The sequence below is a fragment of the Cheilinus undulatus genome, linkage group 24 (genome assembly GCF_018320785.1).
Source record: "Cheilinus undulatus linkage group 24, ASM1832078v1, whole genome shotgun sequence".
Lineage (NCBI taxonomy): Eukaryota > Metazoa > Chordata > Actinopteri > Labriformes > Labridae > Cheilinus > Cheilinus undulatus.
Genome location: NC_054888.1, coordinates 22,483,133 through 22,620,216, shown reverse-complemented (window position 1 = coordinate 22,620,216; position 137,084 = coordinate 22,483,133). Strand labels below are relative to the sequence as shown.

Below are 137,084 nucleotides of genomic sequence, written 5' to 3'. Positions count from 1 at the left end.
TAGCCAGAGGCCCCAGAGAGCGGTGTCAGAGCCGATTAGTGTGTAATAATGCGAGGATTAAGTCTATTTGCTTTCATGAAATCTTTCTGCAGGTGCTGGAGTTCCTCGGGAGCAGGTGGCAGGTGCAGGGAGGGACGCAGGTGCGAATTTTCTCAGGTGTGGGAAGATGAGGGGTGAGATGTGTGTGTGGTGCCCCCTAGAGGTGATGGAGGGAACCGAATACAGCCCTAATGCTGCATCTTAGACACTCCATCACACCTGCATTAATAAACAATGAGCTCAGTCACCTAAAAAGAAGTAATGCTTATTTTATAATCAGAAATATAATAATAATTATACAATAATAATGATCGTTATATGCATGGGAAATGTCTTAAAGCTGCAAGTAGTTTCACAGACAGCCTTATACGTTGCAAATAATAAAAAAAATACAAAGCTGCATACCTCACATTGGAAGTGCCACAATTTGCTGCTACAACATATTTCCATTTTTAGATTTTTTTTTTTAATGCAACTTTATTCATAAACAAAGCCTGACGGTTACACTTGTGAAATAACCATTCTGCAAACATCTTATCCAGGATCAAATTATGTACAGAAGTAGTTACACAAACATTAGTTACCGTTAGTTTTATTTGCTTAGCTAAAGCCAACGTAGCTATGCTCAGGGGCGTAGCACGGGGGGGGGAAAGGGTACTGATTACCCAGGCCCGCAGTAGGGAGGGGCCCTGCTATTGAACGTGTATTTTTTTCTTAGTAATTAGTGGCCTTATTGAATTAAAAGTGACAATATGAATGGGTTAACAGACTGAAATTTGTATCAAATAGAGTAAAATAAGTACTGGGGGGCCTCAACTCCTCCCTTAAAAACATCCAAATGGTATAGTCCAGCACTTCGAAATAATGCGAGTAAATTCAATTTAACCATAGTAAAAATATTGCTCATAAATGGGGAGGTTATGCTTAAAAAATGCATTAAAATTCATATATATTTGTAAAAAGTGATGCAATATTTGTTACTTGGCTAGCCAGTTAGGGGGGCCCGTGTAATATTCTTTCTGGGGGCCCAAAATCCCTAGCTACATCCCTGGCTATGCTAGCTACATAGTTAACATTACTACATCAGTCAGTGTAGCAAAGTTTGCTTAAGCAACGTGAGTTTTAGCAAACATAGCTAAGTAGAGAACATCCCTTTAGCTTTAGCTTTGAAAGCTATGTTTTCATTGGAGGATGAGCTTTGTCCTGTAAGTAGACTGTTAATCCTGCTTTATCAAATGTTTTCTAATTGCTTTTTGCCAGGCCAGGTTTTTAACTTTTAACGTTTGGTATCCTAACCGTTGCCTTAACCCTTGCTATAACCCTAAACAGATGTTCACTCTGATTTTATTTTGAAAGTTTTACCGTGTAATTCCATTCTGACAGACAAAACATCTCAAATTAACAGTCTGAGAAAGTTTTATCTTTAGACCCATTTTAATTGAAGTTACACAAACCTTAGCTTTCTTTAGCTATGTTTGCTATATCTTAGGCTAATATAGCTACACTTGCTACTTAGTTAATGTAACTACATAAGCGAATGTAGCTAAAATAAGATTCACATGAGCTTCAGCAAAAGCTAACACGGTTATGTAGCTATGTCAGTTTTAGGTACCTTTCCTAAAGCCCATGTTGTTCAAGCTAATGTAGCTCCATTCTCTATGTAGCCATGTCAGCTTTAGGTACCTTTGCTAAAGCCCACGTTGCTAAAGCTAATGTAGCTCCATTCTCTATGTAGCTATGTCAGGTTTAGCTATCTTTGCCAAAGGTCATGTCACTCAAGCAAATGTAGGTCCATTTTCCATGTAGCTATGTCAGGTGTAGCTGCCTTCGCTAAAGGCCATGTCACTCAAGCAAATGTAGCTCCATTCTCTATGTAGCTATGTCAGCTTTAGCTACCTTTGCTGAAGCTCATGTGGCTCAAGCTAACATAGCCACATTCCCTATATAGCTATGTTATCTTTAGCTACTTTTGCTAAAGCTCATGTTGATCAAGCTATCACAGCCATGTTCTCTACATAGCTATGCTATTAAAGCTCACATTGCATAAACTAGCATAACTATGTTCTCTATGTAGCAATGTAAGCTTCAGCTACTTTTGCTAAAGCTCATATTGCTAAAGCTAACGTAGCTTTTTATTACATAGCTAAGTTAGCTTTTGCAACTAATACTGGCTACATTCTCTGCATAGCTACATAGCTAACTTAGCTACATTCTGTATGTAGTAATGTTAATATGTAGCTAGTGTAGCTATGTTAGCTTTAGCTACACCTAAAGGAGCTAAAGCTAGTCAAACTAAAGCAAGCCACCATTCTTATAACTGCTTCTAAAATGTGTCTTCATATAATTGAATCCTGGATTAGACCTCTGATCCTTTTCTCTGTTTTATTTTGACATTTTTTCCTTGTCTGTAATGTTTCTAATGTGGTTATTTCATCATTTTAACCACCACACTTTGTGAATAAAGTTGAATTTATAATAAAAAGCAGTGGAAGTACTGTAATGGCAAATTACAGCACTTCCATTCTTATAGAGACAGCATCTTTTTTTTTGGATGTTATGTCTCAGATCAATGAAGAGAAACTATTTTACAAAGCTAGCCCTCAATCCATCTGAAACAATTTGATTGCGTCTCTCCTGGTGGAAAGGGTGTCTTTAACCCAGGTGAGGGAGTTCAGGTATCTCGTGGGGTCTTGTTTGTGAGTGAGGGTTAAAATGGACGTCAAGATCAACAGCAAAATTGGTGCAGTGTGGAGATATTCCAGATGGTGAAGTGGGAGCTGAGCCGGAAGGCAAAGAGATCGAATGAAACATGGAAATGAGATTCCGCAGGAGGGAGTCTGGGCTCAGCCTCGGATACAGGGTGAGGAACTCGGACATCTGGAGGGATCTCGGAGTAGAGCCTCTGCTCCTTTGCCTTAAAGGAGCCAGTTGAGGTGGTTCGGGCATCTGATTAGGATGCCTCCTAGTGGAGGTCTTCTGGGTGCATCCAAGTGGGAGGAGACCCCGATGTAGATCTGGTGCTTGCTGGAGGGATTATATATATCATCTAGCCTGGGAATCCCCTGGGAAGAGCTGGAAAATGATGCTGCTGGCACTGCAGTCCGGCTCTGGATACGCGGATGAACATGTTTTGACCTTTAACGTAGAAAACATGAAGCGAATTTTGAAGATCTTGGGAATGAAGGATCTTGCATTTCTACTTGGGCCCCAGATATGTTATATGTAGGCCACAAATATGGGTCCCAAGTGGGTTTGTCCATGGTGGCCCTAACTGTGATGGACTTCTATCTAAGGTAGGGGCCAATAGAGGCCTCATATACTCCAAAACATTACTACAAAACTGAGACTAGCTACATTCTCTACGTAGCTATGTTAGCTTTTGCTACTTTTGCTAAAGCTATGTTGCTAAAGCTAACTTAGCTACATTGGCTTATCTAGTAATGTTAATTATGTAGCTAGTGTAGCTAAAGCTAGGCGAGCTTCTTCAGCGGGTCTTCACATGATTTAATCCAACAGCAGGAAAACGTCCTGCATGTGTGAGCGAGCAAGTCAGGACATTTACAGGGCAGGTTACGCTGAAATTATCCCGAAGATTTCAGGGCGAAAATGGCTAATGCATGTTTTTACAACCACTTGGACGCCACTGATAGGAGGCAAGCCCTCTAAACTGAATTCCCACATCATCTCCCTTTAAAAAAAATCACTTTGTTTGCATATTTGTACAAAATGTGACTTTATCTTATTATTTTCAGAGAAATTACCCTCTGAGACCTGAGCTTTTGTTTGGAATACATTTTAAGTTTCACATTCTTATTTGGGATCAGTAGGACCTGATGAGTTTAAAAGGTCATCCTTAAATTTGAGCAGGAAGTAGTTTTTACCTAAAACGATGTCTGCAACTCTTCTGATGGCCCTGTTTCTGCAGAAAATAAAACACTGGACTAATTTTAGTGCATACGTTTTGGCTGGCCTTTCCAAGATCCACAAAAAATCCACCCAAAATTCAATTGAATGACCTAAATTTTCTGTAAAAATTCTTAGACATGTTTTTGAATTACTTGTTTAAATATCCCCAAATGCATCAGGGAATGGGGCGGCACGGTGGCGCAGGGGTTGCCTCACAGCAAGAAGGTTGCTGGTTTGCTTCCTGGTCAGGGCCAGGGCCTTTCTGTGCAGAGTTTGTATGTTCTCCCCATGCACGGGTGGGATCTCTCCGGGTACTCCGGCTTCCTTCCACCACCAAAAACATGCTCATTAGGTTAATTGGTGACTCTAAATTGCCTGTAGGTGTGAATGTGAGCGTGCCTGTTTGTCTTTCTCTATATGTCAGTCCTGTGATTGACTGGCGACCAGTCCAGGATGTACCCCGCCTCTCGCCCAATGACAGCTGGGATAGACTCCAGTCCCCCCGCGACCCAGAATGGAGTAAGCGGTATAGAAAATGGATGGATGAATGGCATGAGGGAATGTTTATTATAAATGATGAAAATGAAAATTTCCTTAAAAAGTTACAAATTAATTTCCCAAATTTCCTTGAAAATGCAGAGCCTTTGAGTTTAGAAATTCCCAAACATCCAAACAAATTTCCCAAATTCCCAATGAAAATGTCAGATATTTACAAAGCAAATTGCCCCTAAAACTTCCAATAAAATATATACATTTAACCCAAATTTTCCATGGAAATACTTGAAAATAGCCAATTAAATTCAACAATATATCAAATAAATTCCAGGAAAATTCCTTAGAAAATTACCCAAACATCAGTGGACATTTTGGACAAATATTTCAAAAATTGTAACAGCAGAAATTCTTACTTTGTTGGAAGAAAGCCAAAATGTCCTCACATGCACATGCAGGGTCTTAGCAGGATAATTTACATAAATCAACAATTTTCTTCATATGCATTTAAATTTATTGTAGATGGACAAAAATGTCAGCCTGTTTTCCTTTTTTCTATTAACAGAAATGTATACAAATTTTACATAATTATTTTAAAAATCTTATAAAAGTGTCAAAATTTGGATGCTAATGTCCTTTCATTTTAGAGCTGTATCCTTTCAGTATCTCTGAAGATTTTGTTTGAAAATAAGTTTTATTTTAAAGGAGTTTTCTTTTTATTCTAGCCATCTGTGACCAACAAAAAAAAAGCCCAAAATAAAAACTTCGAGCCGGAAGAAAAGCAGATGCAGCGATGATGAAGTTCCTCGAGGCAGTTTTAGTTCCCTGGAGCAGAAAGGTGAACCCATCCATGCAGACTGGAATAAACAAAGACATCCGGTGCCACTAGAGCGCGCTGTGCTCGTACGCCTCCCTCTGCAGTTTCCATGGTGCTGCATCCCTTCTGCTCTCACATCATCTGCAAGCTTTCCCCATTGGCTGAAGCCCACCGCCAGCTACCGATGCCCTGATTGGCTGCTGATGTGGTCATCATACTGTATGTGCTATTGAACAGCCTTCCATTCATTTCATAAATGCATCACAAACATCAGTATGAAGACATACACAGAAAACAAACCAATAAGGATAAAGGAGAAAGAGAAGAGTGGAAATATTAAGAATGAATGGATTTATTCTGAAAAAGGACAGAAAGAGTGGGGGAAATAGTGAGGCTACATGTATGGGGACAAAAAAGAAAAGAGCACAGTTTCCATGGTAACAGGGAGGGGAACAGTGTTGGTGGTTTGCTTGTGAAACATGCGCACACATCGACACAAATACACATTGTTTTTGTCACTTGGCAACCCATACTTTAGCCTCAACCCTGAAACACTACACAACGTTCATGTGTTTATTTAATCACCTTTTTGTCCCCTGAGTTTGCAGAAGGTGAGAACCCATGACCACAGTGCTGCACCAGTTTTCGTAACAACAGTCTGGGAAGTGGGGAGACCAGCTTCTGGAGTTTTTGGAGAGGAAGGTTGTCTCGTTCTTGTCTGATGTAGGATTCCAGCTGCTCAACAGTCCTGGGTCTTCTTTGAGAGATTCTTTATTTTATGATACCCCAAATGGTTTATATTGGTGAAAGGTCTGATTCCAGGCAGGCCAGTTCAGCACCTTTTCCAAAAACTATTTAAAATTTTTAAACATCTGACCACCGAGCAGTTTTCCACTTTGCCTCAGTCCCTTTTAAATGGGCTTTGGTTTAGAGAAGGCAGCAGCGTCTCTGGATCCTGTTCACATATGGCTTCTTCTTTACATGATACAGCTTTAACTCACATTTGCGGATCACACTGGTCTGACAAACAGGGATTTCTGGAAATGCTTCTGAGCCCATGCAGTAATTTCTGATACAGATTCGTTAAAAAAAATGCTCTATCAGCAGTTCTTTATCAATACCAATTTCTTTTCCAGCCTTTTGTTGCCCCGTCCCTACTTTTTTGAGATGTGGTGCTGCAATCAAAATCAAAATGAGCATTTTTTATGAAATGGTAAAACATCTCATTTTAACACGTTTATGTTCTTCTGTGAATAAAATATGAGTTTATATGATGTGACAATCATGATTTAGTCTGATCTTTACAACTGATATTTACAATTGATAGGGCAATATTTGATGCTGACAAAGGCTGAAATTTATGACTTATATAGTCCAATATTCATACCCAACATAAACCAATATTTACAGTTAAAAATGGCTGATATTTACAACTGATATTGCTGATATTTACAGCTGATAATGGCTAATATCTGTAGCAGATATAGGCTGATATTTAAGACTGATGTAGACAATTATTGAACACTGATATGGGCTCATATTTACATCTTATATAGGCTGATATTTAAGACTGATATAGGCAAATATCTGACACTGATATGGGCTCATATTTACAGCTGATATAGGCCAATATAGGCTGATATTTAAGACTGATATAGGCCAATATTGACAGCTGATAAAGGCTGATATTTATACCTGATATAGGCCAATATTTACATCTGATATAAGCTGATTTCTATTGCCAAAACCTGGGTTGTCATGTCGTCAGAGATCATATCTGCCAACACCAATAATTCACTTTTTTAAGTTGATATCTTCTGATACAAACCTTTTCTAGTGCTGGATATCTAGGATTGATTAGTGTGGGTGTCTAGATTGATTTTTGCTTTCACTAGAAAAATAAATTAATAAAATTTAAACAGAGATTTGTCGCAGAAGACATGATTATAAACCTATAATGTGCATATATTTATTATTTCAAACTACGCTTCGCCTTTGGACGTGTGGAACTGTTTTCAAATGGGACATTCAGTCATGTTTTTACTCAAATAAGAGCTGCCGAGAAAAGAAGAGAAGATAGTTTGTTTAATCATAAACAAATGTTTAGTTTGTCTCCTCTATTATGTGCACTCTGGTCCTGGTTAGTGTCAGGTAAGCTGTGGCGTATGGTTGTATGAATAAAAACTTCAAACTATTAAACAACTGTAGATAAAAGATAGATTTAAAAAATAACCCGACAAACATGAAAGAACAAAGCTACTAAACATAATAAAAAGCAACAAGAAAATCCTTTAGTGTCCCTATCTAGTAATTCTGATTTCTGACGTTACATTCATTTGGTTAAAATAGTGACCAGAGTTTATTTTTTAATCTACATTTGTATTGGTGTTGTTCGGCTTAAATAATTGGGTAATCGTATATATTTTCCCTTTTAATTCTTCATTTAAACACCAACTTTCTTGTTATTTTTGGTGCTGGTGAAGAACTGAGAGCCCACTTCCTGTTTTGGGTCGCTCTGATTGGCTGATTCTGACCGCGCAGACTGCTGGGACGGCGCGATGTTTAAATTTGTTTCCGGTTTTGTTCTCCTTCGGCCGACACGGCAGACATGGAGCGACGCCGCAGCAGGTAAAGCTAACACGCTAATTACTTTGTTGTTACAAGGATATTTTTGACTTTCTGGTCGCATTTATGAAAACAAAGAGGGAACAACGAGGTCGGCAGGACGTTTGGTAGTTTTAGTCCTTTTATTACGCTCACGTACGAAGAGACGTTCACACAGAATAGTCTCTGTAATCCCGACACTCAAAGATATGCTTTGTGAAACAAACACACTTTAAGAATGATGTAGTAAATGTTTCTGAAATACTTGGTTACTGTGGAGTAACTGGGCAAACATTTTCCACCAGAAGGATCTCTGTACGGATTAAAAACGTCCTCTAGTTTTCACAGTGGTCTCATAATACACTAAAGCAGACGGGATTCACACGGAGGGTGTGGCGTACTACGAGATTTACCAACAAAGACTGAATTTGTGCCGCTTTTCATGTCATAATTTCACATGACATGATTTCCAGAAATCCTTACAGCAGTGTTACTCAACCCTGCTCAAAGAGCCAAACTATAAAAAATACCTCTGAAAAAGCAACAATCCACATCTGTGGGTGAGAATCCAACAACTACTAAATAATTATGCTCTCTCTCACTATATATGTGGATATACATATATACACATAAACTAATCAGAGCATGGAGAGACTTTTTTCATCTTTAGTCAGATGATCATCAGATCTATGAGATATTTGTCAACTCAGTCAGATGTTTGTCAACTCAGTCAGATGTTTGTCAACTCCATCAGATGTTTGTCAACTCCGTCAGATGTTTGTCAACTCAGTCAGATGTTTGTCAACTCAGTCAGATGTTTGTCAACTCAGTCAGATGTTTGTCAACTCAGTCAGATGTTTGTCAACTCTGTCAGATGTTTGTCAACTCAGTCAGATGTTTGTCAACTCAGTCAGATGTTTATCAACTCAGTCAGATGTTTTTCAACTCTGTCAGATGTTTGTCAACTCAGTCAGATGTTTGTCAACTCTGTCAGATGTTTGTCAACTCAGTCAGATGTTTGTCAACTCCTTCAGATGTTTGTCAACTCCTTCAGATGTTTGTCAACTCCTTCAGATGTTTGTCAACTCCTTCAGATGTTTGTCAACTCCTTCAGATGTTTGTCAACTCCTTCAGATGTTTGTCAACTCCTTCAGATGTTTGTCAACTCCTTCAGATGTTTGTCAACTCTGTCAGATGTTTGTCAACTCCTTCAGATGTTTGTCAACTCCTTCAGATGTTTGTCAACTCCTTCAGATGTTTGTCAACTCCTTCAGATGTTTGTCAACTCTGTCAGATGTTTGGCAACTCCTTCAGATGTTTGTCAACTCCTTCAGATGTTTGTCAACTCCTTCAGATGTTTGTCAACTCTGTCAGATGTTTGGCAACTCCTTCAGATGTTTGTCAACTCCTTCAGATGTTTTTCAACTCTGTCAGATGTTTGTCAACTCAGTCAGATGTTTGTCAACTCCTTTAGATCTTTGTCAACTCCATCAGATGTTTGTCAACTCAGTCAGATGTTTGTCAACTCTGTCAGATGTTTGTCAACTCTGTCAGATGTTTTTCAACTCTGTCAGATGTTTTTCAACTCTGTCAGATGTTTGTCAACTCTGTCAGATGTTTGTCAACTCCTTCAGATGTTTGTCAACTCCTTCAGATGTTTGTCAACTCCTTCAGATGTTTGTCAACTCTGTCAGATGTTTGTCAACTCCTTCAGATGTTTGTCAACTCCTTCAGATGCTTGTCAACTCCGTCAGATGTTTGTCAACTCCGTCAGATGTTTGTCAACTCCTTTAGATCTTTGTCAACTCCGTCAGATGTTTGTCAACTCAGTCAGATGTTTTTCAACTCAGTCAGATGTTTGTCAACTCTGTCAGATGTTTGTCAACTCTGTCAGATGTTTTTCAACTCTGTCAGATGTTTTTCAACTCTGTCAGATGTTTGTCAACTCAGTCAGATATTTGGCAACTCAGTCAGATGTTTGTCAACTCAGTCAGATGTTTGTCAACTCCTTTAGATCTTTGTCAACTCCATCAGATGTTTGTCAACTCAGTCAGATGTTTTTCAACTCAGTCAGATGTTTGTCAACTCTGTCAGATGTTTGTCAACTCAGTCAGATGTTTGTCAACTCTGTCAGATGTTTGTCAACTCAGTCAGATGTTTGTCAACTCAGTCAGATGTTTGTCAACTCAGTCAGATGTTTGTCAACTCAGTCAGATGTTTGTCAACTCTGTCAGATGTTTGTCAACTCAGTCAGATGTTTGTCAACTCAGTCAGATGTTTATCAACTCAGTCAGATGTTTGTCAACTCCTTTAGATCTTTGTCAACTCCATCAGATGTTTTTCAACTCAGTCAGATGTTTGTCAACTCTGTCAGATCTTTGTCAACTCCATCAGATGTTTGTCAACTCAGTCAGATGTTTTTCAACTCAGTCAGATGTTTGTCAACTCTGTCAGATGTTTGTCAACTCAGTCAGATATTTTTCAACTCTGTCAGATGTTTTTCAACTCTGTCAGATGTTTTTCAACTCAGTCAGATATTTGTCAACTCAGTCAGATATTTGTCAACTCAGTCAGATGTTTGTCAACTCTGTCCAATGATGTTTTATGCATTTTGCAATAAATGCCACATCCTCTATTCGTTTTATTCTGTTTGTATGTTAAAATTCAAGCAAATTTTCTGCTAAAACTACAAAATACATTTATTTAAAAAGACTAGTTTAGTCCAGTAAACATTAAAGATAAAGTTAGAATAGTGTACTTTTTAATGAAATAAAATTTTAATGCATTTTAGTGTGATTGACGGTTATCAAAAATCAAAATATAACGGGCAAAAAGTCATCTATTTGAAAAAGGATGTATTGAAAAGATGCTCCTTTTCACAACTGCTTGTTGAAACCTCTACCTACAGAAATATCCACTTCAAATTAATGCAGTAAAAAAGTGAAGTCCTGAACATGTTTTGTCCCTTTCCTCTGGAATTGGTTTTATTTTTTCTGGCATGCATCCAGTGGAAATTCATGGACAACTAATAAAAGTTTCCAATTAAATTTGATAATTAAAGCCCATCTTATAAGCACAGGAAACAAACTGATTGATGTGACTTGCAAAGGATAATTTCTGAGGGAAAATTTTCCATTTTTAAGGTTTTCTGAGGGAATTATTTTCCAGATTACGACTTAAAGGAGCACAATGTGTCTCGAGCCATGTGTTGAGTATCACTGCTTCACAGTCCCTTCTTGGTGCAATCAGTGTCAAATTGAGCCCAGATGTTGGTCGTAGCTAGGTCAGATGTAGGCGGTAAAACAGACTTTGTTTTGCCCAGCTGTTGTGCTCTGTCCTGGTTTTCCAAACTTTACCATCCGTGTAGTTTTAGCTTTTCTTATTTGTAGAGGTGTAAAGGTGCTACTGGACCACCTAGAACCACAGCGAGGTAATGTGATGAATTGTGTACATTTCTAGTGTCACACGGACCCCCCTCAACAGCATCAGAGTTCAGAGGAGGAGCAAGAGTAAGAGCTACAGACAGTCACTTCGCAGCTGTTTAGGAGCTGCTTCACGGCTCGGTTTGACCCCAGCGCTGACGGCACGGAGGCTGAACACCAGCAGACGAGCGCCAAAGTCACACAACATCACCGTGAGTGGAATCACTCTGTTTATAACCTATTTTTATTTTACACAGAGGATTGTCGCCATCTTTTTTACCCCTCTGTCTTACAGGAGAAGGTGAACCCGGAGCAGCTGGCCTTACTGGTGAAAACGGAGTGGCAGCTGTCGTACGTCACCCCTCTCTATCAGTTCAGACACACCCAGCTGAAGAGCTACTCGCGGCAGCTCTCAGCGTTCATCGCTGCAGAGAAGCAACAAGGTCTGGCGGTGGAGGTGGAGGGATCACATGGCAGCTTGCGAGTCTCCTTCTTAGTGGTGCAGGGGATGGCCGAAGCGCAGGATGATGCTGAGACGGTCCTCATACAGGTCAGCACAGCACAGTGGTTGATTCCTCCATCTTTTTACCTGGTATTATTACCTAAAGATGTATTTTTTCTTTAGTTATCCTAATTATCACAATGCATTAAATTGCTTTTCCCTGATTGGTCAAATTCTCCTTCCTCTCCACAGATCCACTCAAAGCCTCTGTTCTCCAGGCAGGATGAGCCTCTGAAGGCGATATGGAGCGGCTGGCTAACCTGCATCAACGGCAGCCCCGACTACCTCCGCTCGCTCCCGAAGGACTTCACCTGCATGCCGCTGTTCTGCAGCAGCGGCGCCGAGGGTCTCACCGCGCTGGTGAAATCGTGGTTCCAGCAGACGTTTGACTGCTGCTTCGGCTCGCTGGAGATCAGCCACACCAGCCTCCAGTGGCTGCTGGCTTTATGGACCAACTGCCACAGCGAGTCGGCCATTCAGTACCTGAAAATGGTCTGGACTCTTCCTGCGGTTCCTCCGCTGAAGGTCACATACACGGTAAATGGGCCAGACGCCTGGGAGCTGTGGAGCAGCGTGAGGAAGGACCGGCAGGAGGAGGAGGAGGAGGAGAACAGTATTGGTATAGAAGAGGTGATGAGGTTCATGCAGGGACTGAAGAGTCACTTTTACAGACATTTCAGGTTGGACCTGTCGGCGGGGAGCCTGGAGCAGGTCTCCACGGCGCTGGGGTCGGCTAAAACCAGCGGGAGGATCAAGGTAACGCCTCTTTTTAATGAGAAATGAGCAAAAATCTAAACATTTGTCTGACATTTGTCTTCTTTTGTTTCAGATCTCCAACAGCAAATACATGATCACCACATTGATGCTGCTGACAGAGTGTGCTCTCCTTAAAATGCCCATTTAAAGGAACTTAAGACAGTTTACACTACGAGGAAGTGAATTATCACAGCAGGGTTTTTCTCCTTTCATAACATGAAATGGAAGTTGTATTCTCATAACACTCATAACAATCTTGGGATCATTGTTTTGATTATGACCATGAACACGGCTGACAGCTTCCTAAACTTCCTAGTTTTCTATGTTGACGACTTTAAATGCAGTTTTAGCTAACATGCTTAGGTTTAACCCTGCTTCTGTAAATACTTTACTGTATATACGCTTGTCTAGCTGTTCTATTTTTTGTCATTTATAGTTGTAAATAAAATTAAAAGCCAAAAAATGAATGAGATTTGTTATTGATGCGTCATGAGACAGCTCTAGGAGGGATATATAAGGCCTGATGAATGGAAACCAATGCTCAGCTGCTATAGGATCGCTGCACTATTTATGATTCTGATGCTTGCTTTATTTAAAAGTGTAAAATGTGATTAAGATGGCTGATCTTTTTTTGTTTTAGATTGAACCAGGATCTTGATCATTGTGTGGTTTAGCAACATCAATGCAAATCTTAACCCTTTATCTACTGAGTTTAAAATGGTGATTTGGACATATTTTGATATTATGGCCATAAGTCTGAGAGCTTTGGTCCCTTTTTACCCTGGAGTACTTGTACTTGACTTTTCAACATCTGGTTAATGATTATTGCACATTATATGGAAATGTCAGCAGTTTAAAAGAAGACAAATACAAAACTTGTGTTTTTGCTATGAATGCCTACGTCATATGGTTGCGAGTACCATAATGAGCTATATATGTGCACATGCCCACAATTCTCAGCTTTCCAACGCTGTTGGAATTTTTCTGATTGGACAAACTTTAACGTTGTTATGGTAATAATACTACGGACATAGTACACAGCGTCAGCGCTATGGCAGTGGGTAAAGGGTTAAAAAATTTTCCCAACCCTACAGCACAACCGATAGGTACTGCTGACATCAATGCATGACACATGATTTGAACATGTATTGGTATTGTTTGATAGATCTGCACACCCCTAGCCTGTATATGTCAACAAGCCTTCCAGGGCTGGCTGCTGAGAAGCATCCCCACAGCATAATGCTGCCACTACTGTGCACCATGTGTTACCCTTTTATTGATTCTATAAATCAGTTATGGTCAATATAATTTGGCTTTTTCGACCCTAAAATACAAAAAACCCTCTTTAATGTCAAAGTGACTACCTGAAAATAGATCTTTGCTGACTTAGAGTAAGGTTAGTTTTTGACAAGATGACTAAAACGAGACTAAAATGTAATCTAGTTTTCGTCGAGCATTCAAAATCTCCACTGTGGGTAAATCTGACAAAATGCAATGCATCAGTAGCTATTCTGCCTCTCAGCTGTAGAAAGCAGGGACCCCAGGCCAGGCAGGATGCAGAGAAAACATTTGAACAAACGGTTAGAGGAGACATATCGTGCAAAAATCACTTTTTCAGGCTTTCCTGACAGAAAATATGTGTCCCTGGTCTGTCCACAATCAACTCAAGCACCAGAACACCCCCCCCCCTTCAGAAAATGTGTGCTCAAACATGCTGTTCTCCAATTTTCCCCTCATGATGTCAAGTGGGGAGTTAGCCCCGCTCCTAAGTTCTGTTTGCCCTCCCTGCTTGGAAGAAAGTTCCCCCCTCCTATCTTGATCAGGAGAGCTGCTTCCATATCCTGAAAGGGGCGGAGTCAGACAGCTCAGTAACATTTAAAGACAAACAGGATAAATTATGTGACCTTCAAATGTTAAGACTAAATGTATGAACTTTTGTGGACTAAAACCAGACTAAAATGTTTGAGTTTTCATTGACTTAAACTAGAATAAAACTATGAAGGATAGAAATGACTAAAATGTGACTAAAACTTTACAAGACTGAGACTAAAATTAAAGACAACTGTCATAATTAACTGTCCAAAGCCATAGTCCTCTTCCAGACTGAATAGGTATTCTTTTTACCCTCTACCTTTACAAGCCTTCCAGGGTCAGCCTTGAAAAACATCCTCACAGCATGATGCTGCCACCACCGTCCTTTACAGTGGGGATGATATTGTCTAATGGCCAAAAAGCTCCATTTTGGTCTCATCAGACCAAAGAACTTCCTTCCACTTGACCATGGAGTCTCCCACATGCCTTTTCTGTGAGTTTTCAGTGGCTTTCTCTTTGCCACTCCCATAAAGCTCTGACTGGTGAAGAACCCGGCCAATGGATGTTGTCTGCAGAGTCTGGCCTCTCTCACTAGTCTCCTTCATCTATGGTCACTCAGTTTGTGAGGACAGCAATCACATTTTCTCTAAGCTGCTTAGAGTGTTCCTTTGACTTCATGGTGTAATGGTAGCCAGGGATACTGATTATCCAGTGACTGACAGGTGTTTTTACACTGCAATCACTTTAAACATTGAGCATATTTTCATAACGGGAATATATAAGCTTTTGTTGGTGGTACAAGTTTAAAAATCTACAAAATCCTGAATATTAGGATTCCTAAAACTGCATTCAACAATCTCATAACAGTTTCATTTCCTGCCAAAGCATCAATCATTCAAACAGATGCTGCTCTATAATAATTACTGTCTTCCATTAGAGCTGACAAGCCAGTTATCAGAGTCAGCTAGCGTTGAAAGGCCATATGGTGCCAATCCTGCAGCATTAGCCAACAAATGCATCCTTGGCAATAATCCCCAAAGGACAAGAAAAAAAGAACAATTCAAAACAAATCAGGCAGCTTTATTTTTAAAAGAGACACCCAACAAATTCATACAGCTCAACAAAGTTAAACAATGATGGAATTAGAGCAAGTTATGGGCATAACGAGCACTTAAAACCTGAATGAAACTCACATCTGTAACATATTGCACTGGTAACAAAGGCAAAAAAGAATAACAAGCAACTTGTGATCAACTTAAGTGGAGTCTAAATGGTTAAGGAGGACACGACTCAGCAGTTTTGATGACTAAATGTACAATGATATTAGGCGAGGGTGTGGGAGTCACAATCGCCGCTCCGTTACGCTCTGTAATGACAGGACTGCTGTCTCTTTTTGGTGTCTAGCTCTTAATGGTGGAAATTATACAGCAGATGCTCTTCCTGTTATTAAAGGGCATTTTGGAGCAGAGGATTATGGGAATAAAGGATCTGTTTAACACTTTCAGTGTAAAATAGAGGGAAAAAAATCACAGATGGAACATTTAGTTGGGGTTTAAGCTCATGATATGTGTTGTATATTGTTAACAACCCCTCCAGCCAGTGTGATAAACTCTTCATTATCTCTACGCTCTATGGCACTTCGCAGCTACATTAAAAAATACCTCCAAGCACTCTGCTGGGGAGTTAACGCCTCACTCTTTATAGAAGATTTGTCCATGTGTGGGTATTTACAGCTCTGCAAAGGGGTCGGCTTCATATTTACAACGGCACCCACACATGCCAACCCATGAAAGTGTTCACAGTTAAATCTCACTTCAGAATGTGCAATCCAAAAAGGAAATAATTAGCAAGTAGTGACAGAAAACGGGAGGGAGATGTAACACAGTAAATACCACTGTCACGACACATCATGCTAGAATGTTCCCCCGCCCTGTTTGGTGCAGTTTTAAGGTGAATCACATGGAGCTGAGAGGTAAACAATGGAGAGGAAGGTGACCCATGTGGATTCACAGTCAGCATCTTTAGGAGGCCAAACCCAGGAAGAAGCCACCGACGAACCCGCTGGATAAGACAATGTTTCTCTTGATAAAGTCTGTGGCCTAAACAGGAAGAAGAAATGATGCATTAGTCTGTAACGGTTTAGAGCACCAGCACTGGGTTAAACCACTCATGTTTAAGGTGTTGCACCAGCTGAGACTTATTAGCACACTGTGATTCTGTTTTACACATGCTTTCTCCTTAAAGTCAACCATGAATCCATTAATCTTTATATGCACAGCAAGACTTCATAATCAAAGTTATCTCCAGACACTTTACAAAGAGAATGGATCAAGAAGGTTCTCTTTTTTTGTGTAACTGATAAAAAAAACAAGGAAGATAGACTGGGATAGAGAGGGATACAGAAAGAGAAAAGAGGGAGATGTAGAAATAGAAGTAAAAGCAATGCAGAAAGAGAAAGAGAAATGCAAAAAAGAATGAATGAGATGCAGGAAGGACAAAAGACATTAAGAGGAGATGCATACTAAGAGCAGAGGCAGGTACAGACTTAAACAAGAGGGAGATGCAGGAAGAAAAAGACCTATACAGACAGATCAGAAAAGGAGATGCAGACCAAGAGAAGAGGAGGATGCAGAAATAGAAGTAAAGGCAATGCAGAAAAAGGAAAGGGCACTGCAAAAAGAAAGGAGATGCAAGGGAAAAATGAGATAGAGATGATAACAAGAGGAGATGCATACCAAGACAAGAACGAGATGCAGAAAGAGAGAAGTGGGAGATGCAAGTAGAACTGAGGACAATGCAGAAAAGGAGAAAGTGGGATACAGAAAAAAGGAGATGCAGACTAAGAGATGTGGGGGATGCAGAAAGAGAGAAAAGGGAGATAGCCATATAAACATTGGGTGACTGAAAGAGAAAAGAGGGAGATGCAGTAAGAAGGAAGAAAGAGACGCAGGAGGAAGAAGCAGATTGAGGAAGAAAAAAAAAATCTTGCAGAAAGGTCAAAAAAGGAAATGCAGGAAGATAGAGAAGTGAGATACATAAAGAGAGATGGGAGATGCAGACAGAAAAGGTGGAGGTGCAGGAGAAGAAAAGGAAAATGCAGAAAAAGAAAAGTAGAAGATGCAGAAATAGAAGTAAAGGCAATGCAGAAAAGAGAAAGGGAGATACAAAAAGAAAAGAGATGCAGAAAGAAAGAAGAAGAAGTTGCAGAAATATAAAAGAGTGGGTGGCAGAAAGAGAAAAGGGGGAGATGCAAATAGAAGTGAGGGCAATGCTGCAAAAGAGAAAGGGAGATACAGAAATAGGAGATGCAGAAGGAGAAAAGTGATACAGACATAAAAAGAGGAGATGCAGACTAAGGGAAGTGGGAGATGCAGAAAGACAGAAGAGGAAGATGTAGACATTAAAGAGTGGGCAACAGAGAAAGCAAGGAGGCAGATGCAGAAACAGATGTGAAGTAGATGCAGAAAGAGGGAAAAGGAAAATAGACCTTAAAAACATTAGGCGACAGAAAGAAAAGAGGGGATGCAGTACGAAGGAAGAAAGAGACTCAGAAGGAAGAAGGAGATTTGGGAGAAAAAGACTTACAGAAAGGTAAAGGGAGGAAATTCAGAGACAGAGATGAAGAAGGCAAGAAAACAAGCTAAGCAATAATAATGAACAAGACAAATTTATGGCTGTTTAGCGCATTGATAGATTTTTTACTTATTTTTTGGATACGGTGTCAATGTTAATGATATTACTTGAAGAATTAGCAGAAACGGCCATGTTTGATAGACCCTAATACACCCTAATATTAGCATCAACAGCTAAGATAATAATGAAATAAATAGGACTGATATTGGTAGTTACTGTAGTTAAAGAAGAGCTGCCCTTACATTCACTTCTAATAATGGTGATAGATGTAGCAGCAGAAACATGTTTGAAGTACATTCACATCTTTGTAGATTTATTCTAGTTAGGAAGCACTGTGAAAAAAAACATTTCTGCAACGCTATTTTGATTAGTTTGAACTTCACTAACCACTAGATAAATTGGACTTTGAATCTCTGCGGTGCATCCAAACAACAATAAGAACAAACAACTGTACACATGGGGTTAGACGGTGACAGGACATGATATTGCAACACTTCGTAAGATAGACTACAGCAAAAAGGCGATGCTAGAAGACTATGACACAGCAGTTTAAAGGGGGAATTCTTGACATTATAAGCTGGGCTCTATATTAATGAATGTTGTATTTATATGACTAAAGGTGACAAAAAATTGAAGTTGCTCCAAAAATGGTTGTTAACATCCGTGTCTTCCACAAGACTGCATGGAGAAAAACCCTGCAGAAACAGGACTTTAACCACTTGGAATTCCATGGTAAACAAATCAAAAACTCCTACCCAAGTATGCCCAAATTAACTCTAAGCATCTGGAGTACAAGCTCAAACAAGGTGTGTTTAGAAAGGTAACACTCTGAAGTTTCTTCACAAACTGTCAGACTCACTGTAGCGGCTACTAGTACTGAGTAATACTCCTGTAGCTGGGAGGTAGTAGATAGGTATTCACTGTGTTTTCACACAGAATATGCTTAAAAGGACCCAGGTTTTAAATACCAGAATTCCCCTTTAAACTTGCTGTGTCACAGTTAAAAGCTGCAGTATTGCTAACAGTACACTAGAGGGCATCGCAGGGCTGCAGTTTGAAGAATGAACCTCTCATAGATAAAAGACAGAGACAGTGCCTATAAAAAGTATTCAGTCCCTAGGATGTTTTATCTTTTTTACTAATTTTATAAATCAATCATAGACAAAATAATTCAGCTATTTTGACCCCCAATATTTCAGTGTCCAAGTGATAAGAGATTTCTACAAAATAATGCCAATTAGATAAAAATATGTAACGTAAAATAAGTGACTGCATAATTATTCACACCCTTAAAGTCAGTGTTTAGTAGAGCCACCTTTGGCAAGGTCATCAATAAAAGGGTGAAACATCCAAGGAGGTGAATACTTCTTGTAGATCTAGATCAAGGATGTCAAACTCAAGGCCAGGGGGCCAAATCCGGCCCGTTGTTCAGTTACACCCGACCGGCAAGAAGCTTATTATAACTGGCTCTAAGATATGAGGTCTGCAGATTTCCTTCAGATAAAAATGTAAATTTAACCTTGATGATATTAAATATCCTTAAGTCATAAAAATGTAAAAAATATAGAGTAAAAATAATTACATAAAAAGAAATGTAAGAAATTATATTTTGACCTTTTACATTTATTATTTAGACTTTTAACTAATATTTAGGCTTTTTCCATATTATTATTTTGAATTTTTTCTCTCATTTTTAAAAATTTGTCAATTTATTATTTTGACTTTTGTCAAACATTTTGGCTTTTTCTATTTATAATGTACTTTATATCTCTTATTTTGAACGTTAAGGTTCACAATTTTAAATTTCAAGTCATATTTTGGCCTTAAAAACATGATTGTGACTTTCTTTTTAATATATTTGGCTTTATAAAGCATTATATTAACATCTAATTTTGTGTTTTGACCTTTTGCACTAATAAGTTTGACTTTTTATCTCAGAATTTGAGTTTTTTAACTTATCATTTTTACTTTTTTAATCTCAAAATCATCAGTGCTTATTTTCTCCCCATAATGTATTACTGGCGAAAATGAGGTGAACAGTTTGGTTTAATGTGGACCCTGTTCGGCCCTCAGGTTAGACCTTAATTCAGAATCCGGCCCCTTCTGTGATGGAGTTTGACCACCCTGATCTAGATGATTAAAAGTAAGAAACATGTTGCAAATAGAGTGCAGTGTTGCAGAAGAAGAAGCTAGAGCTGTTAAGAAAGGTTTGGTTCTGTTAGAGAGAAGCAAAAGCAAGCTTTGCTACAGGTACCTTTACCTCCTCAATGAATGTGTTGATTTCAGGTGCTGCTTTGTTTGCTTTCTTCTTCAGGTGCTTCTTTGCTTTGTTTACGTCTTTCTCCACCTTCTTCCAGTCTACCTGAACGTAGCCGCTGTGATTGGCAATCTAAGAGGTAAAAAATTACACTATTACAACTAAATCTGCAGAGTCAAGTCATTAATATTGTTTTAAACAGGACCAGCGTCTAACTTAAGGAATATTCTCTTTAATGCTGCTCTCCGACATGGTGACATAACCTGTTTGCACTAAAACATAACCTCTCTTCCTGTTCCACTGACCTCTTGTTTGGTCTTATCTATACAGTTTCCTTGTGCTATATTGCACCGTCTGCCAGTTTATGGTATGTCCCACTGACACATAATCTGCGTTTTAGTGAGATCGTATAGATGCACCTGCAAAACAAAATATATGCATGCTATCATGCCTGTTAAATCTAACTTCAACTAGGATTAATATTGGCTGTCTGTGGCAGAAAATCCACTCTTTGATACTGAATATTAGAAGCAAAATGCACAGGGGAAAATCAAAGTTAAAAAGTAAGTATCAAGCATTGTTAAAGATAAAATAGGGAGGGGTTCAAGGCTGTGTTAAACCATTGTTCCACTCAAGGTCCTCTGATACGACTCCCTACAATGTTGAGTGAGTATGCAGCCTGTAAATGAAGCTAGTTGCTGGTTTGTTATTCACGTAAAAAAATACAGAATGCTTCCTGAGACAAAATTAAACACTAATAGCATTGTAGCGCCCAGTAGGCACCCAGATGGCTTGCTATAGCCACAATGTTATCCTCTCTTCTGCAGAGAGGACACCAGCTGAGCATCGTGCTGCACGGCTGTTGGTTGGCGTCTTCAGCCATCAATGAAGTTTGACAATCTTACAAAGGGCACGCTTTTTATTGTGGTGTTTGCAAATTTATCATCAGTATACCACAGATATAGGCTACCAAATAGTTATTAAAATGATGTAAAAAATAATGTGGGACATGCTGCAATGCCCGTCATGCCCATCATTTGATTTAGTCGTCTTAACGATGTGAGCATGCTCTTTCTGCAAATCTGTCTCAATATTAGGAAGCAAGACGAGTCGCTTGAATCTGAAGCTGACAAAGCTTTCTCTACTCCTGCGCTAATGGCTTGTAAACCGGGCAGCGCCCTTTTCATGAAGGCTAGAGTTCTGCAAACATGTCGCTTAGGTTTGAGTAAGAGCTCCTTTCTTGTGCATCATTTCCAGCTCTCGCTCTTTCCCTGATTTCCTGCCGTGCAGCTGGGCTTTCCACAGACATGTGGAGTAGACAACCAGTGGGAAAAAGCAGTCAGCTAGGGGGTCTGAAGGCTTGTCCCCATCCTGCTTCATTAGTCAAAGGGGGGTACATGTATAAAAATCACTTTTTCAGGCTTTTCTAACAAAAATATGTGCCACTGGTCTGTCCACAATCCACTCAAGTACCAGAAAAATCCATTACCTCCCCCTCTCTTTCTCTACCTTTCAGAAAATGTGTGCTGAAACAAGCTGTTCTCAGATTTCCCCCTCATGATGTCATGTGGGGAGTTAGCCCCCCCCCCCCCAAGTTCAGTTGGCCCTCCTCCGCTTGGGAGAAAATTCTGCCCTCCTCTCCTGATCTTCCTCTCAGCTGAGGATCAGGAGAGCCACAACCATTAAGCCAAATCCAATTCCTGAGAGGGGCGTGGTCAGGGGACGGAGTCAGACAGTTCAGTAACATTGAAAGCCACAGACACAGAAACAGCTTGTTCTTATTAGGGCTGAAAAAGAGGTTGTTTTTTTTTGACATACAAAAATCCAATACTAGAGTGTTTTTTTTTAGCTACAGACTTCACAGGCATATTTTGGGACCTCTGAGACCAATATAAACTTGTCTTAAAGGGGTAAAATAAGTTCCCCTTAACAAGATATCCAGCAGTCCTTTCCCTAGAAATGTTTAGCACATAATTCTAAGCAACATGGTGGATATTTAGGCAAGATCTTGCGTTTGGAATTTTAATGTGACTTATCCAAAGGCAAAAATGGCTTTTGATGCAATAAATGTGCAGGTAATATGTCATGACTGAGGGTACGTAAAGCTTAGAGGGTGCTCTTGCCTGTAAAAGAAGGAATCCTCCCCCAACAGCAGTCGCAGCAATCTTCCCAACTCTTTGGAAAAGGTAGCCAGCACACCTAGATGTATGAAAAGAACTCCAGTTATTATGTGCATCCTTTGCTTTCACATCTTGTCTGCTGCACAAGTGGTATTTCTTCTAACAAACTGTATGAAATCTTTAAAAGATGTGTAATGTGTTTTTCTGGGTCAGCTTTTGCTGATTCAGATGCCAGAGTCCTACCATCCGGTCACTCCTCCCATCATGATCTGCGTAGCCACTGAATACTTCTCAGCAATCGGGCCTGAGTTGCTCCCAAACACCCGGCTCCACCACTGGTGCCTCCGTGCATATTCTGTCAGGTCGACCACCTCATAAACCTCATCTTCACTCTCTGGGTCATCCTGACCCGCTGTTGTTGGAAAAAAAGGCAAAGGAACAAATCAAAATGCTTTCAGTTTAGCTCCAAAAGTCCTTCAAGATAGACATGTACAGATGAGGGTGAAATGACTGGCCCCTCTATGAACTTTAATTTTACTTCACTTCAACAAGTCTAAACTGAATTCTTTTGTGAGGCTAACAGACACTCTGCAAATACCCTACATGATCAGTCCTTACGTTGAATTATGGGGGTTTTATAAAAATTTATATCAGGTCAAAAATGACTTGGGGCTGTTATGGGGTGAAAGGTTTTACTTAACAGCTGATGTAGGTCAGTTTTTCTGTCTTTTTGAAATCCTAACTGAAATGAATTCATAGAACTCTGTTTTTATATAAAAACATGCATATAAAAACACAGTTTTCTGTGCTTTTATTATTTGTCCATTTTTTATCTGTTATTTGTAAAAGGATCAGATCAGTCAGATAGAGCATGTGATTGTCCTGACTACCAGGATTATAATGATCCAAATTAATCCAGAATTTGTGCTAATTTCACACTAAAAAGGGGGCTAGAATTAAATCCAAACCAGATCATTAAGCAACAATTCAAAAACAAGAATAACATTTGGAGTAAAATCCGCTACGTAGATTTAACAGAGCATTATATGACAAATCTCAGGCTTTATAATAAGACAAACTAACTGGGTCAGTTTTGGCCTTTGAGGGTTAAAATTGTGAATATGGCTGTCAGTGCTAAAAAGAATTGATACTTATACTTAATACTAATACTTTGAAAGGGACCTGTTGGTGCTAATCCATCATGAAATGTTAAGGCCTAATTTTAGACACAGAAGTACACAGACAATGACTAAAAATCATTTAAGAAGTTCATGAGTTGTGTGAATGACTTAGAATATAATTGGGTAAAAAATCTTAACACAAACATGGGTGATAAAATGAGCATAGGCTTTATAATGAGGCAAACCAGACTGGATAATTTTTGGCCCACGAGGGTGATAAGTGTGATTATTTGCTACCATTTAAAATATATGTATGGTTTTAACATTTTTTATAACTAAAATTTAAGACATAACAGTCTTTATTCATCAACTTTTCCTGTAAAAATAACTAAAGAAGATAAAATATCAACATTACTATTTTAAAACTAAATAAATGATAAATAATCTCATGTGAGTGAGGCATAATGATCATACATTTAATAAACAAATTTCATAAGTATTGTTAATAAGGTTAAATGGAGTTAGAGAAAACAATGTAGCCCAATACAGAAATAACAGACACTTTATGTTATCATATTTTAAAAACAGTGAAACCAATGTGGGTCACATTTGATCCTCAAGAACAACAAACACGTGGCCCAAACAAACAAAAGGGTTAAAATTTATTTTTAAAAACTTAATCCTCCAGTATATCAGCTATTAGATTTTTTTATTCCTAAGTATCAGTATCGGACACGAATATCCATACAGGTTTGGCACTAGTTCAGACTTTTTAAGGATATGGGAGAACCCTGAACGAGTTTTAAGCATTACAAGGTTAAAGCCCATCATTGGTTTGAGCTATGGCTCAACAGAAAAGTCACTTCTAAAGGGGGCTACTAATTAAGACCCTGGTAGTTTTTGTGAAGTAATATTGTTTCTGTGTGCAAAATAATATAATATAAGCATCAAAAATAAAACAAGGGAGAAAAAAAACTTTGCTCTGTTTTACACTACTTGAGAAATGGCTAAAAAAAGACATTTTCATAGGGGGGCTACTATTGCCGTCCTCATCTGAAAGTCTCCTCTCTATTCAAAACATCGATGTGAATATACTAGAACTTAACTTGAAGACGTGCCGTTTAAAATAAATGTTTAAACCAAACCCAAAGGTGACCTATCAAAGCTAATAAGCTTATTGTGAAGTCGGTTATACGGCTAGAAGCTCCAAGAGCAGCTTTATCCCATACAAATTAATTGGGAAGCTAACATTAGCATGCTAGCGCCAAATGGCTACCAATCCATTAAAGTGCATAAAACGAGAATTCTTTTCACGATTTAAAAAGGCGAATGAGTATGAAAAGCATCCAAAATTATCTCCACCCTGTAAAAAGATGTAAAAGTCGTTTTAATTCGTAGTAAGAAGGCCTTTAAGGTTTCTAACCGATTCACTAACCTTCTCTGTTATCCACCGTCGCCATTTTGGAGAGTCTGGTTATGTCACTAGGATGTTGACAAAGCTAAGCCACGCCCACATTATGATGATGCGTGCCACGTCAGTTGAAAGCTCTCGGCAGTTTAACATCATAACTGCGAAAATAATACAACTTTTCTTCATTTAAGGAAGATATTAAAATTATCATTTTAAAAATATGAGAGCTAGCAAATAAATAAATTAAAAGAAATCGCGGTCAGGACGTAAAGAAATATGTCAAATTTTATTTTGAAATTATTGCACCTTCTGGGAAAATAAACTACAATAAACCTGGATATTTAAAACATGGCATAGATCCTGTGGGCTTTGTGAGGTATCCATTGAAACCTATTTTAGTAATACTGTTGTATTAACTAAATTGCATATTTAAAGTGTAAATGGAGGCTACGGTGCAAAAAAGGTATGAAAATAGACTTTAATCATCCAAAGATTGCCTTTCAAAGACCCTTGGCCCCCTTCGCTGAGGGGTGGGTCCCACAAAAAGCCCTCATTAAACAAATTAAGACAAATTGAAACCTGAAATCTATAAAGGAGCTGATTTCTGTTAGCAAAATGGCACACAATACATTTTAAAAATCAAGAATGTTAGTTTTAATTAGGGATGGGCAATTTATCAAAATTTAGATTAAACCGAAATATGTCCTACCACAATTTTCAAATTGTAGAATATTTCAAAATAACAATTTAATACCTTTTTTTTGCAGAAGCAGAGATGTTATGCTCTACATGCCTTTAACTCTATCCTGAGTGAAATGGTCTTCAGTGTTGGAATTACTCGACAGTGTTGATCCACCAGCAAGGCCGCTCAAATAAAGGGGAGAGCTTTCTGGGGCCTAGCAGAAAGGGGGGTCCGAAGGTCAGGAAAATCACAGTCCACTATAAAATAAATCTGTGATAAACATTTTTTATAACTGACCTGAATAACATCCACTGTTATCAAAGCAACAGAATGAATTGTATTTATTTATTCATGTTGTAGTACAATATGGGATTTTTAAGATGTAAACCCATTTTCTTGAAACAGAATAGCCTTTTAATTTGGAATGTTAACAATGTGGATGGGCGAACTGAACTACACCATTAGGAAAGTAATGTATGACTTTCTGGCCAAGCCACGATGTGCACAAATGTCAGCATGCTGGAAAATAAAGTGAATTGTATAAAATAGTTAAATAATTGCAAAATAAATGGGCAAACTGGAAAAAGTGTGTCAGAAGTAGCAAAACTTAGCTACTGGTGGCAAAAAATGGCTTAAGGTGACAAAAATGGAAGGTAAAAATGATGAAAAGTGGGTTAAAAGGTGGCAAAAATTGGGTATAATAAGCAAGAATGGGTTATGAGTGGCAAAAATTGGCAGAAATATTTGGTGACAAGTAATGAAAGTGGAAAAAATTTGTATAAAAAAGACAAAAATGTGTTCAATGTGGCAAAAAGTTGGTGAAAAATTGGTAAAAATGGGCAGTAAAAATGGTGAAAAGTGATTAAAATGTGTCAGTGATTTTAATTAGCAAAAATTGGTTGAAAAACAGAGACAAGGGGATAAAGCTACAAAAATAGGTTAAGAAAGGAAAACTGTGGCAAAAATGTACAGTAAAAAATGTGAAAAGTGGTTAAAAAGTGGCAACAATAGGTTTAAACAAATATGCTGAAAATGGTCTGAACCAGTGATGGAAAGAGGTTAAATGGTGGAAGGGTGGAAAAAGAATAAAGCAGCAAATCTGGGATAGATAAGAACAAGTGCTTAAATGGGCAGTAAAATGGTGAAAAGTGGTTAAAAAGTGTCAAAACTATGGTATAATAGACAAGAATGGGTTAAGAGTGGGAAAAATTGGCAGAAATAAATGGTGAAAAGTGGTTAAAGAGCGAAAAATTTGGTTAAGAGTGGTATCAATGTGTTCAATGTGGTTAAAAAAAATTGTGAAAAATAGGTTAAAATGGGTGAAAAAAACAGGTGAAAAGCAGTAAAAGAGTGGGTTTAACGTGGTAACAAATGAGGCAAAAATGGTTGCTGAAAGTGATAGAAAGAGGTTAAAAAGTGGAAGGATGGAAAAATGGATAAAGCACCAAATCTGGGTTTAGAGTGGAAAAAAACTGGCAGAAATATTTGGAAAAAAGCAGTTAAGAAGTGGCAAAAATTGGGTATAATAGGCAAGAATGGGTTAAGAGCGGCAAAAATATGCATAAATAAGTTGTGAAAAGTGGTTAAAGAGTGATGAAATTTGGTTAAGAGTGGCAAAAGTGTGTGGCAAAAAAATGGTCAAAATGGGCAGTAAAACTGATTAAAAGTTGTTAAAAAGTATCAATGTGATTTAAAGTAGCAAAAATGGCTTAGAAGAGATAAAAAAGAGATAAAGCTGCAAGTGTAAAATGAGAAAGGAAAACAGTGGGGAAAAGGGGCCATAATACTGGTGAAAAGCGGTTAAAAAGTGGCAAAACTGGGGTATTACAGGCAATAAAGGGTCAAAAGTGTAAAAACTTGGCAAAAATAAATGGTGAAAATGGGTTAAAGAGTGGCAAAATTTGGTTAAATACATACATGTAATACATGTAATCAATGTGGCAAAAAATTGACTAAGAATTGGTCAAAATGGGCAGTTAAAATGGGGAGAAGTGGTTAAAAAGTGTCAACGTGTTTTGAAAGACATAAAAAGGCATAAAGCTGCAAATATGGGTTAAGACAGGAAAACAGGAAAAAAATGCATGGTAAAATGCCAAAAGGTGATTAAAAAGTGGCAACAATGGGTTGAATTTGGAAACAAATGTGGCAAAAATGGTTTGAAACAGAGATGGAAAGAAATTAAAAGGTGGAAAAAAGGTTAAAGCAGCAAATCTGGGTTAAGAAAAGAAAAAGTGACAAAAATGGATGGTCAAAATGGTGAAAAGTGGTTAAAAAGTGGCAAGATTTAACACAAATACGTGGTGAAAAGTGGTAAAAGATTGGGAACATTTGGTTAAAATGGCATTAATGTGTTCAAATTGGCTAATAATTGGTCAAATGGATGGTAAAAATGATGAAGTGGTTAAGAAGTGGCAAAATAGGTCACAAGAGACAAAAAGGCAGCAAAAGCAGCAAATACAAGACTGCAGAAAATGCACAAAATTGATCAAATTCTGGCAAGTCAAACTTATAATGCAGGAAAATGCCTATGAACTTATAATGCCCCTGTAGGAAACAGACAGCAAACGCTGAATGGTTGAGTACAGAACAAAGAAAAGCATGGTTTAAAATTTGCATCAGTTCGTATTATTTGTGCAAAAGCTCCCTATTATTAAATTGCTTATAAATGGAATATCCTAAGCCTTTGTTTCTGATATGATACCTCATTTAATAATGCAGCTTGTAAAATAGAGTGGCTGGCAAAAAAAGTGTTTGCAGCTGCTGGATTTCTGAATCCAGCTGCCACAGTGGCAGTCTAATATTCAGTATAGCTGCCAAAAATAACACTATATTACACCTGCAGTGCACATATATTTATATTTAGTTACACCTTGCATTGAGACATGTTAAACTGTATTTAAATGTGACTTTCAGTCAAATAGGAAGTATTTCTTGCTCTCAGTTGAGTATATCCTCAAGTTAGAGGCTTTAAATTGTGTTTCTTTATTAGCTTAAAGCAAAAAAAGCCTCATACTAGTCTTTTCTTGTGGCCTTTAAATGCCTGAAACCACCCCTAAATGTGGATACAACATATCTAAAGGGATTTGATAGTTGGAAATGTGTTTTAAGATTAATTATGATTAAAAATAAAAGTGTTTTGCAGGGAGAAAATGAATATTTGAGATAAAAGAATGATATAGCAGGGAAGTCATTTGGTGGATTTCGGGCGGTCTGATTGGCTGAAGAGGGGGTAGAGGGCGTTACCAGAGCGGCGCGTGGGTTCGCTTGGGTGACACAATTATAACAACTTTATCTCCGCGGCCGAAACGCGTTTTATTGTGAAATACTCACATCTTGGATATTATATTGAGTTATTGGCATTCATACAGCGGCACAGTTTCACTTTATGATGAAAAATGTGACGCTTTAGGAGCTACCCGGAGAGCGCTTCTGTCCCCCCCGAAAGGATTTACTATATCGAATCGCATCTTTTCATCCTGGAAAAAAAGTTTTTGATCATTTTGTTTCCTTCAGTTTTTCTTTTTTGATTCGGCGGAGCAAACCGCTTGTCCCCGCGTCGCGATTTTCCATGCAATCGTGCGGTGTGTCTGTCGCCGTTGCTGCCTGCGCTGCTGCTCGGAGTCTCGGCTCGGCTTCTTCTGGTGGTGATGAGGGAAAGAAAATGGCGGCGGGAAAAGCGAGTGAAACAGAGGAGGACTTTCCGACACTGACAGCCCAGGAGAGGGACAGTTTGGTCGGGATCGACAGGTCGGGACAGCAACCCCGTGCACTCACACTCACGCACACATTGAAAATTAATCGTTTTCTCTCCTTACACGTTGAAAATGTCTGAAATCCGCCCTGCGAGTGATTCTGAGCCGCCTATGTTGTCTTCTTGCTTGCAGCTCACTGTTTGGATTTCAGAAGCTTCATGAAGATGGCGCCAGAACGAAGGCCCTGTTGATGAAGGTAGCACATCTAACTGACTGTATTTAACATCTAAGCAGCACCTTGCTCCGCAGGACTCTCTGTAACCTCTCACCCATCATGCACGGCTGTGAATTTGCTCTCATAGCACCAAGCCTGCCTCAATACCAGTGGCCCACTCGCTCAGGAGACCAAGGCCTCCTTTAGCCACTCAGCTAGCTTCCTATTTAGCAGCTCTCATCCGATGAACAGTGACCATGCACCTGCAGGATAATTCTTAGCCACCTAGTTATCCCTCTAGTCATCTAACTAACTCCTTAACGTTCATATACATTTATGTAAGCCGGGCAACCGCCCTTCTCTGCTAGCAGAAAAGCTAACCATACAACGTATCCTTGCAAGTGTACCACCAACAACATTACGTCGTAACCGTTTTGTGTAAGACATTTTTAATGTGAACTTTAATTGTAGTTTTATGTCGCCCAAACATTATTTTATCACAATTCTTGCTCTTATATTCAACCTTGCAACCACAGAGGAGTCATTATCCTCATACGAAGGATAAAAACGTTGATGGAAGTAACGTTGTAGCTTGTGGTGAGCCGTCCACGGGCGAATCGGCTTAAAGAACCGATTCTTGTAAGTAGACGGGAGGCTTCGGTTCCCATCTACGAGGCAATTTTCCCTTAAAGGGAAGTCGACATACTTTCTTATATAATCCATTCTAAAGTTATCAATATGCCTAGAGCAGTATATTATTTAAAATTAAAGAAGCCTGACTTCATATCTAGCATAACACACACATAAATGGTGAGGATATCTTTGATAATTAAACAACTTAAGTGTAAATAATGACCTTTTTATGCCAGACTTTAAGCTAAATTACAGTTGCACTGGTAAAATTGAATATGCTTCAAAACAGCTTAATTGGAACTTATATTTTTTAAAACATTTTTATAGACTATGAAATATCATGCTTACCTAAACTTGTAATTGTGTTATGAAAAAAATGGAGAGATGTAGACTTATAAAATAATGTTGCTATCACTCTCACACTAACTGAATTACACACATATGATAGCAAAATGAGGTATTCCAATGTATTTGTACAGTTAAGAAGATTTCTTTATAATGTTGTTACTCAAAATACATAAAATTTCTGTTTTCTTGCCATGATATTGTAACAGGTAGCATTATGGTTTGTTATTTATAGTCCTATACAACTCTGGCATTGTGACAACTTAGGATTATGGTAATAATAACTTTATTTGCATAGCACTTTTAAAGAGGGTTTACAAAATACTTGTGACATTCGGATAATCAAAGCAGCAGAAACCAAATAAGAGATAAAAGACAACATAACAACATCAAGTCAAAAGAACCACAATTAAATCAATACCCAATTTTAACCCATATGCTTTTTTGGTCGAATTTAGCAGCATTTTAAAACAGAGAGCCATTTTAGGAACCGAAAGAATCGATTGATGTTGTTGAGTCGAGCCGAATGGTCCGACTCACTGAGAAGAGCCTAAATTCCCATCACTAGTTGTAGCCTTCGGGGTGCACCAAATACAACGTACCCGTTTATTTTCTGAGGTTAGCGTGTGTAAATAGCAGTTCCATTGATGAAGGGCATCTAACACACTTTGTTTTGTTTTCAGGGCATCTTATTTTCACATAAAACACACTTCTGAGTGCGTTCTGGTCGTGTGTCGTTCCTACTGAACGAGTTGACAAACGTTACAAGTAACGTTAATGGCTGGCTGCTCGTCCAAGATGGCGGGACGTGGCGGAGTGACATCGATAGCCATAAAACCAATTTGATGTGAATCTATCGCTCCGTACCCCGTCTGCGTAGCTAAAGTGTGCCTGAAGTTGCCTACACGTTCACAGGTCGTTGTAAAGATGTGCTCCTCGTGTCGACCAAGGTGTTGTCAGTGTCCTTTGTTTACAGTTTCACTGCCCCGGTTTGTCTCTGCATGTGCTCGGAGAGCTGCGTGATAAACAGGCACAGGCAACGTGTAACAAAAGAGCAAAGCACCTCTATTGTGGCTTTATCTTGAACCGTGCACGAGATAGAGAAGATGGGGCTGTTGACAGCTCGTGGAATGAAGGGCCATCCACGAATGTGCTCGCTAGGTGGTGTGGGATACCTAGGAAGTGCTGCTGCACATCTAGCATTAGCTGCAGATAGCACTGTGGCACTATTTTTGCAGGAAATATGGAGTGTGTGCAATGCAGTAAAAGTGCTGGGCTTGAATTGAATTGTGTAATTCTTGTGCTTAAAGCTGGACAACCTCATCTGCTTGTGTTGCCTTTGTAAAGGAGGCCTGGTGCAATTATGTAGCACAACTACTGACTAATTTGAATGTGTTTTCTTTTATATTTCTCATAATGTTGCCTTGTAATGCTCATTTGCTCTCTTGAATCAGCCCAATCTTGTATAAAAAGCTTGCACAGTGAAGATGGTTTTCTGTTTAGCATGCATGATGCAGGACATGTGTGCATGTGATTTTAAGCCTGTATTTTTATTGCTAGTCACCCTTATGGTGGCGTTGATATTTAAGGCTGTCAAATGCTTCATACTCTTGATACCTTGCATTTTACATTGATGCAGTGTAGTTTATTTTAATGATGGACAAATTTGAAAATACAGATGCAATAAAGGAGGAGCTTTCCAGTCCAATTTTTACTAAAAGCTGCAAAATGAGAGACAGAGAGAGGTCTAAATGATACAAATTTGTCTGCTATAATTCAGAGCTAAAATGATGCATTTGTATTTGTGCAATTTAGACGGTGTCAGGCAGAGTGAAGTAGCCAGTTAAGGGGGTGATAATTAACAAGAGGGGGTCCTTTTCTTGAATTTTTGAGCATCAAACATTTAATTATCTGCAGATTGCAATCCAGCAAATACATAAGCAACAGTTTTTGATGTGAACTTAATTATGTAAAATAAAAAACATCAAGTAGCTTCATGCATGAAGCTAAAATTTAGCAGGAATTGACCTCACAGTCATGTAAAAATGAATGGTGCAATGTTAAAGACACTTATGATTTAAAAAGTTGCATTTACTGCCTTAAAAGTTTATATTAGATGAAAAATATTGTCACAACCCTGACATCACAGCTGCACGAGAAATATAGAAGTTGAGTAGTTGCACTGCTTGTTATACCTGCTTTATTAAAACTCTGTCCACTGTGTTTTAAAAGTACTGGCCCTTTTGTATGTTTTGTAGCCTGCAAAACTACATGTCAACCGTATGCACAGATTTGTAAGTGGTTTTTATTTTACCTTATATATAAGGAGAACATTTAAAAAGTGGGAGCACTACATCTGAAGAGTTTTAAATAAAAACAGTAAACTAAATCCACTTTATAAGTTTCATGAGCCACCTCATCAGACTCAGAATCACCGTCTTTATGTCCAAATATCTTGATCTTAAAAAAACAAACAGTTAGGGGTTGTTTTGTATGATTGTTACAAGTGGTGACAGAGGTTTCTGCCAGTGTTACTCAGTACCTGTTTGTAAAATTTTCTCTCGCCTAAATCCATATAGGTTGGAGATGCAGTTCATTTTCACCACGCGGTCTTTCCGTCCCACATTTCCTCACTTGCTTGTGTGTCCTGTCCATTGTGCTAGCTGAGGTTTCTTTAGACATCTCGTTTGGTATTTGGGTTCTGGGGCATGTCCACACTAATCCAGTTTAATATCATAACTGAGCTATAGCTCAACATTCTCTCTTATTGCACCAAGTTACTCACGAAGTATGTTCACTAGCTCAGGTTTCATCTGATTGGACAGTGTGTTCGGAGCTCTGTCTGATAGGTCAATTGATACATGGGTTATGTACAGAAATGCGTGTTTTTTTGATTCATCAACTTCTAAGCTCCTTTTGCAATGAGTACATTGAGCATTTTCATACTGCAATGGCAGAATCAATCACACCAACCAACTCAACCTGATGTTTAAACTTTGATTCCTGTACAAACACAATTGATATCTGTTTCACTACACTGGCAATAAAACTAGAAGCCCTAAGCACACAATATTGTGAAATTTCTTGTTTTTAATTGCCAAATAAATCCAGGCAAACTCCTGAACGAGGCTGTCTTTAAGCTTCTGTCAGGAAAACAGCAGAGTACTCACTTAATCACAGCCAGCTACTTTTTCCCTGTGACGGCTCAATAGAATAGGTTGACTAAGAGGTTTTGACTCACTTTTCCTAAACATTCAATGCATATTTTAACAATATTTCACTATAGAATGAACTAATTTAAAGTGTTTGGCTATTAGGGCTGTAATCTAGTGAGTAGTCTGCTGTTTTGCTGACAGCTGGCCATATAAAAGCCTTGTTCAGGAGTTTGCTTGCATTTATTGGCATTAAAACAAGAACTAATCAAATACTGTGTGCTTAGGACTTCTATTTTTGTTGCCAGTGTATTGAAAAAGATAACAATAGCATTTGATGTACACAAGAATCAAAGTTTAAACATCTGGCACTGTGGATTGTTTGCTGTGTTCAGATGTTTAAGTTTGATTTTGCCATTGTGATATGAAACTGCTTAATACATTCATTGCAAAGGACACCTAGAAGTTAAAAAAATCAAACAAGGCTTTCTTAAAGGGCCAGCTGTCAGCAAAACAGCAGACTACTCACTTGATTACAGCTGGATACTTCTTCCTTGAGATGACTCATTAGAATAGGTTGAATAAGAGGTTTTGACTCACTTTTGCTGCGCATTTTGAAACTATTTTAACAATATTTAATCATAAAATAAACTTGTTTTGTTTTGGTTTTTTGCTACTAGGGCTGTAATTAAGTAAGAAGCCTGCTGTTTTGCTGACAGCTTTTATAAAAAGCATTGTTCAGGAGTTTGCTTATATTTTTTCGGCATTAAAGAAAGAAATAACCATTAGGACTTCTATTTCCCATCCTTCAGCAAAACAGCAGACTACTCACTTGTTCACAATTTAAAATGAGTTTATTTTATGATGAAAGATTGTTAAAATAGTTCAAAAATAAGCAGGAAAAGCTAGTCACAACCTCTGGGTATACCTATGCTATCGAGCCATCACAGGGAAGAAGTAGCTGGCCATAATTTGGTGAGTAGTCTGCTGTTTTGCTGACAGATGGCTCTTAAAGAAAGCCACATTTAGGACTTTGCCTGCATTTTTTCAGCTATTATAAACAAGAAATTACATGATATTGTGTACTTGGGGCTTCTATATTGTTGCCAGTGTACGGAAATAGATATCAAAAAGGTGTGATTTGCACAAGAATCAAAGTCTAAACATCTGGATTTGTGAGTCGGCTGCTGTATGAGCTCTGGAGGCCTCCTCATGCAAGTATTTAGCAAATGTGGTGATATATTTGAAGTATAATATGCAGTATTTTGATGTCATACTGTCTCTTTTTTGCCCCTGAATGTGTCTACTTTTTAGTTAAATGGTCTGTTGTTTTAATAAGAGGATGTGAAAATAGTTTCATGTTAGGAATGCATGCTATATGAAATGATAAAAACCTTACAGGATGGGATCAAGGGAAGAGGGAGGCTATAATCAGTTGATGCTGCCTCATGTTTCATGATACCAGAACTTAAATTATATTGATATCAATTTTGATGCTACAGCAAGAGAAATTGAAGTCCCAGGCATTCGATATGGTGTGATTTATTGTTTTAAATCGTCCTGAACTCTTTCTGTATCACATGAACACTTTATTTTGATAATATCAATCATGAAAATATCTGACTTTATTGTTCTAAAGCATGATATGGAAAGGTATGGATCATTTTGACTACCTGAGGTGACATAACCACATCTTACATCACAGTCTAAGTCTTGCTTCAAGACTTTCCTGTCACAGTCCCGCTCGTGTGTAAAAAACACCTACAGATGGTCGTCCAGCCAGCCTAATTCATGGCCTTAGCTGGCTTCACCTGCAGTGTTTTACAGTCAGACGAGTCGGTTATGTCAGGAAGCGAATGTGGCTGAAGTCTTGTCAGGAGAGTAAGACTGAGCGGTGATTTGTTCTAACAGTTGAAGCTCGGTTTTTGCACAGACGGCAGATTTGTACGTGATAAAGGAGCTACATGTTCTGTACTGAATATGTTAGCAGAAGTTTGAGCACAGAGAGATGGAGGCATTTTGAGACAAAGACGCTGAGGAAAGTCAAACATGAACTGTGTAATAGAAATGGATAAATGCTAGGCCTTTAGCTTCCCTGTCATTATGCAATTTCAGTTATTTTCTTGTGATTATGACTACTTTTCTTAAGCTATTTTTGCATTTAAAAACCAGTTCTTCTCATGACAATAAGTTCATTGTGGTTATTTATCAATATCTTGACTAACTTATCTCAGTATTTAGAGAAAACAGTAGGTTTTTTCTTGACAAGTTAATATCAGTTGTTTTCTCAAGCTCTTAGTTTATTTATCTTGGGGTAGAAATGCTAGATTTTCTCATTCAAAGCCTGAAGAACAAAACAGCTGACCAGGAGATAATGATCAGCTGAGGTGGAAGAACACGTAGCGAGAGTTGCATCACAAAAATAGTAGGGATGCACAATGTTGGATTTTTGCTGAGATTACAAATGTAAGACTGATATTCAAATGTAGTTCAGACCTAAAACCTCAGTCCTTAAAACGCACATTTTAAAGTTTATTGATGTATATACTAAAACATCTCTGTGCTTCAACGTCAGCTGTTTTTACAAGATCATTACCTTTGGATATCAATGCTGGGCTTTCCATGAGAACAAGCAAATGTGACTTGGCTTATTTATCTCTCACTCAAATTAAACATTGCATTAAGAGGTTAAGATTTATGTCCAAACGGTTTGATATCCATTAACTCAGACTGCTGAAGCGTGGTTTATGCTTCTGCGTCGCGTCACCGTCGTTGACCATTCAAAGTTCTGCGTCAAGGCAACGCGTCGCTCTGCAGTTCACCGCCATGCCGCTAGGGGTGTGTGTGTGTGGTTTCAGAGGGGTCACATCCAAATCCTTGTTTATCTTCCGGTCACAGTAAACAATGGCGATCGAGGTGGAGTGGGTGTGTTTGGAGTTGGAGCTCATCGACATCGACGAACAAATTTTTTTGTTGCAAATGTTGAAGCGCAGGCGATAGGGAAGACGTTTGCGGAGGTGGTCTGTATGACCACTAAACGAGTCGACTGCTGGTAATTGCCAGCAATGACATTTTGAGTGGACCAATCACAGCCCTTGCGGTCCACGTTGCCACGACGCATAGTTAGGATTTTTTGGAGGTGCGCATCAGGCAACGGTGTAGGGATCCGCATTGACGCAGAGGGCTACGCGTAGCTACACCGTCAACAGAAGCATAAATCAGGCTTTACAGAGGTGGTCTGGCATGTGCTCATCAAGACTGGTTTGGTTGTGTAGACTCAGCGCGGGCTGCCATTCATTAAAGACCGCTCTCAACTCATGTAATGTGGTCTTCTGCTAGCAAACATAAGCATGTCTTAACCCTTAGGGAATATTAGTCACATTCAAGCTGCTAAGTGCAAAAACTGCACTTTTCGTATGCTAGCTATAATAACTATTATACATTAATATTTTATGCTACTTTTATTGAGCTATTTTTTTCACCTGAAACTCGCCTAATTATTGATATCAAATGTTCATTAATTTTTTAAACATTTTAACCCTTTAAATGCCAGTTGTTTGTCATGATGCCACCATGTTTTATGGAGAAAAATCAGAAAAAATGATTTGTTTTAAATGTTCTACATACAAAGTACTTTTTTTTTGTGGAGAATTATTACAGCCTGGGATATGTCAATGAGAAGCTGCAACATTTATTTATTTATTTATTTATTTATTTTGCACGTTCAGCATGTTTTTCTCCATATGCAAAATAGGGCTGGACAATTAATCAAAAATGAGATTAAATCACAATATGGCCTGCTGCAATTTACAAAAAGGTGCAATATTTCTTTGACCTGACATTTGTATCAAAATACCAGTTTTAATTTTTTTTGTGCAGCAGAGATGTTATTCATGACATATCATGCAATCATTTAGGTGCCATTTTTGTAGAAAAGTCTACAAGAAAATCCTACTTCATTTTTGTACTTTTTCTTATTGAATAAAAGAATGACAAAAAACCTTCAGTGCAGTGATTCATATCCAATTTGAAATACAATTTCAAATCCTCAGAATTAGACACTTTTAAAGAATTGTTCAGCCCTGGTTTAGGAACAAAATAAAGTTGAGGAATAATGGCATGTCAAATCGCAATATTGGGGAAAAAAATCATCATTAGATCATTTTCCAGAATCGTTCAGCCTGAATGCAAAATTTGATCAAAATGACTCTATCTGGTGGAGAGTAGTGAAAATGATCAATTCCAAGGCAAAAGCCCAGATTGACACCCAAATATAATAAAATGCATGTATCATGCTTTAATGGAAGTGAGATCCAAAATGTCAGTTTGAATGGGTTTCATTAGGGCATTTTTGGCTCTTAACAGCTTGAGTGTAACTTTTGCTTGTACAGTGTATTTTAGACTTACTGTGGGAGCTGAGCTGGTATAACAAGATCAAATAAAAATTCACTATCTTGTCAAAATTCATGCCGTATGCATGAACCCAACAAAATGATCAAACAATGAAGAGCAAAAAGCGCAGAAAATGCTCATGACCTCCTCTAAGGGTTTATTATGCTGCCTAGCCTCGCTCATGATGGGTAGGGCTGGGTATTGTTAAGAACCTCATGATTCAATTCGATTTCGATTCTTTAGGTTGCGATACGATTTCGATTTGATATTGATTTAAATGCTACAAAGTCGATTCAGTAAGAAGGAGAAATACACAAATAACCTGTTGACAATTTTTTAATAATTATTTTCATGCCCATGTGAACATATTTGGTAAGTCACCTCACATTTTTGAGCAGTAAAACATCTGAAAATAAAAATTTGCACAATAATAACTTACTTGTGCATATGGAGAACAAAAGTAAAAAACATGACAGTTCTGTATAAACACTGAAAAAGTAAAGTGCATGTAATCTTAAATAATATTTCTGTCCTCTTGGAAATTGTGATAAACCTCACATAACATGGTTATGGTTGGTTGTTGTTTGGTCGAGTGCAGCCTCCATCCATACAATGCGAATCACACGCACAGCGACCCCCACTGGCCAGGAGGTGAATTGATTCAGAGGATTTGCTGAATCGATATTGAATTGGGGAAGGAAATATTGCAATGCATCGATTAATCGATATTTTTACCCACCCCTAGTGATGGGCATTGCAACTCTCTCCAGAGATCTAGAGAAGTAATATCACTGGGCTCTCTGACTGCATGTTTGTGACAACGTTTGGGGGGGAAAGCAGTTAAAAAGACTCTGCTAGCCTCTTAGCTATTGGCTAATTCATCCCCATTTATTTGTATTGCCAACGGCGTCACTGCACTCATCTTATTGGGGTTCTAAGTTGGAGAACCACAAAAATGATGTATGGGCTTTGTTTACATGAGAGGATGGCCATAAGTTCAGATATAAGGTTTCATGCTGTCGACTTTTTTATTTCCTTATCTTGGGATAATAATGCCGGCTTTTCCCATAACAATGAGTTCATTTCAGTTGTTTCCCGAGACCTTCAGGCATAAGCACATTATCAAAGGGAAAGCCCACTTTTATACATAAACATGTTGATCTTCAGAAAACAGCTGGAAATGACTCATTACTTGAGGAAAAACTGGGCAACGTAAGACGTCTGCTTTTGGTGTTCGTAGTAATTGACTGTTTGCGTAACAGATTCCAGACATATTGCACTTGTGACTTATTGAGCAATATCGTATAAACAGTTGCAAATGAAGCAGAACCAGGCCTCACAAGCAGTTTTACCTAACGTTAGCTAACTCTAGTGTCAGATAGTCACTGCTGGTAATCATTAAACCCTCTCAGGTCTCATGAATCTTCTAATTTATCCACATTCCTAGTTGATTCACTGTTCTCCATTTTGCTCAAAGCTCACCCGGCCCTGTGTGGCACTGTGCAGCCGCCGCGCCGCTCGCTGCTCTATCTCCATGCAGATAACTGTGGGTTCAACAACTCTGACAGATCTAGGTCACTGTATCACCACCAGTGACTTGGTAGCAATGACGTAAACTTGAAATAACTCGACCCAAGATAAGCTTTAAAGTAAAGTTTGATGATTATTTTCATTTCATCTTGTTGGCTTTACACGCCGGTGTTTTTGCAGAAAGAAGGGTCTCTGGGTTTAATCTTGGGGCCGTTTCGGGTGAAGTTTGGATATTTTTCTTGTGTATGCATGGATTTTCTCCAGGTCAGAGAGGATTTAATATTAGGTATTAAAAGTGCTGCTGCAGTGCCCTTGGTTAAGTAATTAGCTGGACCCCGGGCTGGGGTTGACTTGTTTCTGAAAAAGTTAAGGGAGGTCGTTTGTGGAGGACAGTTATTCCCACAGGGATTAAATAACTGAATAATTACACGAACATACAGCCATTTAACACACTGTTAGCTCTAGTAGCATCAGCAGAGGACGAAGGAACTCGATTCCCGGTAGGGCTGAGGAACATTGGAAAGAACGACATTGCAGTGGTTTTTTTTCTTTCTGTGACATTAACTGTGCTTTTTTTTCTTGAAATAAAGGAAACCACAAGATAAATGCAGTGTATTTATGCACAGAAATCACACTGAAACCTTTCATGCACACTGTGTCCAGCTCTGAAGGTTGAAAGAGAGCAGGTGGAGCCACACGTTTCTCTAAACTTCACAAATAAACTGTTACTGAAACATGAGTCTATTTAACGTTAGGTGTAGTCTTCTCGATCAGCCCCGTGAGCGTGACCTCTGACTTCATGGGAGCATCAAGACAAGGTGCTGCTGAATGTGGGAAATACTCACTAAAGGTCCACCTTGCATAATTCATCATCTGCCTCAAGAGTCATGCTGGTGTATCTGTGATGGGAGCCCCTGTAGCCCGGACATTTCACATGCGGGACACAGCTCTCTACTAGCTGTAATATTAGGCAGACTTTTTTTTTTTTTTTTTAATCAGTCAAAGAAAAGAGAAAACTAGCATTTTGATTATAGAACAACGCAGAAGTGGTAGCATGACGCTCCAGGTCACTGACCTAAACCTGGTGTAGCTGCAACGCAAATTAAAGCTTATACCAGTTCTGAAATACTGCTTTAAATGCAGGCATTGATATTGGCAAGTACATGTTTATGTACCGATCGATACAGTCTATATTTTAACTCTATATTTTGCTTTACCATGCTAAATGTTAGCGTTATAAACAGGAACCACTGCATGCACATTCTACTGTTTTTAAAGCAGCGAAGAATAACCAGAGGACTCACTTATTCTAAATATGTGTTTGTTAAAAACCCATCCAGACCAGTGTTGTTGTACACGTCAAGAAATGACGCCGTTTATTATACGTTTAAGAACTTTTGAACCATAAATCGTTGCCTTTTACTTGTTTTTCTTGATGAAGCTAGCTTGTTTTGTCCCCAATTCATGCAGCATTTCTAGCGAGCTTTGAAACTTAGGGACTTTTCAGGATTTTAAAGATTAAATCCACATTGCTTATTACTGCTAGCTTGAATGCTAACCATCATATTGTTTTCCCTTTGTGAGGTTTTTTCAACCAATGGCAGGCTGATCCGTAATCATATCATGCTTCCTTAATAGAGCATAATAGAGAGAAAGAGAGGGCCTGTGATGCCACCCTGTGTTATAATTTTAAAATTTAGCAGTAAAACTCACAATAATCAGCAGGAAAACAACTTTCAGGGTCACAGAGAGGCTGTACCATTATAATTGTACTTGTTCAGCCATGTTCTTAGTCAAATGTAAGGCTGAAATAATTTACTAGTCTTCCATGGCACAGTTGGTCTAGAAAAGTGGTTCCCGAAGTGGGGTCAAGACCCCCGGGGGGTCGTGGGAGGCTTTCCAAAATCAAAGAGTAATTGAAATTGATTTAAAATTTGATACACTTGATACATATTTGGAAAAAAAAAATACATAAATAAAATGAGTCTAATTTAAGATAAAAATATCATTTTCAAGTGATATTTGTGCTAAAATGTAGGTAAAAGTTATACAAACCACTTACAATGCAAGTTTTGCACATCATATGCTTTATTCCCCCTCAAGGGAAGGTGGGGGTCCCCGATCTTTAACGCCGTTATTTTGGGGGTCACAGGCTACGAAGTTTGGGAACCCCTGGTCTAGAATACTACCCAATCGGCCCCCAGAACATTGTTGAATTCAGAGAAGGAGAAAAAGAAGGTGTTGTGGTTTTAAGAGTACCTTTGGCTTTAAATGTCTGCAGCTGTTAAATCAACTAGGGATGCACGATATTGGATTTTTGCCGTTATCTGATATGCCGATATTTACAGATTAATTTTAGCCGAGATGGATACCGATCTTTAAACACCCTTTTTGGACAAAAAATGTCAGTCCTTTTGGACACTCTAAGGTTACAGGATGACCATGGAAACAATTTTTAGTTCTTACAAAACACTTTCAAGTTTAAAGGATGAGGATAAATAAAGAAAAAGACCTCACCTGACAGGTCTGTTGGTTCAGACTAAAACTCCACAAATTTATTAGTGTATATATGGACAAAATTTACAGTCGATATATGCTGAAATACACAGGCAAAATATCGAATGTAAATATTGCAGAAATTTTGATATCTGCCAATACAATATTTGCCTTTTTAAGCTAATATCTGCCGATAACGATACCCGAGCGATGATATTGTGCATCCCTAAAATCAACCCAAAAACTGCTAATATTGAAATAGTTTTAGAATGACTTAACATTTATCTGTTTTTACAGAAATTCACTTGTCAGCCATTATTGGTAAATATTTAAAAAAATGGGTTAAGACTGGCAGAAATGTTGCAGAAAAGGGATCAGAGAGTGGCAAAAATGGGTGGTAAGTGGCACAAAGGGACACAAATTTGTAGGAAAAGTGGCGAAAAGCGGTTAAAATGTGGCAAAAAATTGTAAAAGACGAAAAAGTGGCAAAAATGATCAAAAATGGATACATGGTGCAAAAAAGTAATGATAAGGGGTTGAAAAGTGGCAAAATGGATACAAGAGTGGCATAAAGGGGATAAAACATGCAGGAAAAGTAGATTAAAAGAGGTTAAAATTGAGGGAAAAGGGTTAAAGAGGTAAAAAGTATCAACGATGGGTTAAAAGTGCCAAAAAATGTAGCAAAAATAGCCTGGCAAGGTGGTGAAAAAGGGTTGGAGAAGAGTGGCACGCAGGGGCAATAAATGGCAGGAAAGTTGCATAAAGGAGTTTAACAGTGGCAAAATGGGCGAAAAGTGGCAAAAGTATCAAAAATGGGTTAAGAGGGGCAAAAATGTTGCAGAAATGGCCAAATTAAGCAATGAAAAGGGGGTCAGAAGTGTAAAAAAGGAGTTAATACTGGTGCTAAATCACAGTTGGGGAGGGCCCATTCTCTGGGATTTTCAGCGGCCCTGTAATAGGGATAGATCTCACTGGTCATGCCTAAAATTGTGCTATTTTTTGAAAGGAAATACAAATGCTAATACAATAATATGTTAATCAGAGCAAAACGTTAGTTTAATTTTTTTGTATTTGAAAGTCCGGTCCCCAGAGTCTCTGCCAAGACTAAATCTGGCCCTTTTGCAAATGTACTTGATGACCCCTGGTTTACACCAGTATCGGATTTGAAAAACGGGTATTTCATCAGATCTAATCTGAAGCACAGCATGCTGCCACCGTGTTATTGAAAAAAAACAAACCGGTGTGCACCCCCTTCATGTAAAAGACATTCAGGCTACAGTTGATGCTGCTACCATCACAGATACACCAGCATGATGCTCCAGGCAGATGCTCATTTTGGATTCCTGATGTATTCAGCACCAAAAACACTTAAAACTCAAATAAGAAAAAGCACCACTTTTTAGTAAAGTTCCATTCTTGTCCAGTAAAGGCACTGCATTCATCTGGTTTTATTTCATTTTTTAGTTCAAGAAAAGTTGCAACATACATGTTGTTATATTACTGCTCCTAAAAAGATGGACACATGTAGTATATCTTTGTTTTGACGGCAGGCAGAGGGTTCATTGTTTTGCTGTTATCTGCAGCAGGTTAAAAGTTAAACTACCAACAAAGACGTTTTATCAGGGGAAGATAAAATGAAAGAATAGACTGTAGGATGTCTGTAGTGAGGGGTAATAAAGATAACCTCACCAGGCAGGAGTGTCTGCATGTTTTGGCTCATTCAGTTAATCAGGAATGTGGAATAGGAGGGAAAATTGTCAGAGAAAATTCCAATAATGATGAAAAATAAGAGAATATGTTGCTTAAGCTGCTTTTGATAGTGTCACTCTGCAGTGGCTTCATACAGCTGCAGATATGAGTGAGAATCTGTTATGTTTTCTCCAATACCGTCCAACACTTGTGCTAAATTTGCTGTTTAATGAAGCTTGGCTAGCTTCTTCATTAGCTCTTGTTTCCAGCTTATGTATACAGTGTAACAGCTGATGACGATGCTTGCATCATGTGTTTTTAATGCAAAGAGGGCTGTGCACACTTTCTAAGAAATCATGAAGTTTATCCCTGGATAATCAGAAGAATTACTGAGAAAACTGTTGGCTTATTTGTTATTCTCACACATTTGCATTTACCTTTCAGTTAATTTTTTAAATATTTGAGCTTTTCTCCGATAAGAGATGGGGGGCCCCAAGGAAATAAGGTTGGGAACCACTGTTGCAGAATGAACATTCAATCTTTGGCAAGCACAGACTGTGTAACGATGAAGATAATGGACAGAACAATCGGCACTAGCCTATGGCGGCCTTGTGATGCTCATCGGCACATCTGCAAAGCATGTGGCGTTGATGACATGCCAAACGTGGAAAGCAGAAAAATCTGAAGTCAAAGCTTAAACTGGAATCATTCTCCCCTCGCCTACTCAGGTGTGTGCACTGTGCAAGTTCAGTCGGGAATGAAGCTAGACTGCAGCAGGGCATCTCAATAGGCTAAGCTCAACATGATAAAAAGCCTCTTGGAACAAAAGCATGCTCAATTTGAATAGCTGACAATGGAAATCAGTATACTGGATTCATCATCTGCTGACGTGATCCCCTGGGTAAGAGCCCCGAAATGACTTTTTACACACTGAGGTAGCCACTGGGCTAAGGCTGTTTTTTCAGAGGCTGTTTGCAAAAGATTAAGACAAATAACTTCTGATCCAGTTTACTGCATCTGCACAATTGTTAATCAGTTAATCTTGAATCATATTTAACTATTATGATACAGTACCATTTAAAATAAAAAGTATAGAAAAATACAGAAAATTTAAGGATACTGTGCACCGCTTATAAAGACAGCTTTAACAGATTTCTACCTTTATAATCCTCTGAACACACACACTATGTGATCCAGCATACAGGAGATGTCACAGAACAACTGGCGTTGTCGGCTGGATAGGAGGATATGGTTGAAATCCTGTTGATTGTGTAGTTTCATGTTTGTTGCCGCGTTTATGAGCTATAAATGTACACATCTGGTTGGTGACAACTCCCGATCTGCTTCCTCCTACTGGCTGTTTACAGTGTCAGATCAGGCTGCCACCAGCTCGATCAGAAGTGAAGAAATCATCGCATCGACACTGAACTCTTGAGGATTATTAGGACAGAAACGCTAAATGTGGCCTAGAATATTCAACCAGCCTCAGCTTGTTTTCTGCAGGAACACTGCAGTGATGAGCCTTGCAGTTTCTCTCTTTCTGTGTTGCATCTGTTACAGATGATTCAGACTTCATTTAAAAGTGTATCATGAATAAATCTACCTTTTAAGTGCTGTTCAGCCATGACAACTATATCCAACAATCAGAAATCTGATCTTTATTGTGCATTTTTAGGGTAAAGGTGGTAAATAGGGCGCTCATCGCTCATGATGAGGTATGAATGAAATTAGAGATGTTGTATTTGCTGCCTGTCTTTGGCTTTGTCTGTGACGTCAGCAGTGGCACAGACGATACGTGCTGGGTGTCTTTTTACAACTTGGACATCCTTAGTGGGCTCAGTTTGGCGTTAAAGAAGAGCAACACCAGACAACATCTTTTCTGACTCCGTCCATCTTTTCTTCATCCTGAAAACCAATGTTTTCATTGCTGTTAAAACTTAGAGGGATAAAATTGCCATTAATTTAATAAAGACAGGCATGCAGAATTCTTACACGTCCTGTTTATCCTCTAAGTGACCGTCGCTGATCCAGCAGTGCTGGTTCGATCTCGCCCTGTACTGAAGAATCTCCAGGATCCTGCTGAAGTTGCATCTCCTGCTCCTTGAGGCAGAGTACATTAAATTAGAGATGTCCTGGAGTGACCTTTGGCTGAACTCAGCCTGCTTCTGCTCCCACTCTACAAACCAGAGGCGATCTTTACCTACCAGCATCTGGCTGCAGTGTGAGAACAGAGACAACAGAACATCACAGTGGGGAAGAAGTCGGGTTTGTTGCACAACCCCGATTCCCAAAAAAGTTGGGGCACTGTGTAAAATGTAAATAAAAGCAGAATGCAATGATTGTCAGATCTCATAAACCCATTTTTTTATTTACAGTAGGACATAAATGACACTTCAGGTGTTAAACTGAGACATTTTACCGTTCATGAAAATATTAACTCATTTTGATGGCAGCAACACATCTCAAAAAAGTATGGACAGGGCCATGTTTACGAACAATCTGGGAAGTGCAAAGACCAGTTGCTGGAGTTTTGGAGAGGAATGTTGTCCCATTCTTGTCTAACTGTTTTCTATTGGTGAAAGCTCTGGACTCAAAGCAGGCCAGTTCAGCCTTCAGACCAGTGATACTCAATACGTGGCTCTTTTGTGATGATTTGTGGCTCTATTGTGTCTTAATTTGAAATATTATTCCCTCAGAAAACATTTAAAAAAGAAAAACTTTGACATCAGACAAGTCCGATAAACTACTTGGCTTTAGTTGTCAACCTTTATTTTTTTGTCTGTGTATTTCTATTTCCCTTATTTATTTTTTTTGCCCCTTTTTGCCTAGTTTCCTCCATTTATTGCCTTTTGCCTTTAAAATCCCACTTTTTCTGCTTTTTGCCCATTATAGTTTTCACTAATTATTTGCCACATTTTTGCTGCTTTTTGACCATCTTTGCCACCTCTAACTCTTTTTCTGTCACTTCTCAACTATTTTCCCAGTTTTTCACACAGTTTTGTCCATTTAATGGTTATTTTGCTGTATTTAGCCCATTTTTGCCATTTTTATCCAGTTTTTACCCCTTTTCATCAGTTTTTGCAACTCCTATCCTGTTTATTGCTATTTGCCATTTTTCACCTTTTGTTATTTTTGGCCCCTTTCCTCCCATTTTTTGCCTTTTGCCTTTAAATGCCACTTTTCCCATTGTTGTCACTCTGCTGCTTTTTTGTCCATTTTTGTCACATTTTCCTAATTTTTTGCCACATTTTTGACCATTTTTGCTGCATCCAACTCATTTCTAAGTCACTTTTCACCCAATTTTTCCACTTTTCACAGTTTTATCCACTTCATGCCTATTTTGGCACTTTTTTTTTTTTTTTGCAAATTTTCAGCCATTTATGCCTCTTTAATCCAGTTTTTGCCCTTTTTGCCAGGTTTTTACACTTTTATCCTGCTTTTCACTGCCATTTTTTTGCCACTGTGCCATATTTGGTGCTTTACTCCCATTTGTTGCCTTTACCATTAAATTCCACTTTCCCCCTATCTTTTTGCCCACTCTTGTTACTTAACACTAATTTTTGCCATATTTTTGCTGCTTTTTGACCCTTTTTGCCACCTGTAACTAATTTCTCATTTTATCAACTTTTTACCCAGTTTTATGGATATACCCAGTTTTATGGATTTTATGCTAATTTCGACCCTTTTACCAGTTTTTTCCCCGCTTTTTTTTTTTTGCAAATTTCACACACATTTTTGCCAGTTTTATCCAGCTTTTTGCAGTTTGCCATTTTTCCCCATTTATCATTTTTGGTGCTTTCCCCCCTTTTTTGCCACTCTGCTGCTTTTTGCCCATTTTAGTCACTTCACTTGTTTTATTGCCACATTTTTGCCGCTTTTGACCTTTTTTGCCACCTGTAACTCATTTCTTTGTCACTTTCACCCATTTTTTTCCACTTTTCACCCAGTTTGGTCCATTTTATGCCTGTTTTGCCCCTCTTAACCAATTATTTAGCCACTTTCTTGCTATGTTTCACCCATTTTTGCCAATTTTTTCTTTTTTTTGCCACTTTTAACTTATTTTTATTGCCAGTTTAAACCATTTTCCACTTTTCACCACTTAGCTTGTGGCTCTTGCAAAGGTATTTTTCAACAATTTGCCTCACTGGTTGAGCAACACTGCCTCAGACTCTTTTCCTGTGAAGCCATGCTGTTGTGATGGATGCAGTATGTGCTCTAGCCTAACTCAGAGGATTTTTGAAAGACTGTGTTTCTAGTGAAACCAGTTCTATCATCATAGCTTAACTGGTAAACTGCTGGTAGTACTCCCCACACTGTAAAGCCTGTTGCGGTTTATTACCCAAGAGGAAAAACTTTGCATTAGCCCTTTAATTCCGTAAATCTTGTTGTGTGAATCCTGCAGATAAGTTTGTGGTTTTTGTTATCAAATTAAAGCTATCAGTATTAGAAGTCAGAAAAGCCCCGAGCACTCATTCTTATCTCCAAACTTCGTTCCAGTGACTTCATCAAGTGCTGATGTTAATCTACTGAATGAATGTGAGTCGGCTCGGCCCAAATTTTGGAGTTGACGTCAGCCCCGCTGTGACTTTCAAAAGTTGAAGTGACTTTCTCTCTTCTTTCTCAATAACACAGATAAGGAGATGTTTTTTTTTCTCCTGAGCTCTGAGTCTGAATGCAGATCCAACAGTCTCAAACTTTGTTTTTGTCTCCTCCTCCTCAGGCTGTCCGCTGCTACGATTCGCTCATCCTTAAAGCCGAGGGCAAAGTGGAGCCGGAGTTATTCTGTCAGCTCGGCCACTTCAACCTCCTCTTGGAGGATTACCCAAAAGGTGAGTAAGCTCTCCTCTTCACTTAAGCTCAAGTGGCTGTAGAGTCGTGTGCTTTTTTGTCCAGAGATGATTCACCAGTTGTTGTCTTTCAAGGGAAATTCCAGAGTTTCCAAACCAGGGCCATATTTCCTTATTATATAATAAAGCCTGTTGTGTAAGACGTGCTTTAACATCTATTTATCCTTCTAAAATGTACGTTGCATCTTTTAAACCATTAGCATCATACCAGTCATAGATCAGTTTGTCCTTCTAAAAACCCACAAACTTATGTGCACATAAGACGAACAGATGATATGGGCTGATATTTAGAGACATCATCGGCCAATATTAATGGATGATATGAGTAGGTATTTGGAGGAAATATATGCTGATTTTTACAGAGGCTATGGTTCAAATTTACAGACTATATAGGCTGATACTTATACACTACATAAGTCAATATTTTCAGACAATAAAGGCTGATATTTATAAATGATTTAGGCAGATATTTACAGGCCCTGTATGCTGGTAGTTATGGAAGATTATAGGCCAATATTTACAGATTATTAAGGCAAATATTTACAGACAATATAGCTCATTATTTACAATAAATTTAGCCCGATATTTACAGAAAATTAAGGCCAATATTTACAGGCAATATGTTCAATATTTACAAACCATATAGGCCAATATTTGCTGACAATTTAGACTGGAATAAAATGATAGTTAAGGTCAATACGTGGCAACACAGGATGACATTTACAGACTATTTAGGCTAATATTAACAGACGATTTATTATTATATTTACAGATGACATAGGTTCGTAATTCCAGACAATTAGGTCATTATAAACGGAAAATACAAGCTGATATTTACCGCCATTAATTAGATATCATATAGGTCAATATTTACTGACAATTTAGGCTAATATTTAAAGATGATATAGACCAATCATTATTTGGCAAAATATGTCAATTTTTACAGATGATACAGGTCAATTTTTACAGATGATATAAGTCAATTTTTACAGATAATATAGTTCAATATTTACAGATAATATAGTTCAATATTTACACATGATTTAGGTCAATATTTACAGATGATATAGGTCAATATTTGCAGATGATATAGGTCAATGTTTACAGATGATACAGGTCAATATTTACAGATGATACAGGTCAATATTTACAGATGATATAGGTCAGTATTTACAGCTCATATGGGCCAGTTTTTAAGGCTGATATAGGTCAATATTTACAGGCGATATAGGTCAATTTTTTAGATAATATAGGTCAATATTTACAACTGATATAGGTCAATTTTTACAGATGATATGGGTCAATGTTTACAGCTCATATGGGCCAGTTTTTAAGGCTGATATAGGTCAATATTTACAGGCGATATAGGTCAATATTTATAGATAATATAGGTCAATATTTACAACTGATATAGGTCAATTTTTACAGATGATATAGGTCAATTTTTACAGATGATATAGGTCAATATTTACAGATAATATAGTTCAATATTTACAGATAATATAGTTCAATATTTACACATGATTTAGGTCAATATTTACACATGATATAGGTCAATATTTGCAGATGATATAGGTCAATATTTATAGATGAAACAGGTCAATATTTACAGATGATATAGGTCAGTATTTACAGCTCATATGGGCCAGTTTTTAAGGCTGATATAGGTCAATATTTACAGGCAATATAGGTCAATTTATAGATAATATAGGTCAATATTTAAAACTGATATAGGTCAATATTTACAGATGATATGGGTCAATGTTTACAGCTCATATGGGCCAGTTTTTAAGGCTGATATAGCTCAATATTTACAGGCGATATAGGTCAATATTTATAGATAATATAGGTCAATATTTACAACTGATATAGGTCAATTTTTACAGATGATATAGGTCAAATTTTACAGATGATATAGGTCAGTATTTACTGGTGATATAGGTCAATATTTACAGATGATATACGTCAATATTTACAGATGATTAAGGCCAATATTTACAGATGATATAGGTCAATATTTACAGATGATTAAGGCCAATATTTACAGATGATATAGGTCAATATTTACAGATGATTAAGGCGAATATTTACAGATGATATAGGTCAATATTTACAGATGATTAAGACCAATATTTACAGATGATATACGTCAATATGTACAGATGATTAAGGCCAATATTTACAGATGATATAGGTCAATATTTACAGATGATAAAGGTCAATATTTACAGAGGATATAGGCCAATATTTACAGAGGATATAGGCCAATATTTACAGAGGATATAGGCCAATATTTACAGATGATATAGGTAAATATTTACAGGTGATATGGGTCAATGTTTACAGCTCATCTGGGCCAGTTTTTAAGGCTGATATAGGTCAATATTTACAGATGATATAAGTCAATGTTTACAGGCTGATATAGGTCAATATTTACAGATGATATAGGTCAATATTTACAGGTGATATGGGTCAATGTTTACAGCTCATCTGGGCCAGTTTTTAAGGCTGATATAGGTCAATATTTACAGATGATATAAGTCAATGTTTACAGGCTGATATAGGTCAATATTTACAGATGATATAGGTCAATATTTACAGATGATTAAGGCCAATATTTACAGATGATAAAGGTCAATATTTACAGATGATACAGGCCAATATTTACAGATGATATAGGTCAATATTTACAGAGGATATAGGTCAATATTTACAGATGATATAGGTCAATATTTACAACTGATATAGGTCAATTTTTACAGATGATATAGGTCAATATTTACAGATGATTAAGGCCAATATTTACAGATGATATAGGTCAATATTTACAGATGATAAATGTCAATATTTACAGAGGATATAGGCCAATATTTACAGAGGATATAGGCCAATATTTACAGATGATATAGGTCAATATTTACAGATGATATAGGTCAATATTTACAGATGATTAAGGCCAATATTTACAGATGATATAGGTCAATATTTACAGATGATAAAGGTCAATATTTACAGAGGATATAGGCAAATATTTACAGAGGTATAGGCCAATATTTACAGATGATATAGGTCAATATTTACAGATGATATAGGTCAATATTTACAGGTGATATGGGTCAATGTTTACAGCTCATATGGGCCAGTTTTTAAGGCTGATATAGGTCAATATTTACAGATGATATAAGTCAATGTTTACAGGCTGATATAGGTCAATATTTACAGATGATTAAGGCCAATATTTACAGATGATATAGGTCAATATTTACAGATGATTAAGGCCAATATTTACAGATGATATAGGTCAATATTTACAGATGATAAAGGTCAATATTTACAGAGGATATAGGCCAATATTTACAGAGGATATAGGCCAATATTTACAGATGATAAAGGTCAATATTTACAGATGATACAGGCCAATATTTACAGATGATATAGGTCAATATTTACAGAGGATATAGGTCAATATTTACAGATGATTAAGGCCAATATTTACAGATGATAAAGGTCAATATTTACAGATGATACAGGCCAATATTTACAGATGATATAGGTCAATATTTACAGAGGATATAGGTCAATATTTACAGATGATATAGGTCAATATTTACAGATGATTAAGGCCAATATTTACAGATGATAAGGGTCAATATTTACAGATGATAAAGGTCAATATTTACAGAGGATATAGGTCAATATTTACAGATGATATAGGCCAATATTTACAGATGATATAGGTCAATATTTACAGGTGATATGGGTCAATGTTTACAGCTCATATGGGCCAGTTTTAAGGCTGATATAGGTCAATATTTACAGATGATATAAGTCAATGTTTACAGGCTGATATAGGTCAACATTTACAAATTATATGGGTTAATATTTCCAGATGATATAGGTCAATTTATAGATGATATAGGTTGCTATTTATTGGGTGTACTAGTGGTGCTCAACAATTTAAATCATTCCCCTCCCTTGTCGATAACAGAATTATCCCTCCTCTTGAGAGACTTTGATATCAAGCATTTTGATTTTGAATGCAGCCTTATGGAAGTGTTGTGTATACATTGATTAGCCTTTGACAGGGTGAAGATGTTGCTAAGGCTGTCAGGATACTGCTGTAGGAATCTACATAATCAGGCTGATTTTGTCGCTGACGCTGGCTTGTGTCATATCGAGTTAGGACATGGCATAACACGGCCACCCACCACTTGTTTCCAATCTAGCTGTGATCAGTGGCTACTGCCATCAGGGTTAGTAGCTGCTGCTTCTATTTCTTAATAGTCGTTCATCCATTTGGAACTGCATCTGCATGCATCTACTGTAAGGCTACAAAACTGCGTCTACAGACATGCAGTTGGCCTGACTCCAGCTTCCACAACCGAGCTTAGTAACATTTTTTCTGAATGGCGTTGTATGACACAGATCAGGTAACCTCCCTCTCCTTTTATTTACAGCATTATCGGCATACCAGAGGTACTACAGTTTACAGTCAGACTACTGGAAGGTAAGACACACACCGACACTCGCACGCCTTTGCTCACGTGACGCTCTCGTGCTCTGTCAAACACTCAAAGGATCTTTCCCACACATTCACTCGCTCAGACACAGGAAGCCTCAGTTTGGTTAGATCCTGTAGTGAGATGTGGTTTCAGGTTTCTCGTGGCTGTCATTACGAGATCCTCACCTGTTCGGTTGTTGATTTGTGGTAATTGGTTTTCTGACTTCTGAAATAAACCACGCTGCTACAAAGACAGGAAATACATACAGCCTACACTCTCATGCATCGATACAGAATTGTTAAAAATGTCTTAAACCATGTTTCTTCATAAATAAGAGCGATTTACTGCTTTTGAATCAATTCTTTAATGACTCATCTCCTCCCTACCCAGAATGCTGCCTTTCTGTATGGCCTGGGAATGGTCTACTTCCACTATAATGCCTTTCAGTGGTGAGTACCAACTGACTTCTGCTATCTGTAGCATTTTTTCTGTTTAACTCTGGAGTCAAACCTGCAAAGCCGAGGCTGTAGAGCATGCACAGAATGCCTCGTGCAGCTTGGATTCTATTTAGGGGATTAGGAGTCAATTTTTTAAGTGAAAAAGTTTGCAGTTGCACAAGCCCTAGCATGATGGGAAATTCACTCCTCATTGTGTATCAGAAGCAGCCCCTTGACTGCTCAGAATGTGCTGGAGTTCATACTGACACACGTCACGCTGGTGGGGGTTGATGGCACTTTTCAACCGCTTTTCACCCCTTTTTAGGTCATAACTGTGCATTAAAAGAAACGGCAGTATACTAATGTCGTACATGCTGTTTTTAAATCAGGATTTTAGTCAAATATACGTGCATCTCATTTTGACAACATCAGAGAAGACAGGGTGCTCTAGAGGTCTTTGGCGCCCCCCTCCAAGGGTGCCCCAGTCACTGCTCTAGGGTACTGGCTGGGCAGGTGGTAGTAGTAGGCTAGTAGTCTAATCTTAACCGATATTGCATGACTGGGTTTTACTTTCTCTATGTTTTTCTGTTTGTTGATCCCAGCTAAAAAGTGCTTGTGAGTGATGCTGTCTTGTTGTTTCCATGGTTACAACAAAAGCAGAGAGTCCTCTGATCTCCGCCAGCTAAAACCTCTGATGGGTAAAAAGCATTAGGATGCAAGCATCAGCAAAAACGGCCATTGTTCTCTCTGTAGCTGCAGGAAAAGTCGAGCCAAGAGGAGAATCCTTCAGTAAGAGAGTTGGGGGGCTATCACAAATAAAACTGACTCCTGCTGCAGCGTTTATTCAGCTGCAGTTTGACAACAAGGACTTGATAACAAATGGGGTTCTTCCTCAGGTACATCTTTAGTATTCAGATCAGGACGGCTCACAGCGCAGCAGCGTGACTTTAACGTCTCACCAGCTGCATTTAAAGCCGTGAAGATCTGTCCTCCTGCCTCTTTTATTACTGCTTTGCCCCCTCATGCTCCTCTTTTTTATCCCTGCAGGGCGATCAAAGCATTCCAGGAGGTGCTGTACATTGACCCGGGGTTCTCCCGGGCCAAGGAGATCCACTTACGTCTGGGTCTCATGTTCAAGGTCAACACAGACTATGAGTCAAGCCTAAAGGTGAGTCTAAGTGCCTGTTCCAGGTTTGTAGGCACAAGTTAATCCAGTACCAGGCCAGATTTTAACAGTTTTTAGACTGTGACGTTTCATTTCAGGCCCCTTTTTAATGTATTTTGTAGTAGAAATACAAAAAAATTGAAGGTGTACAGGGCGGCTTTAATCTGTACTTTGAGTTGGGGTTTAGATGCACCTTTTTAAGAGTAACATGATGTTTTTAAAGGATGGAACTGTGTTGGATTGGCCTTCACAGCCAACAGATAAAAACACCATTTTTACTTGTTTCATATGCACTTTTTGTGGTTAATTTGGTGTAAAAAGGGCTTTGGATTTGCAACGGAAGATTGCTTTTATCAACAAGTGTTAATTACACTGATATGTCTTAAAAATTTACTGCAAAAATGTACATTTTAGCATGCATTTGTGTAAGTTGTTCCCAAATGGTGTAGCATTGTGAATAGGAACAATCATACATTCTTACCACAGCTACACAAAATTCAAAGAGGTGATTTTGCATAAATATAAAGGTGGTATACCTTTACAAGCCTTCCAGGGCTGGCTGCTGAGAATCATCCCCACAGCATGGTGCTGCCACCATCGTGCTTCACAGTGGGGATGGTGTGTTTGTGGTGATGAACACTTTATGGGCACTGTTGGCTTTTTGGTCCAGCCTATAACTCTCAAATTATCTATGCATATGACCAGTATTAATTTTGGCAGCTATTTGTAATTTCAGTCTTAGTTCTAGTCTTTAAATGAAATGCAAAAAAGGCTATCAACAAACATTTTTAGTCATAATTTTAGATGACGAAATTAACATGGCATATGGCCAGTATTTGCAGGTGATCTGTTGCTTGTAAGTTTTATGTAGAGATATCAAATTCAAGCCTTCTAGGGTGGACTGCCAAGAAGCACCCTACAGCATGATGCTGCCACACGTGCTCCACAGTGGGGATGGTGTGTTTGACGTCTTGTCCGATGGCCAAAAAGCTCCAAAGAACTTTTTCTTCTCTTGACCATGGAGTCTCCCACATGCCCTTTGGTGAAGTCTAGTCCAGATTGAATGAGTTATCTTCAACTGTGTCTTCCTCTTTGCCACTCTCCCATTAAGCTTTGACTGGTGAAGAGGTGTTGGATGCAGAGTCTCTTCCATCTCAGCTGCTGAAGCTTGGAACTCCTTCAGAGTAGTCATAGGTGTTTTGGTGGACTCTCTCACTAGTCTCCTCCTTGCACGGTCACTCAGTTTTCAGTCACCTTGTCTCTCAGTTTCTTGAAGTGTTCTTTTGTCTTTGTGGTGTAATAGTAGCCATGAATACTGATAAACCAGTGACTGGATTATGACTTATTTTACTTGATGTATTTTTATTTAATTTACATTTTGTTGTAAAAATCTGTTTTCCCTTCAACTTCTTTCTGGATAAAAAAATCCAGTTAATATTGATTGGTTTATTTATAAATCTAGTGAAAGGGTTAAACATCCAAAGGGGGACTGTACATATCTGTGGATGAGATCTGTAAGTATGATGCTGCCTTTGCCAACTCTTTTAATGAATCTTACTCATTTTTTTCTTGCAGCATTTTCAGCTGGCTTTGATTGACTCCAACCCCTGCACTTTGTCCAAAGCTGAAAGTAAGCACCCTACTTCTTTATTAACCACGTTCACTCTGATTTTAAATGAGTTGTTTTACTAGGAAAATGCTTCTCAGGCTTCTTTCTGTCTGTTTTGGTTAAATTCTTACATGAAATGAGTGATTGGTATTCTGCGATGTTGGGCCGTTAAAGTCTGGAGCGCCTGTATCAGAGGAAAGCGTCTCATTGGGGGGATAGTGTTGACTGAGTGTTAGATTATGTCCTTCTGCCGGGGTTCAGCTTGGCTAGAGCGCCGGCATTATTTGATATGCCGCTGCCATCTCATCTCCCGCCCCGGCACCTGTTACCTTGACGACAGCAATATCCATTTTTTAAGCCGAGGCGCCTCGCTGTTTGCCTTTGCCTCATTGTGTCCCCCCCCTCGTTCCTGCTCTCACTCTCTCTCTCACACACATAGCAAGGGCAGCCCCCGTCTTTCTTCCCCTCCCTCCTCTCCTCCTCTCTCTCTCTCCCTCCATCTGCTGAGAGTCACTCAGGCAGCTTAGATCAGACACTGCAGCGCTCCAGACAAAGGAAGGTGCCGCCAGGAGCACAGCTACCTATCTGCTCTGTTACACTCATTGTGGACGGGCAACCTTGGGCTTTCTGGCGCCAATTTATTGACATCTCGGCACTACTTTTTAAAGACTTATGAGGAGGACAAACTCTCCAAAAGGGTGGGAAACCTTTCTTAATCATCTTTCTTGTTGTTTCCTTCCACAGTTCAGTTCCACATTGCTCATTTGTATGAGATTCAGGTAAGTGCTCTGTTTTATTTAACTACTTTTCAAGGATGTATTTTTGTCTGGTGTTTCTGTGATGAAAAAGAAGAGTTTAGTGTTGATTTAGTGCCAGAAATCAGAGGCTATCAGCGCTGAAATCAGCACGTCTGAATGCGAGGGATATCCTGATTTATTTGTATTTCAAACCAGGTGCTGACAAATTGAGGAGGGAGCCTGAGTGGGTGGCACACGGGGAGGGTGGGGGGGATAGGAGATTACTCTGAGTCGATGGACGGGGTTGCCACGGAAACAAGAAAAGTCTGCCCCCCTCTCTTTTGTATGCTGGTGGTTTCTCTCTCTTTATGTCGATTTCAGTGAAGTACAGTAGCTCCGGGAGAGGCAGCGCTTCACCGCTGATGTGTTTTTGTGCTTTGTCAGTACACGGCGCTGCAGCGGTAGGCGAGCTTAGGATGCCATTAAACAGCAAGCCTGCAAAAGTGGGACTAGATATGAAAGAGGAAAGATAGGAAACACACTTCAGTGGGATTCCCGTTTGGTGTCCTCCACTTTTAAGAGAAACCTCTAAAAGCCTCACACTCAAATCTGTATTTTTCTCCTTTATCCCCTCATTTTCTTTTTGCTTTTTTCCATCTTTTTGGCTCTCTAACTCCTGGCTGCTCTGCTCTTCTTCTCTTCTCGTATTCAGAAGAGATACCGGGCTGCCAAGGAGGCCTACGAGAGCCTCCTGCAGACGGAGGATCTTCCTGCACAGGTGAAGGCCACTACTCTGCAGCAGCTAGGTAAGTCAGCAAAGTCTCAGTTTGATTTAGCATGCACTGGTCAAATTCTGGAAGTTTTCAACCATTTTTAAAACCTTATGGGGGTAAATAATGAGCTGTGGTTTTTGCGGGATGATTTGGGAAGGCAATGAAATCGTGTCCCGCTCTGTTGTACAGAGGGTGGCTTCACAGGGACCTAGGATGAAATCTGAGCACACTAGTCCGGTTCATTTGATCAGTGTGAGATAAAGTGGGCACCATACCTGAGTTAGCTTGAAGAGGCAATCTTAGACATGATTCAGAATACTCGAGCATGGTTTGTAGGAGGTGTGAACGCAGCCATGCTCAGGTACAGGAAGGGTAGTAAATGCAAATCTAAACTAGAGCTGGGACCCGCTGGCGTCGCTTCTTGAGGCTTTGTTAGAGCAGAAGCATAGGTGCTACCAGGGATCTCGTGCAGGTAGACGAGGGGCTAAAAAAATAAAGGTGCCAGAGACCCCTTACCTGAACCTGGCTGAGCAAAGCCATGGACATCCAAGAATAGTCATCCTCAGATAAGGCTGTCCGTAAAGGAGGAAAAAGAGGAGAGTGCTCTGGGACCCAGCCTACCTGGGGACCCATGGAATCTGCAAAACCATAATCCATTGTAAATTTAAGCTGTGATAACCATATTTTATTTTTTTACCTGAATAATAACGACTCTTATCAAGGCATGAAGTATCTTTTTTTTTTTATTAATTTGTGTCATAGTATATAAAAAAACGAATTGGAATGGTCAACAAATGGATTAAATGGGTTGAAAATGGCAAAATTGGCCAAAAAGTTGGTGAAATAGGATTTTAATAGTACATGAAATTGATTAAAAATGGAAAAAAAATGTAGACAAAATGGGGTTAGAGTTGCAAAAAGGTGCATAAAAAGTGATAGAATGGGTTAACAGTGGCAGTATTGGCTTAAAAGTGGCAAAAATGGGCACAACGAATAGTCAAATGTAAAATATGTGCAAGAAGAGGAGAAAAGTTTTAATAGTGGCAATAATGGGTCAACAGAGAGCAGAAAGTGGCAAGAACTGGTCTAGAAGTCATAACAGTGGGCACAAGGGTGGTAAAGAAAAGAGAAAAAAATGGCTTTAAAGTGGAAGAGAGTGCAAAAAGGTGATGAAATGGAAATAAAAAGGTGCAGAAATGTGTTAAAAGTGGCAAGAATTGATGGGAATAGTGATGAGAACAGTTGAAAATGTGGCAAAAGTGGTGTAAAGCTGCAAAAATGCATCAAAGAAGGTCAAATTGGGCGCAAGTTGAGCAGAATTGATGAGATGATAACGGCAAAATAATGTTGGGTAAAAGTGGTTAAGAAGTGACACACATAAATACTTTTAACATTTAAACCCAGTTATAGTTTGATTCACTTTTCAGCTCCAAAATAAGTAACTGTTCGTCAGGATGCTAGCACCAAATCTCACCATATGAACACGTTTTATTTTAGATTAAACTAGCTGTAAGTATATATTTTCATAAAAATGGGTAGAATAAACACTTTGAAATCATTTTTTAAAAAATATTCTATATTTTGGGGCATGCAGATGGCCTAGCGGTTTTAGACGCGACCCATGTGCTTGGGAGGCCTGGGTTCAAATCTGGCCTGTGACCCTTTGCCACATGTCTCTCCCCACTCTTTTCCCATTTTGGACTCGTTCCATTGTCTTCCTTTCGTCGAATAAAGGCAGTAAAAAGCCCAAAAATAAATCTCTAAAACAAAAAAATGTCTTAATTTTCTTGAGATTTCTGGTGACCCCTCTCAGTGTCCCGCGACCCCAAAGGGCGTCCTGACTCCTCCACGTTAATCATTTAAAACCTTTGGATGTGGAAAAGTATTTAAAAAAAGAGGATCTCATGGTAGTAGTGGGATTTGTAACTGGTTTGCTATCCCACTACTTCTTAACAGTAAATGTCCCCACTTATTATGTTTCCACATGCTTTTGTTTTGAAAGAGCCATATTAGGAAATTAGATGTTCTGTATTGGGGGGAGTTGTAGGTGCTTGATCTTTTTTAAGTTTGTACTGTGATGTAATACCACTCCCATTTTTACTATGCAGTCATAGCACTACTTAACTCTTAATAGAACAATGCATTTGTGTTTACAACAGTCAGTCAGTTAAATCAACTCTGTGCATTTCTTTCCATGAAAGAAATTTTTTTAAAGTCTTTACTTGTACGGTTGTAAACTGAAATTCTTTAAACAGAGATGGAAGTTCGTCCTCGCCTGTGAGATAAACTCCAGAAAGAAAACAGCATTTACTGACTGACTCTGCTGTTATTTCCCAGGCTGGATGCATCACACGGTGGAGCAGCTCGGGGACAGAGCCAGCAGGGACAGCTATGCCATCCAGTGTCTGCAGAAATCTCTGGAGGCCGACCCAAACTCCGGACAGTCCTGGTACTTCCTTGGCAGGTACGTCCCCCAACATCAGAGGAGAGTCTAACAAGGCTTGGACGAGAAGTTTGATTAAGCAATCTGTGAGGAGGATTACTCAACCTTTGTCAGGACTGTAGTCCTTTCTGTAACTTGGGAAATTTTTCACAGTTTGTTCTGCATGTTTACACCTTTGAAAGGTCCAGTTTTGGTAAAAAAAAAAAAAAAAAAGCATAACTCTTTGCAGAATTTTTTTTTCTAATTTTTTTTGCAAATGTAAATAATTTACAGTTGGATTTACAGTGAGGATGAGGAGCAGATGCACAGGCATGACTGTGCACCATATGATTCTTCTCTTAATTCTTTTATTTATTTGTTCACACATTTAAGACTTAAAGGACCAAACCAGGAGCTTTCAAAGATGTGAACTTCCAGAACAAAACTTACAAAAGCACAAACATAACACATGAACTGGCATAGGAAAGCGTTACTTCTCCAGTTTTTCATCCTTTGCCAGCCCTGTGGTTCTTCTGAGCGTACCATCTGTCCTGAATCTGTCCTGTCTGTATTATGTTTAAACTGCCACTCATGTTTTTATGTTAGAGTATAAATCTCAGATGAAAGTGTGTGAAGTTTTCCCTGTATAGCTTCACGCTGACCGCGTTTTTCTCCTGCAGGTGCTACTCTAGTATTGGGAAGGTCCAGGACGCCTTCATCTCTTATCGGCAATCCATAGACAAATCAGAGGCCAGTGCAGATACCTGGTGCTCTATAGGGTAAGGACTGATCTGTTAAATTCTCTTTTTATGCTGTAGTGCAGGAGTGTCAAACTCAAGGCCTGAGAGCTAAATCTCCAGTTTTAAAATGTAAACTTAACTATAATGATTTAAAGTATCCCTGTTAAGTTATAAAAAAAATAAAATACAAAAGGTCATAAATGTAAAACAATTAAATAGTGGGTGTTTTCATTTCATATTTTCAATTTTTGCATCTCATAGTTATGACTAACCTATGATTTTGGCTTTTTATTTCTTATTTTGACCTTTTAGATTGACAGTTTAAAATGTAAAGTCACATTTTAACCTTTAAAACTCATTTTATCTCAAAATTTAACCTTTTTATTCATGATTTTGACTTATCTCATTTTTTGACTTTTTCGATTCATAATTATAGCTTTTCATCTCATATTCTAACCTTTTAGATTCAAAATTTTCATTTTTATTTGATATTTTTATTTTATGGAATTTCATCTTATGTTTTGACCGTTTGAATTCATGGTTTAAATTTTTATTTCATATTTTGACTTTTACACTCGTATTATGACTTCTTTTCTCATATTTTGATCTTTTAGATCCACACTTTTGATTTTTATCTCATATTTGACCTTTAAACTAATGATTTTGACTTTTATCTCATATTTTGACTTTCTTAAACTAAGATTTTGAATTTTTTTATTTCATATTGACATTTTCAAGTCATAATTAGGACTCTTTATCTCATACTCTTACCTTTTAGATTAATAATTTTAAATTTTCTTCATATTTTGACCTTTTAAACTCAAGATGTAGAATTTTATCTTATATTTTGACTTTTTTTTAAACTTATTTTTTTATTTAAACAAAACAAGCATACAACTTAAATATGCCATATTCACATGCTTTTCTTTTTAACAATATATCCTTAAGACATGTTACTTATTTTCTTAACATTCCAGCTGCAGCAATTCTTTAGTGTGCCCAACGCACACATACAATATGCAAAAATAATAAACAATTGACAAGTATAAATTTTGGCATCTGAAGCCATAATGCATGTGTGATTTTTTTTCCATGTCATAAAACTCTAGCACCTTCTGAATCCAGACATGATATGAGGGTGGTTCCAGATTCAACCATCTGGTTGGAATACACTTTATAGCTGTTATATTTTGACATTTTAAATTCACAATTTTAAATTTTATCCAATGTTTTGACCTTTAAAATGCATGGTTTTAACTTTTTAATCTCATATTTTGACTTTTTCAACATATAATTCTGACTTTTTTCTCATATTCAGTCTTTATAGGTTAATGATTTTTAATTTTTGCCAAATGTTGACCTTTAGAACTCATGGTTTTATAATTTTATCTTAGATTTTGAATTTTATCTCATATGTTGACCTTTACAACTCATGATTTTAATTTTTTATTTCATATTTTGACATTTTCAATTCATAATTATGATATTTTTTCTCATATTTTGATCTTTTAGGTTCATAATTTGAAATTTTATCCGTATTTTGACCTTTAAACTCATGATTTTGAATTTTATCTCATATATTTGCCTTTTAAAACCATTATTTTGACTTTCAATTCTCTGTATTGACCTTTTGATCTAATACACTTGAAGTTTTACTATAGATTTCGAGTCATTAACATTTAGACATTTTTAAATGAAGTGTCATTGATCATCAGTGCTACGTTTTTTTCCCATAATTCGTCACTGCTGGAAATGAGGTTGAGAGTTTATATTTTAATGTTGACCCTGTTAGTCTCTCAGGTTAGACCCTGGTTCAGATCCCGGCCCCTGCTGTGACTCAGTTTGACACTCCTGCTGTAATGCAGTGCTTTAGTTGCTCATATAGACGTTTAGTGACTTTAAACCTTGCCTTTTAAATTTCCAATCCAATACTTCCTTTGCATGGAGAAAACTGCTCTCTTCCTCTCCATCTGTCTCCTGCGCTCCCTTTCTGTCCTCATTTCCCCCTCTTACTCCTCAGGGTGCTGTACCAGCAGCAGAACCAGCCCATGGATGCCCTGCAGGCCTACATCTGTGCCGTGCAGCTGGACCACAGCCACGCCGCCGCCTGGATGGACCTGGGCACACTGTACGAGTCCTGCAACCAGCCGCACGACGCCATCAAGTGCTACATCAACGCCACACGCAGCAAGGGCTGCACCAACACGCCCGCGCTGACCCACCGCATCAAATGCCTGCAGGTGGGTTCAGCGAGCAACGTACGGCGGAAGGAATGCTTAATGTCAGGAATAATGCACAGGACTTTAAATGCAGTTGTTCAACAACAACAGCATTTCACAGGTGTGGTGCACCTGCAGACGGTGGCCAAAGTGAACCTTTATTATTCATTAAAGGAGGGGTGTCCCTGTTTTGATTCTCTGAATCAGCTTTAAAGAACACGTTGCCATTGCTCAGCCTACTTTAACACCCAGCCGTGTCATTAATTGAATTCACCGGTGGCTGTTGATTCATTTCACACGCTCCCAGGCCACGAATCCACAAATCTGTTGACTTTTAGAAAAGCTCAATTTTACGCCTGGCAAAAATTCAAACAGGCTCTGATTTAGACAGCAGTCCATCCAAAAATACTTAAATCATTCTGGGACATCCCTTATGAGATCTGCTGGCTGTTTTTAAATGTTTATGCTGCTCTGGGGTTCACTCAAAAGCTCTGCTACATGCATCTGAGGGGCAGGAAGAGCCAGAAATGAGGACAGAGGAAGAAGTTTACAAAAGATTCCTTAATTCTCTTTGCTATTGTCATTAAGTTGCATAAGCCTGAACTGTGTTAACCACAGTGATGCTAATGAGAGAAGAAAATAAAGCCAGAATTCAGTGTCCATATAAGATTAAATCCCAGCCTCTATGGCTAAACTTGATTCCTGCTGGGCTTTAAATCTCCCATTCTTCCAGACATCTAAGTGGAAGTTTACTGTTTTCAACCTGGGTCCTTTTTTTGACATATATAGTGAGTTCAGTGACTATTACTGATACATGCTGATAAAAGGCTTTAACTCTGCAGCTATTAAAGCTTCAAACAAACCACAGAAGCTTTTTAAACCTTATATGCTTGAGGCTCATCTTCTGGGGCTTTTCCACTTTGACTTTTGGCCGTGCTGATTAACTGTTCCGTCGCCAGTTTGGCCGAGCCGCAACCAAAGCAGTCCTGCTCCGGGGCAGGGCCATCATCACAAAGTCATCACGACAAAAAATGTCCAGCTTTCTAAAATCAGCTGTAAAAATATTAGATATTAAGCCAATCTTATTACTACTTCAGCCTGAACTATGCATATCAAATTTAAATGATATTTTTGGAATTTTAACCCTTTAAAGGCAAGTATGTTACACAGTTTCCACTTGTTATTATAGAACAAAATTTTAAAAACTTAAATAAAATAAACACACACCATTATCCAACATCAATAGCCACACATGTATCATTTCAGTAGCATAGCACCCTTGCAGAAAACAATAAAAAGTGTGAAATTTTGCAGCATGCTTTGAATGGAAAAAAGTAGTGCCACCTTGTGGACAAATATAAAAAATAAAAGTTGAACGCTTGTAGTCTAAAATCAAATATAAACACAGAGGAATGCATTAGTTTATGTAAAAATAAATGTGGAATCAAAAATGGCATTTTCAATGGTTTTCAATGGGACATTTTTGGTCCTTAAGAGCAAATGAGTCGGTTTTTGTGTAGCTTAACCATTTTAGGCTAGTTTAAGGAACTGGGATAATTCAACACAGCAAAAATAGCTTAAAAATTAAAAACTAAATGGCACAAAATGTCCCTACGATCTCTTACGGGTCAAGTAATGATGTACAAACTGATACAACGTGATAAACTGATTTCTTTGTTTCCCTTTTGTTTCTAAAAATCCTGCAAGCAAATGAGGAAAATCCTCCTCTTCAGATTGCTCAAAGATAGCAATGTATCGTATCGGCACTCCTGCATCGTTCTGCCAGATTTTAGTTAAAGCTGTATAAATTGGCCTAAAAGGCCCAGGTTGAAAATAATGAGGCGTCCACTTTTGTTTTTCTACAGCTGGATATATTGGAAAGAAAATCTAGATTTGGTAGCCCCCTTTGGATGGATTAATTCATAAAAGCAAGCCCTTTATATCACGTTTTTTTACTCATCTGTATTTCCTCCAAACAAAAGTCATTTCCTCTACATATGCATGAAGGAATGTCACATTTCCACCAGTTGTGTTAGCATAATCTCATGCCATTAAGACAAGCTGTGCTGCTTGTTTTAATGGACCTGTTTACTGTTTCTGAATGTCATTTGAAATCCTCCTCGTGTGCTTGGTACGGCTGGTTTAGAGACACAAGCGTGCCACTCCAACCGAGCATCACTTGTGTTGAAACTATTTACCATTGCTGATCATTTCCTTGTTTTGAGGTCATCGTTCTTTTTTCTCCAAAAAGAGAACCTTGTGTTTTATTCTTCTTCTTATTTTTTTGTTTTTTCACGTCGTTTTCCATTCCCCTAGGCTCAGTTGAGTAACCCCCAGCTCAGTAGCCTTCAGGGTAAAAGTAAAATGCTCCCTCTTATTGAGGAGGCATGGAGTCTACCAATCCCAGCTGAGCTAACCTCCAGGCAGGGAGGCCTGAGCAGTGCACCACAGCAGGTGAGACACCAGATAGAAACACCTCCCGCCTCCCTCCCCCCACTCCCCCTTTTTTTTTTTGACTGAGTGCACACAAACCAACACAGTAATGTACACACAGACAGGCCGACACAAACGCATGATCTGTTGTACGTACTGACTGCCGGGTAACACTTGAGCGCCACCTTCCACGCCGTGCAGATGCCCTGACGGCACATGCACGAGAATAACTCCAAATGAAAGTACAGGAGGCATTTTTCTGCCTTTTTTCTTAAACTTGGATGTATACTCTGATTTGCTCCTATCATTGCAGCTTTCTTTGCGGCTTCTGTTAAAGGAGGGGTCCAGCCAAGTGTTACCCTCTCCCTCACTCCCTTTCTCTCTCCGCAGCACAGTCGTCACTCGGCTTCACCCATCACGCTCCGTAAACGGGAGGAAAAAATAAATCAACAAAGCGCTTGTGCAGGCTTTTTTGTTAATTCTCTCCCATTCAATTTCTGCCACTTTTAATCCTGATTTAATCTAATGTGGTATTCAGGATTACAGCCCTCCCACACACTGGATGACAGGCTCAGATTGTTGTTAAAACTGTCTGACGACGTTATGGAGAGTTAGGGATGCAACCAGAAACAGCCATTTAAATGGAGATTTCAGAGCCAAAACATTATTTTATTACAAAAAAAGCGAAGAAATTGAAGCATACACTAACAATTTGTGTGTTCAACGGTGGTGTCCAAAAAATTAAAGATGAAGAACATGTTTGATATTTACAATTCAGGGTGGTAGTGCCTCCGGCGGAGCATCTAAAACAACCAATGAGAGCGAGCAGACAAGACAGCGCCACCAGCCGGATCAGTCCTGATTCTTTTCTGTATTTTAGGATTTTTTTTCAGCACCTGTAAAACATGTCAGGACAGCTTAATGTGGAGGGACAGCAAGCTGATGATATCAATATTCATAAATGTTTGTTTTCCCTCTGAAGTCGTGATCACGTGAGGTGGTTTACAGGTCAGCAGGTGTGTGGTCTCGATGGTCTCACAGTCTGGCTGAGTCGTCTAATGCAGTGGTTCTTCAGTGGTCCAGCCTCAGAACCCACAAATATCTTTAGTGACACAAATTTCCCAAAAATTTCAACAAAGTTTGATATTAAAAGATTGCACTTAAGATCTTGGATGGAGCAGAATTTCTGACAGGAACAAGAGACAGGACAAAACTCACGTTTTACACCCGTTTTCCCATGAAGACGTTCTTGAAATAATGCCGTGTTTGGGGAAAACTTTTTCAAAATGAAACGGACACAGATTATTTTAGTGTCCATGTGGACAAAGCCATTAAAGAGCTACATGTGCTGCGATAAACCATCATTAACAGTGCATTGAATCAGAGCAATCAGTTCTGGTTCGGTGTACTAAGAAATCTCACACGCTGTGCAAAAGTGCTATGAATTTTCTTACCTCAGGTCTTAAAAAGTCTTAAATTTGATTTTTAAAAAGTGTGAAGGAACCATTAAAGCAATAGCGATTGACTGGTTGATGGTTTTCTTGGTGTTTCGCACTCATATTTCTGCTTTAAAATCCACCTTACTCTTTAAAACAGGGTTCTTTGGTGTTGGAAAAAGCGGGATAAAAATCCGGGCCTGTCATCCCAACTCAGCACTTCACAGTTAATTTACAAAATCCAGTTTTCAGTAACAACCTTGTTGAACCTGCGCCCCGTCTGTTTGCTTCTAATCTGCTTTGACTGGGAGCGCTGGCCCTTTCAGGAGAGATTAAAGTCTGTAATTCTTCAAAATCAAGTGCTTGTGTTTATAATCCACGCACTCATTCAGCGTTTTCGGGCTTTTGACCCCTTCACCTCCCCTCGGTGTGATCGGTGAGGCCGTGCTGCCGTAGACAGTCAACACCCAGGCTTCCCATTGGCTCTGTCCATCTTCTCCCCCCCCTCCCCTCCCCCGTTCAGTAGTTGACCTTAGATGTCCTGCAGCTGCTGTCAGAAGCCCCAGCAACGCCCCCTAGTGTTTCATTACCATCTCATCCATTCAGACGGTAGATCAGTGATACTCAATGCGTGGCTCTGGAGCCACATGTGGCTCTCTTCTGATGATTTGTGGCTCTTTTATGTCTTAAGCTGAAATATTATTCCCCCAGAAAACCTTAAAAGGAAAATTTGACCTCAGAAATTATCCATTTCATCAGTTTGTTTCCCACACGTATACAGTAGGCTTTAATTGTCAAACTTAATTGTCAACCTCTATTTTTCTCTGTATATTTCTATAGCCTTTATTTGCAATTTTTGCTACTTTTATTCAATTTTTACAGCTTTAAGCACATTTTTGCCAATTCTTCGACACTTTTATCCTGCTTTTTGCAATTTTTCGCCCCCCTTTTTTTCACTTTTTCACACATTCAAGTGGCCTTTTGCAATTTAATGCCACTTATTTCCCTTGTTGCCACTCTTGGATGCTTTATGCCCATTTTCCCACTTTTTTTCGCCATTTTGGTCACTTTTCAATCATTTTTTGCCATGTTTTTGTCATTTTTGCCCCATCCCACAACTCATTTTTTCCCACTTCTCACCCATTTTTGCCACTTTTCTCCCAGTGTTTGCCACTTTTAGCCCATTTCTGCATCATCTTTTTGTCACTTTTCACCCATTTTTGACATTTTAATCCTTCTTTTGCAATTTTTTGCCAGTTTTTGCACTGCTGGTCCATTTTAGCTGTCTTTAGCAGTTAAATGCCACTTAATCCCAATTTTTCCACATTATTTTGTGATTTTTACCCATTTTAGTCACTTGTCACTCATTTTTTTTGCCACCTTTTGGCCACTTTTTGACCTTTTTCCCACCTGTAGCTATTTTTTTTGCCACTTCTCGCCCATTTTGGCCACTTTCTGCCCTTTTTTGCCACTTTCCTTCCAGTGTTTGCCCCTTTTTGCCTATTTATTGCCACTTCTCCCCCATTTTAGCTGCCTTTTTTCAAATTTTTGCTCGTTTTTCCCAACATTTTCTGATTTTTGCTATTTTTTCACAGTTTTTGCCACCTTTAACTTATTCTTTTGGTCACTTCCCACCCAATTTTGCCACTTTTTGCCCTTTTTTTGCTCAGTTTTCTCCCAGTGTTTGCCCCTTTTGCCTATTTTTGCCACTTTGCCCCCAATTTAGCTGTCTTTTTTCTGATTTTGCCACTTTTAGACCATTTTTGCCACTTTTGGACCATTTTTGACAACTTTCACTCATTTTATGGTCACTTCCCACCCAATTTTGCCACTTTTTGCCCTTTTTTGCCACTTTTCTCCCAGTGTTTGCCCCTTTTGCCCCTTTTGCCTATTTTTGCCACCTTTGACTCACTTTAATTGCCACTTCTCACCACTTAGATTGTGGCTCTTGCAAATGTATTTTTCCACAATTTGGCTCTTTGGTTGAGCAGGGTTGAGTAACACTGCGGTAGATCATGGTTAGCTCTATCCTGTCCTTGTGTTTCTGCCTTACAGCATTGAAATGTGTGATTTTACATTTAAGAGATGTTTCTAGTGTGAATGAGGGAAGTATGGATGATAGATCTCAGTGTGTCCGATGTCAGCTTGGCGCTCTGCTTCATTTCAAAGTGTCGTTTGATTTTTGAGTGCGGGGCAATGTCGATCTATGGTGCAGGTTTGACGCAGAACTATTGACTTCTATTTATATGATGTATTAGACATTATATATTATGTGGCGATCCTTTTAGTTTCCTTGCCTTGTCAAACAGCTGCAACTTCTTAGTCCTGTCTGGAAATGTAAACAAAAATTAAACATACCATTGCAAAGAGCTGCAGCCAACTAAAAGTGCTGTAGGTGTTTATAAGAAGCCGTCGTAGTGAGGAGAGCGCCCCCCCGGGGACGTTTTTGCCCTATGAAGCAACACGTCAGATACACAGAATGTTTTGCTCTACATGTTCTCGTTTGTCTCAACACACAATCACAGAATCTGCTCCATTTCTCTCTTTTCCTTGTTTCCATCCCTCGCTTTGCCTGCTTCCTTTTGCCTTTATTATTTTGTATTTTTCCCCTTTTTTCCAATATTAACACGCATATTGCTCCCATTTTTGATTTTCATCCTCCATTTACTACTCATTTTCTTTTTTTTATTGCTTTTCTGTATCTTTTTATGTCCTCTCATTCACGTATCTGTTCTTTTTCTTCCTTACGTTTCTTTTGCTGCCCTTTTGCCTGCGCCCCCCCCCTCCCTCCGCCATCCTCCCGCCCCTCCCCATCCAGGCTTGCAAGCCCAATCACAGCGCAGAGGGCGGGGGCTCGGGTCAGTCTCTGCCCCCTCATGTGGGCTCACTGGGCTCGCCGGAGGATCAGCTGTGCCCGGCGAAGAGGAGGAGAGCCTCCAGCCCCGGGAAGGTAAATACAGATCAGGTCGCACATTTAATTCACTCTTTGTTCCTGACTTTATCTGTAGGAGTTATATGTTGTGTTTTTTCAGGCTGATTCCTGGGCCGGCAACCCAGCTCAGCAACCAGTTCCAAGCTGGTATCTCTCACCACAGAAACTGCAGGTTCGTAATCAGAAAAGTCCCCTATGTTTTCTGTATCAAGTGGTAGCCTTTCTACATGGACATACCCACAAGGCTACCCCAGTGAAATCATATTTTTGCTGTATTTATGATGTCAGTGCTCATGTGAAATGGGCTTTGATTTCCACTCTCCTGTCCTTTAGGTGCTGGAACAGTTGCGGAGTAACCGTGCCAGCCTGAAGCCCCCCCAGCTTCAGATGCTCGGGCAGCTGGAGACTCAGCTCGCCATGATGCAGCAGCACCAGCACCAGGTAAAAACTAGGCAGATTCCACACAGGTTAGCCATTCCATCCAAATGAAGGGAAAAGCATGGTCTGTTGGGATTTAACAAGTAAACTGCGAAGTTCAACAGGCTAAATCCAGTCATTTAGAACCTGTTCTAGGGCTCCAGGCACCTGAAATGACCTGACTCATCCACTTAAAGTAAACACATAAAGCTTTACCATCCTCTGTAGTATTTAAGTCTGACTTGGCTAGTCCTTTCATGCTTTCATGTGGAGGCGTTGAGCCATGTGGTTTGGCACGCTCTACTAAACAAGTGAGTACAGGAAAGTTAAAACGTTGAGAGTAACTGCCTTTTCAGAGCTCACTCAGCTGGTTCTCCAACAAGATTTAACCCTTTTGAGGCCGTCCGTGGTTCCATTATTTTTGATTGAAGTGATGCCATTTGTAAGAGATGGTTTTTACGGTTCGTAGGATCTAAACTACTCCAGAGATGGTAAAATAGTAAAAAGTATAAAAGGGTCAAATTTCATGGTAGTTTTTCCAGATATACTCTGTTGATTATAATTATTTAAGAACAAATCAAACTATGGAGGCCCATGGCTGCCATGTAACAAAGACAAAAAAGCTCAAGTCCAAATTAGAGGAAATTCTGAGATTATTTATTGTCAGATGTAGGACTTTTTCTCTCAGAATTTTGACTGATCTTATGATTTTTTCTTTATATCTCATGATAATCACTTCTTTTTCTTCATTTTAGTTTTTGTCCTCATGATTTTAATGTTTTTTATTTTCAGTTATTGACATTTCTATTTTTGTCAGTCTGTTGCTTAATTTTGACTTCTCTCATACCTTCATCTTGATTTTTAATTTTTTCTCTCATATTTATATTTTTTATCATGTCGTTTTGAACTAGCTCATGTTGTCGTTATTCTATCTCATATTTTTAAAGTTCTATTGCATAAATGGTTTTACTCTTACAATTGTGACTTAATGTACCATAATTTTGACTATTCATCTCACAGTTCTGACTAATCACATGATTATTACTCTATTTCATGCTTTTCACTTTATATCTCATGTTTTCATCGTTCTGTCTCATTTTAGGCTTTATATCTCATTATCTCAGTTGTTTTTGTCTCATAGCTGTAACTTTTTATCTCATGATTTTTCAATCTCATTGTTTTTATCATAATATTGACCTTTCTCTCTATTTATTATGTTTTCAAGTCATAAATATGAACTTTTATCTCAATTATTTTTTCAGAATTTTGACTATTAATGTCATCATTTTAAAGTATTGCATGCTTATTACACTCTTATTATTGTATCCTTTTATATCTAATATTTTCATCATTCTGTCTCAAAATTAAGACTTTCTATCCAATGATAGTTTTTATCTCGTAATTGTGACTTTTATCTAAGAATTTAGACTATTTATCACATAATTATGACTTTTCCCATGATTATTACACCATCTAAGTCGTACTTTATCTTTTAATTTTATCACTCTCTCTTATAGTTTAGACTTTTATCTCATAATAATGAATACTGCATATTTGCCCATATATCTCATGAGTTAGGTCTTATATCTCATCATTATAACATTCCATCTCATTATATTTTTATCTTATTTTGTTTTTGTCTCATAATTTATACCTGTTATCTCGTAATTCTGACACATTGCATGATTATTGCTCTATCTCATATTGTCATCATTCTCTCAACTTTTCATCTCTTATGAATATCTCATAGTTGTTTTTATCTCATATTTAAGACTTTATATCTCATAATAGTGGCCTTTTTCCTCATAATTTAGACTATATATCTCATTCTTCAACATTCTGTCTCATGATTTTTGTCATAATTTCATTATGATAACTTTTAAATAATTGCTAACTTTCATATTTGTTTCGTTCTTAAGTGGCAGACACAGTTTTCTATGTTGGGCAGGATAATTGTAAATGATAATGACGGTTAACTTTGATCGTTTGTTTTTTTTCCCGTCACAGATGAGACAGAACGCCTCAGGAGGTCAGGTGCGCCCCTCTCTCCCCAACGGCCCCACCACCAACTCGCTCCCCTCCCCCAATCCCAGCCTCCACCCCACCCGCCCCCACCTGGGACCCCACCGGCCCCTCTGCCCGCCTCAGCCGCTGGCCAACGGTCCGATGGACCCGGGGCCACACGGACACTCAGACTCCCTCCCCGTGGGCGGCACCAGTAGTAATAATCAGTCAGGACCCACAGGACCCAACGGAGACGTGCCTTACCTGCAACCTGCCGGCAGCGGCGGCGCAGCACTGCTACCTCACACCTGCACAAGCACGCAAACACAGGACGCCACGCCGCGCCAGGCCCTGCACCTAAACTCCTCTCAGGTCAGATGTCACACATCGCTCAACGTGCTCCATCATTGAGCTGAAATGAGATTTAAAGACATTCCCTGCAGCTATGTTTAGCTTCTCAGCTATAATTCAGTTTTATCCCACTGACCTACTTGGCTCTGTAGTAAAAACTGTCAGAAAGCATGTAGAAAAGCCATCAAGTGGTTTCAGGAAATGAGCTGTGAAATCCTCCCATGAGACTTTGGAGAATTAATGAGGAAAAAAATCTTAAGAAAACCCAAGTATCTGGTATTTAGCCAAAAGATGGACACAGCACATGCAAGAATGGGATACAGCTCATGCTATTACAGGTTTTCTAAATCAATTTGAGACTTTGTTAAGCTGCATGAAGCTGTTTCTCACCCAAAATCCATGAATTGTGCTCAGAAGGGAGCCATTTCAACCACAATGGCACTTAGTTTTAACTTTGTGTGAAACAGACAGGATCAAAATGTCAAATTTCCATGTTATAAAGCAGAAGAAGATATTTGCTCTTAATGCAGTGGCCCTTATAAGCCATCGTACAATAATTTAAAAAACAACAAAAAAAGATTTTTTACTTTAAGAGTAGTTAATGTGTGTTAGTAAAAGCTATTTTCTTAATTTTATAAAGTAAAAAAAATCGAGAAAATCCAACAACTGTTTGGTTTCTTGTAAATTTTGCCTTAACAGTGTTGTAGATTTATTAATTTGGGAAAACTTGACGTTTTTGAGTCTCAAATGTCAAAATGTTAGACTTTATAAAATCTTTTTTGTCATAAATTAATGCCATTCAAACTCTGAAATTCTGTGCTCATTTTCTTATTAATTTACGACTTTGTAACCTCAAAAAAATTTCTTTTTTTCCCCCCTGGAATTTCTTTTTTTAAATTTTTTGCTTGAAAATGAATCAATCGTCTTTATTTAAAAAAAAAATGTAGCGGCCCTTATAAGCCATCGTATATATTTTTTTTATTTAAAAAAAAAAACAGTTTTTTTTTAACTTTAAGAGTTGTTAATATATGTTAATAAAAACTATTTTTTTTTAAGTTTATAAAGCTAAAAGAAAATCAAAAAAATCCAACAACTGTTTGGTGTCTTGTAAATTTTGCCTTTACACTGTGGTAGATTTATTAATTTAGGAAAACTTGGAAGTTGTTGAATCTCAAATGTCAAAATTTTAGACTTTTTAAACTCTTTTTTTGTCAGAAATTAACGACTTTCTAACCTCTGGATTTCTGAGCTAATTTTCTTGTAAATATATGACTTTATAATCTCAAAAAAATATTTTTTTTCCCCCCAAACAATTTTTTTGTTTTTGCTCAAAAATGAACCTGTAAAGTAGTGATTTTGGAGATAAGAGGTTTTGGCCTTAAGTCAGCAGTATGTACGTCTAAGTTTGACAACGTCAGAGCGGACAGGGCCCTGCCCCTGAGATCTTTGGACAGCAGGTTGGGAACCATTGACTTATGTCACAGGCAGGAATCCTGACTCACTGGATGACTTCACTCATGGTGCGTTTATGTCAAAAAATAGTTTTCTACTGTGTAGTCAACAGAAGATGAAAAAGTACAGTAAAAAGTAATAGCACAGTTACCCCGGTTAAACTTTACTGAAGTATAAGTAAAAGTACTGATTTCAAAGTACCCTAAAAAACTACTCTGTTACAGTAGTTTCCACCCCTGGTTACAAGAGGTACAATGTTTTTTCCTTCATAATGGGACGATCCTCAAAGGTTAAGGTCTCCAACTGTGATAAACATTATAAGTGCTAACATCTTTTCGTCCCACAGGGGCTTCAGAAGACGTCTGCTCCACACGAGGCGAGCTCCAGTACCGAGGGGACCCCCAACTCCACCGCCCCCGTGCTCCCCAACAATCAGGTTGGACATTCCACTAACGCCCCATCGCCACGGCAGCAGCAGCAGGCCCACAACCACCTCCCCTCGCCCCCCTCCCTGCCCCCCTCCTCTACCTCAGGTGGAGCAGCACCCGGTGCGTCCGCTACCAAAGATAGCAACACAGCCGCCGCCCACGCCACGGTTTCCCTCGGAAACGGGGGCTCCGAGGGCAAGGCGCCATCGCCCCTTCCTTCAGCTGACGGCAAAGCGGCGCCGGCAGACGGCTTAGCCAATCATGTGCACTCAGAGGACGGCGGCAAGGCGGCAGAGGGCGGCGAGAAGCCGAGCCTTAGCGCAGACAATCCTAGACTCTCTGCCCTGCTGGCGGGGGGTAAGAACCCCGAGGAGGCTGAGGGGCCGTCAGAAGGGGCCGCAGCTTCCGCTTCGACCACGCCGGAGTCCCACAAGAAAATCAACAACATCCACCCAGCCGTCCTACCCTCCACGCCACACGCGCAGGGCAGCTCAGCCGCCTCTTCGCCCATATCTGCCATGTCCACCGCCACGCCCTCGCCGAAATCCTCCGAACATACCCAAACAGGCGCCCAAAGCCCAGCCACCACCTCCACGACCACAGCTACCACCACCACGTCGACGGCGCCCGCTGTCAACGGTAACGGCAAGGGAGGAATATCAGAGGACTCTCAAAGCCCGCTGAAGGCCGAGCCGCCTGCCGTCACCAGTCTGAAAGCTACGCCTCCGCACGGACACAGCTCCTCTTCATCATCGTCATCGTCGTCGATATCCATCTACCCCAGCTCCACAGACGTGCTCAAGGCCTGCAGGTAATCACAGCTCTGCACAACCTGCATTTACAGAAAAAGCTGGGACGCAGAAATATTCACTCATTTTGAATTTGATGGCAGCAACACATCTCAAAAAAGTAGGGACAGGACCATCTTTATTATTGTGTAGCATCCTCTTTTCTTTTAACAACAGTCTGGGAAGTGAAGAGACCAGTTGATGGGAGAGGAATGTTATCCCATTCTTGTCTGATGTAGGATTCTAGCTGCTGAACAGTCCTGAGTCTTCTTTGCGGAGTCCAAATGTTTGGACTGCAGGCAGGCCAGTTCAGCACCCGGACTCTTCGACTGTGAAGCCACGCTGTTGTGATGGATGCGGAATGTGGTTTAGCATTGCCTTGCCTCTCTCTACTTTTCAGCGTTGATAGTTCCTTTCCAGATGTGTAATCTGCCCACGCCATAGGCACTAATGCAACCCCAATTTTGAATTTGGATTCATCCGACCACAGAACAGTTTTCCATTTTGCCTTTAGACCATTTTAAATGAGCTTTTCCAAAGAAGACAGGAGCATTTCTGGATGCTGCTTACAGAAATTTCTCCAGATTTTAGGTACCATCTACTGTACATTATATCATCTGCCCATCTTTACTTCTGAGAGACTCTGCCTCTCTAAAATGCTCCTTTTAAACCCTGACCTGTAACCAATTTACCTAATAGTTGCAGCCATTTTTTCATGAGTACTTCTTACTTCTCCAGGCTTTTATTTCCCCATCCTGTCTTTTTTAGGAGGTGTTGCTGCAAATGTTTTTCATAAAAGAGTAAAATGTGTCGGTTTCATTGTAAATTAGCCTACAAAACCATAATGGCATGTGTTGATGACAGCCAAACCCTTCCTCGAGGTGCCTTTGATCAGCACCACAGAGCGGTAGTTATCCTGACCAATGGGAGCCTAAAACCTCCTCAGCTGGTTTAGTTAAACGACTTATCATCTTAAAATGTACTGATTTAAGCACAGCAAAATCAGGTCTTTCTAGGGAAGAGGGGTCGTATTTCTTTGCTTTTGTTAGATTTGTTAAAATAGCATTTTAACTTAAAATACAGACACTTTTAGGAAAAGTTAGCAGCAGTTAATGCAGGACAGTTATAGTAGTGAATGCTTCTTAAAGACTTGGATTTTTGTGTTCACTTGCCTCTCTCTTGGTGTAGATTTACATCAAAATGACTTGTAAATCCCCATTAAGCCTATAATCATCCCAATCTTCTTGTCTTTTGCTGCTAAATTGATCCAGGAATCCGCCCTTCCCATCCCAGTTCTTTAGCCTTTTTTTAGACTAAATTGTGTTAATCAGTTGTTTTCATGCAATGCTTATTACATTATAAGTCCACCAGATTGTTTCAAGCCTCATTTGCTGCATGTGAAATCTTACAGGTGTTTCTTTTGAAGATGTCTCCCCCCGGTGGATTTGCAGAGTAACTACAAGAGCATATAGTTATGTAACTGTAAACAACACCGAAGGCGACTGGGCAGCCTTGTTGCCATGCAGATATTATTCATCATTCAGCACACTGCTTACCTTGCACTGTAATAATTATTGTTGAAAGGATATTTTCCTCTAAATTGAGTGCTTTAATTGAGTACATGTATTTTACTGTTGTAACAGCATCTTTTTGCTTCCTGTTTGTGCAGGAACCTGGGGAGGAACGGCCTCTCTAACAGCAGCATCCTCCTTGACAAGTGCCCCCCGCCCCGGCTGCCCCCTCCACCCTCACCAGCCCTGCCCAAAGACAAGCTCAACCCTCCAACACCGAGCATCTATGTAAGTGTTATCGAGAGATGGAAAGGCCTCTGCTGTGAAATTAAAAAAAAAAAAAAATACCAAGTCTGTGATTCTGTGTCTGATAGGCTGTCTTTAAAAATATTTAAATCTGATTAAATATTCAAAAGTCCTCAGATTCTAGCTGGAAATAAATCTCCATCATTCACACATACGTCAAATGATGCTTGAAAGTTGGACTCTTACATTACAATCATAGGATCCATTGTTCAACGGGTGTTAACTTTTAATTTTTGCAACCACATTTTTGTTTGTGAGTGGATCCACTGTAAAAATCAGACTTTTTAACACCAACCCTGGACCTGGAGGACACATTTTAAAGGTCAAACAATATGCAAAACACACTTTTCAGGCTTTTCAAGCAGAAATATGTGCCCCTGGCCTGTCCACAATCCCCCCAAGAATCAGAGAAATCCATTCCCCCCCCTCTCTGTTTCTCCACTTTTCAGCAAGTGTGTGCTGAAACGAACCATTCTCAGATTTCCCCTCATGATGTCATGTGGGGAGTTAGCCCCGTCCCCAGGTTTGGTTGGCCCTCCCCACTTGGTAGAAAGTTCCACCCTCCTCCTGATCCTCCTCTCAGCTGGATCAGGAGAGCCAATTCGGTTTCCTAAGAGTGGCGGAGTCAAGGGGGTGTTGTCAGACAGAGGGGTTTTTAGACATGCAAAACTCCAACACTGGAGTGTTTTTTTCAGCCACAAACTTCACAGGCATGTTTTGGGGACCTCTGAGACCAATATAAACTTGTTTTAAAAGGGTAAAATATGTGACCTTTAAGGGTTAAAGCTGCACCCATAGCCTGTTGAGCTCTGACCTGTTTGCTCTCTCTGTCTCACTCACTGTCTGCGGCAGTAACGTTTCTATTTGACTGGTATCTATTTATCAAAATGCTGTCTAGAAATTGTGAGACTGCTGTCTCATATGAGGGAGATGTGCAGGCAGCTTGTAAACATTGAGATCTGCATACTTCCACCTGTGTATGCATAGAGCTGTATTCACCATAATGACACTGGATGCATAAAAAGCACAGGACAAGTGCCTGTCAGCATTGCTGCATCTTCTTTTTCTTCCCACGTGATTTTCACGCATGCGCGATGCACAGCATGCCATGCCACACAGCGCGGTGTCCAAGCTTACACTATGGGCGTACATGGCTGATTTAAGCTTCAAGGCAGATAATCTGCCTTTGAATCGAGTCACTCGAATAACTCGAGGAATCGTTTCAGCCCTAGTTACATGTAATGATTAATTTCAAAGTAAAAGCAAGTTAACTGTTAAAATATGCACATGTGCATCAGGTGTACTGTGGTAAACACGCCACAGCCATTACACAGCACACATGCAGCCCGTCTGCAGGATTCCTGCCATGCCTCACCTATGTCGGTGGTCAACTGGTGGGTCGAAACCCTAAAGTGGGTCGCAGAGCAGTTTTCAGTGGATCACAACTAGGTGTACATAAAATAAAAAAATGGTGGCAAAAAGTCTGAAAGTCCTTGGTGGGCATGTATAGATACCTTTTATTTTACCCTGTTTTACCATGAAATCAGGTAAATTTAAATGTTTGATCAATATTCAAACTAATTTATCCCCTCTTCTTGCAATGTAAAGCCTAATTTTCCCATGGTAGTGAAGTAATTTCTCACGATCCCTGGAAAATTGGCAGAAATTTACAAAGAATGATGGGAAAACTTGTCAGTTTTGTCCCTTCTCTTTTTCATATCATGTATTTGGTTCAATCATGCTCCAAACTGCAACATATTCAATTACCTAAACATGCGTTGTTAAACATTTTTGGGAACCTGGGTCCTGATTTGTAGTAAGACAGAGTGGTGGGTCATGAGGCTGGACCAGTTAAGAACCACTGCCCTAAGTCAGTGATGATGATGATGGCAGTGCAGGTCTTTAGATATCAATAAAGCGTGCACATGAGGTTTAGTATGAAGTAGAGCCACCTTTTTTCCTAGGAGCCCCCCTACTGATAAGAAAAGCCAAGCTTTTACCCTTGATGACAGATCTATGAAGGTACTTGATACCTGATTGATCCTGAGGGAAATTTGAGCTATCTGTTTTTACAACAGTCAATTAAGGCCACTCTAGAAAAATAAAAATGCTTGTTAAACTAATTGTCAAGTTTAAAAAGTCGTTCAATTACCGGGAAAAAAAACTAGAACTCTGAAACTTGAAAGGTGGTAAATGTACGTGAACCTAAACGTAGAGGTTTTAAGATAATAAAGTTAAAAATCCTACCATTATTTTCAGTTTGGTTTCCTGTTGAAATATTTGAGTTTTAAAATAAAAATTTTAGACTTTTTAAACTTGGAAATTTCCAACTTTTTAAACTCTGAAATTCTGAGTTTTCATTCTTGTAAATATACATCTTTAAAATCCCTAAACTTTGCCTTTTTTATGCTTTTAAATTTATGGATTCTCTGCTTTTTTTCGTCTTTAGGTTGGTCCTAATACGCTCTTACATTTTGTTTCCAGCCATGATTTATTTTTTAAACTAGTCTTGACAATGTCAGAGCAGACAGGGACCCCTCCTGAGATCTTTGGGCCCCCCTGAGGGTGCACTGACCCCAGGTTGGGAACCACTGAACTAGAGGAGTGCAGAGACGGAGGTTTTTTTCTGTTTCTTCTGACATCCTTTCACCTCTCTGTTTCCTTTATAAACCAGCTGGAGAACAAGAGGGATGCTTTCTTCCCTCCTCTGCACCAGTTCTGCACAAACCCCTCCAACCCCGTCACCGTCATCAGAGGACTGGCTGGTGCTTTAAAACTGGGTAACCACTTCCTCTAACTTCTGCTCTGATGCTGACTCAGACATCAGAAAGCTGTCCTGATTACGTCTCTGCTTTCTCCCTGCAGACTTGGGTCTGTTCTCCACTAAGACGTTGGTGGAGGCCAACCCGGAGCACCTCGTCGAGGTCTGGACTCAGCTCTCCCAGCCTGCGGACGAGAACTGGGACCCGAGTGGGGTCAAGAAAATGTGGCGCTGCGAGAGCGCCCGCGCCCACACCACCATCGCCAAATACGCCCAGTATCAGGCTGCTTCCTTCCAGGAATCCTTACGGGTCAGTCAGACTTTATCCGTGCCCTTTTGCTCCACTTCAGGCCGAGTTCTGACATTTATAACAAGAAAAAGATGAAGCAAACTTTGCTGTTTGTTTTCAGGAGGAGAATGAGAAGAAGGCGCTGAAGGAGCCGTCGGACACGGAGCCAGCGTCTGCAGAGAGGTAGCGTGGTTAAACCTATTTAGCTTGATTGTTTCGGCTCATTAGAAAGCTCCAGACTCTGAGATTTTATTTGCTCCCACAGAGAATATAGTTTAGTTTAGCTGAATCATTTTATGTCCAGGGTAATGGTTTTGAAATCACATCAGAAGTCAGACAATATCCAGACTCAGTTTGGGGGTTTTAGGAGCAGCTGCCCACATGATTAACTTTGAGACACTGTCATAAGTGAGACTGTAAATCAGACTGTTCCTTCACTAGCCTTCAGCTAAAGATTGTGACTGATTGTGGTTTCGTTTTCAGCGCTGCACGCAAAAGAAGGGGACCGTTAAAGCACATCAAGTTTGGAACCAACATCGATGTGTCAGACGAGAGAAAGTGGGTTCTGAATTCATCTTACAAGCTGTGTTTAAGCCGCAGGATCATGATTATTCTGATCTTACCTGCTGATTTAATCTCTACCAGGTGGAAGCAGCAGCTGCAGGAGCTCAGTAAACTCCCGGCCTTCGCTCGAGTCGTATCAGCTGGGAACCTGCTGAGCCACGTCGGTCACACCATCCTGGGTATGAACACGGTTCAGCTCTACATGAAGGTTCCAGGAAGCAGGATACCAGGTAAGAACAGGCGTGCTATGTTTCTGGTTCTGCTGATGGAGAAGTCAGGGGTGGGATGATGCTGGATTTAGACCCAAATGAGAACCCAGGACTGTTTGATTAGGGCTGAGGATGTGTCATTAGGTTGCCAGTTTAAAGAGCAGAGACAGCGCAGGGATGGGTGATTGAATAAGAGCCGTGATGTTATTTCCTGATTGTTCCACGGTCAAGTCACAATCAAAAATCCGCTATCTCAAACTATTAGGTTATTGTGGAAAAGCCCCGTTTGCAAAGGTTTCCTGAACCTTCATTCTCACATGGTAAAGTTCACACAGTCATGGGGAAGACTGCTGACTGGCCGTGTACAGACCCAAGTGGGCCCGGGCTTGAAACCACTGGGCCTCGTGTGAAAGCGCCCTTAGTGTGGAGCCAATCCTGAACCACAGAAAGCATCATCAGTGTCCCACCTGGACTAAGGAGAAAAAGATCTGGACCAAAGTCCTGTTTTCAGATGAAAGTAAACTTAGAATATCATGTGGGAATTGTCGTCAGCCGTCTACCAGGAGATTTTAGAGCCTCCTCTTTACTGAGAAGCTTTAGGGAGCTTCCATTTCCAGCAGGACTTGGCACCTGCTCTCAGTGAAACCAGAACTACCAGGAACTGGTTTACTGACCCTGGTATTACAGGTCTGACCAAAACCCTGTAAGGAATCTCCAGAGGAAGAGAGACTCAACAATCCAGATGAGCTGAAGGCTGCTATCAAACCTTTATTTTCTAAGAAGGTATCTAAATGTTATGGTTAGTACAAGGGATGGTTGTTGCAAACTAAGTCAAACGTTGCGGGCATTTCCTTAAATTTGATTAAACCCTCCTGGTCAGTTTATTTCATGGATGGTGGATTTTTAAATTTGATATGAGAAACCCAAAATTAAGCATCAAGGTGTATCCAAATTACTCTTTAAAGACAATCCAGATGAGCTGAAGGCTGCTATCAGAGCAACTCAGGCTTCATATCAACCCAGCAGTGCCACGGACTGATCGCCTCCATGCTACATTGCATAGATTAGAGGTTCTCAACCTTGGGAGACGCTGAGAGGGGGTCTCTAGATTCCCTAAAAAAACTAAGGATGTTTTTTAAGTTCTGCTGTTGCCACTTTGCAACAATTTTGCCTAATTTTAACCAGCTTTCATTATTTTTCCCACAAATTTTAACACATTTTTGCCATTTTAAACCCTTTTCACCACTTCTTCTGCCTGTTTTTGCCACTTCTAAACCAATTTTTGCCACATAATCTTAATATTGCCCCTGTTGACCCATTATTGCCACTATTAACCTCATTTTACCACTTTTAATGCCCAATTTTTCCCATTTTAACCACATGTCACTATCTGATATGCCCATTTTTGCCAGTATCTGCCTATTTTTTTCTTTCTCAGTTAGCACCATTTTGCGAGTTTATATTGATTTTTCTTCCCATTCACCAGATTTCCACCCATTTTTGCCAATTTAAAGACTTTTCAGCCACTTTATAATTCCCTTCTACCACTACTCTATATCTGCCTTTTTCTGTTATTTTTTGCTATTCATATGTAATTTCTGCCACTTCTAACCCATTTCTGCTACTTTTAAGTTCCAATTTCACCATCTTTTCCCCCATTTTTTGCCATTATTAACCACTTTTTTTCAGTTTTTATCCCATTTTAATTCTTTGTGGGTTTTTTTTTTAACAAATAGATTTACATGTTTAAGAAGGCTATATACTACACAAATTATTTAAGAGATTTTTTTCATTGATAAGAGTGGTTATTTTTTCAGGTTTGATATAAAATATGCGTATCACAGCTTAATTTCACAATAGACCATGATTTTGTTGACCTCCATGGCCCCCTAGTGGGCTGGGCCCCAGAAAGCTCTCCCCTTTATACCCCCTCATGGACGGCTTTGTCTCAACATGACTATTCTTGAAAGTTCATGGCTGTGTTCAGCTACCTTCAGGTACAGTGGGGGTCCCCGGTCTCTGGCACCTCTATTTTGGGGGTCATGGGTTGAAAAGGTTGAGAATCTCTCCATAGATGCAGTAATTTGTACAAAAAGGGCTCCAAGCGATTTCTGAGTGATGAATTAGGGCAGTATTCCAGAAGGTTAACATTTGGTTTTTGGGATATTTTAAAATTTTGAGATAGTAGGTTTTATATTTTCAAAATTAAAACAAAGAAGTCTTGGAATATTTCACTTTGCATGAGATGAATCTAGAATATATGGAAGTTTTTGAGATGTCTCCTGGTCCCTTACAGTTTTCCTTTACATCCTGACCTGTGGACTGATGACTGGCTCCCCATCCTCCACATGCTGACACCTGAGAAATCACCTAAATATGAAAAATTTGGAATTACAGACACAGATTAAAATCGTTACAGACATGTCCTCTGGATTATTAACCCCTTAAGGCATAATATCTTAAATAAAAGCCAGAAAACTCAGTTTTTGGAACTGAAATTTTTATTTAACTCTCTACTGAAATCCAGAAAAGGGGAAACTGCCATAAAAATTCACAGACAAAAAAACAGTGATGATGATATTTGGTTTTGACTCATTTCATATCAAAATTCTGGTTTTATGAAAACTCTATAATGATGATAAAACTAATATCACCAGTAAATAGGAGCACAAAGCATTATAAATCAATATTAATGCAATGTAACATGTGCAACCAGCTCTGATGGTTCGTTATCCATTTGCTTCCAAAGAAAAAACAGAAATAGTCTTTTTTTTAAAACCAAAGCTGCAGAGAAAGTGAGAGAGAGGTGGTGTGCAGTGACGGGTGATCAACACAGATGAAGCAGTGAGAGGCGGCAGCAGTAGCTCCAAACAAAGCTGTGATACAAAGTAATCAGATATTTTCTGATCTTTTTTCTGCATTCAGGCTCTAAAGAACTTTGAATTATCGCCACATAATCAGGAAGGAGCAGGGCTTGGTTTGAAGCGCTCCTTCCCTACTTGTGTGCCTCCTTCTTCTGCTCTGTCTGCAGTGAAGTGCAGAGAGTAGTTAGATACTCACCAAAATGCTTAGAACTCCCTTTTACACACAGATGCTGCTTAGGGTGTGTATCTGTGCAGTTAAAATGTTGTTAAAAATAAAAATCTTGTGTTTCCAGGTCACCAGGAACACAACAACTTCTGCGCGGTCAACATCAACATTGGACCCGGAGATTGTGAGTGGTTCGCAGTACCGGAGCCATACTGGGGAGTGATGAGCAACTTCTGTGAGAAGTAAGAGGCGTTTAATAAAGTTCAGACATGTTCACTGGAATCAAACTGACCACCTCCTTCCCTCTAGGAACAACATCAACTTCCTGATGGGCTCGTGGTGGCCCAACCTGGAGGACCTGTACGAGGCTGACGTGCCCGTGTATCGGTTCATCCAGCGACCTGGCGACCTGGTGTGGCTCAACACGGGCACCGTGCACTGGGTGCAGGCCATCGGCTGGTGCAACAACATCGCCTGGAACGTGGGACCGCTAACGGGTATGCCTTCTGCTCTGAGTTAGGGCCACTGGGACCTCCGGTTAATGCACACAGGAGGATCGGCCCTTGTTTATTAAATATGCTAGAAATCAGGGTGAACGCTCACACCAGGTTAGAGCTTGTGTATGCGCTCATGTCAACTCAGTGTGGACTTGCATCAGATCAGATATGACATAAGATTTATTTCACATTTGCAAGGTTGTAATTTTCCTCCGTTCCCATACTTTCCTGACCCTAAAGGACATTCTGGATCACCTCACTGCAAATCATTCAACACCATGTTCCAAATTATTATGCAAAAGATATTTTTCTCTGATTTCTTTATACAGGTTTTCTGGGAGAATAATATTCCAAATTAAGACATAAAAGAGCCACATGTGGCTCTAGAGTCAGGCATTGAATATCTCTGCGTTAGAGCCTAATTTAGATTTTATTGAACAAACCTCCCAATGATAACTCTTTTTTTTTCAAAAATAAAAAACAAACCTCAAAATGCACTGTTCCAAATTATTATGCAGAACAGAGTTTCAGAACATTTTGTAGGTTGTTCAGTACTGAAAATGGTCATTTGTTGAATTTGCAGCATTAGGAGGTCCTATTTACTGAAATCAAAGCTATTTCAATCAAGAAAGTAGTAAGTCAGAAACTCTAGATACTTTGCCGAGGTCATTCTCACACCTTCAGGGACCCTAAAGGGGCCTACCAGCTCTCTCCCTGCAGCCTTGTTGGGACATGGTGGACATCCACCAACCATCCACTACTCCATCCATCTGGACAATCCAAGGTTGCAGTAAATGAGACTAGAAATTAAGTAGTTTTCCTTAAATTGAGCTCACCTGATAAACTAATTATCACAGGTGTCTGAGATTGATTTCAGTGATCCAACGAGCCCCGAGACACAACACCATCCACGAGTTTAACTGAAAAACAAAACATTTCCTGTTAATGACACTAAAATCCAATTTGCATGATGACGGTCTTCTTCCTCAAAGATGATGGGAATGACGTGCGTCATTTAAAGAGGGTTGAGTTGCTGCAAAAGTCGGTGTAGATGGACCCAAACAAAAGTAGAAGACGTTAAAATTCACAGCCTGCCTCAGAGGAATTAGAGCTGACCTTTTCTTGTTTTGTATGAAAGGCTCTTTTAGTTGATTGGTGACCTTTTTAGCAGAAAAGTGAGCTGATTACGGGGGGGGTCTCATTTCCTGTTTTCAGCAGATGTATTTTTCGGTTGTCTGTATGCTTGCAGCATAAATATTAACACCTGTTAAAGCGCCACGTTACTGATTGCATCCTCACAGAAGCCCTAAAGATGATTTTTGGATGTGTTTTGTCATGTAAAATATGTTCTGCCTCTTCATCTCCAGCCCATCAGTACAAGCTGGCCGTGGAGCGTTACGAGTGGAACAAGCTCCAGAGCGTCAAGTCGATGGTTCCCATGGTGCACCTCTCCTGGAACATGGCTCGCAACATCAAAGTGTCTGACCACAAGCTGTTCGAGATGATCAAGTGAGTCACACAGTCCTCCGCCATCGACACCAGCTGTGTTTTCTGATTTCTGTCTGACACGCCACGCTCCTGTCACAGGTACTGCCTGCTGCGGACGCTGAAGCAGTGCCAGTGGGTGAAGGAGGCTTTGGCGTCAGCCGGGAAGGAGACAGTGCTAAGGCCCAGGACAAGGGACGAGCCAGCCCACTACTGCACCATCTGTGAGGTCGGTAGGAACATTTCAGCGTCAGGGGTGTGAATTTTAACAGGAGCTGACAGTTTTTTCTTGCTTTATTAATCTTAACGTGTGATTAACTGCTCACATTCTCAACGATGCTCAAACTGTTGGACGAGAATCCTGAGGATTTATCCCCTGAGTTTGGATGGCGTCGACACTTGTGATCAGTTTGAGGATGAATTAAAGGCCGGCTCAGTGTTTGTTCAAACTAATTAGTGGTATGCTAATGGGTTTATTTGACAGTGAGGCTTTTATGTGGGCTGTTTAGCAGAAATGTGTCCATATCCCATTAAATGTCTGCTGTCATTGTGTCTCACTAATTGTTCCATTATTCTCTGTCTGTGCAGCAGCTGCAGGATTTGTTTTTCAGAGCGTCGTCACTGCTGTTCAGCTTCATTCAGACCTACAAATTAAAGCTCTGCGCTCCAATATAACAAAATGTCGAGGGTATTTAGTCTGTTTTTGCAATTTATGTTTGTTTGTGTGTTTTCTGTGCAGGTGGAGGTGTTCAATCTCCTCTTCGTGCGTCGGGAGCTCCTGTCTAAGAAGCAGCATGTGGTCCACTGTCAGGACTGCGCCAGAAAAGGAAGCGCCACGCTGGACGACTTCGTGGTGCTGGAGCAGCACAGGATGGAGGACCTGATGCAGGTCTATGACCAGTTCACATTAGTAAGTGTGCATACTGAGGGAGGGCTGAGCTGAAAGACCAAATCTGTGGATTTATGTGAAGTTATAGAACAAAAAAATGATGGAAAATACCTGAAAAATGCCTGAAAATAAAAAATCAACAACTGTGCTTAAGAGTGCTGCAAGTTGTGATTTTAAACCAACAAAAACAACTAAAATTGTCATTCAAATCACATTCAGTGATTATTCTAAAACAGTGATGCTCAACCTAAGTGGCAAATTGTTAAAAAAGCACCTTTGCAAGAGCCACAATCTTAGTGGTGGAAAAAAAGGAAAAAACGGCAAAAAAGTAGCATAAAATCAATGAAAAGGGCAAAATAGACATAAAAAACAGACAGAACTGGGTGAAAAGGGGAAAAGATTGGTGAGTAGTGACAAAAAAAATGAGTAATAGGTGGCAAAAATTGTCAAAAGCAAGAAAATGTAGCATAAATTGTGTAAAAAGCAGTATTAATGTGACAAAAAGTCATAAAGCAGCATTAATAAGACAAAAATGGTCAAGAAGAAGCATTAATGTGGCAAAAAGATCAAAAAGCAGCAAAAAAGTGACAAAAAATGGTCAAAAAGCAGGAAAAATGTGGCAAAAATTGGCCAAAAAAACCAGCAAAATTGGCAAAAAGCAGGTAAAATGTGTCAAAATTGGTAACAAAGCAGCAAAAATGGTCAAAAAGCAGAATTGATGTGACAAAAATGGTCAAAAAGCAGAATTGATGTGACAAAAATGGTCAAAAAGCAAAATTGATGTGACAAAAATGGTCAAGAAGCAGCACTGATGTGTCAAAAAGCAGAAAAAAGGTGACAAAAATTGGTCAAAAAGCAGGGGAAATGTGAGATAAATTCTCAAAAAGCAGAAAAAATATGGCAAAAAGACCAAAAGGCAGAAAAAGGGTGACAACAATTTGTCAAAAAGCAAGAAAAATGTGAGTTAAATGGTCAAAAAGCAGAAAAAATGTGGCAAAAGTTTAAAAAATGGCAAAAAAGGGTCAAAAAGCAGGAAAAATGTGTCAAAAATGGACAAGAAGCAGCATTAATGTGGCAAAAAATGTGTGAAAAATGACTTAAATCAGCAACGAGCAGCAGAGCAGCAAGAATGGGGAAAAGGTGGTCTTTAATGGCAAAGGGCAACTTAAATGGGCAAAAAGTGCCAAAAACAGTGGAAAAAATTTAAATTGCAAAAGGATAAAAGTGCCAAAAATGTCCCATTTACTGAATTTTAATCATTCTATTTTAAGTATATGCTTGCTGCGTATGTTACAAATATCACTATAGCACATATTGACAGAAAAAAAGGCATTTAACTCTGAAGACTGATACCTCAAATGATAGCCAGATTTTTTTTTTGGGGGGGGGGGGGCATTTATTTAACCTGGTGACAAAATCCCCCCCAAAATAAAAAATGCCAAAATTTTTTATCTATCATTTGTATCGAATTTGATACAAAAGGCATTTTTGGCAGCTGATAATCCTCTGGAGGGCATTTTTTAAATCAATTTAGCAGATTGTATAGAAAAAGGTTTATAAGGAAGTTATTATTAATTATGTTTGGTAAAGGTCTCACAAAATTGAGAATCAAATATGTTACTATTGGCTTTAAAGGTGCCAAAAATTATCTAATTTGGGTGTTTATAATAGAAAAAATGACTTTATCCCGTATCAATTGACATTTTATTAATTTAATCAGACATTTCACCCCAGATATTTTTTATTCCTTTACTTTTTACCACATATTATGGTTTAAATTTTCTCAGCTTGGGTCTTAAATTTGATTCTTCTTCTAGTTCTTACTGAAAGCAGCATTTCACCCATAAAGCCCTCAAACTGCTGATTAATGCATGATTTCTGTCTCCTCAGGCCCCCCCTCTTCACTCATCTTCATCTTGACATTAGGTGTCACCTCTTTCTTCTTCTTCTGCTGTGGAGCCATGAAGCCCCTTTTACAGGAACTTGTATTAAGATTTGAAACAAAGAACAAACATCCACATACGCGGACCATTTCTGATATTCAGGAAAGCCGAGGCCGTCTCCCCCCTCCCTCCCTCCCACCCCCTCATCCTCTCACCGACCTGACGGCCGGAGGCTGAGGCGGCCGAGCGTGTCTGTCTATGCAACCTGTTTTGAAGTGCTGGAGCCTGGCCTTCCAGAAGGGGGCGCCGGCGAGCTCGCTAACAGGACTTCTTTTCTCTCTTCTCCCAGCCCCCTCTAGTGACAATGGCCTGTTTTAATGGAGGACTTAATCAAAACCTGGTTGGGAACACTGGGGGAGGAGCGTGGATTCTTAACGTGTGATAAAAATGTTTTTGTAGATACTTGTTAACTGTCACAACTGGCAACACCACCCGTAAAAGACTACTGACTTGACAACCTTTCTCTCCCTTCCCTTTTCTTCTTTTTCTACTCTGGTAACAGGATGAAATGTTGGCTTTGTTTTCTAGAAATTCCCCCTTAAATTTTCTTCTGTTTTTCCTTCAAAGGAGCACTAGCCTAACTGGTCTTTTTCTATGGTAGATAGTAATTTTAAGACTCTTTCGACAGCAAAATCTCCAAAAAAAATTTGTAATGTGAAGAGTTTAGGTGATTTTCTTTCTTCATTTTTTTACAGCTTTTATGTTTTATCTTTGTCTTGTTCTTTTCAAAACTATTTGTTTGTTTCTTAGGTAAAAAAGGAAAAATTTAGGAAAAAAACGTACTAGCCAAGTCACAAAGAGAATGGGTTGCACATAGACTTATGGAATAAAAGTTTAATTTGTGATTTTTTTGTTTTGTTGTTTCTAATCTTGATGTAAATTTACACTATTTATAAATACATATTTATTGCTTGAAAATATTTGTTGATGGAATGCTGTTATTTTTTCCAGAGTACCTGCCATTAAATTTGAAGGAGTTTTGTCATTTTAACACAACTCCTCTTACATTTTCTATATATAAATAAAATTGCTTAGCAAGCATTGTACAGAAACGGACATTTAAAATTGTTTTATTGTTTGAAGAATGTTTTATGAGTCAATAAACACAAAGTTGTCAAATTAAACATGCTTTTTTTGTTTTTAATACACCACGTTACATAAAAAAGCCCCCAAAAAACATCATAAATGGAGAAAAAGTCACAAGTGCAGGCCTGAAACCCAGCAGACAATGTAGCTGTAGACTGACACACACAGAATCCTACACTGTATGCCAGGTTCAGGACTCACCCAGTGTTTCTAAATGTCATTTTCTCTTCTGTTTAACCATAAAAATCCTGCCGATTTTTTGTTAATGCAGTAGATGCACTCACAAAAATAGGCTCTAGTTTGACAGAAATTTAAAAAAGTAGCATTTAGCATCTTAAAACAACCCCTACTTCAGTTCTGCTGTCACTCTATACATCCTGAAAATCATGACCACCAGCAGAGACCCAGTAGCCAGATGTAGCTGCTGCCAGCCCCACAGGATCTACACTGACTACTGAGCAACTGCTCGGCGCCTTGTGGCTCTTCGGCTCCATTTTGAGCCAACATGGCCGCCCCAGAAGCCAAGACAGGAGATGGGAAGGAAAGGACTTGCAGAGAGAAGCTGGGCGCCTGGCGCGGTTACGCAGGTGAGGTTGTCATCAGCGATACAGGCTGACTCTTGTTTTACCACTAAAATAATATATTTTGATTTAAACAATACAAAGCACTTAAAAGACAGTAACATTACACCTTTTGCCCACAAAGCATTTTACCTTCTTGCACCTCCACCTACAAATGCTCTTTAGTTTAGCCAGCTTCTAGTGGCAATGTGTGAAAATGTATGCTGGACTCAGATTCCAGTTTTCTGGGTGAGAATTCACAGTAAAGACACCTTTTAGAAACATACACCAACAAAGGTGAACCAAAAATAGGCACGGTGATGATAGACCGTTGCATGTTTCATTTAAAGGGCTCTTAGAAATATTTCTCCTAAATATTCCTCTATAAATGAGATTTTAAAACTTACTATTTAATAAGGAAGCCGAACATTACAAGGCTAATCTGCTAACCAGCTAAAATATAGCCCACTTGAAGGTACCTTACCCCAAATGTTCAGGAACGTGAGAAATTTTAGAAACTTGGGTTGCACTTTAAATTCCAGTTATTTAGGTTGTTTTTAGACTGCTAGTAGATCCTTTCTGTAGGCTAAAATTTATGTTTTAGCTATGCTAACAGGCTAAGACATATAGATGCTGATTTTTACTTTGCTAAAACCTGAGGGTTTTATTCTATCACACACACCTACAGATAAGTTGCCAAATGTTCACTTTGTCAAAGCTTGAGGTTTTTATTTTATCACTAAACACTGAATTCCAGTGACACCTGTGTTAGCATGCTAACAGATCAGACAGGGTGGTTCTGGTCTTCAGACCCTCCTTTACTTTCAAAAGCATTACAGGACAGAAATACTGGAGAAGATAAAACTTATTAAGAGTATTTTACAATGAAATCGCTTTTATGGCTTTAGCTGGTCCGCTAACATGCTAAATACACAGAACTTTAGTAGAAGAGGTATTTGTTAGCCGTGCTAGCCAAACAGCTAAAATCCTTTATACACAGTGCTAGAATAATTATGTTTCTTACCTTTATTTTTAATTTCATAATTTTGCTTTAGCTTGATAGCTAAAATCACTGCTACATAACTATACTGGAAATGTAAGTTTTAGTCATGCTAGCAGTCCTAATGCAATATGAGCTTAAGTTTCCTTTAGCTTGATAGCTAACATGCTTTTAACTACAGCAAAAAGAAAAGATTGAGTTACGCTAGCAGTGTTTATATAATTATTTAGCTAGGATTTATTTTATGATCAAACAATTTTGCTTTAGCGTGACAGCTAACATACCAAATACAAAAAACTAATGTGTACGCTATGCTAGCAGGGCTAATGTAATTATTTAGCTTAAGTTTATTTAATTTTAAAACAACTAAATGTTGCTTTAGCTAGACAGCTAACAGGTAAGTTCTAGCCATGCTCGCAGAGCTAATACAGTTTTAATTTTTTAGCGAGACAGCTAAAATGCTAAATACTTCAGCTACTACTAACTCAAGCTTTAGTCATGCTAGCAGGGCTTATATAACTGTTTAGCTAAGGTTTATTTAATGGTAATTAACTGTTCAATAACAAGACAGATAACATACTAAATACACAGAACTACTGTAGAAATTAAAGTGTTAACTATACAAGCAGTGCTACTGTCATTATTTAGCTTAGATATATTTTATTGCAGAAAGAATTAACTTTTCTTTCGCTTGATAGCTAACATGCTTACACAAAACTAAGGTAAAAGGTAGGTTTTATCCATGCTAGCAGTAAAAATATAGTAATTTAGTTTAGTTTTATTTTATGGAAAAATGACTTAATATTTGCTTTAGGTAAGCGTTAACCATGCAAGCAGTGCTAATAAAGCTTAGGTTTATTTTTTAATGGAAGACTGACTTAATTTTGTTTTTAGCTAGACAGCTAACATGCTCTAAACCAAAACTGCAGTAGATAGGGAAGTTTACACAATGCTAGCTGTGCTTATTAACATGTAGTGCTATCATCATCATCATCATCATCATTGAAGCATTTCAAATGGATATGTTAGCATAGAAATCTTGGCACTATGCTCACTTATAAACAGACTTACAGCTGCTAGCATTGCTTTTATCTTTAAAGTTTAAGCATTGAAGTTTTTACTTTGTTTTCTGTTCCCAGCAGAGCAAAATGGGGAGATAGCCAGACACCTTAGGGGGTCTTGAGCAGAAAACAGGAAATATTTACACAGTAAGTCCATAAAAATGTCTTAAAGAGCATTTATACGTTGAGGTGCATGTTGCAAATTAAGCTAATCTGCCTTTTCCCTCTTCATCCTCATCTTCCTCCTCTTTGCTTCTCAGTCCTTCTGCTCCCACGCTGAAACCAAGATGGCCGTCTCAGCCAGACTGACGCTGCTGCGTCCATTTTAACCACCACAGATGGACGCAGGAGGACGTTCCATCGCCTTTCCTGGAGGGTCCATCTGCTGTTCCAAGTCTGTCAGGAGCCCTGGAATGAAAGAGACGTAACAGTAAGATTCACTTCATAATGTTATATGTATGAAAACTCTGGCTATTAAAAATACATAAATAAGAGGCAAGATGGCTGGGTTTGGCCCATGGGAAATCAAGAATCAAACATTTAATATTAAATATTTGAAAGCAGTGATATGAGCTGAATTCTCAGGTGGCACAGACAGTCTCTGTGTTTGTTTTGCTGCTGCTATGCAGCGTCTTTCTAACATTTCTACACTCCACCTACACCCTTTTAGCTTTGTTTGAGTGGGCTGAAAAATCGTGATTCTAGGAAACAAGATGTATGTTTTAACACAGGAAGTCATCGGTAAAGAAGTCGTCTTCCTGTTGGTTGTCTGAAACAACAAAGGCAGGAAATTTCAGTTTTGTGAACACTGACAATTGTGTAATAAGAGGGTGCATAGGGGATGTAGGTGGTAGCAATATTACACAATACATAATGCTGCTATGCTGAATAATAGCATTGTTGTGATTTAATCTTTATATAGTATAGAACAGAATTATATTTTTATTTCTAAATTTATGGTTAAGTCTAGAAGGTTTATTTGTTCCCATTATAATTTAATAATCCATGTCAAACTTACAGAAACATAGTTTTCTTTTATATTTTATAATTAAGAATACATTTGAAGGAGTGTTGTATGCATTGGTTTATTAAAGACATATCCCATTATAGGAAGTGCTTTTACATGCAATATTGGCATGGTTGTAATCAGAAAATTGTTTTCCCTTCAGTTTTTTCTAAAAATGCAAAAAAAAAAGAGGGTTTTTGTTTACTATGGTCCACTTTATTGAACAATATTGCACTAAATATAGTTCTGTTACACTTGATATTGGCATGGCTGCAATCTCAGACAGGCAGTTGAAAGCAAGAACAGAACAGACCTAAAATACTGATTTTTTTTTTTTTATTACTTTGCCGGGACTTTAATTTTAGATTTTACTTTTAAAGCACTAAAGTGCCTGGCTCCAGGCTATGTTTCAGAGTCATTAACTCGCTATCAGCCAGCCCCCAGCCTCAGATCCTGGGTGGGGGGATCCTGGTCTTTCCAAAGTTGAGACTTAAAACTGAAGGTGATGGGGCCTTTTCCATCAGGGCCTCTTGACTTTGGAACGACCTGCCTGAGGAGATTTCATGCAGAAACATGGTCAAGTTCTGGTAAGATTGACGCTAATAAATTAAAAAAAAACTATATATTTGGAAAGTTAATAGCTTGCAGAGAGGAAGTAAGTTTGTACTCCTTCCCACTCCTTTTTGGATATGTAAACTGTATCCCTAAAGTGTTTTAAAAACATTGTATTACTTGTTTTTTAGTGTAACACTCTGATTTTTGTATGGCCATTTTGCTTTCTGTATACATGCTTCAAGCTACCAAGCAATATCACACCAGAAGGAGTTCATTAAACTGAAAACAGCATTTGCATACGACAGGGATATAAAGAGCTATTTTTTCCCTTCAGCATTGTGCATGCCATAGAAGTTTAAATACATCTGCAGCTTTCCTCTCTCCATCTGCTCCACCTATATCCTCGTGCAATCTGGCAATGATCCAGCAGAGAGGTATGTGAACTCTGCTTGCACTGCACCACAAACCAACCCCCCTCCCTCATCAAATCCACAGCCCCTAACAATGTCTCCCTGTGTCACAGTGGGGGGAAAAACTGAGAGAAAGAGCAAAAGAGAGAAGGAGTTAAACCAGCAGTGTGATCACTGCCCTCCCTAACCCCCTTTCCTCACCCCCCACCCCCCCTTCCTTCCTGTTCCCTCCGTCTCCGCCCGTCCTGCGTTTGCATTTCCGCCTTTGTGAGAGACAGACAGGTGGTCCTGACTGCTAATTTTACTCATCCCGACTGTCTGCCTGCATTTCCCACAGCTATGTATAGACGGCTGCAATAAACCAAGTAGGTCAGTGTGCGAGACGCTAACACACAACACATCAGACCCTGACCTCTAAAAATGTGACTCCTCCATTCATCCAATCCCGCCCCTGCTGCTCATGATCCTCCCTGATTTGCTGTCCCTCTCGGCCAATGGGAGAGCTTCCTGCTGCCCATTCATAAAACCAGGGTCATTGATATTACTGAAGGAGGGCTGTGCTGTCTTTACATTTCATTTTAATGAACTGTAACTGAGTATAGAAGCGTAAGAGAGAGTTTTTCCATTCTTTTTAAAGCTTTTTAAGTCATCTTAAGAACATAAAACAACTTTGAGGCAAATTTTAAGCCTGGTTCTGCATTATTCTGCACTTTAAAAGATGATCTTCTGCATATTATAAAGTCAGTACCCTGACTATAAATATACATAACAAAGAGAGCACATTTTCTAAACTTTGCATCACCTTCAGATTTATTTAACCACTTTACGCTTCTGTTATTTCACTTGACAGAAGCTTAGTAATTCATTTTGTTTATTCCCTAATTTAAGGCAAGCAAATTCAATCTTTAAAACAAATAACCTGAAGTAAGGACAGTGACATATCCATGTCATTTATCTATGTTTTAAAAAGTATTCACTCTATTGGATGTTTTACCTTTTTATAAATTTATAAATCAATCATGGTCACTATAAATTTTGACAGAAATTTAAAAAAGAAAAACCCTCTTATATGCCAAAGTGAAAACAGAATTCTACAAAGTAATATCAATTAAATAAAAATATGTAATGTAAAATAAATGATTTCATAAATATTCACCCCTTTTAAATCAGTATTTTGTAAAGTCACTATGGCTGCAATCACAGTTCTGGGTCTGTGTGAATAGGTCTCAGTCTTGCACATCTAGGCACTGAAATTTTACTCCATTTTTCTTTGCAAAATTGCTCAAGCTCCTTCAGGCTGCATGGGGATCAGGTGTGAACATCCCTTATCAAGTCCAGCCACAAATCGTCTACTAGATTGAGGTCTTGGCTTTAACCTGGCCACTCCAGAACAGCTTTCTCTGTATGCTTCAGGTTATTGTCTTACTGGAAAACAAATCTTTCACCCTCTACATTCACAAGCCTTCCAGGGTCGGATGCCAAGAAGCATTCCCACAGCATGATGCTGCCACCACCATGCTTCACAGTGGGGATGGTGTGTTTGGTGTCTTGTCTGATGGCCAAAAAGCTCCATTTCCATCTCATCAGACCAAAGAACTTTCTTCCACTTGACCATCGAGTCTCCCACATGCCTCCCATCTCAGCTGCTGAAGCTTGGAACTTCTTTAGAGTAGTCTGAGGTGTCTTTGTGGCCTCTCTCACTAGTCTCCTTCTTGCACAGTCGCTCAGGTTGTGAGGACGGCCTGATCTATGCAGATTTACACATGTGCCATATTCCTTTCATTTCTTGATGATATATTTAACTGAACTCTGGGGGATGCTCAGTGCCTCCATTTTTTTCCCTTTTTTTCCTCTGAGTTGCTTGGAGTGTTCTTTTGTCTTCATGGTGTAATGGTAGCCAGGAATACTGATTAACCAGTGACTGGACCTTCCAGACACAGGTGTCTTTATACTACAATCACTTGAGACACATTCACTACACTCAGGTGATCCACATTTCACCAGCTGTGAGACTACTACCACCAATTGGCTGACATTACTTTGCAGAAATCTGTTTTCACTTTGACAATAAAGAGTTTTTTTTGTTTTTTTTTTTGTCTAAAAGCCAAATTAAATTAAACTCTGCTCAATAAAATCTGCACTCCATAAGATGTATATACTCAACAGTATGCTAAAGTTTTTGTTTCATGGATGAATTTCACATAACGAGGGAGAAAAGCTGCTAAAAGTGGCTTTTGTGACTTTTGTCACATTAGAGCTCAGTCTTTGTGGCTGTTGCTTTTTTTCCTTGCTGTTTCCCTGGAGTGTCTACTGGTTTAAACATTCAGCTGTGCTGTTTCTAAACAAGTTGAATTTATTGCGAACGTCTCCATCTCTTGGCTACGTTTGCCCTCACACTACATTCCTGTGTGTTTAATGAGTAATGAACTCAGAGCCACTCAGTCTGTGGTGATCCTTTTTTCTTGTTTTGTCGGACTATCGCTCTCTTTCGCCCGTCCTCTCCTCAGGTTCGTCCAGGAGGCGCTAACAGGCTCGCTCTCTGAATCCACTGCACTGTTGTTTCTTCCCCTCCCCTGTAATTACCGCCCCTGCTAACTTTCTGACCTGTTTCAGTGTTGAGTTTCCCCGTTTAAATATAGAAACGTGTGACCGTGTCAAAGTGGCTCACTCACACGGAGAGCCTAATGTGTGACATCCAGAGCACAGACCTTTAGTACTCATTCACAGCAGCTGAATGGATCCTTTTAATAGAAACTGGGTGAAATGTCCCAACTGAACGAAGCCCTGATGAACGTATTAATAGACATTTATCAGTCCCCTCTGCCAGTAAGACAGAACCCAGATAAACATTCTAAAACTTTGCTTCAAATCGCAAAAGTTTGTCTGCAAAAAGCTCACTATGGGAGACTTTAATGTGACATTTAAAAAAGTTTAATTTGCCCTTCTTTATCACACTATGATAGCATATAGGCAAACACTTATCCAACTTGTCTGCTATAGAGTTTTAAGACTGCAGAGACAGCTAATCTGATGCAGTGTTTGCATTTGTTGTTAAAGTCATACAAAGTACATGTTTTGTGTTTGTTACAGATACAGTCTTGATGGTAATTTTCAGCTATATAATTAAATAAATAGACAAACTAATGAGCTCAGTCTTCTTCTCTATAAACATCTTTCAGTCAGAGCTCTTACAACTACAGAGGAATAACTCCCTGTAATGAAAATGTTAAATTAGTATCTAGTATCTATGCCTATGTTAAAAGCATGTCAAATTGTCTGGATAGAACTGCAGTGATCACTTTGAAAATGATGACAACCTTATCTGCTTCTTTCAAAAAGAGAAAAAAAAAAATCTGTTCCATTTGACAAGATTTTGAACTTTTTACATTCAGTCTGATTTGTTACGTTTTGTTGTTATCATTGCTAAATTACATCATGTTGCGTCACATTACGTTATGTTACATTACGTTATATTATGTTACATTACATTTTGTCACATGACAATACGTTTCATTACTTTATGTTATGTGACTTTATGTTACATTGTGTTATGTTACATCATGTGACAATATGAAACATTGCTTTATTACATCATGTTACATCATGTAACATTACATTACATTATGTTATGTTACATTACATTTTGTTACATCATGTTACGATAAGTTACATTATGTTACATTAATTTATCTTTTCATATGTTGCGTTACATCATGTGGCATTTCATCAAGTTGTTTTGTTACGTTACATTTTGTTCCATTATGATATATTACGTTATGGTATATTATGTTATGATACATTATGTTATGATATATTATGATATTTTATGTTAAGTTAGTTACGCCACATTATGTTAAGTCAAGGTGCGTTATGTTACATAACTCTAGTCTCTGAAAGGAAATTATTGCAACATTTCTTGCTTTGTTCCATCTTTCATTCATATTCGTTGCACTTTGATTTACTTTTTAAATGAACTAATACTAAGACTTTGACACTTTGCTGTACTATAAGCTACAGAACACTTTGTACCACCATAGGGCAATCATAGCAACATTTCTTACTTTGTCATTATGTTTTTTCTTCTTTCAGTTGAACTAAATTCTACCTTTCCATAGTTGAGCACTGGTATTTAGGTTCTGTATTACCTTTAGCAGGATTTCCCATACTTGCATGAAACAAATAACTACAACTTAATTAGTGAATGGAAGTCAAGGTGAGGTTCTCTGAGTATTTTAACTTGTCGTAGTGTGACTCCTTTGTAAAACAGGATAGTAGAAGGCAGGCTGTAGCACTGGAAGGAATTCTACTTCTACCGAAACCATTACACTTCATGTTGCTGATAGTTGGAAAATTCATTATCAGGCAATTTTACATAAATAGAAAGTAAATATAAATGTTAACAAGCTCTTGAAAGGCATTCTGGGAATTGTAGGCAATAACAGATGTAAGAAATGCATTTTGGTCAAAATTGTTTTGCAGAAAATCAGATTGATGGTAAATTACATATCAAATAAATGAATTTATCGTGTTCCTGATTGGATAGAGTAGAGAACTGGTTCCTTGCTGGCGTGTTTTTAAAAGCGTGTGCTGAATGCTGCTTTATTAAATCCTCCCTCAGTCGAATGATTTGATATGAGGCATGTTTGCGAATGAGCAGTCCAAGATAACAAAAAAAACGAGGTGCTACCCATCACTATGGCAACGGGGGTAATTAGCACAGAGTATCGTTCAGAGAAAAGGAGAGAGTGAGAGGCAGTGTGATTTTGTATGTGTGGGCTGTTGGCCTGCTTTCAAGAGATGAGCAGAACATGAGGAGGAAGAAGAGGGGATGAAGTAACAGCAGACTCGGAGCAGGCTTCAGGTGTCATTACAGACCCAAAAAGACAATCACTCCTCTTCGCTGACTCCGTTTGCACAATTGAATGTGATGAAGACATTAGCAGTGGTTCAGGAGGACAGATTTCCTCTGATTTTCTTTGCTCAGCCCCCTCCCTGAAGCCTCGCTGCATGTTTAAACAGCGACTGAAACGGAAAAGCTGGGTTCAGCTGTTGATCTGGCTCACGCTGCTTCAGTCCCCCGCGTCCTACGGATGTCTGTCCATCTGTTGCTCATGTGATGGGAGTTTCACTGATTTGATTTCTGACGACGGCTGGCTGCGGGACACAACCTCACATTGTGTTCCAGCTTTTCAACAAAGGCTTACATGAAATCAGAGTTTTATAAGGTCATCTTTGCTTTTTTAATTTGATGCATGCAGGCAAGAATTTGGGCTGGGACGTAGAGAGATTAGAGCATTACAAGTGCAAACTAGCTGGATAACAGGAGACAGGCTTTCTATAAATCATTGAAACTTAAATAAAGAAAAATTGGGGCAAAAATCGATTAAACCATTGATTCCAAACCTGGGGTCTGGAACCCCCCAGGGGGGCACCAAAGATCTTAGGGAGGGCATGACGTTTTGTCTGCTCTGGGGCTGCAAAAATTAGATTAGCAAAATTGTCTTAAGATAACTAGTGACAAGCAAGGTATGAACATGAGGCCCGATGGCACTGATTTTTGACCTACAACTTCCAAAATCTATCGAGTTCATCTCTAAGACAGACTGGACATTTACTCAACGTTTAAGAGAATTCCTCAAAGCATTGTTGAGATAATGCATTTACGAGCGAGGGGAAACATGAGGCACAATGACCATCAAAATCTCATCATTTATCGCTAAAAGTTTGAAGAAAATCCTTCATTCTTGAGATATCACATTGATGCAGAATTTGTTGGCACAGAGGCAACAAAAAAAGAAAAAAGTCCATAAAAACTCAGATTATGTCAATTTATCACTTTCACTTTTAAACCTAACATTTTAAAACTTTTCAGATACACTGTCTGCAGTCCTACTAATTAAACCTTAACAAAAGTAATGAAAATTTTTCATTTTTCTGTCATTATTAAAATCAGGATCTGTGTATTTGTGCCACTCGTTTGCCATTGCAACTGAAAATCCCATTATGGCTCAAAAAAGCCATTGTCTAGTATACATTCATTTTTGAGCACATGTCTTAGAAGCATCATCATGTCATCTTAAAATGTGAAACCATTGCCAACTCTGATGTTTTTAATCATTTCTGAAATCAGTGAAAATTTCATAGTTGGAAATACTTTCAAAAGGTTGGAAAAAGTTTTTTAAAAATGTCTGTTTTCCATTGACTGCATAAAGCATGGACCTGTACACCATGCTGGCACATTGGTCAGATAAACCACACCTTTATTATGAATAACTCTTACCGCTTAGTTTTTTAAAATTCAACACCCAAAAGTCTTGGTCTTGATTCATAAAAGCATGGTCTTGTCTCGACTATGTCTCGAGCCCTAAAAGTCTCGGTCTTGTCTCAGCTCGGTCTGAACTCTCAAAAGTCTTGGTCCTGCCTTGGTCTCAGTACACTCTGGTCTCGGGCATGTCTTTGTCTTAGTACACTTTGGTTTTGGTCTTGTCTTGGTCTCAACTCCCAAAAGCAAGGTCTTGTCTCGGCTCGGTCTCAATCCCCAAAAGTCTTATGCTGCATTGTCTTGGTCTCAGTACACTCTAGTCTTGGCCTTGTCTTTGTCTCAGTCTCAGCTTGTCTTGGTCTCAAGCCCCAAAAGTCTCTATCTCGACTTGGTCTTGACCCCCAAAAGTCTCTGCTGTGTCCTGGTCTCAGTACACTCAAGTCTTGGCCTTGTCTTTGTCTCAGCTTGTCTTGGTCTCAACCCCCAAAAGTCTCTATCTCGACTTGGTCTTCACCCCCAAAAGTCTCTGCCGTGTCCTGGTCTCAGTACACTCAAGTCTTGGCCTTGTCTTTGCCTCATCTTGTCTTGGTCTTGACCCCCAGAAGTCTCTGTCTTGACTTGGTCTTCACCCCCAAAAGTCTCTGCCGTGTCCTGGTCTCAGTACACTCTAGTCTTGGCCTTGTCTTTTTCTCAGCTTGTCTTGGTCTCGACACCCAAAAGTCTCTGTGTCTACTTGGTCTTGACCCCGTAAAAGTCTCGGCCTATGTCTTGGTCTCAGTACACTCTGGTCTTTGTCTCTTCTCTGTTTGGCTTGTCTCAGTCTCAGTCTTGGATAGTGTGGTCTTGACTACAACACTTATTTTTTCATATAACTTTGTCAGAAGTGACAAATTTAAGTGAACTCTGAAAATAAAAAGCAAGATTTAAGTAGAAAAATTGGTAGACGTGAATCCTAGGTGTTGAGGATTTTAGGGAATAAATACTTCATTTCTGTCAGGATATTTCCAACTGTGTTTTAGCACCAGTTTGGAAGAATTGTCCATATTGTTTTACACAGTGGTGTTCTGCAGTAAAATAGACCCACTGTGTTACCCCAATGACCTAAAACAGATAACAGAAAACAACTGGCATACTATCACAATTTCAATTTAAAAAAATAACAAAACTTATCTAGATCAGAATGGATTAAAAACCCTTATGTTAGTGTCACATTTAAAGCTTATGAAACTTGTTTTGTGGCTGTGCATCAGAGCAAGTCTGATCTTTTTTCTGATACTTATTTGAAATTAAAGTTGGTCCCATTCTTTAAAGTTTTAGCCAAGAAGTGGCTCATTTTTTGGCAGCCAAAAACATTAACCCATATGACTGCCATCTTAAAAAAAAATCTCTTTTAAAGGGAAACCTTGACTGCAAACACTGTCAAAAATAACTCTTGTATTGCGTAGAGGTTTTATAGTTAAAAAAGTGTCCTTGAACCAAGAACAGGGGTTTTAAATTGGACTTTTAACTTTGGAAACTTTGGAAATTTCTTATTGGGCTAAACTGGCACCATTTTAATCAAACATGAATTAATCATTCTGCACCATTCCTGCACCTCAGCATGACTTTGTTTACCCATTTTATCTCACTTTAATACATTTCTTCTTATTTGTATAGCAGCATTGGCAGCACACCTCTGGCTGCACTGAGCTGAAGGTTATCAGTCCAGTACCTTGCTCAGGGGCCCCTAAAATGACCCCTGAAAGTCCTTCATGACCCGCCCCCTCATCCAGCTGCTCTGTCCCCCTGCATCAGTCACCATTAAAAAACCTAATCCAAAAACAATCCTGACAATGCTTAGTGCATTTTCACACCACGCACACACTCACTCTCCAAACACCCACACAGTTGGCACACAATTTGCCGCTGTTCTTCAAGCGTCGAGCGGCCCCTCAATCACTCTCTCCTCCACAACAGCTAATGGCAGCCAGGAGCCCACGGGCGCGTATATGCTAAGAACAATTATGCAGATGTGCGCTAAAACCACTTTGGTGGTATAATCCAACAATCAGTCCATTACAGTAATTGTCATTAGCGAGTGGGCGATTACGGCTCCGGCAGAGATGCTGAAGAACAGTCAGAGCTCCGCTTGTTTTATGCAAATGTGGCAAGCCCCATTTAATGTGTCAGATGTAATGTGGCTGTATTTCTGAAGTTAACGGCAAACAAGGGAGTGTGTGGGACCACCTGAGGCTGAACAGACAGGTGCTGCGAACAGTAAAAAAGAACCTGATAGAAATTATAAACTGAATTCAGACTACTCCGGGACTGTAAGGAGAAGAGGGAGGGTTTTTGTTCTTTATTACTAATGGTATCAGAGACAGAAAATAATATTCTCTTTATTATTTTCTTGCATATAAAAGAATGAAGAGTTGATTTAAAACCGGATCCTCTTGTGTCTAATGGATAATTGAAATGTTCCTCTATATGCAGACGATCACAGCTTTTTCTGTCTAACCAGGCGTTCATGCCTGCTTCATATTTGTGCTCCTGTATGATTTTCATGGTCAAAAATGGTTGTTTTAGGCAGCTCTAGAGCAGGAATTCCATGTACTGCAGGTCAAATGATGGATTTTATGCCTACGAGCCGATGGCAGACAAGGATGGTGGATTACGTTTTGGTGTTGGTCCATCCAAATGTTTGTCAGTCAATCCCGGCTGTTTTTGTGAATGTGATATCTCAAGAATGTTTTAAGGGAATTTTCTTCAAACTTTCAGTAACTCTTGTTCAAGGATGTACTGATGAGATTTTGGAGGTCAAATGTCGGGGTCATTGGGCCTCAAACTACCCCAGGCCTTCTTCTTAACCCACCACTGTACTTCAACTATCATGCAATTAAAGGCGGTAGTTGTAGTCATTATTGGAGTCTGGTTGCCTTGATGAAAGCAACAAAACAGCTGTTCTGTTTTAAATACATATAAATACTTGCCATTAAGTTTATTTCTGTATGGATACTTTATTTAATAACAAAAATGTTGTCTAATACTTTCAAACTTTCCAGAACCAAATGGTTTATAGCAATCAGATCTGTTATTGTAATGATTGATTGTCACAAAGTAATGTAACTTAAAAAACATCAACTCTTCAACCATATTTTATAACCAAAAGCTGCTTCAAGAAAAAATAAGAGCATTTTATGAATTCCATAAATAAAAAACAGTTGTAGCATTGCACAACCTTAGCCTGTGTTTGTGCAATGTGTACATTGTGCAGGAGTTTGCACAAGAAATAAGAAATTACTCGACTGGGTGCCTTGGACTTATAATATTGTCAAATTAGAATCAGACAGGCTTTGTTTTTTCTGATGTTCTATTCTGCTTCTTTTTCTTTTGCTCATATGTGAACATAAAAATGAAATAATAGAGGTATGAATATTCTTTGATTTTTACTTGAATCATATTGAAGTCTAAAAATCTAGAATTGTGACGACCTAAAGGGATAGCGTGTATACTAGCAACATCTAAAGTAAAGTTCTGGTGGTAATTGTGGCAACTGGTGGAATTTAATGTAGCCTGTGAGAAAGAGAACTTTATGCAAACCTGTAGGAAACCTCACTGTGGTAAAACAGCCTCACCTCATGTGCACATTTGCTCTAATTATTCTGTTAACTGTACTCAAATGCTGTGAGAAGCTCACTGTGGTAAAATGTAGCACCTCATATGCACCAATTAATCTATGTACTGTAGTTCTGTACAGTTAGAAAGCTCACTGTGGTAAAATTCATTACATTATGTGCCCATTTGCACTAATTCATCTATTTACTATACCTCCAGTACTGTTAGAAAGCTCACTGTGGTAAAATTCTTCACCTCATATGCACCAATCAATCTATTTACTATAATTCAATAGTATAAGAAAACCCACTGTGGTAAGTGCCTTACCTCATATGCACATTTACCCTTTTTATTTTATTTTATTTTTATTATTTACTGTACTCAGATACTGTGATAAATTGCCTCACCTTGATGCACATTTGCACAAATTGATCTTTTTACTGTAGCTCCTATTCTGTAAAAAGGCTTACTGTGGTAAAATGCCTCCCCTCATATGCACAATTACACATAATGTAAACTATCCTAAATTATCTTATCTACTTAATATAAATCACCCCATCCTCGCAGTTTTACACCTGATCATGTCTGGTCAGCATTCTTGCACTTTTTGCACATCTTGCAACTACACTATCAATGCACATGGACTTGTTAATACCAGAAAAAATACCTTCAAGCCTGTACATATTCATATCTTAACTTTTATACTTTTTCAATTGTTTGAGACTACTGTAGAGCAGTGTTTCTATTTGCTACAATGTAAAATTGCTGCTGGGTTTGGCTGCTAACATAGGGGAATAAAATGTGGATTTCTGTTTCAGATGAAAGCCTCCTACCATGATGACAAAGGCTGATGTCTGTAGAGATTGTTTCTATAATATGCACTATTATTTGAACACTGATTAAAGCCGTTGGCGGCAGAAACAAGTTTGATATGGCGCCTTTGCCAGAAGAGTTCAGTTGCAGCCATTACAGTAAGTTTTGTAGCTGCGGGCTGAGATATTCAAACTTTTGCATTATTGATTAATCACCCACATAATGTCTCTCAGACAACTTATGATAAAACCAAGGCTTCTGTAAAAAAGCTTAATTTATCTCTCGGAGTCTGCTTTATGATCCATCTATCTGTGTGACTGCTTCTTTGAGACACGTCTGGATTCATGGTGTTGATTTTAAGTGGTTCTTTCACTACTTTTAGGGTTATTTTACACAACAAAGTATGGAAAAATGAGGCCTCATTTCTGGGAAGATTGGAATTATTCTTAAGCATCCAGGACGAGAAATCAAGCCCTCTTTGTAGAAATTAGGCTGGACTTTGATGCTCTTCTTTAGCTCAATTTTTTGGGGAAAACTGCTAAAAATATAAAACATATCCCTCATGAAGGCATATCCTCTGTTTTCTTACCATCATAACTTGAGTAGTCTTGAACTCATTTGCAAAAACATCAAGAAAGCATAACTTTTTATGACAAACAGCTGGGAGACAGATACATATTGTGGGTTTTTTCTTCTTCGATGGTATCGCAACAGTATTTTAAACGGGACTTGTAGTTTCCTTGCGTGTCGTATTTCTAAGCGCCGAGGTCAACTGACCACTTTGTCCGGTTGTAATGCATCAGCTGGCAGCTTATGGATGTCATGTGAGGAGGCAACATGTCAGCAGCTCCAATAATGTGGTTAACTTAAAGAGGAAGGCCAGGAATGTATCCTAAACTCAACCCCAGCCGCCCCCCCCTCCCTCGCCCCCCCCCTTCAGTCATGGGTTCTCCGCTGGGTAATCGCATACCAAAAACACAAGAATTTCCCCCTCTCTCCTCTCCAGGCTGGGGCTACCCCCCCCCCCCCCCTTCCTCAGCGTCAAGCTGGACGCAGTTTAGGAGGAACAGACAGGAAGTATGCATGTTGATGCTTCTGGAGTAAAACCACCTCTGCCTTTAGATATTTCCCATAAATTCAATGAACATGCAGGCTGTTCATTGCATATTTTATGATAAAATACATGAATAACAGTGGGCTCAACCTGGGACCGATCATCATGCTTACATTTTAGTCAAATAAAATGACCAATACATGGCTAAATTTCTATTAATGTATTCATTTTTCTTGCAAATATTGGGCTTTATCTCCATTTCTTTATTGATATTTATTACATTGATCCTGGTCAAATTAAACCTCTATACTGGACTAAATCTTCATTGACTGATCTAAAGGCCATGATAAATAAATGGCTGAATCTCCATTTGGTCACCAGTGATTATTGTATATATTACGGTAAACAGTTGGTTCTCATTTTTATAAAGAAGGACCAGAGGGTGCGCTCCAACTATCAAGGTGGGGTACTACTCAAGCCCCCAGCTAAAAGAGGCTGACCTTGAACAGGAGGAACAATACGGATTCCATCCTGGTCATGGGACAGGGGACCAGCTCTCTACCCTTGCAGGACCCCATCCAATTTACATGTGTTTTGTGTGTGTCCTTTGGGAGATGGTGTGGGGGGTCCTGCAGGAATATGGGTTCCGCAGTTGCTGCCGTGAGCCAACAGGTCCCTTGAACACGCTCCCGGTGTGTATTGGCCTCTGCCAGGGTTGCCACTTTTCAACGATTCTGTTTGTGATTTTCATGGACAGGATCTCGAGGTGCAAGGTGACCTAAGAATTTCATCTCTGCTGTTTGCAGATGATGTGGTTCTGTTGGCTGGACTGAGTGCAAAGCGGTCAAGATAAGGGTCAGCACCTCCAAGTCTGAAGCCGTGGTTCTCTGCCAGAAAATGGCAGATTGCTCCCTTCAAGTGAGCCTCCTCCTCAGGTGAAGGACTTCAAGTATCTCTGGGTTTGTTTGAGTGAGGGTAAAAGGGAGTGGGAGATTGACAGCGGATCAGCAGTACTGCAGGTGTTATGAGGGATCAAGGGATCATTGAGGTGAAGAGGGAGCTGAGCCATGCGGCAAAGCCTTCGATTTATAGGCCAATATACTTCCCAACCCTCACCTATGGTCATGAACTCTGGGTAATGACCAGGAGAATAAGACTGTGGATAGAAGTGGCCAGAGTTTCCTCTGAAAAGTGTCTGGGCTTAGCCTTAGAGCTAAGGTGAAGGGCTCAGACATCCAGAGGGAACTAGGAGTAGAGATGCTGCTCGAAAGGCACAAGTTGAGGTGGTTCAGGCATCTTATCAGGATGCCTCCTGTGTGCCGTCCATTGGAGGTCTTCCAGGCATGTCCAGCTGGAGGAAGAACTCAAGGAAGACCCAGAATGCAGTGGAAGGATTATAAATTCTGTCTTGTCTGGGAACACCTTTGGATCCCATTTGAAGGAGTTGGAAAGTGTCACTGGGGAGAGGGACATCTGGGTGGACTTGCTTAGCCTGCTGACACAGCGACCTGACCCCCGTGTATTACGGTTATAGTTAGCACCAAATAAGTGCCTAAATTTCTGTTTACTAGCCATATTTACAGCATATATTGTGGTAGAATCGTCTACATTAGCAGTCTAAATCTCCATTTTTTTCCAGCTTCTCCAGAGGGATTCTGAGGCGTTCCGAGGCCAGATGAGATATATAATCCCTCCAGCAAGTTCTGGGTCTACCCTGGGGTCTCCTTGCAGCTGGACGTGCCTGGAAGACCTCCACAGGTAGGCAACCAGGAGGCATCCTGATCAGTTGCCTGAACCACCTTAACTGGCTCCTTTCGGCGCAACAGAGCAGTGGCTCTACTTCGAGATCCTTCCAGATGTCCGAGCTCCTCACTCTATCTCTAAGCTGCAGTCTTATTCATCTGGTCATTACTCAGAGTTCATGCCCATAGGTGAGGGTTGGGAGGTAGATCGACTGGTAAACTGAAAGTTTTGCCTTCTGGCCTAGCTCCGATCCACTTGGGGCATGACGTGACAGTTGGTGGGCTGAATTTGAGTCCTTCTTTGCATATGTTATACTATTTCAAAATGACCAATATCTGGCTCTATTTCCAGTCCTGTATGTTCACCACATATACCAAAGTGAATTAAACTGCTTTTAATTGGCTAAATCTGTATGCAATCATCAATTTACAACAACAAACTACATGGCTAAATGTCGCTTCATCGGCCAACGCCTGTTGGATATATTATGGTAAAAGAGCATTATAATGAGTAGGGTTAACTGGAGGTCAGTGGTGCATTTTTACATATATTACAATATTTTAAAATAACAAATAGTTGGAGCGTTTACTGCAAATAATAAGGTAGATAGATAAGGTAGACAAATTTGTGCTCACTGTGTTTTTATGTTAAATTTACCTGACAAACAGGGGAGGAAATGTTTGCAAATCATTGCATAGCTGCAATTTCTGCATTGTTCATTACAGAATATTTATATTTAAATAAAATAAATAAATGCCATTTTTATCCCATTTTTTGCCTTTTTTAAACCATTATTTGCCACTTTTTGTCCATTTAAGCTACCTTTAATACCACTTGTTATCTTTTTACCAATTTTTGCCTCTACTTTTTTTTTTTTTTTGCCATTTTTGCCCTTTTTCACAATTTTTTTTTTGCCACTTTTTGCCCATTTAGACTACCCTTTGCCATTACATACTACTTGTCTCCTCTTTTTTTGCCCATTTTTGCCACTCTTTACTGCTTTTTGCCCATTCAAGCTACCTTTCATCATTAAATATCCCCTTTCTTCCCCATTTTTTTTTGCTAATTTTTGTGACATCTTTTTGCCACTTTTATCCCAATTTTTGCCTTTTACCATTTTTTGCCCTTTTTTTTTTTTTTTTTGCCATTTTGCCACTTTTTGTCCATTTAAGCGACCTTTAATCCCACTTGTTTCCTTTTTTCCAATTTTTGCCTCTTCTTTTTGCCATTTTTTGCCCTTTTTCAAAATTGTTTTGCCACTTTTTGCCCATTTAAACTACCCTTCACCATTACATACCACTTGTTTCCTCTTTTTTTGCCCATTTTTGCCACTCTTGACTGCTATTTGCCAATTTTTTTGTCACTTCTCACAAATTTTTGCTACTTTCTGACCATTTTTCCACCCTTTCTCCCCATTTTCACCCATTCTTGCTGCTTTATGACCATTTTTGCCACCTTTAACCTACTTTTATTGCTACTTCAAGCAGTTTTCACCTCTTAGATTGTGGCTCTTGTAAAGGTATTTTCAATAATTTGGCTCTTTGGTTGAGTAACACTGCTCTATAGCATAGTCCTTACAGTAATTATAAGTCTATCCACAGCAGAGCCTCTCAAAGCAAATCACCTTTTTTTCTGGTTTATGGTTCCGCCTCCCCTGAAGCTCTGTGGCGCCCCCCAGAGGAGGCTCGCCTCACACTTGGAAAACCACTGGTCTAGATCATATATTAAGATGGTAATTTCTTCTTTGTGGGATTTAAAGGAAGAGCATTTCCTATGTTTGCGTCACTATTGCAACTCCATCCACTTTTATTGTGAAATATGTAACCGGAAGTGCGCGTCACAGTGCCGCCGACTTTCCGCTCGTGGCAGCGGTTCAGAGAGCGGCTTTGAGAGCGGTTCCCAAACTGCTCCTAATGTGAAAAATAGAGAGAAAACGCCGGGCGCATTCCTGAGACCCAGAGACATCCATGCCCGAGCGTGACACTCAGAGCTGCGCGCGTGCGTACCAGCGTGCGCGTCTCTCTCTTTTTTTTCCCTTTCAGGGTTGTGTGCGTGCGCGCAGGCCGTGCGTCTCTGCGGGGGTGGAGAGCTTGGAGACCACACACTTTGCGCATTGCCCCCCCTCATATACACGGGACCAAGCAGCGCAGTTTAGCCTCAAAGTAGAGAAAACATTAAAATAGCAGCGAAGGAAAACACGAGCGACTGCTCCACGACGCTGTAGATGGAGGGTTAGAGTGGAAGAAAAGGGAGTTTGGTGCGTCAAAATGCGGGGTTCAAGCAAGAGAGGGGCTGAAATGTGCTCCAGGAGGAGCTCAGCGTGGCTAAAGGAGAGCATAACTGAGCTGAGGAGCTAGTTTGAGGGGAAAAGTGAGCGATTAGAGACGACACTGGTGTTCAGGAAAGACAGAAATAATGGATTGTTTTGACGTTTTTCAGCGCCGCGTTGCGCAATCCGCGCGGAGAGGCTGCAAAACCGCGAACGAACGAGCGAAAAAGTCACTCAAACTTCCTTTTCCCAGCAACAACTACGACACACCGAGCCTGGGGAAAGTTGTTACCCCCTCTCCAGGGAGATAAAGCCCCGTATGAAAAGTGTCTCCACTTACCGTGGCTGCTCCGCTGGCCGCATGTCCCCCATGAGAGCGCTGCGCTTATGTGAGTGAGTGAGGGAGTGAGTGCACAGGACGCATACCGATACTAGAGGTCGGAAGCGCAGCGCGACACGTCAACGCGTGTTTGCTTCCATATCATAAAGGGGGGATGCTTCAGCTGCTGCTTGGCTCGGAGGGTGCACAAACTGGGGTTCGGGGGCCTCAGGAGGAGCCACAAGTGAGGAGACATCCTCACGATCCAGATCTCCCAGAATAAAACCAAGCATGCAGATTTGGACCTTGGATGGAACAGATTATGACTAAAGAAGGAGAGAACAGATGACAGTTTATTTCAGCCCATTTTAACATGCCACTCTGGGCTGTTTTCCAAACTCCTTATCAAGGAAAAAACAGATTTGCCGTTTTAAAATAAAGAGAAAAGCTCAAGAAATTTCACTTGTGATCACGGCCTTTTGCTGTGGAAGCCTATTTGGTTGCTATCAAGGATTTCAAAATAATGATGAAAAAGCCAAGATCTCAGATGTGCGTCTGCTAGGGTCGTGTTTTTTTGGCATTACTTTGACGCCCCATGTAAAAGCAAAGTGAAGTGTCTTCTTTCGACGCCAAAAGCACCGAATATCAAAGATATTTCACCCGTAAGGTGAAATAACGGTGACGCTTTCTGAAATGCACTGTAAAACACCTAACTTTTTTCTTTTTTTTAAAGATTTGTTTTTGGGCCTTTTCGTGCTTTTATTGGATAGAGGAGGACGGTGGATAGACTCAGAAACAAGGATGAGAGTGGGGGAGAGACAGGCCGGATTCGAACCCGGGCTGCTCCTAATTTCTTATTGTCGCATTTATTCCACTTCTCCCATTAAACCAACTCCTCAACCCACTTTCAGGCCACGCCCCGCTGCTTGAAAACCCTTCCTTTAGAGCGATAAAGAGATCAGAAGCAATGCACTGTTAGTTCATCATCGAGCCAGTCCTCTGAGGGTGTTATTTAAGCCGCAACTTTTAGTGACATTCCCTGACAAAGAGAGGGGAGTTGACTGGAGCACATTTTTGCGCTCAAATGAAATGCATGAATTTAAGTCGTCCTTTCTTCATCGCTGTCCCCTCTCACACCCAGTTGCAATTTCACTGTCAAGGAGGTTCCATCTTTTGGGGAAATTTCAGCCACCTAAAGGCGACCAGGTTGCAAGTTTCCATAGCTGCAGTTTAAATTGGAGGAGTTGCTGGGCACGGAGATGAAAGATAAAACAGTTTCAGGCACTTTTTGAGTAAATGTTGCACTGAAAATCACTGCAGTGAAGATATAAATGAATGCATGATGTTGATGCTGTTTTGGAGAATAACTGAGCATTTCTAGAGCCGCTCAAAAATATCTATTTTTGCACTCTTTCCCCTTTATTATTCTTTGCATTGCATATCAAGTGAATTGCATGTTTAAAAGCAGCATGAGTGCTGCGTTTCTTACTTGTTTTCTTGTCTTAATGGGATTGTAAACATTGCATTTTTAATTGCAACGTCACCTCACATTGCATGCATGCACATTAACAAAATTAAAAATGACCGAAAGCCAAAGCTTCACCTGCATCCTCACCGACTGCAGCTGCAGCTTTTTTAACACCTTTACCTTTTAATATTCTCGTCATGCTGAAGGAGATGCAAAAAACACCATGAAGTCCTTTTTTTTTTTTTTTTTTTGTGAATGAGTTTTTCTTTTTTTTACAGAATCGCCTGCAGGGCAAGCAATTTAAGGTCCCAGATGGGGGTTGATTCAGCATGTTTGCATGTGATGGAACAATGCAAAGCACCACTTAAGTGTCAGTCCCTCCTACGGCATCACATTCATAGAAAACACGCTCAAAAACACGCACAAAAAAAAGCATCATCTGTGGTTTATCTCTTCTTCTCCTCCCAGGCGACAACTTGCAAAGCAAAGTCTGTGTGTGATTTTCCCACCCTTCTCAAACAGTCTGAATGAATCCTGCAGCAGCAGCAGCAGCCTGGAGCGCACTGCTGTTTTTAATTGAACAGATAACAGAGTGAATGGTTTTGTCTGCAGTGGACGGAAAGCCTGGGAGAAGATTTGTATTGCTGCTGCTGCTGCTGCTGCACCGTGGAGACAAAACGCCCGGCATCCTTTGCTCTGCAGTGGCTCAGAAACACAGCAAAGCATGGGCAGCACGAGACCAAGACAGGCATACAAATAAGCACTGAAGCGGTGAGTGCACATACATAATAAGAAGACAGAAAACATGAAGCGCTTACCAGCAGGCTTCCTCCAGACTGTTACAACCCAGGGCAACCCCAGACGCCACCGCCGGGATCTGCCTTTTTAATTTCCCTCACTTTCTGCCTCTGTTTTCTCTCTATCCTACAGGTATCCTCCTCTCCATCCCTCTCTCTGCTCTCCACCAGTCCCCACACTGATCTTTTAAGTCTACCAACCTCTCCTCTGATCAATGGGCAGCCGGCGAAAGCGAGCGCTGCTGCCTCCACCTCCCCCAGCTTTTCCTGTGAGTGTATGTGTGTCTATGTTTCACTGCGAGGAGAAGAAGAGGCTCCCAACCCACACAGCACTCTCCAGAGCTCTCAGCCTCCACAGTGCCTCATCAGTTGACCACTCCACACCCCTACGCATCAATTGTGTGCATGTGTGCGCACGCCTACACGTACAAACACAGCAGGGGCCGTCCAAAGCAGAAAAAAACCCACATCTCTCATGTCGCCTCAAGTTAATTTTTCAGGGGGCATTTCTTGAGAAGAGGCAGAGCATCCTTAGCAAACATCTCTGAACACCTGTGACTCATCTTGACTCTCCCAGTGCAGCATGTAATGACTGTAGTTAGAGCCATTATATGCATAAGCAGGTGGCTCAGCACTTGAATAGGCAGTCACAGGCCGTGCGGCAGCTTTAGAGTATATTTTTGGAGTGTAACGGACATAAATGATGCATTTTCAGTATGTTTTGTTGCATGAGAGGAGAATAAATTTCAATTATGTGACTCTTAGGATAAACATCCACTCTGACTCAGGGGTGTCCTGATTAGATTTGGAAGGTTTCACGTTAAAGGTGGCACACACTGGGCCTCATGTGCAGCCATGCTGATGAAGAGTTTGAGGGTTTTCCCTACACTATTGGATTGGAGCCTGAGCTTGACATTACCCTTGTTGTCTTCAAAACATTGGTAATTGTCTTGCTGCTCCAAAGCCGTAGTTCTTTTGCAGACTGAGTAAGATTGTCCTCCAGGATTCATTTTACCCTCTACCTGTACAAGCCTTCCAGGGAAAACTGCCGAGAAGCATCCCCACAGCATGATGCTGCCACCACCATGCTTCACAGTGGAGATGGTGCATTTGGCGTCTTGTCTGATGGCCAAAAAACTTCCAATTTGGTCTCATTAGACCAAAGAACTTTCTCCAACCTGACCATGGAGTCTCCCACATGCCTTTTAGTAGTCCAGATTTAGTCTGAGTTTTCTTCAACAGTGTCTCTGGACACTGAAATTTTCCTCAATTCTTCATTACAAAACTGCTCAAACTCTGTCAGGTCGCACTAGGATCAGGCATGAACAGCCTTTTTCAAGTCCAGCCACAGATCCTCTACTGGATTTAGGTCTGGGCTTTGACTTGGTCACTCCAGAACATTCCCCTTGTTGTCTTTAAACCAGTGGTTCTCAACTAGTTGAGTCACAGGACCCACCATCAACTCCTCAAGAAGAATTGCGACCCAAATTGTGGAGATCTTTTTGGTCAATCAGATGTATTTAATAGAACTAGAACTTGGGCCTAAGACAGTGCAAAACCATGCGTGTTTTATAGTCTCATAGACAATTTGTCGCAATTTCTTCCCCAGACACACATCCGCGACCCACTTAGAAGAACTTTGCAACCCACATTTGGGTCCCCATCCATCAGTTGAGAACCACTTCTCTAAACCATTTTTGTGTAGCTTTCTCTGTATGCTTCGGCTAATTATCTTACTGGAAAATAAATCTCCTCCCAAGCCGTACTTCTCTTGCAGACTGACAAAGATTATTGTCCCATATTTTGCTGCATTCATTTTACCCTCTACCTTTACGAGCCTTCGAGGTACAGCTGCCAAGAAGCCTTCCCACAGCATGGTGCTGCCACTGTCATGCTTCACAGTGGGGATGGTGTGTTTGGTGTCTTGTCTGATACCTAAAAAACTCTAATTGGGTCTCATCAGACCAAAGTACTTTCTCTCTCTCTGTTCCTTTTAGTAGTCCAGGTTTAGTCTGAGTCAAAGGTGTCTTGGTGGCCACGTTGCAACCACTGTTTTCAGTTTTAAACCACTTTTAGACTGGTTTTGCAACTTTAAACCCATTTCTGACATTTATTGCCACTTTTGCCCATTTTTCAGCATCTCGTTGCAACTTCTTGCCTAATTTAGCTTTTTTTCCTTTTTTTTCACCCAAACTTTTTGTTTATTGTTGTAATTTGTTGATGTGTTATGACTATTCTGCCACTTTCTGCCCATTTTTTTGCCATTTTTTTCCTCTTTTTGCTGCTTTTCACCTATTTTTGTCACTTTTTAGCCACTTTATGCCATTTTTTCTTTGTTTTGGTCCATTTTTTGCCACATTATGCCCAATTTTGCCACTTTATGCCCCATTCTTGCAATTTTTGTCATTTTATTGCCACTTTTCAACCATTTCTGTCACTAAATTCTTACAATTCATGCCACTTTCAGAAATGTTTTAACACTTTAAACCCACTTTTGACATTTGTTGCCACTTTTTGCCCATTACTCAGCATCTTTGCAACTTTTTGCCATATTTTTCACTTAAATTTTAGTTTTTTGTCACTATATGATGCTTTATGTCCTGTTTTAACTTTGGCCCATTTTTCGATTTATGCCACTTTTAGACAAATTTTTTGCCACTTTTCACACAATTATGCATTTTTTCCCCCAATATTAGCCCATTCTTGCCACCCTTGTTCAGATTGAATCCGAGTTTTCTTCAACAATGTCTTTCCCTTTGCCACTATCCCATAAAGCTTTGACTGGAGAAGAGATGTTGGATGCAGATCTCTCCCATCTCAGCTGCTGAAGCTCGGAGCTCCTTCAGAGTAGTCATAGGTGTCTTGGTGGCCTCTCTCACTCGTCTCCTTCTTGGACGGTCTGATCTAGGCAGATTTACACATACACCATATTCCTTCATTTCTCCATGATGGATTTAACAGAACTCCGAGGATGTTCAGAGTCTTGGAAATGTTTTTGTCTCCATCCCCTGACTTAGACTTTTCAGTAACCTTTCTCTGAGTTGCTTGGAGTGTTCCTTTATTGTCATGGTGTAATGGTAGCCAGAAATGCTGAGTTTGCCTACAAATTTTGAAAATTAACAACAATAAATGTAGTTTAATCTTCTTTTAAATCAACTTACATGGCATCTTAACATGTTGCTCATTCAAAAATTAAATGTAAAAAACCTGGAGCTAATGTCTGGCCTTGGCTTTGATTCTGCCACTTATTTAGACTGAATAGAATCTGTGCAACCTGCACTGCAACAAGGTTTATAAATAGTGGTCTAAATTCATCTTTTTCTTCCAGCTGAGTGAGGCGGAGAAGCTATCAGATGAGAGTTAGTGCAGGTGATCCAACATGGAGGCATCACGAGGGGTAAAATCTAATAATGGCTGACAAATTACCGGTTTGAGGCCCCTGGGTGCCACGCTTCCAACTAACACTAACATGCAAGAAAAAAAACTTCAGAGATTTACAAAAAATGTGCAGGTTTCTCAAACAAAAGCTGTAGATTTTATTGTAGGATTTAAAGCAAAGCTTCGAGAAGCAGCAAGCAGTGATTGGCACCACGACTGAACAAGAAGGAGAGCTGATTGACGGCTGACAGATGCCGGGTGGAAACAGTAATGATGGGTGCTTTGCAGCAAAGATGGGAGGAAAACACAGGGCCTCAAGCTACTTTTAATATAATTGCAGTTTTCTCCATATCCATCTGTGCAAAATGGTCACAGAAAATATTTCCCAACCCACAGAGCGATTCCAACATGGCAGCAGGGAGATCAGAATCAGGATGGGGTTTATCGCCAAGTACAGTTAGACATGCAAGGAATATGACACGTTGATTTAGTGCAGAAACAATGAAGACAGAAGAAGGGAGACCATCTTAACAGCTGTACTGAGCAGGGACTTTAATAGAATAAGATACAAAGCACAGTGTTTACTGGATGAATAGGAGGTGCTCAGTTTGTGGTGTGAACAGCTTATTGTGCACATAAAAATGACAAATTAACCCCTTAACGCCTGTTGTATCATACAGTATGTGATACATACTTTTATGATACTTCTATCTAATCAATATGATCATAAATGACTAAAAGAAACTTCTGAATACAATCTGATAAATGATAAAAATGCCTGCAAATGGATTATCAGTTACCAAAAACATGTAACGTATCAGATGAGACACAAAAAATATATATATGTTAAATTTTATGGAAATTTAGATTTTTTGGGGGATTTCATTAGAAAGTGAAATAAACATTTCAGTTCTAAAAAAATAGAATTTTCTGGCTATAATTTGTGTTTTCAGGCTTTAAGGTGTTAAAACAAAACAGTGATTTTCCAATCATTTTCAACCTATATAAAATCAAATACATCACAGAGATAATATGCACATGTTCTGAAAATGATGCCTGCAGCATGTTGCAAAAAACTTGGGACAGGGGCATGAGAAGACCGGGAAAGTTGTGCAATGCTTAAAAGACACAGGGAATGTTCAACAGGTTAGTAGGTTACATGGTAACAGGTGACAGTACCATGATTGGGTGTAAGAGGGGCACTCCTGAAAGGCTCAGTCGTTCACAATCAATAATGGCGCAACATTCCTCAACATGCAGTTACAAAGATTTAAGACTAGTGCTGTCAAACGATTAAAATTTTTAATCAGATTAATCATAGGGTTGCTGTGGATTAATTTCGATTAATCATGATTTAATATCATTTATTTTTAATCTATATTAATTGCATTTCATTTTGCATAAGCACACAGACTTAATGTGGTATTTTAAGCTGGAAGTACTTCAGTGAAAAGAAAACTCCTTCCTGTAGAATGTGCATAATACTTTATGCCGGTCGACTGTTGCATCTTGTTTTGTTTTTTTTCTTCTTGTACTCAAATTTCCTATCAAGAGGGCCAACGTGCTGTTTAGCGTCTTCCATATCGAGTTGGTTGGTCGCTACTGGATCAACAGCCCTTCTGTGCATGCTCGATGGTAACCCTACTTGGAAAAACTGCCCGAAATGCGTTGCCAGAGACGTTTCAGGGATTTTGTCATTCTGCGCTGTAGATGGGTTAATTGCGTTAAAACTTTTAATCAGATCAATCATTATGATGGATTAATCCGCATTAACGTGTCAATTTAGACAGCCCTATTTAAGACACTTCATCATCAACTGTCCATAATATCCTCAAAAGATTCAGAGAATCGGGAGAAAACCGGCACCAAGTTAAGACTCCACCATGCAAAGTGAAAGCCATACATCAACATGTCCAGAAGTGTTGCAGACTTCTCTGAGCTTGATTAACTGGATTAACTGGACCTGAAGTGGGAAAAGTGTGCTATGGACCCACATTTCAACTTATTTTTGGAAACACTGGCCGTCAAGTCCTCAAAGCCAATGAGGAAAAGGACCATCCAGATTGTTGCCAACACAAAGGCCAGCATCTGTGATGGTGTGGAGGTGTGTTAGTGCCCATGGCATGGGTCACTTGCACATCTGTAATGGCAGCATTAAAACTGAGAGGTTCATACAGCTTTTGGAGCAACATATGCTTACATTAAGACAAGTCTTTCTCAGGAACATCCCTGCTTATTTCATGGAGACAATGCCAAGACACATTCTGCTGGAGTTACGACAGCATGGCTCCACAGTAAAAGAGGGCGGAGACTAGACTGGCCTATCTCACTGAGAATGTGTGGTGACCCGCAGAGTGCAACAACAGACACCCTACATCACTGATCATCAACTGGCGGCCCGAGGGCCACATCAGGCCCCTCAAAGCTTCCTGTCCGGCCCCCAGAAGATCATTAAATTTTGAAAAGGAACAAAAGAAGATGTTGTTTTAAGAGTATATTTGGGCTTCAAATTTCTGTTAAATCCACTCCTAAAAACAGGTAATATTGAAATAGTTTTAGAATGACCTATCATTTGATCTGTTTTTACAGAAATTCACTTGTCTGCCATTATTAGTAAATATAAAAAAGGTTAAGACTGGCAGAAATGTTGCAAACATGTCCAGTTAAAGTGTTGAAAAGGGTTAGAGAGTGGCAGAAGTGGGTGATAAGTGTCAAAATGGGTTGTGGAGGGACACAAAGGGACAAAAAAATGGCATGAAAAGTGGTGGAAAGAGGTTAAAATGTGGCAAAATTTGGCAATGAGGAAAAGAGGGGCAAAATTTTTTTTTTTTAAATGGGTTAAAAGTGGCAAAAATAGCCTGGCAAAGTCGTGAAAATAGGTTAGAGTGGCAAAAAGTGTTTTGTCTCCTTGTGGCCTGCTGCATTACAGATAAGAGGGATAGATCTCACTGGTAATGCCTAAACATTTCCATCATTTACGAATACATTAATTTGTTAATCAGACCAAAATATTTATATTGATTTTTGTTTGTTTGACAGTCTGGCTCCCAGAGTCTCTGTCTAGACTAAATCTGGCCCTTGTGCAGCTGTACTTGATGACCCCTGCCCTACACTGTTAAGCAACTTAAGATGTAAACAAAGCAATAAGGCGAAAGAATTCCACTTTGATTTGTTCAACAGTGTCTTCAGTCCTCAGACACTTATAGAATATTGCTAGAAACAAGGTCCTCCTGTTAAAATGCACCTGTCCCAGCTTTTTTTGAATGTGTTGCAGGCAAAAAATTCAATGTCCAAAATACAAAAAGTTAACCCTTATTTAGATTTAATATCTCATCTTTGTGTTGTATTGAGTTTACACAATGTCCCAACTTTTTTGAAATTTGACTTTGCAAACACTCGGATGTTTTCAACACTGAGAGGGCTTTTAGTACTGAAATTTTTCATTATGTGTTAATGTGACAAAATCAAGTTCGTAAAAATCTACTGTTCATTCATATATAAATTGTATGTCTGCCACCAGGGGGCTCCCAATCAAAGCGATGACAAAAGGTGATGAGTAGAGATGTGCTGCTTAGCCACGCCCATCTCCACTCCTTATCTCTTGTTTTAAATTGAGGTCTCTGCTCAATAAGAATTGCACTCAAAAAGATGTATTTACTAAACAAACCAGCACTTTTGTTTTATTGATAACTTTCACATAATAAGGGGGGGAAAAGCAGTTAAAAAGTGGACGTCCTGGTTAACATTGCGTTCGACTATGAACTCATAAAGAAGCTTTTTTGTACCCGACTGCTGGCATGTTCAATTGCTCTGCTATAAAAGGACGTTTTAATATGAGACCTGATGAAGGTTGCGCTATTTTTGGAGTCAGCCCCTAGTGGACACTTGAGGAACTGCATTTGTTCGCTTTCCTCCATCAGAGGTTGCTGCTTGGTTTCACATGATATTTTGTGCCATTTCTAAACTCAAGCAGCTCCTATAAAACTATTTTAGCCTTTTATTGATTTTATAAATGGTTAAAATAATTTGGCATTTTGGCTGGACTTGAGAAGGGTTGCTCACACCAGATCCCCATGCAACAAAAATACGTCTTGTTAGTTTTAACTTAATAGACAGCCTTTATATTAAGGATCACACTGTTGTACCTCGATCCTGGTAAGAATATTGAACCATTAGACGGACAAAGAGGGAGGCTGACTGACGCTGCTCTCTGCTTTTCCCTTTCTGCGTCTGAAGCAGGTGAATGTAAACAAATGGGAATAAAAAAGCAAGGACATTGTGGAGAGCAGTCCTCAGGTTGGTGGTGGTAGCGCGTGGGCGGCTTTTTTCGAGCTGAAAACAATTTCACACTGCAGGAGATCATGGATGGAAAAACACTCCTGTGGACTGAGTGCCGGTTTGTCAACAGGTGTTGGTCTGGTAGACGGGGCGAAGGGATGAATTAGATGTTCACTTTATAGCACACAGAGGAGACGGAGAAGGTTCTATATCAGCCACTTTATGAGTGAACAAGGATTGATCAGTCATCCCGTTTAGACAAAAACAGACATTTAAATCTGTTTAAAGCATTCAGATACCATGCACGCCCATCATGTGGAGATGCGACAGAGTTCCAGAAGGATCCATCACTGAAGTCCTCCACTGATCTGGGCTTTATGGCAGAGTATGAAACCTCTTCTGAGTACAAAACACGAAAGTCCACTTGGAGTTTGCAAAAAAAAAAAAAAAAAAAAAAAAAAAGCACCTGAATGACTCTTAGACCATGAGATTAAAATTCTCTGGTCTGATGGAACAAAGATTGAACTCTTTGGTCTGAATGCAGAGCATCATGAAGCATGGTGGTGGCAGCATCATGCTGTGGGGGTGTTTTTCAGCAGGGAACTGAGAAGCTAGTCAGGGCTGAGGGAAAGCTAAATTTAGCATCGATATCCTCAATGAAACCCTACTTTGCTAACATTGCTAAGCAGATCGATTCACCAGCTCCTGTGTTTCTCACTGGTGAATCCATCTTGCAAAGCTCCTGTTAGAGCCCGGTTAGAAAGTGACAGGATCAATCAGCGACGAGGGGCAGTACTTTCGGGCGTGGGTCGTGACGTAAACAAGCAGCAACAAGAGGCCGGTGAAATTATGGCGGAAGAGATTATTGTGGATGCTGCTGAAGCGCCAGCTTTATCAGAACTTGAAGACATTTCTTCATTAAAAAAAGAACAAGGAACATCACAGACGTTGTACATTTCGTGTACTGACATGTCTACAGTTGCCATGGTTTGTGGTGTTTTGCAGTTCTCTATGGAGTTTACCCCTTCGGTAGGGGCGTAGGCACGCAGCTCGGTAGCGGCTACGTCACGTGTTTTGTTGCTCTGATTGGCCTGTAAAGATGTGACAGACAGAATGTCATCCAATCACCCTCTGAGTTTTTTTCAAAGGCTCTGCCCTTCCCCAAACACCGTCTATGAGTGGTTTACCTGGCATGCCAGGTTGCTACTCTGCAGGACCTCAGACTGGCTGAAGGTCCACCTTCCAACATGACAGTGACCCTAAGACAACACCACTTCTGTGGCCCAGCCAAAGCCCTGGTTTGAACCCTATCAAACATCTCTGGAGAGATTGGCTGTCCACTGACAGCCCCATCCGACTTCACTGAGCTTTGCAACGAAGAATGGCAGAAATATGGAGTAAAGGCTCTGAATACTAATGTCAATGCGATATTTTACTTTTTTCTTTCTAATAAATGTGCAAAATTTTCCAAATCTTTCTGAATGCACCGGATATCACATGCCTCCAAATCAGCTATTAGAAAAATTCAGTTGCAGTAGCCAAGTTTCAATCTGTAGGGGGCTGAGTTTGGACCCTAACTGGGCCACAACACTACTTTATACCCATATGCATGGATTTCCATCTGAAGAGCATGGTTTAAGGGTTTAGTTGCCCTTAGAATAAGAAGATAGAAAGAGTTGCAAAATGCTTGAAACCATGCAAAACTTACTGGCTGCACCATCCACAGTCCTGCTTCATAAATAAAACCATCCGACTCTTAAATCCTCCAAGGAAGTCTTCTAAACTCATATATCTCATCTTGGTGTTGTGAGGTTTGGGGTTGGTACAGAACGCAGGCTGGGAATAATGAATAATAAAATGTGGCACAGCAGAACAGTGGACAGGTTGGATGAGCAATAAAAGGAGCAGTTGCCTCCACCAACACACAGACGTGATCTCTCCAAGATCCCCATTCTGCATAAATAAACAAATGATTACGTAATATGAAGAAAAGTAGCAGCATCAGGACAATAGATTGGAAATGCTCACATTCTTCAGGGTAGGACTGCAAAATAATACTTCAAACTGGTGTCATATATGGTTTTCTGCCTTTAAATCCCTTTCAGTCACTTCAAAGTGAAAAAAGCATTTTATCTAAGTGAATACTTCTAAAATAAATAAAGTGCCAAACTCCCTGAAACTTTGAATTGAATTGTGCTCCCACTTAGGGATTTAAAGCTGTGTTGATTTTAGCACCCCCTACATGTGGAAGCAGTGCTTTTTCTCATTATATACTCAAAGTGGCTATGAAAATAAGTAAAAGGTGGCAAATAATGCACAAACAGCAGCAACAAGGGTCAAGAAGGGGCAAAGAAGGCATAAAATGGCAAAAAGTGGGTGAAAAGTGGAAAAAACGGGGAGAAAAAGCGGCAGAATAGGGCAGTAAGTGGCAAAAATGGGTGAGAAGTTATTAAAAAATGAGTTACAGGTGGCAAAAAATTGCCAGAAAACAGCTAAAACATGACAAAAAATGAGTGTAAAAGTGACTAAAATGGGCAAAAATGTGGGTAAAATTGTCAAAAAGCAGCAAAGAGTGGCAGTAATTCTGAAAACAGTGGCATTTAATGGCAATATGTGGTTTAAATCGGCAAAAAGTGGCAAAAATGGCAAAAAAGGGAAAAAAATGCAAATAACAATAAGTAGGATAAAAGAGGCAATAAAAAAAAACTGCCGGTAAAAAAGGGGAGTGGACATATTAAAAACAGGCAAAAAGAGATGGCAAAAGTGGGCTTAAAGCAGTAAAAATGAATTAAAAATATGAAAAAAATTGAAAAAAGCAGCATTACTCAACCCTGCTCCACCAAAGAGCCAAATTGTTGAAAAATGCCTTTTGCAAGAGCCACAATGTAAGTGGTGAAAAGTGTCAAGAACTGACTAAAGTGGCTATAAAAAGAAATACTAGGTTGCAAATAATGTGTTTAATGTGTTCAAACAGTGGCAACAAGGGGCGAACAGGGGCAAAGAAGGCATAAAATGGCAAAAAGTGGGTGAAAAGTGGAAAAACTGGGAGAAAAGTGGCCGAATAGGGCAGTAAGTGGCAAAAATGGGTGAGAAGTTATTAAAAAATGAGTTACAGGTGACAAAAAATGGCCAAAAAAAACAGCTAAAACATGACAAAAAATGAGTGTAAAAGTGACTAAAATGGGCAAAAATGTGGGAAAATTGGTCAAAAAGCAGCAAAAAATTGCAAAAAATGAGTGTAAAAGGGACTAAAATGGGCAAATATGTGGAAAAAATGGTCAGAAAACAGGAAAAAGTGGCAAGAATGCTGAAATCAGTGGCATTTAATGGCAAAACGCAGCTTAAATGGGCGAAAAGTGGCAAAAATGGCAAAATGGAAAAAAAATGCAAAAAGCAAAAACCAGGATAAAAAGAGGCCAAAAACTGTTGGCAAAAAGGGCATAGAAGTAGAAAAAAATGGATTAAAATTAGCAAAAATAAATAAATAAATGAAAAAAATAATGTGACTTGCAATGGACAATTTCTGAGGTCATTGTTTCCCTTTGTAAAAGTTTCTGGGGGAATAATATTTTAAATTAAGACATAAAAAAGCAACAAATCACAAAAGCACCAAAATTCTCTTCCAGCTCTTTTTCAATAGCACCACTTACTTTTCCAGCCTTTTGTTGCCCTGAGATTTGACAATCATTGCATTCTGTTTTTATGTGCATTTTACATCGCGTCCCAACTTTTTTGGAAATAGGGGTTTTAAAGCCTATCTGGCAGTACATGGAGTCATGGATTTTGATCATCAGTTTCCTTGCCGAGTCCCTGAATGAGTTTGAAAATCTGCTGTTAGGTGTTGCAGGAAAGCTCGTCATTACTGAGGCATAAATAACAGCGATGCACGCCAGCATGCGTTAACACACACCTCCATGTCATCCCTGCTCCTCTGATTTTAATCATGTTAAGTCGTCACATATGCTACATACTCATTCATGCATTTGCAGTTAGGAAATTGCACATGAGCACATTTGGGTGAAGATAACCTGAGCAGAGTTGTGATCTGCTCTCCTGTGTTTGCATGTAAAAGCTCTCATTTAGCGCTGGTGTAGGAGAGGTGGCTCAGTAAACCGCCTGTCTGAGCCCGAGTCATTTACATAGGTAATGGTAGGGGTAGTGCTCAAAAATGTGCGGGGGTGGAAAACATACAATCCTCAGGCAGCATACAAAAACAGTCAGAAAGAGAGAGAGAGAAGACAGAGAGAGAGAGAGAGGGGAGGAGAGGGAGATGTAGGTGTCAGGCTCCTGAAGTGCTCTAAAATGACGGGTAATTACATTTCAAATTACCAACGGGAACAAGAGCGAACTCCATGACTTTGGTGCGCCGGGAAATGCATTAAGAGTGCTGAAATCAGTGAGCAATTGGTAATTTCAAGAATTCCTGTGTTTAGGCATTGCTGATTTGCATAGCTGAAAATACCAGCTTAAAGGGCCACTCCACCAAACGACAAATCAGATTCACACTGCATCTAATTCCACATGCCTCCCTGAACAAGACACCTGGTTATGCAATTTAATCTGCATGCTATTACCAAGTTTAAAACTGCAACGCTGAGGAGTGTATCACCCGTCGTGTTTGGTTCAAACTCATCAAAGTATGCCGGTAAAGTGGTGCTGATAAATCCGATTAAGTAACGTAGGGATCAGGATAATTTCTGGAAGGAAACACAGCAATTAGCAATTTGCAAGGTAGCACACAGTGTCCCAACTTTTTTGAAAACAAGGGTTTCAGAGCCTATCTGTTAGTAACGTAGGGATCAGGATGATTACTGAAAGGAAATACTGCAATAGCATTAAAATTAGCAAATAGCAAGGTAACACACTTCCTTTTCCTCTTTCTGTTTTGGGCACATTTAACACAGTGTCCCAACTTTTTTGGGAATGAGGGTTTCAGAGCCTATCTGTCAGTAACATAGGGATCAGGATGATTACTGGATGGAAATATGGCAAAAGCATTCAATAAGCAGTTAGCAAGGTAGCTCCCGGGGTACACTCATAAAATTAAATTCCAAAAAAGTTGGGACGCAGCAAAATGTCAATAAAAACAGAATAAGATTTAACATTTATACGAATCAAATTGGGGTGAAAATATACACACATTATGAATTTGATGCCTGTATCATGCTCCAAAAAAGTTGGAACAGGGGCAAGGTAAGACTGAAAAAGCTGAATGCTCAAAAACTCTGAATATTCCAGACATCAGTAGGTAGAAGGTGATAGTAGCATAACTGGGTGTAAAAGGAGCACTCGTCAAAGTTCATAGGTTTCATGTTGTGCAACTGCAACGATTTTAGAGATTTCCCCATCTACAGTCCATAATATCATCAAAAGATTCAGAGAAACTGGAGAAATCTCTTCGTGTAAGAGGCAAGGCCGGAAACATTTGATGCCTGTGACCTTTGACGAGCTTTAAAGGTCAGAGTTACCGTAGCCGCCGTAAAGCAGCTGTTGTGATAATCTGGCCGTCTGCCATTGTGTGTACGTTCAATAAAGTAGACGCCATTGTGGAGACTTTATATCTCATTGCCCTGACTGCTGGCCGGCCATTCCACCCCCAAATTCTGGAGGTAGTCTTTGATAAACCCCACTCTGTGGGGGGCATAGAGGAGGATAGAGTTCTGTCCCGGGCTGTGGAGATATGGGATCGCCACTGATTGGAGAATTTCGTCTCTTAACTGCTGACTTGGTGACAAAACATCTTCTTGGGTTGTCTCCTTGGGATGCCTGTTTCACAGCCTGTCTCTAGCTGTGTTTCCATTAGGCCAGCCACGCACTACAGGATTTTAAGCCTGATTTTAGCCAAGATTTGACCCCCCCCCCCCCCCCCCGACGATCATGGGGGCGTATATCGACTGGAGCCTCGTCGTGAACTATTATTTGTCTGAGTAGTCTGCATGAGCGTGGTGTCGACACGATTCATTTACTGCTCCAAATCGCGTCGTAGCCTCCCAGACCCTGAATCATAGATATCAAACATGTTTGATATTTACGATTCTAGGTCGTAGTGCTGCTGACGGAGTACCCACGACAACCAATGAGAGCGAGCACACCGGGTAGCGTCACCAGACGAATCATACGTTCTTTCACCACTCACAACCATAAACACAACGGTACCTCAATTCCAGCCAGGATTTCGTCCTGAGTCGTTACCTGTTTTATGATTGATGCTGCACCTGTAACACACGCCAGGACAGCCTGTTGTGGAGAGGCAGCAAGACAGTATCGACAGACATCTGTGTTTTTTTTTTTTTTTCCTGAAGTCAGGTCATTACGCGGGGTTGTAGGCAGGTGTGTGGTCTCCAGTGATCTGACAGTCTGGCTGAGTCTTCTAGTGTGTGCGTTTAGAGGATTAAAGATGAAAATCTTTGGAAATTGTCCTGAAGTCTGTGGTCTCTCACAGTTTTAAAATCATTTCAGATTAAAAAATCGTCTAGTGTGTGGCTGGTCTTAGCCTTAGAAATGCGCAAAATCTAAACAGTGCAATAAAAACTGGTTGTAGAAACACCTGAATTCGAAAAACCTCTCAAATATCGCAAAAAAGTTTTTAAGCTCTCATGAAGAGGATTTTCAGACGTTTCAACATAGAAATATAACGCAAAAGCGTAATGGAAACACTTTTTCCACATTTACAAGTCATGGGACGTGATGTACGGTGTCACATGACCAGTCATTCTGAGACAACATGGCGAGGTACGCGTGGATAGAAGAGGAGAAGAGACTCTTAACATCACACTTAAACCCTTAAACGTCACTTTTGCCACGCGTACGGACTTTGCTTCTGAACTATCATCCGTTGCCTCCATCTTTTCGTTGAAATGATCAAGGCAACCGCCATAGATGTAACCAAAATGTACCAACACGCAACAGGTTTTGAGCGTCCAGCTTCCTGCAGCAGATTCACATGAGAACTGCAAGGCTCATTACCAAAACTTCCTTCAATGGAAATGCATGTACTTAGTCCAAATTTAAGAAATATCGCTCTTATTTTGTGAAAAACTGTAATGGAAACCCAGCTTCTGACATCTGTCGTTATACAGAAGTTGGCTTTCATTTCGGAGATGGTGCTCAGACTCCCTCCAAATAATGCTGCACCTTGATTTTGCAGAACACCAGCTTGAAGTTGCCTTATTGCACGGCCCTGTCCAGTCAAATGTGGCATGCTGATACCTGGAGCAGACACCTCCTGCCCGTGGTGCAACCAGAAGCTCAAAACAAGAGTCTACAGCAACGTAAGCTGTTTGGCACTGGAAGAGAAGCTTTGGCTAATTTTTCAGGAGTGGAACCCTCATACTCCACTCTGTAGTAAGCATTGTTATAAATGTCCTTACTTTCTGTGCTCAGTTGATTAAGGTCGTTTTCATACCTGATAGTCCGGGGGACTCGGTCCATTTTGGAACGGAAATTGTAACATTGTTGCACTTTCCTTTGGTTCGCATTCACATTGCTCTTGGTCAAATGGACCAAACCGTCTGAACACCTACAACCTCTGCCAGTTAAGGGGAGCTGTCGTCACAAACGGCGACCAAGAAGAAAAGAAGGCGTAGAAGAAGACGAAATCAGAATTCCATCTCCTTCCGCCGGTCTTTTTTTCCACTTAAGCAATGAAAAAAACAGAATTTATGCTGTCTTAGGGTTTCTAGTTTTGCATTGGGGTATTACGAGCAGCCAGTGAGGCGGTGAGCTGTCCAGCATGTTGTTCTTACATGAGACAAATACGACGCACCGACTATGATGTGTTGCTATGGCTACACAGACGCCAAGCAAGGTGCCGACATGTATTTGAGTGTATTAAATCACATATAAATCTGTATATCATTATGTTTTATGCCACTTCCTGCCTTTGGTCCCCAGTTGGTCCACATTGATTTTACTCCTTAAACGAACCGCACCAGGGATCATTTGGAAGCAGACCGAGACCCCTTGTTTTCAAGTGGACCAGAGTCCACTTGTTTGGTCCGCACCAGAGTTTGTGTGAGCTGTCACACCACTCCAAATGAACCGGACAATCCAGGAAAATGGAGCAGAGTTTGTTTTAAGCGGACCAAACAGCTCTGGTGTGAATGCGCCCTGAGTAGACAAACACTAAACTCACAGCTAGTTTTGTAGCTTTTGGGATGAACCGAGCATTTCTGCAGAAAAACTCCCCTGCATGTGTCTCTTTGCCACTCAAAGGTGGGCTGTGAGTTTTTTTTCACTTTGCTATATTTCTTTTCATTTCTGCAGCTCCCTGGCCGAGCGGTCAGATCGTTGCTATGGAATGTGCTGTGGGACAAAAGGAGCGGAGATGCAGAAACTCAGTGACCTCCTGGAGAGGCCTCCCCCCTCCTCTTTCTCCCCCCTCCTCTTTCTCTTTCTCTTTTTGACCACTTTTTCTGTTTTGATTCCCTCTCTCTCTCCCTCCAAAGCTCGTCTTTCCCTTCTTTCTTTGATGTGCTGCTGGCCCAGGTACTCTTTCTCTCAAAAGCACACAAAGCGTGGCTACATCTTCCCTCTGCAACAACACAAGCTCGTGCATGCACACCGCCGCTCAGAGCGCACACACAAACTCTCACAAGCAGGAATGTGTGGGAATCTCCCTCTGGCTACCTCTGTAACCTGCATCTGAAGCTGGTGAGGGGCCAAGAAGCCAGCAGACCCAGGAGACGAAATGCAAATAGTGGAGAAGCTGGTTGGCTGCCTGGCTGAGATCAAAGATCCTCTCCACATAGCTCTACTCTGCTAGACATGCATGAACAACATTTGCTTCCACACACGGGCCGCATGTGTGCGTTTGTGTAGGTGTGTGAGCGTGCACGCGTGCGTGCGTGGGCAAAAAAGCAGTGGTGGGATTGCGGGGGCTGTAGCATTCATTTTAACATGAGTTCATACTTTCAAGGAATTTGTGCTTTAGGCAAATGAGTCATGCTGAATAAATGATCAGTGACCTTGGAGGAAGCCAGCGTGAGCTCTCAGGTAAATAAATAAGATCAGACCGGTCTTTTTGTTCTCTGCAGAGAAATATGTCTTTAATTATCCCCAAAAGCTTTCAAATCTCTTCATCTGGCTCTGAAATACCTCATCACATGCATTTCTTTACTTCGTACAGCCAAAATCGATGACAGATCACAGAGTTTACGTGTTTGCTTTCCAATACGAAGCATGTTAAGCTGTTTTATTCGCACTCCTGGGTGAATGGATTGCAAATTGTAGGGTTGAAGCCAAAGCTGTTACTAGCTATGAATAAATGGAGCCTAAAGTTCCAATTCTAAATTGTTTTTTGAGTCCAAAGTCAACAAAAGAGCTCCATAAGAACACTTGAGTCTGTGGCTGAAACAGTGGGAATGGTTATCCTTTCATTTATTGTTAGACAAGCTGATTTGAGTTTTATTCAATTCTGAGGCGGTTCACTCTGAGTTCTGCAACACAACCATCACAAGTCATCACTAATGGAGCTCCGATTCACTGATCCACAGTGGCAGCAGGCCTGCCCACCGACATGGCTGAACAGTGCAGAGAACGGGTGCTCCTTAGTTGTGATTGTTAATATCAGCACACAAATCAGCACATAAATGTGGGATCAGTGACACTGGCCTGTCCGGGATAACATTTAGCAAACTCTGGAGCTGAAAGTGTGGGAACACGTTATTGGGTTTCAATGTTTCTATTATCGTTAGTGCCATTTTCCACCCTGTCATGCCACTTCTCCCTGCACTTTACACATCTCATCTGACTTTTAACCCTTTTTTTTTGTCATTTTGTCCCTTTATTTTCACTTTTTACCACTCTTTTGCCACTTTTCCCTGCTTTTTATTTTTTTTTTACACTTTTTTTACCCCTATTTTTCACCAGTTTTTGCCACTTTTTAGCTACATTGTTGCCACTTTAGACCCTGTTTTTCTGATACTTTTATCCTGTTTTTTGACACGTTTCTCTCGTTTTTTGTTTTTTTTTGGCCTTTTATTGCCCCATTTTCACCAATTTATTGACTTTTTGCCACTAGTCATCCTTGTTGTTTTTGCCAGTTTTCTCCCCTTTTTGCCACTTTTCAAAAAAAAGTTTTCTCCACTTTTCTCCTGTTTTTTTGCCAGTTTTCTCCTGTTTTTTTTTTTTGCCAGTTTTCTCCTTGTTTTGCCACTTTACTTCCCAGTTTTTTTTTTGTTGCCATTTGTCCCCCCTGTAATTTGCCACCCTTTTTTCCACTTTTTGCCCTTTTTTCTTTCTTTCTTTCTTTTTTTTCATCTTCCATTATTTGCCATTTTTCACCCCTATTTTTGGCCACTGTTTACCCCCTGTCCTGCCACTTTTCACCCCTATTTTCTTGGTACTTTTACCCCCTTTCCTGCCACTTTTCACCCCTATTTTTGGCCACTGTTTACCCCCTGTCCTGCCACTTTTCAACCCTATTTTCTTGGTACTTTTTACCCCCTTTCCTGCCACTTTTAACCCCTATTTTTGGCCACTTTTTACCCCCTATCCTGCCACTTTTCACCCCTATTTTCTTGGTACTTTTTTACCCCCTTTCCTGCCACTTTTAACCCCTATTTTCTTGGTACTTTTTACCCCCTTTCCTGCCACTTTTAACCCCTATTTTCTTGGTACTTTTACCCCCTTTCCTGCCACTTTTAACCCCTATTTTCTTGGTACTTTTTACCCCCTTTCCTGCCACTTTTCACCCCTATTTTCTTGGTACTTTTACCCCCTTTCCTGCCACTTTAAACCCCTATTTTTGGCCACTGTTTACCCCCTTTCCTGCCACTTTTCCACCCTATTTTCTAGGTACTTTTTACCCTGTTTCCTGCCACTTGTAACCCCTTTTTTGGCCACTTTTTACCCCCTATCCTGCCACTTTTCACCCCTATTTTCTTGGTACTTTTTTACCCCCTTTCCTGCCACTTGTAACCCCTATTTTTGGCCACTGTTTACCCCCTTTCCTGCCACTTTTCACCCCCATTTACTTGCCTCTTTTTACCCCCTTTGTTGCCACTTTTCACTCCCATTGTTATTCCATTTTTGTCACCTTTTCTTTTTTTTTGCCACATTTTACCTCTTTTTTGCAACTTTTAACACCTGTTATTTGCCATCTTTTTTTTTTTTTTTTTGCCACTTTTGCCCCTGTTTTTTGGCTTTTCTCCCAACATTTGCTACTTTTGACCCTTATTTTTTGTCACTTTTCCCCCCTATTTTCTTGGCATTTTTACCCTCTTTTTGGCTGCTTCACCCATTATTAGCCCCTTTCGTCACCTTTTCTTTGCCACTTTTTGCCACCTTTTTGTCCACTTTACACTCCTGTTTTTAGCCCCTTTTGCCACCTTTTCTTTGCCACTTTTTGCCCCTTTTTGCCCCCTTTTTGCCACTTTACACCCCTATTTTCTTGCCATTTTTTGACCCCTTGTTTTGCCACTTGTCACCCATATTTTTTGCCACTTTTTGCCCCCTTTTTTGCCACTTTTCTCTTCTATTTTTTGCCACTTTTCCCCCCGTCTTGCCACATTTCACCCCCTATTTTTGGCCACTTTTCACCCCTGTTTTCTTACCAATTTTTACCCCCCTTTTTGGCCACTTTCTATTCCTGGTATTATCCCCCTTGCCATCTTTTCTTTGCCACTTTTTCGCCACTTGTACCCCTTTTTGCCACTTTCCACCCCCTTATTTTGCCACTCTTTCTCCACTTTTCACCTCTTTTTTGGGGGGACTTTACTCCACTGTTTGTGTTTTTGATGGTTATTCATGCCCTCTTTTTTCTACTACATCTTGTTGTGTTCTCTGATTGGTCCATAGGGGGTGTGACACACGGGACGTTTGCCCAATCACCCTCTGATTTGTTGGAAAGACCCCCATCTATGGGGTGTTGCCCCAGATTTTGTGACATAAACCCCATGCCATCACTACACTCCTGGTTGCCTTCCTTTGGAGGTTTTCTGGGCACATCCAGCTGGGAGAAGACCCAGAACTAGCCAGAGGGTCATGAACCCCATTTGGACTGGGGAAGCCTTTGGAGATGCTGGAAAATGTGGCTAGGGAGAGATGTCTGGGTTGACCTGCTTAGCCTGCTGCCATCTTAACTGGGCCGTTGATAAGAGGAAGAAAAATGGCTGGATGGACCGTTTCTCGTCTGTTTAGAGCCAAAACCATTGGCAGTCAGGCAGCTTGAAACTGTACGTATGTATTTATATAGCAGGATGACATTTATTTGAATGTTACATCACTGATAATCAGTTGGCGAGATTATATGTGTTCATAAGTGTCCTCTCAGTCCGCCTCCATCCAACTGTGATACCTTTGTTAGAATGCACTGTAGTGTATTTCTTTGACATAGTCTTTAGTTGTGTGCTGGGCTGTTATCTGCTTTATATAAGGGTAAAAGTTCTTATAGCACTAAAGGGAGAGAATCTTTAGAACCATCTGATAATCGGGCCTTTGCTGCCTTTGGTCAGAATCAGGGGAATCTGGCCCATAATCAGCCCCATTATCTGGTAGTGTGAATGAAATTTCTCCCAGGTAAAGCAAAGTTGTGTCAAATGTGAAGACAGCAGTCGATCTTTAGTGAGGGATGTATGAGAGAGAAGCCAAGCAGCATGAACGGCCATGTGAAAACCAAAGCTTGATTTTAGAGGACGGTGGCTGAAACTATAGCAGCTATTGAATCAGAAAAATATTATTGACCAAAATTAGAAAAGAACATGTTCAGACTGTGCTCAGAAATATTGGAATTGTTCATCCTCCTGGGCGAGCAACTGTCAGTAAAAAAAACAGTGAAGCTCAGAGATGCTTTAGTGTTGACGTACTCCTAATGTATGTAAGAGCAGCTATATCACAGAGCTTATGGTGCTTTAAAAGCAAAACTATATATTTAAATCAAAATTGTGTAGATGTTAACATAGGAGAATCCAGTCCTCATTAACATGTTCTGCTCATTTCTCCATCTGTATTCAGTGCACTGGTTTTTATGTTTGAAACAGCAGAATGGGGCTGTTGTATAATTCAGCAGAACCTTGGGTGACATTGGGTGTCATACTGTTCTTCAGTGCCATCGTTTAAAGACTTTCCTTTTATGAAATCTCTAAACAGAAGCTATAGTTCAGTTTGGAAGAGAGCCTTGTTTATGTTTACAGTAAAATAAGTTTAAAAAGCTGAGCTGTTCTCACAGAAATACATAAATCTACCTAGAAACAGGATATGTTGGTTATATGAGTTGGCGATATAGCAAACATTTTTTAAGCCTGAGTGTTGCCATGTATTTTTGTTTTATTTTAGAAATAGAGTAAAGATTAGACCAGAGTCTCTGTAATCAAACACTGAACAGTCAAACCTGTAATATTTACTAAGTAACACTCAGAGTGATTTAAAGGTAGAGCGCTAAAGAGCCCAGAATGAAAACGCTGAGATTTTACTTTCATCCAACCATCACTGAATCCATCCATCCATCCATCCATCCATGCATGTATCAGACATCCATTCATCCATCCATGTATCTGACATCCATCCATTCATCCATGTGTCTGACATCCATCATCCAGCCATCCATCCATCCTTCCATCCATCCATCCATCCATGTATCTGACATCCATCCATCCATGTGTCAGACACCCATCCTTCCATCCATCCATCCATCCATCCATCCATGTATCAGACATCCATTCATCCAACCATGTATCTGACATCCATCATCCAGCCATCCATCCATCCTTCCATCCATCCATCCATCCATGTATCTGACATCCATCCATCCATGTGTCAGACACCCATCCTTCCATCCATCCATCCATCCATCCATCCATGTATCAGACATACATCCATCCATCCATGTGTCAGACATCCATCCATCCATCCATGTGTCAGACATCCATCCATCCATCCATCCATCCATCCATCCAGGCATGTATCTGACCTCCATCCATCCATCCATCCATCCATCCATGTATCAGACATCCATGTATCTGACATCCATCATCCATCCATTCATTCATGCATCCATGTGTCAGACATCCATCCATCCATCCATTCATCCATCCATCCATGTATCTGAAATCCATCCATCCATCCATGTGTCAGACACCCATCCTTCCATCCATCCATCCATGTATCAGACATCCATCAATCCATCTGTCTGACTGTCGGTCCATGAATGCATCTGTACATCTGTCCTTCCATCCTTTATTTAGTGTTCATACCTTATGGCTCTTTAAACTTTATCAAACTTCTTCAGCAACTCATACCGAACTACAGCTGACTTTAAGTCCTTAAAAATGTTTTTAGCCAGACCCAAACCTCCAATTAACTGACTCTTACCAACAGACGGGACTAAATCAGACATTTCTCTCCATATTTAGTGATTAAACTGCTAAATTTCTCGCTGCATTTGGCGTACAGCAATGACATGGTAACTTTTGGTCTCAAAATGTTGTTCACTCAGAAGTGAATAAATCTGCAGTACCTCTAGTATCCATCTGGGTGTGACCCAGAAGGTTCCTGAAGGTACAGGTTTCATTTTAAAATGTCATCTTTAACAGCAGAAATAAACCTGTCTATAGCCTGGTTCAATGGTGGTTTTGGCCTAAATAGCTTATTTTTGGAATCCCACACTGTAAACCAGGTTATTTTTTTCTAATAGCCTATCCATCTTCATTATTCTGATGCTAAGACTTCTGAATAATAAGGGGCGAGGCCGATCCAGCTCTTGTGTTTGTAGCTGAGGTGTTTCTGTAAGACTGAACTGAAAGAAGCAGATGAGAGATTATGCTCCAGCATCCAGCAGGAACGGTGATCCACCATCAAAACAACAAAATGTAATGGGCTTTCAACAAATCGATCTAAATAATTTGTAGCTGGTAATAAAAACACATTTAGAGGTAAAACTGTTCAAAATGTTCCCTCTTGATGTCATGGTAACAGCCTTCCATCAGGAGGCCAGATGTCATCATTTTCAACGAAATGATGAAAACACTTTTCAAACCGTCCTTGAACACATTTTAGAGCTGGGATAGCAGCTGGTTGAAGCACAAAAAAAACAGCAGTTGTGAGTGAGAAACGAGGGAAGAGAGCTGGAGAGAACAGGAGATGGTGCTGGAAAATAACCAGAAATTTGAAAGGTCAAAAATCTCCACAAATAAAAGCCCACTACTTCCTGTACTGGGAATGAAAACTGATTTTGGCTGTTATTGGTGAGATCTGGCATTGTAAGATATCTCGGAGATGCAAGGCTTTATTTTAACACCCAGTGAAGACCGTTGACAAGTTCCCTGCAATATGGAGTTTGTGATAAGATGATAAAATATTTTACAGAATTAAAGTCTCAAACTTTTCTTTTTCTACGGATCAAGTTTTGATGAAGGCAGATGGGCCAGATTGTAGCAGTTTGGAGCAGTTGGTAACAGGATCCGGTTGTTGATTTAACCATGTAAGGCTTAAAATGCTGAAAAATCACATTATTTCAATGACAAATTCACTCTTTAGGGTAGAGACAAGGTTGGTGCATGTCCACACTATTTTGACTGGGATGACCAGACTAGGGCATTTACATAAGGTTGGCATAAAGTTTATATTATCTCTTCCTGTTCCACAAATCTGTGGCCAAAATACCCAAGCAACAAACTCTCAACTCCTTAAAATGGGTGTTTAGAGTTTTGAACCATGAATCATAGCCACTCACTGTGCCGTTCTAATGCCGCTATCCACGCCATCCTAGCTCTTACAGAACATTTTCTTGCAAGCTTGAAACTTGGCTGACTTTCTAGGGTATTTAAAGATTAAATCCACACCAGTAACTCTGATATTTTATCCATTTATAATCAATTTCTCAACTGTTTATGCAGCTAGCAGATTAGCATGCAGCCATATTGTCTGCATGTAACCCAGAATGCATTGTGAATGGGCTGTGACAACCAATGGCAGGCTGTTCCGTCGTCATGCCATGCTTTGCAGAACAGTGCATGTGCAACTGGAGTAGAGAGGCTGAATGACTCACAATAGAGAGAAAAAGACACAAAGAGGCTGTGACATGTCCCTCAGAGTCACTGCAGACAGGAACTGCTCTAAAGAATGACTCGAATTCCCTTTTTTTTGTAAAAACGTGAATATTTTGAAGACTTTTTGTCACACTTTTTAAAAAGTTTTTGTCCCAAAGACATGGGAGAACAAGTTTGTGCAAAAAAAAAAAAAAAAAAAAAAAACATTAGTTATTAATATTTATTGTTTAATACATAAAAATCTTCTTCCTTTCATTTTTACTTTTTCTCTTTTTAGTCCAATAACTTTTTTAAAATTCAAGTGACATTGCTGCAGCAGACATATTTTTAAAGAGCAGGTTGTCTTAAAAAAAGGATGTTTATAGCCTGACTGTGCACCGCAGGGTTGGTGTTATATAAGCTTTTAAAGACAAAGAAGTCCAGGTGAGACACAACGGTTAAAGAAAATAGTCGAGGATGGATAGATATTATATCCATAGAGAACAAAAACTCAGTAGATATCTGCATTTTCATAAAGTTTTAAATTCTAATGAACTCACCAAGTTGCCGCCA

The 137,084-nt window shown here is 39.7% G+C and overlaps 3 protein-coding genes across 6 annotated transcripts; 2 read left to right on the top strand and 1 right to left on the bottom strand.

The window, feature by feature from the left end:
* Positions 1-7,774: 7,774 nt before the first annotated feature.
* Positions 7,775-13,005, top strand: cenpl (centromere protein L). Its single transcript, XM_041782063.1, has 5 exons — positions 7,775-7,882; positions 11,318-11,492; positions 11,576-11,830; positions 11,975-12,538; positions 12,612-13,005. The coding sequence occupies exons 1-5, from the start codon at positions 7,863-7,865 to the stop codon at positions 12,684-12,686; spliced, it is 1,089 nt and encodes a 362-aa protein (XP_041637997.1). The 5' UTR covers positions 7,775-7,862; the 3' UTR covers positions 12,687-13,005.
* A 2,404-nt stretch (positions 13,006-15,409) lies between these two features.
* LOC121506192 (FUN14 domain-containing protein 1) lies at positions 15,410-24,979 on the bottom strand. 2 transcript variants are annotated; one of them, XM_041781873.1, is made up of 5 exons: positions 24,917-24,979; positions 22,604-22,772; positions 22,364-22,439; positions 20,238-20,372; positions 15,410-16,449 (listed from the first exon to the last, which is right to left on the bottom strand). In XM_041781873.1, the coding sequence occupies exons 1-5, from the start codon at positions 24,939-24,941 to the stop codon at positions 16,372-16,374; spliced, it is 483 nt and encodes a 160-aa protein (XP_041637807.1). In that variant the 5' UTR covers positions 24,942-24,979; the 3' UTR covers positions 15,410-16,371. The 2 variants fall into 2 exon arrangements, with proteins under 2 accessions (XP_041637807.1, XP_041637808.1); XM_041781874.1 differs by having other exon boundaries at positions 20,244-20,372.
* Positions 24,980-28,832: 3,853 nt separating this feature from the next.
* LOC121506191 (lysine-specific demethylase 6A-like) lies at positions 28,833-90,017 on the top strand. 3 transcript variants are annotated; one of them, XM_041781870.1, is made up of 30 exons: positions 28,833-29,321; positions 29,459-29,522; positions 48,438-48,546; positions 53,022-53,071; positions 53,457-53,515; positions 54,551-54,671; positions 56,244-56,298; positions 57,022-57,056; positions 57,727-57,820; positions 60,125-60,251; positions 60,890-60,988; positions 62,970-63,189; positions 65,485-65,622; positions 69,856-69,987; positions 70,070-70,141; positions 70,303-70,410; positions 72,394-72,762; positions 74,540-75,432; positions 77,079-77,208; positions 79,901-80,006; positions 80,092-80,297; positions 80,398-80,459; positions 80,760-80,834; positions 80,922-81,070; positions 84,207-84,321; positions 84,389-84,576; positions 85,944-86,085; positions 86,164-86,290; positions 86,801-86,971; positions 88,841-90,017. In XM_041781870.1, the coding sequence occupies exons 1-30, from the start codon at positions 29,143-29,145 to the stop codon at positions 88,868-88,870; spliced, it is 4,425 nt and encodes a 1,474-aa protein (XP_041637804.1). In that variant the 5' UTR covers positions 28,833-29,142; the 3' UTR covers positions 88,871-90,017. The 3 variants fall into 3 exon arrangements, with proteins under 3 accessions (XP_041637804.1, XP_041637805.1, XP_041637806.1); XM_041781871.1 differs by lacking the exon at positions 65,485-65,622; XM_041781872.1 differs by lacking the exons at positions 28,833-29,321; positions 29,459-29,522; positions 48,438-48,546; ... (3 more) ...; positions 56,244-56,298; positions 57,022-57,056 and adding an exon at positions 56,845-56,975.
* The last annotated feature ends 47,067 nt before the right edge of the window (positions 90,018-137,084 follow it).

Excerpts from the sequence above, each read along its gene's own strand:
- LOC121506191 (XM_041781870.1), top strand. The coding sequence starts at position 29,143 with ATGCAATCGTGCGGTGTGTCTGTCGCCGTTGCTGCCTGCGCTGCTGCT. Across the intron at positions 60,989-62,969 it reads GATACCTGGTGCTCTATAGG|GGTGCTGTACCAGCAGCAGA; the intron begins GTAAGGACTGAT and ends CTTACTCCTCAG. Across the intron at positions 84,577-85,943 it reads GAACGTGGGACCGCTAACGG|CCCATCAGTACAAGCTGGCC; the intron begins GTATGCCTTCTG and ends CTTCATCTCCAG.
- LOC121506192 (XM_041781873.1), bottom strand. The coding sequence starts at position 24,941 with ATGGCGACGGTGGATAACAGAGAAG. Across the intron at positions 22,773-24,916 it reads GACGGTGGATAACAGAGAAG|CGGGTCAGGATGACCCAGAG; the intron begins GTTAGTGAATCG and ends TTCCAACAACAG. Across the intron at positions 20,373-22,363 it reads GAGGATTCCTTCTTTTACAG|ATTGCCAATCACAGCGGCTA; the intron begins GCAAGAGCACCC and ends TTTACCTCTTAG.
- cenpl (XM_041782063.1), top strand. The coding sequence starts at position 7,863 with ATGGAGCGACGCCGCAGCAG. Across the intron at positions 7,883-11,317 it reads ATGGAGCGACGCCGCAGCAG|TGTCACACGGACCCCCCTCA; the intron begins GTAAAGCTAACA and ends GTACATTTCTAG. Across the intron at positions 11,831-11,974 it reads CTGAGACGGTCCTCATACAG|ATCCACTCAAAGCCTCTGTT; the intron begins GTCAGCACAGCA and ends TCCTCTCCACAG.